Raw genomic sequence first — 103,777 nt, forward strand, 5'->3', positions numbered from 1 at the left:
GGATACATTTTTATAGTAAAAGGAAATCTGTGTGGGCGGTAACCTAGTGCCATGTAATGGGAACAGAAGGGAGGAAGTTATGTTGAGTAGGATGATATTAGGGCATATGGGATTGAATTCTTCTTTGAAATTAGTCTGTGAACTGAATGATGTATAAAGGGAGTTTGTTTGATAGGGTCAGGGGGTGGGGGGGGATTAGTGAGGTTTGTAGGGAGCTCCACACTGGAGTTCCCCAGGGGTGCATGCTCAGTCCCCTCCTGTACTCCCTGTTCACCCACGACTGCATGGCCAGGCACGACTCCAACACCATCATTACGTTTGCAGACTACACAACAGTGGTAGGCCTGATCACCGACAACGACGAGACAGCCTATAGGGAGGAGGTCAGAGACCTGGCCGGGTGGTGCCAGAATAACAACCTATCCCTCAACGTAACCAAGACTAAGGAGATGATTGTGGACTACAGGAAAAGGAGGACTGAGCACGCTCCCATTCTCATCGACGGGGCTGTAGTGGAGCAGGTTGAGAGCTTCAAGTTCCTTGGTGTCCACATCAACAACAAACTAGAATGGTCCAAACACACCAAGACAGTCGTGAAGAGGGCACGACAAAGCCTATTCTCCCTCGGGAAACTAAAAGGATTTGGCATGGGTCGTGAAATCCTCAAAAGGTTCTACAGCTGCAACATCGAGAGCATCCTGACTGGTTGCATCACTGCCTGGTACGGCAATTGCTCGGCCTCTGACCGCAAGGCACTACAGAGGGTAGTGTGTACAGCCCAGTACATAACTGGGGCTAAGCTGCCTGCCATCCAGGACCTCTACACCAGGCGGTGTCAGAGGAAGGTCCTAAAAATTGTCAAAAACCCCAGCCACCCCAGTCATAGACTGTACTCTCTACTACCGCATGGCAAGCGGTACCGTAGTGCCAAGTCTAGGACAAAAAGGCTTCTCAACAGTTTTTACCCCCAAGCCATAAGACTCCTGAATAGGTAATCAAATGGCTACCCGGACTATTTGCATTGTGTGCCCCCCAACCCCTCTTTTTACACTGCTGCTACTCTCTGTTTAATAAAGGAAACACTTGAGAAAATGAGGGATAAAAAGTATATTTAAAGCAGGTGCTTGCACACAGGTGTGGAATTAACTTCCCATCATGCTTAGGGTCATAAAAAAAAAAAGTGTGCCCATTATTTTGTTTACCAGGCTACAAAAAGAGATCTGTGACTTTGAAAGAGGGGTGATTGTTCACACACATTTGGCAGGAGCTTCAGTGACGAAGACTGCTCAACTTGCTGATGTAACACGATTTGCCATGGCCGTCTCAGTCCCCAGGTGTCAACCCAATTGAACACTTAGGGGATTTTCTGGTACGACGCCTAAAACAGTTTTCCACCACCATTAACAAAACACCAAATTATGGAATTTCTTGTGGAAGAACGGTGTCACATCCCTCCAATAGACTTCCTGACACTTTTCTTGCGGCTCATGGTGGCCAAATGACCTATTAAGACACTATTGGTAATTCCGTTATTTTGGTAGTTACCTGTAGTAGTATAGGCAAAGATTTGTATGACTAACTCAAGATAGACCAGAGCCTGTCCTTTCCAATGGGAGCAAATGAATCATAGAGGGCAGAACAAGCGAGGAGGTGGGCAGAGCCAAGCACGAGCTAGTGAGATGCTATTCGTGTTCTAGCATTTATTTGCATATTTCCGTTAGGGAACGCCTACTCTGAAGTGCGCGTGTGCAAGAACTCAATTCGCCCTTGTGCTCAATCTAAACAACGCAATTTTTATAAACTTCGGCAAATGGTAAAGTCAACAAAACCCAGTCCACTCTGTTTGTTACAGATTCTAGTTTTGGAAACAGAAAACTGTATGGAGATCAAATGTTTCATCGATTAGAAAATTTGCGTAATGTCGGCTAAAATCCATCTTCTCCCACTACCCGCCACTGGGCTTCCTCTCATCACCATATTTGGTAGTGAATAAAACACCTCTCAGATACTTCACATGTATAAAGCAGGTAAAATATCTGGCTCATTGTTTCATCTGTGGTGCATATATAGGCCGTGACCGGCTTCACACTCCTGTACCGTAGGTGGCAGTGTATGTACCTTTCAGTTAGTTGCGATCTTTTTACAGTCTATGGTTGCGATCCCTTAATACATTTAAAAAAATACGAGTTCGTGGGGAAGATCTCATTTGTATCCTCCTCGCGTCCTCTCTCGGCTCTCCAAAACTCATTGGACGAGAAAGCCAGAGGCCCCGCCCCCCTGACCATCTCCTCCAATGGGTTTTGAGAAGGAGACGAGGACGCGAGGCGTTCAATTTGAGATATTCCAATGTTCCGGTTGTTCAGGCTTACTAGCTACATCACAACTGTGCAAGAGCCAAGACACTAACGAAATAAGCCGCCGGTGAACGGCGAGAAAGTATCTACAAGTTTTAACCTTTTTGAATAATTTGATTTAACTGGTGGAAAATTAAGACGATGTAAGTTCAAAAGCATGCGTCTTAAATGGTTCATTGTCAGTAAAACTAGCTAGATAGCTAACGTTAGCGATGATGTCGTTGAATGATGGGTGTGTTTGATAGCTAGCTAGCTGTTGTATCGGTAGCTAAATTCCGGATTAGCTAAGTATTAGCAAGTTAGCTAAAATGAAACGCATTTTTTTTTATACCAACGTTAGCGGTATAACGTGTTAACATAATAGCTATAACTAATGTTAGCTCGTACTTAACTCGCTGTCAACGATGGCCAACTCGTTTAATATAACGATAGCTAGTTTAGCTAACCCGATAATTTAGCAGGGCGTAACGTTAGCTAAAGCTTTGACTAACTAGCTAATGTTAGCCATAAATAATAGTTGTGCGTGTTTTAGCTAACTAGCTAAAATGTTACGCGTTTCTAGGTAATGTAAAATGGGCAAGTTAGATGTGTCTTTGTCTCTTCCTTAACGTAACTTACATTCTTATGTCTTCCCTTACCAAGTTAACGTTAGAAGATGGCTGTGAACGTTTACTCTACATCTGTGACCGGCGACAACCTTAGTCGCCATGATATGCTTTCTTGGATCAACGAGTCTGTACAGATGAACTACTCCAAGATTGAGCAGTTGTGCTCAGGTCAGTAAGATGACGTCTGGGTCAAACCAGAAGTACGTTCATTGGCATGGCTAACTAGCTTGTGATGGCTGTTGATCCGATGGCTCATTCAAAGTGTGGTAGTTATTTTCGATCAACATTTTACTTGGAGATACTACATTATTTTTAGATTCTGAAGGCATCAGTGATTTATAAATTAATGTTTTCAGTTGCAGGTGGAACTCCAAAAAACGGAATATTCAGAAAGTTAATAAATCGTATTTTTGCTACATGTGAAGTTAAGCCGACATAGCGACTAGAAATCTCGAATTTCCCATCTTTGCAGAAGCTTGTCATTTCTAAGCAAGAGCAGCGGTGGCCACATGTCGAACAAGATGACAGCACTTGACCCAAACGAAGATTTGCACACATGCGATAGGCCATTTCTCACTTGATAGAAAAAGTGGATTTAATTCTTTCTGAATATTCTGTTTTTTTGAAGTTCCACCTGCAACAGGAAACTGAAGTTTAAGACACCGGTGCCTTCAGAATCGAGAACAAAGACTGTATCGCCAGGTGAAGGTTGGTTGAAGGTAGTGGTACCATTATCAATGGACCCTCTGCTATGCGCTGGAAGTTTGAGCCCTCTTGGCTGCTAACTATACCGCCGTCACCTTAATTGGGGAGGACGGGTTCATAGTAATGGCTGGAATGGTATCAAACACATGGTTTCCATGTATTTGATACCACTCCATTCCAGCCATAATTATCTGTCCGCCCCTCATCAACCTCCTGTGCAATACCCCATATGTATAGGGCTATATTTTCATCTACCACCATTTTTAGAAACTACTCACCATCTAGGGAAATTGTACTCCCCACAGTAGCTTGAGCTGTCACAGGGAATGTACTCCCTTTTGCTAATCTAGATACTTTCGTATATATAGAGTATGTGGACTCCCCTTCAAATTAGTGCTATTTCAGCCACCCCCATTGCTGACAGGTGTATAAAATCAAGCACACCGCCATGCAATCTCCATAGAAAAAACATTGGCAGTAGAATGGCCTTGCTGAAGAGCTCAGTGACATTCAATGTGTCTGTCCTCAGTTGCAACACTCACTACAAAGTTCCAAACTGCCCCTGGAAGCAACATCAGCACAATAACTGTTTGTCGGGAGTTTCATGAAATGGGTTTCCATGGCCAAGCAAAGGCACACAAGCCTAAGATCACCGTTGGCTGGAGTGGTGTAAAGCTCACAGCCATTGGACTCTGGAGCAGTTGAAACGTGTTCTCTGGAGTGATGAATCACGCTTCACCATCTGGCAGTCCGGTGGATGAATCTGGGTTTGGTGGATGTCAGGAGAATGCTACCTGCCCGACTACATAGTGCCAACTGTTAAAATTTGGTGGAGGAGGAATAATGGTCAGGGGCTGTTTTTCATGGTTCGGGCAAGGCCCCTTAGTTCCAGTGAAGGGAATCTTAAGCCTACTACATAAAATGACATTCTAGACGATTCTGTGCTTCCAACTTTGTGGCAACAGTTTGGGGAAAGCCCATTCCTGTTTCAGCATGACAATGCCCCTGTGAACAAAGCAAGGTCCATACAGAAATGGTTTGAGATCGGTGTGGAAGAACTTGACTGGCCTGCACAGAGCCCTGACCTTAACCCCATCGAACACCTTTGGGATTAATTGGAACACCGACTGCAAGCCAGGCCTAATCGCCCAACATCAGTGCCCGACGTCATGTATGCTCTTGTGGCTGAATGGAAGCAAGTCCCTGCAGCAATGTTCCAACATCTAGTGGAAAGCCTTCCCAGATGAGTGGAGGCTGTTATAGCAGCAAAGGGGGACCAGCTCCATATTAATACCTGTGATTTGGGAAGATGTTCGATGAACAGGTATCCACATACTTTTGGTCATGTAGTGTACCTTGTAGTGGGTTGGGGAAAGGTAATGGCAGGAGCAGAGTATTATAGCTTATAGAAGTTGAAACCTGATTAGCTGGTAATTGAATTATGTTATCACATTCACACAGGTGCTGCTTACTGTCAGTTCATGGACATGCTTTTCCCTGGATGCATACCATTGAAGAAGGTTAAATTCCAGGCCAAACTAGAGACTGAGTTCCTCCACAACTTCAAACTTCTACAGACCAGTTTTAAGAAGATTCAGGTTGAGAAGGTGAGTGCTTTTTAATTTTTTTTTTTACCTCAGTGTATTGTTGGCTATTCGGCTATTCCTACATTTCCGGCATTGAGATTGTGACACTTTTTAATCAATTTCCAGATCATTCCTGTTGATAAATTGATAAAAGGCAAGTTCCAGGACAACTTTGAGTTTGTGCAGTGGTTCAAGAAATTATTTGATGCCAACTACGATGGGAGGGATTATGACCCAGTCAGTGCTCGCCAAGGCCAGGACACTGCGCCTACGCCCAACCCAGGGCAGGTCGTACCCAAGCCCAGGAAGCCCAGCACTGGTGAGGAAGACACATTTATAATTTCTAACATTTTGATTGTATTTTAAATACCTAATTGAAAATATAGCTGCAAGCAGCAAAGAGGGGTCTAAATCACGTTATAATCCAAGTTACTCTGTCAGCTGGTGGAACAAAAAAAAGATTGATCCAGTGTCTTTGATGCTTGGACCCTTAAATGCATACTGTATGCATTTCTATTTCAGTACAGCCCCACAGCTCCCCACCTGTTATCAAACCAGCTGCGAGAGTCGGTAAGGTGGTTTAATGGTCAAACGGATCTCCAATGGGCACCTATGGTGGGCTATCACAGTCATGGTCACTGTGGAAAGGAATATTGCTGTAAGGCTAGATACTGGAGTCAGTGGGTGTTAATGTGCAGTTGTGTGTCTAAGGTTGAGGGAATACACAGTCCACAGCTATATTATTCTTTCCTAGTTTGCTAACTGATTTGTGTTGGATCTAGCTCCCATGAGGTCTACAACAGCAGTGACCAAACCCCCGCCCAAGTCAGCAGGGAGTGCCTTGCGTAGGCCCGGAGCAGCAGGGGACATGGAGAGGGAGGAGCTATCCCAGGAGGTATGGTCTTTTGGGGGGTGTCACCGCTAACATAAGTTGAGGGGAAACCTCATCAAAACAATCTCCTGTATGGCTTTTTGTGTGCTAGTTGAATAGTTTATTGAAATTGAAGCTTGTTTAGTTGTAACATGAGTCATGACAGCCCCGCCCATTCATTCTCCTATCACTAATGTATGCCCTCTGCTGCTCTCACCTCAGGTCAGTTCCCTGAAAGCCACTGTCCAGGACATGGAGAAAGAAAGAGACTTTTATTTTGGGAAGCTGAGGTCCATTGAGGTCATCTGCCAGGAAGTGGATGGAGAGGCAGATACAACTATGCAGAAGATTATGGATGTTCTATATGCCACTGATGTGAGTGACACCTTGCCAGAATACTCTCTCTGACACACACACACACACAGCTGAGAGGCTCAGTGTTCATTTTCATAGCATTTTTTCATAACCAATGATTCCGTAGTAGGAAATTAATGTAGCTTTGTATTTGAATATTTAAATAAAAATGGTTTCCTGCTTACAGGAGGGGTTTGTTATTCCTGATTCCGATGCTGAAGGAGAAGAACCAGAAGAGTTCTGATGAAAAATGGACACAACTCTAGTCCATGCCATAATCTCTCTCTCTCACACACACACATACACACACACACACGGGTTAGTGAACACATGTTTGCATTTGCAATGTACATGCATACACACTCGTGTGCTCTAATGAACATGCACTTACTCACACATACTGCCACTGTGGATTAAGTTGCCTTTGGATCATACACTGGCTACCCCCTTGGTCCAAGTCTTTGTTGGTCCAAGTGTTCTTTGGACCGTAATACTTTTCAGAGAGCCTGCTGATCCAGCCACCAGAGAAGAAGAACCCTAGATAATTGTAATGGGGACATTCCTTTCTGGTTTCTTTTCTGCCTTGTTCTTATTCTGGCCTCTGCTGTGCCTTTCAACTTTGGCCTGTTACTTTTGAAATATGTTCAGGTCTTTCTATTCCTTATTTCCAATTGACCTAAACAAAACTGTACCAGGTTATTTTGATATATTTGCAAATATGATTAATTATTAAAGATGTATGAAGATGTTTACTCTGCCAATGGAAATTATTGTAATTTTTATGGTATGTTTACGCATATTCATTATATACTTGAGTTCAAATTTGAAGTTTAGGCGATCAGCATTTGTATTTAGTTTCCTGTCTATCTGGGGAGGTATTCATCACATTACTTTTTTTGAAGTAAGAAAAGTAATGTTTATTGTTAACCTTTTAAATAAAAAAATACTGTACTTTTTACTTATAAGCTAAATTATAGACTCATTCTGCCATTTGTGTGTTGTATGTAGGCTAGTTTTACACTACAGAGACTAGCATCTCTACCGACCTATGTTCTAATTGACTTCCTCATGTGAGGCAAAGACCGGATGTATGGTTGCCTGTCCACACTGAAGAAATACTTCCTTCTAGTCTACAATAAGAGCAGAACTATACGCTCTTAACAGAGGAACTGAGAGCTGTCTTTTAGACCTCGGAAGTCTGTTCTAAACTTGGGAGCAATATAAGGTTTCTATAAGCATCTCTTGTCTTTAGAAATGAAGTATTGATTGGAGAAATTAAATGTTTTTAGGTTGAAGAAATAACTTGTTTTGACAAGTTTAATGTTATTAAAAACTCAAATGTATACATTTTTCTAATTCGATTTATTTCTCCACTCATTAAAATGTCCTGACAGATTTCTGCATTGCTATTGGCAGTAGGTTCTTGGTAGAATAACTACAGAAATCAAAACAGAAAGGGTGATATTGGCTGATCATTAAAAATAAATGTTAACATGCCCAGAGGAAAGGGCCATAAAAACAATAAAGGTCTAGAGCCCCACTGTGGGTGACGGGGGACCCAAGCAGAGACATTGGTAGCAGGTGTACTTGTCATTCTGGGTGGTGTCGATGCTGCCATCATTGAGCAACAGGGCAGCCCTTTGGATGGGCCGGATGCTGTTCCTGTTGGGGGCCTGCAATAGGGAGCACCTGCCTTGTGGGGGCCACTGTGAGACGGGGGACCTATTTGTGTCTTGATTCTGGTATGTCCCATTGAGAATTGCCAGCTCCATCAGCATCTTCATGTTTTCTTTCCCTCCGCTGTAAAGCACCAGGATTTTCCTGACCAATGCTTTCCTCATTCTGACCCGGGCGCGTTTTGCCTTGTCATTCATGATGATCAGTAGGTACAGGTCCTCGTCTAGATCTTCCATGCCGGGTTTGCCTCTGTTGTCCTTTACTGACCCCCATTCTTGCATTTTGATCTGGCTTCCGGTTTCTGCTTCCATCTGCTTGACCCAGTATGGAGCCCGGGCCTTGGGTAACTGCAGAGGTTTGTCTACAAGGCTATTCACTGAGTCATTGGACATGTTTTCCTGCACCTCTTCGTCCAGAAGCTTCTCGGTGTGTGTGTCAAGATGCAAAACAGATTTGGAAAACTGGTCATCATCTTTTTGTGTAACAATTGTGTCAAATAGTAACTTCTCTGTCTCTCCTTCCTTTCTGTCTCCCAACTGTCATCTTTGTGCCATCAAGAGTAAGGTTTTTTATAAACAGAAAAAAGCTTGGGAAACAACTTTTTTATATCCCCCCCACATTTTGATTGCTGTAGTCAGAATTTGGTTTCATTGTTGAAAAAGAAAAACTACCTCTCGATACCACTGAATACAATGTTATGTAGACCAAAAGAGCTTTACTCTTCTGTGAGAATTTGAGCCAGTGTCAAAAGTGTAAAGCCATGGCCAGTGTGAGCTTGTGGACTGTCACAGGGGCACTGTGAAGAAGGTCTGACGGTAATATCAGTTTAGGTTTAAACTTTAAATGCATGTGTTTGATCACTAAATCACATTTTTAATCTCTTGACTCTTCATTGAATAAAATTGCCTGTGTAATCAAAACCTTTCACAGCTCCGCCTCTGATGACAAGCAGAAACACACCACAGCTCAGGTAAATCCAGAACAAAATCCACATACTGGTATGCTCCCCAAAGTTCTCTTTTTTAATTGGCACAGACAACGTTTCCATTCTAATTTGGTTTTTGTGACCTTGTCACCCACATTTTGTTCACAGTTTTTAATTAATCTCCCATTCTTAAGACATTTTCAAGTGAAAAATGGTCCATGATGGTTTTAATATCAAATGTGGACTTAATCCTGACTGAGGTCCTCTATATGCTCCCTCTGCAGGGTATGGCGGGTGAGACGGAGCATTCTGGAAGAACAGTGACCTCGGGGAGGAGGACATGCAGGCTCGGGGGAGTGGAGAATCAGATCAACAAACAGCAACTTCGCCACATCCAAAGCATGTTCAGAGAGTCTGACACAGATGGAGGAGGGGGTGAGTGACCTGACCATATTATACCCCCTCCCCATAACTAGTGGTCTACCCCAGTATCCATTTTAGCCTCTAGTGGATCCCTGCCAGTTTCACCCACCAGCTGCACATTTTTACATAGTGTTGTCATACAAACACGCATAACATTGAGTCATTGTCATTCTCTCTGTCAGGGTTGGATATGGATCAGTTTCAGGATGCGATGTTGATGATGAGGATCTGGACATTATCTTTATGAAGGTGGACACCAACTGTGATGGCAGTGTGGACTGGGTGAGAGAGGAAAACAAGACAATGAATGGGAGTGCTGTTTTGTCGTCAGTTGACCAACTCCTCTGGTATGTGAAAAACATGTAAACACATTTAAATTCTTACTCCCTTTAACAAAAGCTTTGTGTTGTTTATACAGGATGAATATCTAAACTACATGTTTTTAGAGTACAGGCCACTCTACTTTCCCAAACCACTCAAGATTGTGCCTGTATAAGTGGCATTTAATAGGCTATGTTTTACAGGTTCCTAAGTAGTACGTGTGCACTGTGTGCATCCTTGACATTTTTGTGTCTCTGTCTGTGTAGTGCACACTGTGAGGTCATTGTCCGGCTGAAGTTCTACCCATTCAAGCTCCCAGCCCAAAAAAGAAGACGGACAGACTCTGGGGATCATGGCCAGACCTCAGTGGGTCCTAAGGGCCGTGCCCACAATGGACGCTACCTGTCAATCAGCCACGATGGTGTACTCAACTACTGGAATGAGAGGTTTTCGCTGCTGAGCAGTGTCAATGTTAGCATTTTTTTTTTTTACAATAATGTTTCATAAGATGTGAAAAGGGAGAAAAAAGACAGGGCAGCAGGTAGCCTGGTGGTTAGAGCGTTGGGCCAGTAACCGAAAGGTTGCTGGATCGAATCCCCGAGCTGACAAGGTACAAATCTGTCATTCTGGCCCTGAGCAAGGCAGTTAACCCACTGTCCCCCGGGCGCCGAAGGCGTGAATATCGATTATGGCACCCCCCCGCACCTCTCTGATTCGGAAGGTAGGGTTAAATGCGGAAGACACATTTCAGTTGAATGCATTCAGTTGTACAACTGACTAGGTATCCCCCTTTCCCTAATACATAACAGAAATGGAGAACAACCAGTTCTTTAAATAGCCACCCTTTGCCTTGATAACAGCTTTGCACACTCTTGTCTTTCTCTCAACTAGCTTCATGAGGTAGTCACCTGGAATGCATTTCAATTAACAGGTGTGCCTTCTTAAAAGTTAATTTGTGGAATTTCTTTAATTCTTAATGTGTTTGAGCCAATTAGTTGTGTTGTGACAAGGCAGGGGGTATACAAAAATAGCCCTATTTGGTAAAAGACCAAGTCCATATTATGGCAAGTTCAACTCAAATAAGCAAAGAGAATCGACAGTCCATCATTACTTTAAAACATGAAGGTCAGTCAAATTGAAAGTGCAGTCGCAAAAAACATCAAGCGCTATGATGAAACTGGCTCTCATGAGGAGAGGATACGTTCATTAGTTACCAGGCTCAAAAATTGCAGCCCAAATAAATGCTTCAGTGAGTTCAAGTAACAGACACATCTCAATATCAACTGTTCAGAGGAGACTGTGTGAATCAGGCCATCATGGTCGAATTGCTGCAAAGAAACCACTACTAAAGGACACCAATAAGAAGTAGAGACCTGCTTGGACCAAGAAATACGATCAATGGACATTAGACCAGTGGAAATTTGTCCTTTGGTCTGGAGTCCAAATTGGAGATGTTCGGTTCCAACCGCTGTGTCTTTGTGAGATGCGGTATGGGTGAACGGATGATCGCCGCTTGTGTATTTCCCACCGTAAAGCATGGAGGAGGAGGTGTTATGGTGTGGGGGTGCTTTGCTGGTGACATTGTCTGTGATTTATTTAGAGTTCAAGGCACACGTAACCTGCATGGCTACCACATCATTCTGCAGCGATATGCCATTCCATCTGGTTTGGGCTTAGTGGGACTATCATTTGTTTTTCAACAGGACAATGACCCAACACACCTCCAGTCTGTGTAAGGGCTATTTGACCAAGAAGGAGAGTGATGGAGTGCTGCATCAGATGACCTGGCCTCCACAATCCCCCGACCTCAACCAAATTGTGATGGTTTGGGATGAGTCGGACCGCAAAAGTGAAGGAAAAGCAGCCAACAAGTGCTCAGCATATGTGGGAACTCCTTAAAGACTATTGGAAAAGCATTCCAGGTGAAGCTGGTTGAGAGAATGCCAAGAGTGTGCAAAGCTGTCATCAAGGCAAAGGGTGGCTATTTGAAGAATCTCAAATAAAAATATATTTTGATTTGTTTATATACCGTTCAAAAGTTTGGGGTCACTTAAAAATGTCCTTGTTTTTGAAAGAAAAGCTTCTTTTTTTTGTCCACTAAAATAACATCAAATTGATCAGAAATACAGTGTAGACATTGTTAATGTTGTAAATGACTATTGTAGGTGGAAACGGACTATTTTTTTGATGGAATATCTACATAGGCGTACAGAGGCCCATTATCAGCAACCATCACTCCTGTGTTCCAATGGCACGCTGTGTTAGCTAATCCAAGTTTATAATTTTAAAAGGCTAATTGATCATTAGAAAACCCTTTTGCAATTATGTTAGCACAGTTGAAAACTTGTGCTGATTAAAGAAGCGATAAAACTGGCCTTTAGAATAGTTGCGTATCTGGAGCATCAGCATTTGTGGGTTCGATTACAGGCTCGAAATGGCCAGAAGCAAAGTACTTTCTTCTGAAACTCGTCAGTATATTCTTGTTCTGAGAAATGAAGGCTATTCAATGCGAGAAATTGCCAAGAAACTGAAGATCTCGTGCAACGCTCTGTACTACTCCCTTCACAGAACAGAGCAAACTGGCTCTAACCAGAATAGAAAGAGGAGTGGGAGGCCCCGGTGCACAACTGAGCAAGAGAACAAGTACATTAGAGTGTCTAGTTTGAGAAACAGACTGCTCACAAGTCCTCAACTGGCAGCTTCATTAAATAGTACTCACAAAACACCAGTCTCAACGTCAACAGTGAAGAGGCGACTCCGGGATGCCTTCTAGGCAGAGTTGCAAAGAAAAAGCCATATCTCAGACTGGCCAATAAAAGATTAAGGTGGGCAAAAGAACACAGACACTAGACAGAGGAAGATTGGAAAAAAAGTGTTATGGACAGACAAATCTAAGTTTGAGGTGTTCGGATCACAAAGAAGAACATTCGTGAGACGCAGATAAAATGAAAAGATGCTTGAGGAGTGCTTGACGCCATCTGTCAAGCATGGTAGAGGCAATGTGATGGTTTGGGGGTGCTTTGGTGCTGGTAAAGTGGGAGATTTGTACAGGGTAAAAGTGATCTTGAAGAAGGAAGGCTATCACTCCATTTTGCAACGCCATGCCATACCCTGTGGACGGCGCTTAATTGGAGCCAATTTCCTCCTACAACAGGACAATGACCCAAAGCACAGCTCCAAACTATGCAATAACTACTTAGGGAAGAAGCAGGCAGCTAGTATTCTGTCTATAATGGAGTGGCCAGCACAGTCACTGGATCACAACCCTATTGAGCTGTTGTGGGAGCAGCTTGACCGTATGGTACGTAAGAAGTGCCCATCAAGCCAATCCAACTTGTGGGAGGTGCTTCAGGAAGCATGGGGTGAAACCTCTTCAGATTACCTCAACAAATTGACAACTAGAGTGCCAAAGGTCTGCAAGGCTGTAATTGCTGCAAATGGAGGATTCTTGGACGAAAGAAAAGTTTGAAGGGCACAATTCTTATTTAAATTAGATTTAAATTATTTTTTTCAAAGTCTTGACTATATTTCTATTCATTTTGCAACTAATTTCATGTATGGTTTCATGGAAAACATGAACATTTCTAAGTGACCCCAAACTTTTGAACTGTAGTGTATATACTGTAAAGTAATGAGTAATCATTTTTAGAAAATCATGGGGCATATAGTCTTTGGTTGCATGCTATTTTATGTCAATCATATTGCTGCTTGTAGCCTATAACTGATGCTTCGTGGTCTTATGTATGCCATCTATTGGAAGTATTTAGCAATTAAAAGTTATTATTTCATAGCAGACCATAAAGACATTGGAGAGGCATCTGAGAAACCAAGTGTATTATTCTTATTAATTCCAAAGATTAGTCCGGCCGGCCATGTAGGTAGGTCCGGATAGGGTCTGCCGGCCAGATGGGACCTGCTGGCGGTCCGACCAGATAGGACCAGTCACAGTAATCTGTAACTTTTTCAGTCATTCATATTGCGTTAGCAGTGTGGAAAGGGACAGAAAAAAAGCATGCAGGGGCGATTTCCTGTGACCGCAAGCTGGCTGCTGATGAAGGGGCGTGGTGTATCTAGGGAGAAAACTCATCTTCTGAAATGTCATTCGTGGTCTTATGTTGCCATCTATTGGAATTATTTAGCAATTGCACTTCATTCATTTTTTGGAACTGTCGATCAGATCAAAAAGTTTCAAACCTAAAGTCACTGAATAAAGTGTATATCCTTACTGAAGTAGTAACTACTTGATTTTATCACTTACAACCATAATATAACAATTTGGAAATGAAATGGAATTGGTACCATAACTGACTGCCTTCATTTATTCTTTAGACTAGGCGAAAGCTGTTCAAATGTTGCTGCTGTCCTGTTCAAGTTGGAAGCCTCTGTCTGCCTGGGTTACACAAGCGTGGCATGTACTAGCATCGCCTATGCCTGAAATCCACCTAAACAGTAGAACCAACGATGATTAAAGATATTGAATTATACAGTGAAAAATAAAAAAATTAACTAGGAAGTATGGTGGAAAATTTCAAGACTATGTTATAATACTTTTATTGCATCAAATGGTTGTGTTATGCAACAGAATAGAGTATTCTCTTAACTATTGTGTGTGTGTTCTACTGAGGATGGGCCTCTGGGAGATGACACTGAAAGGAGATGTACAATGTCTTTTGGGAGATAAAACCTAAAGAGCATTCCAGAGCATGAGTTAATGTTCTATACCGTACCAGGAAGAGATGGTTCCAGATACTGTCTGCTATGTATTATAGGTATCTTTCATACAGATCTTAACCTTGTGACCCATTCTATATATCTGTTGTTCGTCATATAGGTTGAAAGGGGTGTATCTTGGCTATAAAAGACCTTTGTATTTTTGTCTCGGGGCTCTCAACAAATCATCTGAGCATGAATCTTCGACCAGCCATGACCAGCCATCATTATCGTAGAGCGCTCAATCTATTCACTTTATATGTGTGCGTTGTATTGACCTGCTCCCTTATTAATAAGTGGTTAAAGATTTAGTTTAAGTATAACTCTGACTTGTGTGATAAGTTTGTCTCTCCTCATTTGATAGTAAAGAAATTAACCACTACAGAAGAGGTAGGGAAAGGAGACCCATCCCCAAAGCTTTAACTTCACAGGAAAAGAAGCTGCTCCAGATGCTCTCAGTGATAAGGGACCATTCAAGGACCATGCTGATGTTTTCACAACCAAACCCTGGTTCAATACTGTCATGTCTTTACTATGGATTAAATGATATGACATGCTATTTTATCAAATCAATTCTCTGTAATTAATATTACCTGATTAAACTAATCATGTAAATGTAATTAACTAGGAAGTCGGGGCACCACGGAAGAATGTTTATAGAGCTGTTGTCTTCCGAATAAACTCTTAAAGACCTGGTAATCTTTTATATCAATAGCAGTCAATTATTAATCGTCACCTTATTCAGTCTCATCTGAACGTTGTAAAATTATTGGTTATCTTCACGAACCCTGGCTAACAAGTTGAATCAGAAATCAGAAATGCATTTGGTTTAATTATTTATTTACTAAATACCTAAATAGTCACACAGAATTACATATACACAGGATGGATCATACATTGATTACTAATTATGTCATAAAAGAAAACGTCTCTAGCAGACGAAACCGATAGGACGGCTGGTTACACAAAGAAAGGGTGTTGGGTTTGAATGAAAGAGCGGGAAGACTGAGGAACAAAAGGATTGGGTCTCTATCAGACCTTATGAAGCTATGCTATCGTAAATACAGAATTTTATGCATTCTAAATAACCGCCCATTCGGAAAAAGAAAATGCAAGAAATATATTTACTCTGAGCAGCGCTTCGATAGATTGGTCGAAGATGGAAGGCTGGGTTGCCCAGCAGAGATCTCCCTTGTCTTTTGAGGAATATTTCTGGGCGGATACGTTGTAGTCTGTCGTCGTGTGGTAGAACAGATACGTTGTAGTACCCTGTCGTCGTGTGGTAGAACAGATACGTTGTAGTACCCTGTCGTCGTGTGGTAGAACGGATACGTTGTAGTACCCTGTCGTCGTGTGGTAGAACGGATACGTTGTAGTACCCTGTCGTCGTGTGGTAGAACAGATACGTTGTAGTACCCTGTCGTTCTGAAGAGATTGTCCGTCCTTTCCTAGGCCACACACATTTACAGCTGCTGCTGATAACTCGATGTCTAGGATGTATCACTTCTTTAGTGAAAGTTTATGCCAAGTTGCCAAGTTATAATCTCATGCTATATTCTGGCTGGTATAGTCGAAATTGATCCTTCCAGCGTGGCGATCGTCAACTCCACGTTGAAATTCACCCTTTTAAACATATGGACATCAGTCCTCATATCATCGGGAACACAATGATAATTTTATTAGGTTGTAGTCGTTCAACCATTCACAACCAGAGCTCACGCTGCGGTTGGCTTAGTCCGCCGTGAATTGGTTCACGGGGGCTCTTATAGAAATGTAGAAAAGAGGTTGGTTCATAATTTCCAACCAATGCCTATTCATGTGGGCGTGGCCACTGAGTGAGCATATTTTACTTATGAAAACAATTCTCCCATTTTAAAACTAAAATTACATTTTATATTTTCACAATAGTTTCATATTTAAACATTTAAATTGCACGACAATTCCATGTGAATCTGATAACTAGAATGTGTAGACTTTCCAAGATACAATTTATGTCATCCTATCATCAGTAATAATGTCTCAGACGACAACTGATCTGACATCATATTCTTTAAGTACCAACGGATACCTTAAACTGGTTGGATTACCGAAATATTGTTCCATTCCCAAGCTTTTGTTGTTACCATACTCTCTCTATGTTAACAAAGGGCTTTCCAAGAGTTCATTCTGTAGAGTAGAGAGAGAAAAGGGGGAAAGGTATTTATGGGGGTCATAAACCTCACAGACAGGGCAACATCATGACAATAGTCTACAAGGTTTTACAGATGAGCAAGTTTCTCAGGTGGAGGAAGAAACAAAAGATCAGGCTGCCTGTAAGGCTTGGGACCAACATAGAGCAGGACAGATCACAGGCTCCTCTGCACACATGGTTATTCACACATCACCCCGGAAGAACCATCCCAAGCACTTATTAAAGACCTCTGCAAAAGTCGATCAGTTGACAACCAACTCAAAACGCCATGCATTCTATGGGGCAAGGACCATGAGGTGGACATACAAATAAGCATTAGGTCTGAGCACTGCCATATCACAAACCTCTACAAAGCTAGTATCAGACCAGGTATACAAGATGCACTTTAACTTGAAAGCGGAAAAGGCAGGCTTTAGAATTTTAAAGACATGCCATATATAGACGTTTCTTGTGATGGATACATATCATGTGAGTGCTGTGACAAAGGAGTACTTGAGTCAAAGTATCCCTTTAAATGGGCAAATGACCACTCAACTGACCAGTGGACAGAAGACAACAGGGGACATCTCAATACTTTATTTTCCTCCTTCTACAGTCAGGTATGGTCACTGTACAATTTTAATCTTATTACCATTATACGTCAGTGTGAAAGCATCATATAAAATTACGTGGAATTACACCAGCCTGAAGGTCAGCCCAATGATAGAGCCTATACTGTTAGGCTGTCATGGGGCTGAGGTGCATGCTACTTTTTCCCATTTGTTTTCACAGGTGCAGCTGCAGATGTTTGTCTGTCATGCTGATTTTATCACCTGGACTCCCCAGCAAAGTTTCATTTTACGTGTCCCACGATATGAGGATTTTATCATTAAGGCAGTGGACACCATCAGCAGATTCTGTGCAAGGCACATTTACCCTCGGCTTGTTGGAACTTCAGCACAAGAGATGGACAAGGAGGTTCAGGTAAAACACATTGTGGTTAATTAAAAGACTGTTCTGTATAAATAGAAAATGTATAACTAAGGTAAAACGTGATTACGTTTTTATTGAAATTCCTTGTTTTGTCTAAATCACATAACAAATAACATAATAAATGATGTCACAATTCATGTTTTGCATTCTCAGGAGATAGAAGCTGAGTTTACAAAAATCAAATCAAATTTTATTTATCACATGCGCCTATAAAATAAAAAGTAACACAATAAAATAACAATAACGAGGTTATATACAGTTGAAGTCTGAAGTTTACATACACCTTAGCCAAATACATTTTAAACTCAGTTTTCCACAATTCCTGACATTTAGTAAACAGTCCCTGTCTTAGGTCAGTTAGGATCACCACTTTATTTTAAGAATGTGAAATATCAGAATAATAGTAGAGAGAATTATTTCAGCTTTTTTCTTTCATCACATTCCTAGTGGGTCAGAAGTTTACATACACTCAATTAGTATTTGGTAGCATTGCCTTTAAATTGTTTAACTTGGGTCAAAGGTTTTGGGTAGCCTTCCACAAGCTTCCCACAATAAGTTGAGTGAATTTTGGCCCATTCCTCCTGATAGAGCTGGTGTAACTGAGTCAGGTTTGTAGGCATCCTTGCTCGCACACGCTTTTTCAGTTCTGCCTGCAAATTTTCAAAAGGATTGAGGTCAGGGCTTGGTGATGGCCACTCCAATACTTTGACTTTGTTGTCCTTAAGCCATTTTGCCACAACTTTGGAAGTATGCTTGGGGTCATTGTCCATTTGGAAGACCTATTTGCGACCAAGCCTTAACTTCCTGACTGATGTCTTGAGATGTTGCTTCAATATATCCACATAATTTTCCTACCTCATGATGCCATCTATTTTGTGAAGTGCACCAATCCCTCCTGCAGCAAAGCACCCCCACAACATGACACTGCCACCCCCATGCTTCACGGTTGGGATGGTGTTCTTCGGCTTGCAAGCCTCCCCCTTTTTCCTCCAAACGTAACGATGGTCATTATGGCCAAACAGATCTATTTTTGTTTCATCAGACCAGAGGACATTTCTCCAAAAAGTACAATCTTTGTCCCCATGTGCAGTTGAAAACCGTAGTCTGGCTTTTTTATGGCGGTTTTGGAGTAGTTGCTTCTACCTTGCTGAGCGGCCTTTCCTCCTTGTGGAGGTCTACAATTATTTTTCTGAGGTCTTGGCTGATTTCCTTTGATTTTCCCATGATGTCAAGCAAAGAGGCACTGAATTTGAAGGTAGGCCTTGAAATACATCCACAGGTACACCTCCAATTGACTCAAATTATGACAATTAGCCTATCAGAAGCTTCTTAAGCCATGACATCATTTTCTGGAATTGTCCAAGCTGTTACTTGTGTCATGCACAAAGTAGATGTCCTAACCGACTTGCCAAAACTATAGATGGATAACAAGAAATGTGTGGAGTACTCCAACCTAAGTGTATGTAAACTTCCGACTTCAACTGTACACAGTACCTAGTCAATGTGCGGGGGTACATATTAGTCGAGGTAATTTGTACATGTACAGTAGGTAGGGGTGAAGGGTGGGGGATGGTCAATGTAAATAGTCCAGGTGGCTATTTGATTAATTGTTCAGCAGTCTTATTGCTTGGGGGTAGAAGCTGTTAAGGAGCCTTTTGGACCTAGACTTGGCGCTCCAGTACCGCTTGCCGGGCGGTGGCAGAGAGAACAGTCTATGACTTGGGTGACTGGAGTCTTTGACAATTTTTTGGGCCTTCCTCTGACACCGCCTAGTATATAGGTCCTGGATGGCAGGAAGCTTGGCTCCAGTGATGTACTGGGCCGTATGCACTACCCTCTGTAGCACTTTACGGTCGGATGCCGAGCAGTTGCCATACCAGGTGGTAATGCAACTGGTCAGGATGCTCTCGATGGTGCAGCTGTTGAACTTTTTGAGGATCTGGGGACCCATGCCAAATCTTTTCAGTCTGAGGGGGAAAAGGCTTTGTCGTGCCCTCTTCACGACCTTCTTGGTGTGTTTGGACCATGACAGTTTGTTGGTGATGTGGACACCAAGGAACTTGAAACTCTTGACCCCCTCCACTACAGACTAATTCAAGAGCTCAAATTAAAGTAAAATCTTAACATGAAAATCAAAGCAGTATACCTGGTCAACCTAGCCAATTAAGCTAAATCATCTGTTATTGTTAGCTCATTAGACACATTACGATGTGAATGGGGGCGTGTTTGGCCCTCCTTTTCTTGTAGACAACGATCATGTCCTTTGTCTTGCTCACGTTGAGGGAAAGCATTGTTGCATTGCCTTTTCACACAGACAGTACAGGGTGGAGAGCAGTTCAGTAAGGTAGATGCTGGGACATGTATTAAGTCAATCATATCAACACTAAGGAATGTGTCTAATGAGCTAACAATAACAGATGATTTAGCTTAATTGGCTAGGTTGACCAGGTATACTGCTTTGATTTTCATGTTAAGATTTTACTTTAATTTGAGCTCTTGAATTAGTCTGGACACTACCCATCCCCCAACATGTTATTGTTGAATACCACACTTGCTGACATATTTATCAAAGTTGAAAACACCTCCCTATTTTCACAAACTGAAAAGGAAGTAGCCCATCAAGAATATGGAACCTCCCCTTCAAGATGCCGATCACATGCTCTATAACAAAATTCACATTAATATTTTAATAATATTGTTTTGGTTCATGAAATATGTTTTATATCCTTTCAACATAGTTTTGTATTTCGGAACCCCAACAGCCGATGTTTCATCACTGTTCATCGGATAACATCCTGACTCTTCTCCTCCACGCTGCTGTTCTCAGGCGCGTTCAGCAGGAGACAACGTTTCAAAACATTTGGTGTGGCTATGGTCAGTCATTATGGTCTGGGCCTTTGGAACCAACCTGGTCTCAGAGCATTTCGTATTATTCTGTACATACTGTAAATATGAGACACTTAGTATGATACACTATATCAGGGTTCCCCGATTTTGGCCTGCAGCTGGTTTTATTTAGCTGGTTTAATATGTATATATATATATATATATATATATTGCTTTTTCATTGTTGGACATAAAAAAAAAACATGTAAAAACACCAGGAAATCAGCTCCAAGTGTTTTTAATTTGGGAAATCTGTTCCCAAGTATTTCCACGCATAATAGAAAGACACCTGATCAAATACAAATGTAAGCAAGGTTTGAAATGATTATGCTTTAGTCAAATATTGTATCTTTTGGGGTTTCTTGTGGGCAATTTGCAGTCTACAAATCATTTGTAACTATGTTCCAGTCCCCCGACCATCCAGTTGATGATCCCTGCACTATATATACAAAAAGTATGTCGACACCCCTTCAAATTAGTGTATTCGGCTACTTCAGCCACACCCGTTGCTGACAGGTGTATAAAATCGAGCACACAGCCATGCAAACTCCATAAACAAACATTGGCAGTAGAATGGCCTTACTGAAGAGATCAGTGACTTTCAACGTGGCACCGTCAAAGGATGCCACCATTTCAACAAGTCAGTTCGTCAAATTTCTGCCCTGCTAGAACTGCCCCGGTCAACTGTAAGTGCTGTTATTGTGAAGTGGAAACATCAAGGAGCAACAACGGCTCAACCGCGAAGTCATAGGCCACACAAGCTTACAGAACGGGAACACCGAGTGCAGAAGTGTGTGAAAATTGTCTGTCCTCGGTTGCGACACTCACTATCGAGTTCCAAACTGCTTCTAGAAGCAATGCCAGCACAATAACTGTTCATTAGGAGCTTCATAAAATGGGTTTCCATGGCGGAGCAGCAGCTCACAAGCCAAAGAGCACCATGTGCTATGTCAAGCGTCGGTTGGAGTGGTGTAAAGCTCGCCGCCATTGGACTCTGCAGCAGTGGAAAAGCGTTCTCTGGAGTGATGAATCATGCTTCACCATCTGGCAGTCCAACGGACGAATCTGGGTTTTGCGGATGCCAGGAGAATGCTACCTGCCCCAATGCATAGTGCCAACTGCAAAGTTTGGTGGAGGAGGAAGAATGGTCTTTGGGCTGTTTTTCATTGTTCGGGCTAGGCCCCTTAGTTCCAGTGAAGGGAAATCTTAACACTACAGCATACAATGTGGCAACATTTTTGTGGCAACAGTTTGGGGAGGGCCCTTTCCTGTTTCAGAAATAGTTTGTTGAGTTCGGTGTGGAAGAACTTGACTGGCTTGCACAGAGCCCTGACCTCAACCCCATCAAACACCTTTCGGATGAATTGGAACGCTGACTGCGAGCCAGGCCTAATCACCCAACATCAGTGCCCGACCTCACTAAATGTTATTTTTATATTTAACCAGGCAAGTCAGTTAAGAACAAATTCATATTTACAATGACAGCCTTTTGTTGCTGAATGGAAGCAAGTCCCCGCAGCAATGTGCCAACATCTAGTGGAAAGCCTTCCCAGAAGAGTGGAGGCTGTTATAGCAGCGAAGGTGGAACCAACTCCATATTAATGCCCATGATTTTGGTATGAGATGTTCGACGAGCAGGTGTCCGCATACTTTTGGTCATATAGTGAATGTTATGTTTTGTATGGAATGTATTAATTTGTGGATGCCCATCACGTATGATATGTTACAAATTACAATTCAAATTATATTTAACGAATTTGCAAAATGTACTATAAGTTACGAATTTCAAATTTTAGCTAGTTAGCTAATTGGCTAACATTAGCTAGCTGGCTAACTTTAGCTAGGGTTGGGGTTAGGATTAGGGGTTAGGTTAAGGGATTAAGTTTAGGGTTATGGGGAGGGTTAGCTAAAAGTGTTAAGGGTATAGTTAGAGGAAGGGTTAACTAACATGCTAAGTAGTTTCAAAGTGTAGTCTGGGCCAGGAGTGTGAAGGTGAACCCTCTCTCCACTGGGATTCTCTGCCTCTAACCCTATTACAGGGGCTGAGTCACTGGTTTACTGGTGCTCTTCCATGCCGTCCCTAGGAGAGGTGCGTCACTTGAGTGGGTTGAGTCACTGACATGATCTTCCTGTCCGGGTTGGCACCCCCCTTGGGTTGTGCCGTGGCGGAGATCTTTGTGGGCTATACTCGGCCTTGTCTCAGGATGGTAAGTTGGTGGTTGAAGATATCCCTCTAGTGGTGTGGGGGCTGTGCTTTGGCAAAGTGGCTGGGGTTATATCCTGTCTGTTTGGCCCTGTCCGGGGGTATCGTCAGACGGGGCCACAGTGTCTCCCGACCCCTCCTGTCTCAGCCTCCAGTATTTATGCTGCAGTAGTTTATGTGTCGGGGGCTAGGGTCAGTCTGTTATATCTGGAGTATTTCTCCTGTCTTATCCGGTGTCCTGTGTGAATTTAAGTATGCTCTCTCTAATTCTTTCTTTCTTTCTCTCTCTCTCTCTCTCTCTCTCTCTCTCGGAGGACCTGAGTACCCTAGGACCATGCCCCAGGACTACCTGGCCTGATGACTCCTTGCTGTCCCCAGTCCACCTGGATGTGCTGCTGCTCCAGTTTCAACTGTTCTGCCTGTGGCTATGGAACCCTGACCTGTTCACCGGACGTGCTACCTGTCCCAGACCAACTGTTTTCAACTCTCTAGAGACAGCAGGAGCGGTAGAGATACTCTGAATGATCGTCTATGAAAAGCCAACTGACATTTACTCCTGAGGTGCTGACCTGTTGCACCCTCGACAACCACTGTGATTATTATTATTTGACCCTGCTGGTCATCTATGAACATTTAAACATCTTGGCCATGTTCTGTTATAATCTCCTCATGGCACAGCCAGAAGAGGACTGGCCACCCCTCATAGCCTGGTTACTCTCTTGTTTTCTTCCTAGGTTCTGGCTTTTCTAGGGAGTTTTTCCTTGCCACCGTGCTTCTACACCTGCATTGCTTGCTGTTTGGGGTTATAGGCTGGGTTTCTGTACAGCACTTTGTGACATCAGCTGATGTAAGAAGGGCTTTATAAATACATTTGATTGATTTGAAAGTAGCTAAAAACTAGTAAGTAGTTGGAAATTGGCTAATTAGCTAAAATGCTAAAAGTTGCCCCTGATGAGATTCAAACTCGTAACTTTTTGCGTTATACAGTGCATTAAAAAAGTATTCAGACCCCTTGACTTTTTCCACATTGTTTTGTTAGAGCCTTATTCTAAAATGTATTTAATATTTTTCCCCCCTCATCAATCTACACACAAAACCCCATAATGACAAAGCAAAAACAGGTTTGTTGACATTTCTGCAAATTTATAAAAAATAAAAAACTTAAATATCACATTTACGTAAGTATTCAGACTCTTTACTCAGCACTTTGTTGAAACACCTTTGGCAGCGATTACAGCCTTGAGTCTTCTTGGGTATGACGCTACAAGCTTGGCACACCTGTATTTGGGGAGTTTCTCCCATTCTTCTCTGCAGATCCTCTCAAGCTCTGTCAGGTTGGATGGGGAGCGTTGCTGCACAGCTATTTTCAGGTCTTTCCAGAGATGTTCGATCGGATTCAAGTCCGGGCTCTGGCTGGGCCACTCAAGGACATTCAGAGACTTGTCCCAAAGCCACTCCTGCATTGTCTTGGCAGTGTGCTTAGGGTTGTTGTCCTGTTGGAAGGTGAACCTTCACCCCAGTCTGAGGTCCTGAGCGCTCTGGAGCAGGTTTTCATCAAGGATCTCTCTGTACTTTGCTCCGTTCATCTTTGCTTCAATCCTGACTAGTCTCCCAGTCCCTGCCACTGAAAAGCATCCCACAACATGATACTGCCACCACCATGCTACAACGTAGGGATGGTGCCAGGTTTCCTCCAGACGTGACACTTGGCATTCAGGCCAAAGAGTTCAATCTTGGTTTCATCAGACCAGAGAATCGTGTTTCTCTTGGTCTGAGAGTCCTTTAGGTGCCTTTTGGCAAACTACAAGCGGGCTGTCAGGTTATCCCATCTTCACAGAGGAACTTTGGAGCTCTGTCAGAGTAACCATTACGTTCTTGGTTACCTTCCTGACCAAGGCCCCTCTCCTCGATTTGCTTAGTTTAGTTTGGCCGGGCGGCCAGCTCTAGGAAGAGTCTTGGTGGTTCCAAACGTCTTCCATTTAAGAATGATGGAGGCCACTGTGTTTTTGTGTTTCCTTCAATGCTGCAGGGTTTTTTTGGTATCCTTTCCCAGATCTGTGCCTCAACACAATCCTGTCTCGGAGCTCTACAGACAATTCCTTTGACCTCATGGCTTGGTTTTTGCTCTGACATGCACTGTCAACTGTGGGACCTTATATAGGCAGGTGTGTGCCTTTCCAAATCATGTCCAATCAATTGAATTTACCACAGGTGGACTCCCATCAAGTTGTAGAAACATTTCACCGATGATCAATGGAAACAGGAGACACCTGAGCTCATTTTCGAGTCTCATAGCAGGGTCTGAATACTTACATAAAGTATTCAGACCTTACATAAGTAAGGTATTTCTGTTTTTTGTTTTTAATACATTTGCAAAAATGTCTAAACCTGTTTTTGCTTTGTCATTATGGGGTATTGTGTGTAGATTGCTGAGGAAATTGTTTTATTTAATCCATTTTAGAATAAGGCTGTAACGTAACAACATTTTTTGAAAAGTTAAGGGGTCTCAAGGATGATCAATGGAAACAGGATGCACCTGAGCTCAATTTCGAATCTCATAGCAAAGGGTCTGAATACTTATGTAAATAAGGTATTTCTGTTTTTTGTTTTTATTAAATTTGCAAACATTTCTAACAACCTGTTTTTGCTTCATCATTATGGGCTATTGTGTGTAGATTGATGAGAAAAAATAATTTAATCAATTTTAGAATTAGGCTGTAATGTAACAAAATGTGAAAAAAGTAAAGGGTTCTGAATACTTTCCGAATGCACTATATGGCTGATGACAGAGAGAAAGGGACTTTATACACACAAACAAAATGCTATTCATGCACTGTAACCATCCATGCTGTCACGGGTGTCAGACCAAGACGCAGCGGGAAAATGTATACTCATCTTCTTTTATTAAAGGACAAAGAAGAAAAAACAAAACAAACGCGTATACAAAAAACACGATGACAAAGAACAGGCCGGTAAGACACAAAGCTATACACAGCAACAATCTCCCACAAAATCCCATGACAAACACACTCCTAAATATAGGACCTTCAATCAGAGGCAACGATAGACAGCTGACTCCAATTGAAGCCCCCAATCCCCATACCAACACATAAAAATACAAACACCTAGACAGAACATAGAAATAAACTAACATAGAATGATAACCCAAAAACCCTGGAATACATAAATCAAATACCCCTCTACATACACAACCACCCCGAACCATAAAAACCAAATACCCCCTCTACATGAACACATACACAAAACCACCCTGAACCACATAAAACAAATACCCCCTGCCTCGTCCAAACTATAACAACAAATAACCCCTTTACTGGTCAGGACGTGACACATGCACTGTTACTGTGTCTGATGTTTGACCGGTGATGCATCTCGTTGATATCCTTCTTTGTTCTTACCTGTGCCAAACGCATCCTGGAGGGCATGACTGCACATCCTCGGGCAGAAGGGAAAGCAGGTGAGTTACAGATGCCAGTGGTGTCTTGAGGATACCCTAGGATAGCGCATTTTGAAAAAAAATTGTTCCCATTTTCAACGGCCTACTAATCAAACTCAGAAGCTAGGGCATGCATATACTTATTATATATGGATAGAAAACACCCTAAAGTTTCTAAAACTGTTTGAATGGTGTCTGTGAGTATAACAGAACTCAAATGGCAGTCAAAACCCCGAGACCGATTGAAACAGGAAGTGGAATTCAGAATTGTGGACTCGACTTCTCATCTTTCCCTATAAATCACACCGCTAACCATGGTTCAGTGAGCACTTCCTATTGCTTCCACTAGATGTCGCCAGTCTTTTCACAGTGGTTTGAGCCTTATACAGTCGAAACTCAGTGAATGAGAGTCATTGGAAATTGGTCACAGGGGATGGGCCATCACCATTATGACGCCGGCGGCCATGTCTACCCCCACCTTTGGAAACGGTTTTAAAGGCAATGAAATGGTCATCTTATTGGCTCTCTTGGTGTTACAGGCCCTGAAGATTAATGTTTTACAACGTTTGACATGTTTGAACGAACCTACAGGCGGGAGAATCTCATTTTATCCGGAACTTCAGCCCTGCGCTTGGAGAGAGCCCTAGGACGCGCTACCAACAGCAGGCTAATGGAACGTGAAGTATGGACTTTTTCGACCGAAAATACATCTGTTGTGGACCTGGGATGCTTTCTGATGAAGACAACTAAAGGTAGGCGATTATTGACAATATTATACAAGATGAGATGTGACATGCGATTGTTCCAAGATGGCGCCGAGCTCTGTATATTAGCTCATTTTCTGAGTATCGCATCTCCTTTTATCGCAAAGTGTGATTACCCAGTAAAGTTAATTTAAAATCTGGTATGACAGGTGTTCTCAAGAGATATTCATCTATAAATGTTAGATTGACAATATAAATTTTAAAAATCGTTATCGGATAGTAATTTAGGGAATTGTAGCATTGTTTACCGGGACGCATTTGAGGGGAAATTATTTAGTCAACGTCAGACGCCGATGTAAAATGCTGTTTTTATATATAAATATGACCTTTATTGAACAAAAGAATGCATGCATTGTATAACATGATGTCCTAGGTGTGTCATCTGATGAAGTTTGTAAAAGGTTAGTGCTGCATTTAGCTGTTTTTTGATTATTTGTGATGCAAGTGGTTGGTCGGAAAATGGCTATGTTGCTGCTTTTTACGATGGACTCATCTAACATAATCTAATGATTTGCTTTTCCTGTAAAACCTTTTTGAAATCGGACGACGTGGGTCGATTCAGAAGAGGTGTATCTATCAAAAAAAAAAAATATTATTAATTTTTTTTGTAAAAAATTATGATTTTTTTTTTGGGCTAATTGGCGATATGATTTTTCGCTGGATTTTGATCCCGCTGACAGGATGAGACGCTGAAGAGTTAAGTAAAAATACTTTAAACCACTACTTAAGTAGTTGTTTTGTGTACACTACATGACCAACAGTATGTGGACACCTGCTTGTCGAACATCTCATTCCAAAATCATGGACATTAATATGGCGTTGGTCCACCCTTTGCTGCTATAACAGCCTCCACTCTTCTGTGAAGGCTTTCCATTAGATGTTGGAACATTGCTGCGGGGACTTGATTCCATTCAGCCACAAGAGCATTAGTGAGGTCGGGCACTGATGTTGGGCAATTAGGCCTGGCTCAGTCGGCGTTCCAATTCATACAAAAGGTGTTCGGTGGTTTTGAGGTCAGGGCTTTGTGCAGGCCAGTCAAGTTCTTCCACACCGATCTCAACAAACCATTTCTGTATGGACCTCGCTTTGTGCGTAGGGGCATTGTCATGCTGAAAAAGGAAAGGGCCTTCCCCAAACTGTTGCCACAAAGTTGGAAGCACAGAATCGTTTGGAATGTCATTGTATGCTGTAGTGTTAAGATTTCACTTCACTGGAACTAAATGGCCTACACAGAACCATGAAAAACAGCCCCAGGCCATTATTCCTCCTCCAACAAACTTTACAGTTGGCACTATGCATTCAGACAGGTAGCGTTCTCCTGGCATCTGCCAAACCCAGATTCGCCCGTCGGACTGCCAGATGCTGAAGCACGATCCATCACTCCAGAGAACGCGTTTCCACTGCTCCAGAGTCCAATGGCAGCGAGTTTTACACCACTCTAGCCGATGCTTGGCATTGTGCATGGTGACCTTAGGCTTGTGTGCGGCTGTTCGGCCATGGAAACCCATTTCATGAAGCTCTCGACAAACAGTTATTGTGCTGACGTTGCTTCCAGAGGCAGTTTGGATCTCGATAGTGAGTGTTGTAATAAGGACAGACGATTTTTACACGTTACGTGCTTCAGCACTCAGCAGTTCCGTTCTGTGAGCTGTGGTGGCTAATTTCCGCATTACCAAATGAGGAGTTACAAACACACCAGTCCGAGTTAAACTACATCTTTAATACTTAATTAAGATACTTTTGCAAAAGTTCTTGACCTTCAATAATGCACTCTCGAATGAATCATTGAATGAGGTGATTACAGAATGGCTACATCTTTTATAGCAACGATACAGCCCCTTCAACGTACATTGACAAACCACAGATACTTAGTAACAGTTCACAAAGGTTAAGTTTTGTATGACAGATATCAATAAAACACAGCAGACAGTAACTGCTATGTCAACAGGGTTAATTATATAGCCCAGTATCTGGTCTCCTTAGAACCGTCCCTCCCTGGTACGGTATTGAACAGAACTATTTCATCCAATGGCATATATCAATTGTCAACTCTAGATACTCCCATCTCAAGCAAACCCCCTCTTGACCCCACTCCTGGACAGGCTCACTGGGGAGTGAACCTCTAGGCCATATATTATCACAGGATAAGTGTGAGATCTAAGAGAGGACATACAAGGGTCCATTTACTGCCATAATCCTCCCCACAATAAAGAAAAGGAGGGTGTGACTTGCTCACAGACATTGTAGAGACAAGTCATTGGTTCCCCATTAATCACGCCATCCCTTCACATGGTTTAAGAATAAGTAAAGACACATTCCCATGACGACAAATCTGACCTCTCCCCTCTCTGGGCCCCAAGTGTCTGAGCCCCAGCTAAGGTAGACATGCAACTGAAAAGACACCAGAGTCAAATGGACACTTTCTAATGACAAGTACCTCAAATAAGCATATTATACTAATAAAACATCTTAATTATCTATGTTACCCAACTAATTCTGATTCGTCCACGACAGAGCTTGTGTGGCCTACCACGGCTGAGCCGTTGTTGCTCCTAGAAGTTTCCACTTCACAATAACAGCACTTACAGTTGACCGGGGCAGCTCTAGCAGGGCAGAAATATGACGAACTGACTTGTTCGAATGGTGGCACCCTATGACGGTGCTACGTTGAAAGTCATTGAGCTCTTCAGTAGAGCCATTCTACTGCTAATGTTTGTCTATATAGATTGCATGGCTGTGTGCTCGATTTTACACACCTGTCAGCAACGGGTGTGGCTGAAGTAGCCGAATCCACTAATTTGAAAGGGTGTCGACATACTTTTTGTATATATAGTGTATCTGTACTTTACTTTAATATTTATATATTTTTTAACTTTTACTCCACAAACATTCCTGAAGAAAATAATGTCACTTTTACTCCATACATTTTCCCTGACACCCAAAAGGACTCGTTACATTTTGAGTGCTTAACAGGACAGGAAATTGATCCAATTCACGCACTTATCAAGAGAACATCCCTGATCACCCCTACTGCCTCTGATCTGGCGGACTCACTAAACACAAATGCTTAGTTTCTAAATGATGTCTGAGTGCTGGAGTGTTCCTCTGGCTATCGGTAAATAAAAAAAAGAGAAAATCTGGCCTCCCGAGTGGCGCAGCGGTCTAAGGCACTGCATTGCAGTGCTAGAGGCATTACTACAGAACTGTGTTCATTCCCAGGCTGTGCCACAACCGGCCGTGGCTGGGAGTCCCATAGGACGGCGCACAGTTGTCTGGGTTAGGGGAAGGTTTGGCCGGTGGGGCTTTACTTGGCTCATCGCGCTCTAGCAACTCCTTGTAGCGGGCTGTTTGGGTCTGTAGGACCCATTTTCAATGTTTACTAAAAGAAAAATGATACAATTAATGATTTTGTCAACCATTGGACTTGGCTCATTTTCTGTGAAGAACATGTAAAATAACACATTTTCATTGAGTGCACACATTTATATTACATATGTGGTGTTCAGGTTCATCATCTTGTCAATGATCTCAAGGCAACTGGGACCATAGTCACCAAAAAAACAATTGGTAACACACTACGCCGTGAAGGACTGAAATCCTGCAGCGCCCGCAAGGTCCCCCTGCTGAAGAATACATATACACGTCTGAAGTTTGCCAATGAACATCTGAATGACTCAGAGGACATCTGGGTGAAAGTGTTGTGGTCAGATGAGACCAAAATGGAGGTCTTTGGCATCAACTCAACTCACCGTGTTTGGAGGAGGAGGAATGCTGCCTATGACCCCAAGAACACCATCTCCACCGTCAAACACGGAGGTGGAAACATTATGCTTTGGGGGTGTTTTTCTGCTAAGGGGACAGGACAACTTCACCGCATCAAAGGGACGATGGACGGGACCATGTACCGTCAAATCTTAGGTGAGAACCTCCTTCCCTCATCCAGGGCATTGAAAATGGGTCGTGGATGGGTATTCCAGCATGACAATGACCCAAAACACACGGCCAAGGCAACAAAGGAGTGGCTCAAGAAGAAGCACATTAAGGTCCTGGAGTGGCCTAGCCAGTCTCCAGACCTTAATCCCATAGAAAATCTGTGGAGGGAGCTGAAGGTTCGAGTTGCCAAACGTCAGCCTCGCAACCTTAATGACTTGGAGAAGATCTGCAAAGAGGAGTGGGACAAAATCCCTCCTGAGATGTGTGCAAACCTGGTGGCCAACTACAAGAAATGTCTGACCTCTGTGATTGCCAACAAGGGTTTTGCCACCAAGTACTAAGTCATGTTTTGCAGAAGGGTCAAATACTTATTTCCCTCATTAAAATGCAAATCACTTTATAACATTTGTACTTCACACAAGCTGGGACAGGAGCTAGTCAAGAGGAAGCTGACGATGATAGGAACGGTACGAAAAAACAAGCCAGAGCTCCCACCTCAGCTGGTGAATACACAGAACCGGCCTATCAATTCCTCTAAGTTTGTGTTCACAGCCGACTTGTCTCTAGTGTCGTACGTGCCAAAGAAAGGCAAAAATGTGGTACTCATGAGTACGCTGCACAGGGATGGGAGAATCTGTGGCCAGGAACATCAAAAACCAGAAATCATAATGGATTACAATGCCACAAAAGGAGGGGTGGACAATTTAGACAAGCTGGTGACTGGCTACAGCTGCAAAAGAAGAACCCTACGCTGGCCACTTGTGATATTCTTCAACATCTTGGCGTACAACGTGTTTGTCATCTGGATGGCGTTGAACCCAGATTGGAACAGAGGGAAGCTCCAGAGGAGACGGCTCTTTCTTGAGGAGCTGGGCAAGGCATTGGTGAGACCTTAAATCCAGAGGAGGCAACATATCCCAAGGACCCCAGCTTCTGCAGCCATTGTGAGGATTCAGGGTGAGGATGCCCCATCCACCCGACCCACGGAACCAACAACTCCAATACCGGAAGTAAGTGTGAGTGATGTTGTTTCATGTGTGCGTGTCTGACTCTCCTACCTTGGCCTACTGTAACTATATATGTGAATGAGTGCGTGAAATGTTAGTAAAATTCCTGAACTAAGTGTTTTCATCATTCTAGATTGCAGCCGGTAGCAGCAAGAAGCGCTGCAATGTGTGTGGGCCCAAGAAAGACAGGAAGACAGTACACATGCATCAAGTGCAAGAAATACATTTGCAACACACACACAGTAAAACTCTGTCCCTCGTGTGGTGTGTCGACCAGCCTTCATTTGTTTTCAATGGGGCTCATTTATAATTTCCATAAAATACTGTATGTAAAATTTGTCCTTCCAATTTGTTCAGTTCAAAGCAATAAACATCAATAGTGATAAAAACCTTGTTTCATTTATGTGTTCAAGATAAACATGATTATTCCACCTATGTCTTGATTATAATAGATTTTTGTTAACAAAAATTATAATTTTACAAAACGAATAGCGCTTTTATTGACAAACGTGATCTAGCAGAGGTAAATGGCAAATATTAACCATGTATGCTGTCTATACTGCTTGTAATTGATATAAGTCAACATTAAGTATTCATTATTAAGTATTTTTATGTAAATTGTAATGGCTGTATTTTTTTTTAAACAATAATGTTATGGGTCCATCAGACCCACAAACATTGGGTGAATAACAAAAACATAAACACCACACACGGGTTAAGTATATTTTAACAATTACATTTCCTTTCGATACTAAAGTATATTTAAAACCAAATACTTTTACTCAAGTAGTATTTTACTGGGTGACTCACTTTTACTTGAGTCACTATTAAGATATCTATACTTTTACCACCAGACACATTCCAACCACACTCACCAGTAGTCTACACACATCACATTAAAGTACTGACTGCAACTCACATTTTCTTGTGTGGTTACTTTGCCTAACGATTTGAGTGTTGCCTTAACTGTCCTTCCCTCAGACCAGCAGCATTTCAGGACAAGCATACAAACAGAAAGTGAGACATCAGCTTCCGTCCTGTGCCTCTGACCTCCAACCTTCAGCAGTCAAGACGACATATAGTAAAGACCCTACAACTGACTCTATGGGACCGTTTCCTGGCCTCAGATGTGTAGTGCTCTGTCATTTTTTAGAGAGTATTAGTCACCATCTCTGTTGTTCAAAATCAAAAGGGATAAGGATGTGCCTGTTTATTTATTTTGTGTCTTTGTTTCTCTGTAGTTGACAGTTTACAAGGCCATGCCCTACAGCATTCTGCTCCCCATCACCCAGCCCCCCCCCATCCCAGAGCTTCTGAAGGACCATCAGCACAGGTCACGAGGGCACAGACACTGCCACAAAGCAGAAGATGAACACTAAGCGCTAGCCCCACTCACACTACATGGCTGCTCCTCCACAACCAGCAACTCCAAGGTGCTAATATCACCCTCGCTGAATACACTATCCTCAGAAATAAAAGGAGTCAAACTGGAACTATTTAACATGTTTGGTGTAGTTGTTTTAGACAGATCAGATCGAGAAAGTTCTATAGGAACAATGCAATGACAATTTTTTATCTTATTTGATCAAATGGTGAAAAGCAAAAAAAATTAAAGTTTTTATTGCAAGTTTAGAGGATATTAACAGCTGGTCAAAATGAACTTTTCTTCAAAAGTGGACAGTGAGGGAAAAGGTAATGTGTACAAGTCACATGTGTGTCTTAGAGTTCTCCCAGGGTTTTGGCCTCCTCTCCATCTGCGAGGGAGTTGGAGTTTGGTTATTAGGTTTTACGTCCAGCTTTGAGAGGCCTGGGACCTCCTCTCCTGCTTGGACTAGCCGGAACACTTCCTCGAATGAAAGGGCTGCATCTGTGTTCGCTGAGGTCCCACCAGTGGTACTTTCACAAATATCAGAATTTGAATCTGCAATAGTCAAGTGGTCGAACTTCTTCAACTGTTCAATGTTGTCACCCATGGAGGATGTCGAGGACAGGGCAGTAGAACTGACACGCCATTGTTTGTACCCATCCAAGTCAATGGGCTCGACAAATCTAGCAAGGATAAATACAATGAAGAATGTGAAAAACAAACAAATAGTCACAATCTTTAAGATGTATAGCCATGGTCATTTCAATACGTCATGGTTTTTGATCAAAATGGCTTACAGAGGAGAGTACAACTGTTTTACTTTTGTCAATAGAAAAACTTAGGATCTACTATTGGGAGACTTGTAAACAAATGATCCTCTTGAAAATAAAAAGTACATTTGCTCTAATGAAATATCCCATTACAGGGTTCAAACAGGCAGTGGCAAGTCAAATTCAAGGACTTTCAAGTACCTTTTCAAGCACTAACATTTATTTTCAAGGACCATGGCTTTGTAATAGTTCCTATATGCAATTGTTTAGTTGCCACAAGATGGCAGTATATTGCAAAAACCATGAAAAAAAGTGCTATTGATCACTAGCTTACATTCTGACCACACCGCTCGCTTCGCATGCACAAGCATTACAAAATAAATGTACACATACATGTTATTCAATCATTGCACCCACACTGCTCGCGCACGCCAATGAGTGTCTGCCTTGCCAAGCGCTAAAATAGAAGTCAGTTCTATTTGTGACGCTGAACGCTGTGCAAGTCCTGCCTCTCCCATCTCCTCTTTGGATTATGGAAGCAGATACCCACATGCCATCTCCTCCTTGGTTATACCCACGTGGGTGATTGAAAGATGAACTGAGGTCGGACGGTCGTCGTGGTAATACTATGAAAGTTAGATTCCCATCCCCATTTAAAGTCCAAAGAAGAAAAGGTCTGGAAGGAGGAGAGTTGACTAGAAACGATTCGGTTGACCGTTTTATGTATGGATTAACTGTCGTAGTAGAGAACCTTGTGCATTTCGGGTAAAATAACAACTCAACATTTATAGCCCAGGACAAATTAGCTAGCAACAGCAAGCTAGCTAAATAGGACAAAGTAGCTAGCGTGCTAAATTGCTATTAATGTTTAATGCTTTTCGACCTGTTCCCAAATTAATATAATTGGTTCAGAGTTTCAACCTGTGTGTCGTGATCGTGTTTGGTGTTGCGTTTATATTTTTGTTCCGAGTACATAATAGATTGTCTTTATATTTCAATTCTCTTTATATTTCACTAAATTTTAGCTGACACAGTCTGTCCCAACACATCATGACATGAAAGGAAATTGTGACAGTGTGAAAGGCCCTTAGTTCATTCTAAAATGTTGTATTCTTTACCCATTTGAAGGGAAACAAGTTGTTAATGTGTTTTATTAAGATTAAAGATTCTCTCAGGGGACACTATTTACATTTTAGGGACCACACCCACACATGGGTCCCGGAACCCAAATTTGAGAAGCACTGTACTACTAACCTCTCTCCCTACTTGCTTCAATGATACCTCTTGCTGTGTATCTCCTTTGCCTCCTTCATTGCAGCCTGACTCACCACTGTCTGTCTCACTACTCACTGTTAAGAAAAGGTATTTTGTTATGAGAATTTATAGTAGTCCATCTTTACAGCCAGAGAGCCCTTGAGCTACATAGCTAGCTAGACATCTGACTGAAATATCAACGACTTTTACCAGTTGTACACTCATTCTCCGAGAGTGAGGGGGTTTTTGTTTGGGGGATGTCTGTTGACACCCCAGGTGTCGATGGATGTTGAAAAAAATCCCACTGTCAGCGACCTCTCACCCACTTGTCACACTGTATGTCTGGCCCAAGCTAGTTCGTTGGCAAAGTCTCCCGTTGGACAGAGAGATGAGTGACGCAATAATACGCGGTTAAAATAATTAACTAAATAAAAAAGCGAGTAAAAGCTATTTCACAAATAAAAAGGTGCGTAAACGGCGTTTACCCTCTACTACATCCCTGGACGGGTCTGGCAAAACCATTAATAAACATAAATATTCTGCAGGTGGGCTTTTATTTACAGTTGCCGGCATTTTAGCTATCGATGTGACATTTGGCGGCGCCGAATCAGTCAGTTTTATGCCCCGTCAACAAAAATGTAAACAATTGATTTATTGCGCGCACTCTTTGACAATAAACAAATAAAGTACTATTTATTCACCATTTAGTGCTCATGTATATGATTGGTAAAATATGATGTCAGCAGCACGTACCGATTGTAAAATAATAATTTAATCCCCAAAACAGTTTCCTCGCTGGAAGCTTGAAGATTTTTCAAACCATTCTGGAAATTCGGATCCACCTCGAAGTCATATGAATCGAACCGACTGTAAGCAGACTCCATTTCACGCGTAGTATGTTATTGTCGCTCATGAAGCTTATACATGTATTGAAATATGCAAATATATACTTTAATCTACTACACCGTTTGTATCTGTACGATGTTTTCTTGTCCAACTGAAAGAAAAGACGTCTTCTTCGGTGGGGTTCATCGGCAGTTGGCCGTCAATGTTATGGTGCATTACCGCCACCTACTATACTGGAGTGTGGGCCAGCGACAGGGAGAAACTCAACCCTACCTGCCAGACTCGTTTCTAAAAAGATAACAAAATATTTTAGACTGTATCTCATGACGTAATACTCAGTATACTCTTTAAACTCATTTCTGGTATCCCCTTCTCCCTCATATTGTATCTCAGCCTTTCTCTTTCCTCTCACACTGCCCACACAGTATCAGTACATGCTCCACTGTCTCTGTTTCCTGGCAATAATCACACTTTCCTGTTAGATGCTTTCCTATCACATTTAAAGTCTTATTCAACCTACTGTGTCCCACCCTTAATCTTGTATAGAAAATAGCCTCATCTCTTCTGTCTCTTCCTGCCGTCCTCCCCTCCCCAACTTTCCTCTGTACTTGAAATAAATGGCTGCCCTTAGTATCTCTATTCCACTGCTCCCGCCATCTCTGCACTATCACTGTCCACATCAGGCTTTTTGCCTCTGCTTTGCTCATTGAAACTACAACATCAACATCCCCACTACTAAGTGCTTGTTTAGCCAGTACATCAGCTGCCTCATTCCCCTCCACCCCACATGGGCTGGGACCCAAGTAAATCTTATCTGTATACCACAGGAGGTTGGTGGCACCTTAATTGGGGAGGATGGGCTTGTGGTAATGGCTGGAGCGAAATCAGTGGAATGGTATCAAATACATAGTTTCAATGTGTTTGATGCCATTCCATTCGCATCGTTCCAGCCATTATTATGAGCCGTCCTCCACTCAGCAGACGGGGGGGATGATCTTCCTATGATGACGCTCTTGTTTACTGCACTATGCAATTGGATAAGATCTGGGAAAACTGTTGTTGACATCAGGAGGGGTGAAAGTCAGAGGAATGTAGAGTGGGAGGAAGGAACCTTAAGTCTTCCCTGACTACACAGTGACAGGACATCTGATCTCATTAACTGCTTAGCGTGGTTTCCGCTATGTTTGTGTGCATGTGACACACAATGAACAGATGGCCATATACCCTATCCTCCTCACCCCTTCTAAGACCCACATTTCTGTGGCTGAGGTAGGTCTCAAAGTGAGCTGTCAACTTTGCTCTTATAACCTGCTCAGGCCACTGATCAGAACCAAGGCCAGCAGGTTATGACTTTGTAACACTGGTCAGACGTGCTCAACCAACACAGAGTACTAACAGACTACCACATGGCTATAGTACATATACAGTGCCTTCGGAAAGTATTCAGACCCCTTGACTTTTTCCACATTTTGTTAGGTTACAGCCTTATTCTAAAATTGATTAAATAGTTTTTTTCTTTCACCTCATCAATCTACACACAATACCCCATAATGACAAAGCAAAAACGGTTCTTTATCATTTTTTTGCTATTTTGTTAAAAAATAAAAAACGGATATCACATTTACATAAGTATTCAGACCCTTTACTCAGTACTTTGTTGAAGCACATTATGCAGCGAATACAGCCTCAAGTCTTTTTGGATATGACGCTACAAGCTTGACACTTGTATTTGGGGAGTTCCTCCCATTCTTCACTGCAGATCTTCTCAAGCTCTGTCAGGTTGGATGGGGAGCTATTTTCAGGTCTCTCCAGAGATGTTTGATTGGGTTCAAGTCCGGGTTCTGGATTGGCCACTCAATGACGTTCAGAGACTTTTCCTGAAGCCACTCCTGCGTTGTCTTGGCAGTGTGTTTAGGGTCGTTGTCCTGTTGGAAGGTGAACCTTCACCCCAGTCTGAGGTCCTGAGCGCTCTGGAGCAGGTTTTCATCAAGGATCTCTCTGTACTTTGCTCCGTTTATCTTTGTCTCGATCCTGACTAGTCTCCCAGTCCCTGCCACTGAACAACATCCCCACAGCAGGATGCTGCCACCACCATGCTTCACCGTAGGTATAGCGTGGTTCGCTCTGCGTTGTGTACTTTTAATTAGGACACTGCCACAACTGGAGGTCTGCTGGTTCAATTATTTTTATTTGCCTTGCACACGAAGAAACAACACACAATATTTTAGCCCTTGGCGCAGTCATAGCTCTCAGGCACCTGCGCAAGCACATGGAAACTCACTCAAACACTGTCCCAAGTACTCACAAGTTACAATAGATACCCTAGTTAGCAAGCTCGGTGAAACTTGTTAACATAAATCTTTATATTTTCCACATTGTAACAAACTTATGGTTGCATAACAGCACATTGTGTAACATTACCACGGTTTTATATTGAAAAATTTCAGAGCCAAGAACAACATACCTTGCTATGCCGAAGGTCAGGCAAAAGAGAACAATAAGGGGGTACGGAAATACAGATAACCCGCGATGGGCCAAACCAAAATATACACAACTTTTACAATCACGTGTATGTACAATATTGATATGAAAAAGTGTTTGTACACCAAAGAATAACATTAGCTATGCAGCTGCAATTAAATGTAAAAAACACACTGAATTATTATTATTATTATCAAATTATTAACATCCCCTCTTGACCTGGCCTATTTGAATTGGTCCTTGTGTGCGACTTTGTGCATAATCTAGGGGAACAACATCACACTGCTACATAGGGATGGTGTCAGGTTTCCTCCAGACGTGACACTTGGCATTTAGGCCAAAGAGTTCAATCTTGTTTTTATCAGACCAGAGAATCTTGTTTCGGGCTGTCATGTGCCTTTTACTGAGGAGTGGCTTCCGTCTGGCCGATCTCTACCATCAAGGCCTAATTGGAAGAGTGCTGCAGAGATGGTTGTCCTTCTGGAAGGTTCTCCCATCTCCACAGAGGAACTCTGTCAGAGTGACCATCAGGTTCTTGGTCACCTCCCTGACCAAGGCCTTTCTTCCCCGATTGGTTAGTTTGGCCGGGTGGCCAGCTCTAGGAAGAGTCTTGGTGGATCCAAACTTCTTCCATTTAAGAATGATGGAGGCCACTGTGTTCTTGGGGACCTTCAATGCTGCAGACATTTTTTGGTACCCTTCCCCAGATCTGTGCCTTGACACAATCCTGTCTCGGAGCTGTACGGACAATTCCTTCGACCTCATGGCTTGGCTTTTGCTCTGACATGCACTGTCAACTGTGGGACCTTATATAGACAGGTGTGTGCCTTTCCAAATCATGTCCAATCAATTGAATTTACCACAGGTGGACTCCAATCAAGTTGTAGAAACATCTCATGGATGCTCAATGGAAACAGGATGCACCTGAGCTCAATTTCAAATCTCATAGCAAAGGGTCTGAATACTTATGTAAATAAGGTATTTCTGTTTTTTTACTTTAATACATTTGTAAAAAAATAAATATATATATATGTTTTCACTTAGTCATGATGGGTTATTGTGTGTAGATTGATGAGAAAAATAAATAATTTAATCAATTTTAGAATAAGGCTGTAACGTAACAAAATGTGGAAAAAGTCAAGGGGTCTGAATACTTTCCGAACAGCACTGTACTTACAGTACAAGTATGGACAGCATTAATTACAGTACAGAATTGCATAGTATAGCAGTTTATTCATTCTGACAATATTCTTACAGATGTACAAAATATTATTTAGTTCTATAAGATAATACAAAATCAATGAGTACTGACAATTGTAAATGCCTTGGTGTGTCCAAAAAGGTTGTTGCATATTGTTAAAGGGTGAAGTGCCATGGGCTGAACTGAAAGAAGAAAAAAGATTTTCTAGCACAGAATTTCTTACATAACTCCTTCCCTTTCAAAAAGGACATGCTACAGGCAGATAATAGGCATGTATGTATCTCAAATAACTGTACCCCCTATCATAATGGGTTCTAAAGTACTTCCCTCTATCCATTCATCCTGATGACTGAAAGCAGAATTCCAGAACACAGGCCTTGGATTCTCCATGTCCTTTGTAATCTTTATCAGCTGTCCAGTGGTGTCAATGTGATACTGCTCCACCCCCTTACTCACAGTTGGAGTTGGGCTCTCCTGACCCACAACCATTTACAGCGGAGGAGTATCTATTTTGCTGTAGCTTGGTCAGGGCCAAGGCGAGATGATCGGGCAAAGCAGAAGGACAAGGACTTGGAACTGCTACAGTCATAGTTCCCATCCTGAGAGAGAGATGGATGGATGGAGAGAGATTGGGGGGAGGGAGAGACAGAGGAATAACATACATTAGCCAGTAAGTTGAATATGAGTGTGAGGCTCAGTACAGTGAGTACAGTATGTGTTTAGTTTGTGGATCCTTTCTCAAAACCAAGCAAGCTAACTAGTGTGTGTGGACAGACATGAGCCACTAGCCAGTAAGTTGAATATAAGTGAGGTACAGTATGTGTTCAGTGTGTGGATCCTGTGTTGGGTAGGCCTACAGTACTCACCTCCAGTGTCACGTTACTCTCCAGGCTCATGTCTCTTCTGAAAGCCTGCTTCTGACTGTGGGCCTGACTGGGGCAGTTATCCTCCTTCTGGCCGCGGCACGCTTCCTCTCTCTGCTTCATGAATCTCTGGTTCCTAATCCTGGCGATACTGTCGTTCCTGTCTACTGGTGCAGCAGGGGGGCGAGTGGGCACAACCTCCAGGGTTTTATGAGTTGGACTGCATTTCCCCTTCTGCCCCCCGCCCGGTGCTGTTGCTTGTGCTGGCTTGTCTGCTCGACCACTCATTTTGCGCAGGAACTCTGTGACTAGGCCGTACCGGTTGGCACCACCAGGTTTTCTGGTGGGTTTAGTGTTGTTCCCACCACTGCTCAATTCACTGTTTATTGTGCTATGGTGAATAAGCCCTGGACCAGCTCTGGGATTGATGGGGCGGGCCCAGGTTGGCCCAGCAGGACCCCGATGGGAAAGGCTCCACAAAACACCCTCCCTGCCAGGGGTGGCAGAGGAGGAGGTGGAGGAGTTGGAGGTGGTGGTGAAACCAGTTGTGGAGGAAGGGGAGATGGACGATGAAGATGAAGCAGAGGCAGAGTATCTGCGGTACATTTTTGGGGAGGTGGAGCCTGACTTGGACCGCTTGGTCCTCCCTGGGAGCCTCTCAAGGGAAGTCGAGATCTGTTGAGAGCGGGCAGAGAGGCGTAAAGGGTTGCCTCTCACTGCAGTTACACTGTCGGGCCCATCCATCTGTAGACCCACACTCACCATCTGTGGGTACATCTGGGTCTGAGTCCCAGTGGTGGCCACGTCCACTGTCCACCCCCCACTCACGATCACCCTCCCCTTCCTCCTCTCCGGCGAACTGGAGTGAACTGCCTGCCGTAAGCTAGCTGTCATCTCCTTCATGTCGTCGCTCAAGTTAGCGGAGAGCCTCAGACATAAGGGAGTGAGAGAGCTTTGGGACGTACTAAGCCTGGCAGAGATTACACTGGTAGTAGAATTTCTATCAGTGTTGGTAATGTGCCTCAGATGAGCTAGATGGACTCTCCGTGCAGACGGGGGACTGTAGTAGATGCGGAGGACAGTCTTCTCTGGGGCAGTGCGGCTACTGTCCAGGGTCAACTGGTCCAAGTTTAGATTAGGGAAGCTAGGGGGCATGATGGGGTGGTCCCAGGTCTTAAAGGGGTCTTCTCGGTCTAGCTGGGCAGCCTCTTGGCTGAGGTAACACCAGTTCTTCTTCTTGGACCCTAATGTAGAGCGGTCTGGTTTGGTCTTATTTCTTGTCTGTGGGGAAATAAGAGTATCTTCATATTATGGTGGAAAGAGCACAGAAACCCAGGGGAAACAGCCATGTAAAGAAATACATCTGCTCTTCCCAATTCAAAGGCTCACTGGGCCTAGCAACACCACAGGCTAGTAACTAGCTAGTCGTCTCGTATTTCTGTCTGTCTCCTGTCAACAGCTGAAATATTTGCAATTGATCTTTTTGATTTAAATTGCTATTGTGTTTGCCAGAAAAATAATCTTCTTTACATTAAAATGTAATCATGGTAACCACACACCTGTTTTAAGTTATTGTTCAACATGTGGAGGTAAACCACTTCCCGTTTTGAAACAACGGGATGTGATGAATAGACGTAGATCGACTATAAACAAAGTGAATGTTTTACACTTGAAATGTAGCCTACTCATTGTTTTTGGACAATGACACACAGACCACGAGCCAGTGAGTCATGAGTTCAGTGCGCTTTCTTTTCTATCCACACACACCCAGACTTCATTCCAACTTCCTCTGTGTTTTCTATCCACACTCTACCTTTCTCTCTCCCCTTTCTCTCTCTCTGGCTCTTTCTTTTTCTATTTTTCTCTTCATTGCTCACTTTCTCCCTCTCACTTATTCCCTCTCTGGGTCTGTCTGGGTGTTGTAATGCAGTGGATGCACATGTTAGTTCTGCTTTTGGCAGTAGCCCCCACAAGGGCTTAGCCTAAATACTTTGGCACCGTTGACCTCATGTCTGTACTGCGTGCAGGCAGGCCAGGGAGAACCCCTGCCAGATAGAAGCCATCAGCTGGGCTTACTGCTGAATCACATCCAGTCACATGCTCCCAAACACAACACAACACAGGACACAGCCTGGTGGCTGGAGGAAACAGAGAATAAAATACTTCCTTACCTCAGTTATCTCACTCTGTGTGCCTCTAGCATGGCCTGGCTGGTCTGGATACTCCTGTGCCTCAGTCTTACCCATGCTGCACTCCATCTGAGTTATTAAAAGAAAGAGTGAGCTATTACAGTCTGTGATGATTTCTCAGAATCAGGATATCTGTCTGATCCACTTGCCTTAGAACGTAATAGTGGTGTATCCCTCATTGTAAGGGATAATGATCTTAAGTATCAACTTATGTAATTGGACAGTGACTTCATAGGCTGAGCCCACAGCGGGACCGTGGCATCAGCTCACCTTGGAGACTAAGCCTTTCCAGTCTGATGCCCATGTGGCCTTCGCATCCTGTCCTGCCATGCTGTCCTCTGAGTCCTGCAGCTCTGTGCCCAAGTACTGCAGCAACCCATGTAGTATAGACATAGTCATTAGATCTCTGCTCTGTAAAAAAAATATCAACGTTTAACATACTTGAAATCTTGGCTTTCATTGTTACTTACTGAAATAATGTGATTTATGAACATTTCAGTTACAGTATGTTACAATTCATGTTCCCCTACATTCCCTTTCCCTCATACCTCTTTGCCCTCCAGGCCAGATCTCTTCCTCACACTGCGCTGGTGGAGGACCCAGAGCACCTTCAAGGTGAGCTTCATCATGGGGTCCCTGCAGCTGTCGAGGTGGTCTGACTGTGTTGCTCGTCTTACTCTCTCCTTCACCACTGCTGTGCGCAGGCCTTCACCTGTTTCCTTCTTGGCTGAGACCTCTGTGTTGTTTTGTGTGTCCTGATCAGCCAGGGATGGGATTGCGGTGGGATCCCAATTTCCTTCAACCCTCAACTCTCCGCCTTGTGTCACCAATAACTCCACCCTCCCCATTAAGGCCAACAGCATGGCCTGCAGAAGCTCCAGAGCCTCATACAGGTGTCCTTGCATGAGTGGGTCCAGAGCCAGAGGCTGGGCTTTACCCTGAGGGTAAGACTTTGCCCGGGAGATGTGGGGAGATAAGGGAGGGGAGCTGTGGCCATTCTTGGCCGGTGAGACAAAAAGCTGGATAGCTGAGGTCACAAGGCAGGCATGATCTCGCAAGGCAAGAAGGGCCTCATGGTCTTTCACATTCAAGGCATGGGCAACACTGCCTCTGTGTGTATAACACTGCTGGTTGTCCAGGGGCTCCCATTCCCCACCTACAGACCCCTCTCGAGGGATCTGACTGAGGGGACTCAACCTCTCCGTCTGAGGTTGGTCTCTACGGTGTATTTCCATCACCTCCTCCTGAGAACACTCAATCACACTCCTTCTCTGCTCTTCCCCCTTCTCCTGCTCAAACTGCATACACTCCATCCTCAAGCTCTGTTCACAATCCTCTACATCCCTCACATAAAGCAGTGGTAGATCCCCATTGTCCCTGGCCCCCTTCTGTGGCTGCTCCTCTTCCTCTTCTCCTCCTCCTCCTATTACGCTCTCCCTCATGTCGCTCATCTCCGCCCGGAGGCCATGGTTCTCCACCTCCAGCTCTACAATACGGCGGCTCAGCAGCATCGCTTCCTCCTCCACCAGCCGCAGGTGAACCTTGACTTCTGCCTCCCTGGTGTGGGGGGACTTGGCAGTACCACCCTCAGAGGAGTGGGCAGCAGCATCTACGTCGCCATAGGCCGAGCGGTACTTTGACAGAACTTCATGCATGTACTCACTTTCCGATACCATCTTGGTCAGCTTCTTGCACATGAGAGCTGATTCCTCCTTGGCAAAGTGAAGCTGGCACTTCAGATCAGCACTGTCATCCTGAGGAGTCAAATGGCACAACAATGTAATTATAGATTACTTAAAATGTACTCTAATGACGTCACTCATATGAAAATATAATATTAGATCTTTACCTGGGGAGACAGCTTCTTCTCAGTCTTGCTGGTTGGTGATCTGACATTTTTCCTCTTCAGAGAACTCTGAGAAGTAAAGTAAAACAAATGTCAAAGACTTCTGATGATTCAACAGTATCATTAACGGCATAGTTACCACCCTATGAAAACATGACAGAGGAGGAGAGGATATAGATGTCATCCTAATAAACCAACTTTCTTTCAGCTTTCCTCCCCTGTCTCCTTCCTGTCTGTCACTCCTGTCTGTATCTCAGAATATTCTTAGAGATTCAGTGTTTACACACAGCATTTAATGTCCAAGAGAAACAAACCAAGAGAGTCAAAGTACATGTGCACACAAATTAATTTGTTCCATTACAAACACACTGTTTGTCTGTCTTATAATGTCCCAACATGAACTTCCTCTATGAGTTGTGTATGTTTGCACTGCAGAGTATGAGAGGAATGTAGGTTGGTGTCACTGTGTCAGTCTCTGTCTTTCTCATGTCTCAAGCAGGGATCACTGGGGTTAAAAGTACTAAAAATAATCATCTTACTGAGGTTTTGCGGTGGGAAAACTAGGTCTGTAATAAATAGACCCGAAGGCAGTGAACAGTGGATGTGTCTGGTGTTAAAAGAACAACAATAAACGGCACTGTGACAACCAATATGATATTACTATCACCACCCTTAAGGTCTCAGTCTCAAAGCAAGGCAGCAACCAAGACAGGCAAATTGCAGTAACAGTGGTGGTCGTTAAAATGTTAATCTTCCTTTACACTGATGTTGACTAGGTTCCCTGGTAATAGTCTACCCAGATTAGGTCATCTAAGTGGATTTCCTAGTCAGGATCAAAAGGAGTAGCAGCTGTCTCAAATGAGCAGACTAGGCTGAGCTGACGACAAAGCACCGAGTCCTGGATTAAACTTAAACACGCGTAGCTGTACTGCACTGCACTGTCATTAAGAAAGACCTGCATGGGTGACTCCATGGCCACCAGTTGATGACATGGAATTCAGTGATAGTATGGCAGTATGCCAGGACCTAAGCCACAGCCACTTTGATGCTGTAATTTATCCTCCTGGCCCAGATTTACCCATGCTTAATAGAACCAGAGGAGAGAGAGAGAGATAACTATTTACCTATTTTGGTCCCTCTTTCTCTCTCTCTGTAGTCCCTGGTGAGAAAAATGCCAACTGTGTCCCCCAAGTTCAGCCTCCTTTACATCTAATCAAATGGCTACCCAGACTATTTGCATTGCCCCCCCCCCCCCCCCCCCCCCCCCTCCTCCCTTATTTTACACTGCTGCTACTCTCTGTTATTATCTATGCATAGTCACTTTAATAACTCTATCTACATGTACATATTACCTCAATTACCTCGACTAACCAGTGCCTCCGCACATTGACTCTGTACAGGTACCCCCTGTATATAGCCTCGCTATTGTTATTTTACTGCTGCTCTTTAATTATTTCTTACTTTTATTTCATACTTTCTGGGGGATTTTTCTCAAAACTGCGTTATTTGTTAAGGGCTTGTAAGTAAGCATTTCACTGTAAGGTCTACCTGTTGTATTTAGCGCATGTGACAAATAAAATGTTATTTGATTTACATGCCGTACCACTCTACCTCACTCACTGCCCACCGCCCAGCAGTCAGCTGCTAGCCATGCCCTGAGCCTTAGGCCCAGCAAAGTCCTAGGATCCAGTCAGGGTCATGTGTCACCTCACTTCAGAGTGACAGTAGGATGCATGGGGAGTAACTGGTTGAGATGGGATAACTGAAGTGTATAGAGTACTATATGAAGGAATAGGACTCTTATACATGAAACAATGCTGTAGTATGCTATAGTATAGATATGATAGTATTCACTGTAATGTTTTTGTGGACTTTACTGTAGTATTCACTGTAGTGAATAATGTAGTATTTACTGTACTATACTGTAACATTTACAGGTAACTATAGTATAAATACTGTAGTAAAAGAAAACTGTAGTATATCCTAAAGTAATTAATGCATGTCGTTGTGGACTGTAGTATACACTGTAGTGTTTTTGCAGAAATTACTGTAGTATTTACTATACTTTTTTTATTTTATTATCTTTGACATAGAGTGCAGGTTTTCTCCTTGAGGAAACCCATTAGAGTAATACTAAAAGAACACATTTTCAATAACCTGTAGGTGGGACTGGGGTCTGAATGGATAGTTCAGCGTTTCTGCTCTTTCCTATCATCTGTAGGGAACACAATATATGGTCTATACTTGGCATGTAGGTTTCTCAATTATGGGTAGCACAAATTGGTCTTTGGGGAGGGGAATGGGCAGGGTATATGCTAATTAAACTAATACAGTTGGTGGTGGATAGTAGTAGTTGATGGTGGTGTAAAAGCAGTACTTCTCTGGCTTTCTCCATCGCGTCCTGTTGAACTTGCTTTGCCACCTCCAGCTCCTGTTGCCTCTCCCGAAGTGCCTCATTCTCCCACTCCAGCCGGGAGGTCTTCTGTTGCACGGACTCCAACTCATTGTGCAGGCGGAGGGATACAGTCTTTGCTACCTGTGAACAGAAGTCAACCACAACAAACTTTAAATACTATAAAACACTAACAGAAAACTGTCTTTGTTGGAGGGAATTAGAGGTTGTTTTTGGCATAGTAGTGCATTAGATAACAATCATTTTGTACCTTTGTCATAGAAAGTTACAAGATAATTTTCCAGATATCAGCCTTCAGAACAACAGCCCTGTGTTTTCTGCATTGACGTAATAAGGTGAATGAAACATCCCTCGAGGAGCAACCTAGGGCAGGTCCAGATGGTGCATGTGATTGTAAGGTGGTGTTCAGCACATTCTATTGTACTATTTACTCTCCAAGAGAAACTATACTATACTGTATCTGTATTTTTACATATTTTGGCAGTAATACAAAAAGACAGAACATCTCCGTGTTAGAATGTGTAGAGGGGAAGAGGGGGTAAGGGGGAGGCCAAAAGAACCAGATTCTCTGCCATGCTACTGGTGGGCATTCTATCACCACACAGCTGAGCAAAGAAACTGAGCATTGCAGCCTCCAACAGAGGAATCAGCCCACATGCCAGTAAACTCTCCACAGTGATCGACCCACTCACCCCTTGAGGCTGGTCGGTCAGAGTAATTGTATTTGTCATAATGTCTCTTTAATGTTTTTAATTAGGCAGTTCACAAAAATGCCACTCCACCACAACAAAACCCAAACGGAAGCACACACTCACGGATACATTAAACAGACATACTTCATATTTCTTGAAGCACATCTGACAGGATGTAACAGTAAGCTGAGCCATAAAACATTGTTAAATACTGTAATAACAGTTTAATGTGCAATTATAAAACTGAGTCATAGGATGTAAGCAGTGCAGTTGATGTGAAACACCCTGAACTCATGAAACAGTAGAGTGGAATGTACAGCCATTCAAAGGGATTTTTTCGTGGTTTGGTACATTGACTGGAATCATAATGAATCACTTGACCCTGTTGATAACACTATGCAACAGATCAAGAGAAGGAGGGATTACAGTACAGTCCCTACAGGACAAAGATGCCTGAAAATGAAAAGTTGCTTTGTGTGAGCACTCCACACACAGACCCCTCACCTTGACGTCATGCTCCAGGGAGCGGACCAGTTCCCCTTCCACCTGGCCAGTCTGGGCCACCCTGAGGCTGCGGCGCTCGGCCTTGCGGAGGCGGTACTGCAGGATGCGACACAACTTGTTGGCCTGCTCCAGCTGCAGCCGCAGCTCCTGAAGCTGACACAACTCATCCTCCAGGAACAGATCCCGCATCTCCAGCATCTCACAGCGCATCTCCTCCATCTCATCCTGGACAGGACAATCAACAATCATCCTCATCAACAGCATCGTCGTGTGTGTGTGTGTGTGTGTGTGTGTGTGTGTGTGTGTGTGTGTGTGTGTGTGTGTGTGTGTGTGTGTGTGTGTGTGTGTGTGTGTGTGTGTGTGTACTATGTAGGGGAGGAATGGGACCATAAATCGACTCTAGCATTTGTAACACATGGCCCATTTTTTTGGGAGGGCCCCAATTAATTAGCCAGATAATGATAATTTTGCCCACTGTGAGTGATGACTTTTGATGGTCCTTGTGCGTGCTGCGGCTCCTGTAGTCGCATGCTAGTAATTAAGTTTGACATGGCCAATTACAGAAAGTATCTAAGCTGCTCTGCTGAGGAAAGTCTGTCTGTCTAACCTTGACAACAACTGATGTCATGTGCGTGCCTGCGTTCTGGTTTCAATCCTTCAGTATTAATCTATATTCAAATCAGTCGATATTCAACGTATTTTCTTTATGATAAGAGGGACCAAGCCCCTAGACTTGAGGCAATGTGTGAAATAATAAAAAGCTCAATTTTACGCGTAATGACATGTACATTTAATGAATAATGAATCATCTTACTTTCAAATACTCATTTTCCGATCTCAAATCGTCGTTTTCTCTGACAAGATCCTCGTGCGTCTCGTCCACGAGCTCCCGGGTCAGTTCTGAATAAACCATGGATGCTCCGCTGACATTCAGCGAGGGAAGGGAAGCAAGAACGGACCCTCCGCATCCAGGAGAATGGTTTCCATCCCCGACAGAATGCATGATAGAATTGTCCTGTGATAGGCCTAGCCGTTTGAATGCGCTGCCTCCAGTACTCATATCACGTACACTGATGTGTGCATTCCCACGCGACCTGTCTCTGTTTGCCTCTCTTTCTCCACCACTTGGTCCAGTCTCGCAGCTTGGAGACGGAGTGTCCGCAGAAAGTTGGTTTCCCCCCAATGCAGTCAGAAATCCCTCCATGCAGTCAGAAATGTCAGAACTTCTGTCCGAGTAGGATAGCTTCCCTGACACACAACCTGAATCATTGCTCAAATCCTCCGAAGCATTGCTTGCATCATATCGTTTTCTCGGTGTGCTTAGATTTTTTTGGCACTCGGTAACGGATGGTGCGCACCTTCCTGTGCGCTTCCCTTTCTCCAGTTTAATCTCTTTCCCTTTGCCCATGATGCGCCGGACAGTCCATGTTGACCTGGATGAGCTTGGGGCATGTTTGGGCGGCGCATTCGATGGGGTTCGCTTTTTCTTCATGCTGACACCCTGTTGCGCCTTGGGCTGTCTTTGTCCCCTGTGCGCCTGTCTTGGCACCGGACTGTCAACATCTCTGCTGTTCATTTCTTTTCCGTTTTTCTTAATATATAGCCAAGTGCATAAAATAAAGAATTGCCCTTAATTAATGAATACAGTCTATTATTCTTTGTTGAGTCCAACAAAATAAACGGAATGAGTTGTAACAGAATTTCCACGGCTATTTTCTGTAGAAGCGACTGAGAGAAGGAAGGAGAGACCAGAGCACTTCAGTTCATCCTTCGGTCAGTCGGTCAAGTGTGTGCTGTCACATTGCTTGATTTAAACCGGACCAGAAATGTAAGCATACCCCGCCCATCTTTTGTGCGCGCACTGTGGCAAATTATGGGGTTCGCCAATGACATTGCCAGCTTTGCACATCATGCATTCTGCACTGAGCATAACGCAACATCATAGGCTACGGTCTATTGGTCATATGTTAATACCATGGGCGCAACTTTGGTTTTAGAAGTGGGGGGATATAATTTAAAAAAAAAAAGTTTTATCAAGCCTCGTTTTGTATCACATTCCAATGATAAAACTGGGGGGATAAAAAGTAAATTTCAGAATGTGAAAGGGACATGTCCCACGCCCCCAGTGAAAGTTGCGCCCCTGGTTCATACTGTTTATTTTATTTAATTTAACCTTTATTTAACAAGTCAGTTAAGAACAAATTGTTATTTACAATGATGGCCTACCAAAAGGCAAAAGGCCTCCTGTGGGGACAGGGGTTGGGATTAAAAATAAAAATAAATAAAAATATAGGACAAAACACACATCACGACAAGAAAGTTGTGGAGTTTTAAAAATGTTTTATTTCACCTTTATTTAACCAGGTAGGCTAGTTGAGAACAAGTTCTCATTTGCAACTGCGACCTGGCCAAGATAAAGCATAGCAATTCGACACATACAACAACACAGAGTTACACATGGAATAAACAAAACATACAGTCAATAATACAGTAGAACAAAAGAAAACAAAAAGTCTATATACAGTGAGTGCAAATGAGATAAGTTAAGGCAATAAATAGGCCATGGTGGCGACGTAGTTACAATATAGCAATTAAACACTGGAATTGTAGATGTGCAGAAGATGAATGTGCAAGTAGAGATACTGGGGTGCAAAGGAGCAAGATAAATAAATAAATACAGTATGGGGATGAGGTAGGTAGATAGATGGGCTGTTTACAGATGGGCTATGTACAGGTGCGGTGATCTGTGAGCTGCTCTGACAGCTGGTGCTTAAAACTAGTGAGGGAGATATGAGTCTCCAGCTTCAGAGATTTTTGCAGTTCGTTCTAGTCATTGGCAGCAGAGAACTGGAAGGAAAGGCAACCAAAGGAGGAATTGTGAGATATACCTGCTGGTGCGGTGCTACGAGTGGGTGCTGCTATGGTGACCAGTGAGCTGAGATAAGTAATAGCCTAATTAACTATGAGGCTACCCACTGGACACACACTTGTTGAATCAACGTTTGTTGATGTTGAACCAACGTGGAATAGACGTTGAATTGCTATAAAGGCGGTTCCAGTTATTCCTCAATTTCATTCCAAGATAGAATATAATGGAATGTTATATTGAAATCCCAATTTTCATTTATTCTATTGCTGTGATGAGCTACATTTTGCCATGCAAACATCTTATTATTTCTAGACAAACTTATGGGAAAAATGAAACAGCCCATCCAATGGGTGTACTCAATTCAATTCTGGGCGGCTGAGGTTCCGGGTGTTCCCAGTGCGTCCGGTGCGCTCATGTTCTTTTTTGATAAATGACTCCCTCAAGTGGCCAGAAAATAGAAAATACAACTCTTGCAACGCTGCAACTGAGACTATCAGATGAGGTGATGTATTATAGCACCCGTTATTCTGGTCGTCACTAGTTACTACATCCACTAAGTCGTAATTATGTCAAATTTCTCTTCTTAAACGCTGATTTTAAACCAAACATTAACCTTAGCCACACCGCTAACGTTATTCCAAACCCTAACCTTAAATTAAGACCAAAAAGCACATTTTGGATTTCATTAAATTTTACGATATAGAACATGTTGACTTTGTGGCTGTGGTAACTAGTGACAACTCGTTTCCTGTCCTTTATCAGTGCTTTGTCCTCGGAGAGACACCGTAATCCATCATTTTTAAAATTATGAATAAAACAAATACAAAACAGAAATATACTAACAAGAGTACATAAACCTAACAGACAGCGGTATTACATATCGAGATATATATTCAATTTGTCAAAAAGTTTTATGGTACGTATTTCTTTTTTTTGTTTTTACACTTACTGATCATTACAAAATAATATTTCACTTCTATCTTAAACAATGTGAAGAGGGGTTTGTTCTCCGCCCACTGATAAATAAAATGTATTACATTCCTTAAATTATTTAAATTGTATTTAGGCACTTTCAGTCGTTAGCTGACGTATGCTAGCCGTTTGAATCTGTGATTCAGCACCCGTTACTACACGTGTAGTAACACAGAACAATGAGACAGATATTTCACCGGGTGTATAAATGTGAAGCATCCGTTTTGCGTTTCCCCTCACTAACTAGTGAGACACCGGGTCACCCACAATACCACCCCCATCAACCTACGTGTGTCAGGGAACCACAGCGAGATGATCCAATTCCTGCTTATTAAGTCTCCTCAGGTTCCCGTGGTATCTGGATTCTCTTGGCTCCAGCGACACAACCCTCTTATTGACTAGTCTGCTAGTGCCATCAGGGGCTGGAGAACGTTCTGCCACACTCATTGCCTGACGTCAGCGCAGCCTGCCCCGGGACGTGTTCCTGGGGGCTCGGAAGTTGCCCCGGACCTGTCCGCCATTCCCGCGGAGTACCAGGACCTCCGGGAGGTGTTCAGTAAGGCCCAGGCCACTTCCGCCGCACCGACCCTATGACTTCGGGATCGACCTTCTCCCAGGCACCACTCCGCCCCGGGGACGACTGTACTCTGTCGGGTCTGGAGACCAAGGCTATGGAGACCTACATTCAGGACTCCCTAGCTGCAGGGTTCATCTGTCCTTCTGTCTCCCTCGCGCAGAAGGACGTGCATCGACTACCGTGGTCTCAACGACATCACGATGAAGAACCGCTACCACTCCTCCAAGCTTGTCCCCAACCCGGGCTCCCGTTGGACCCTGGCCTTTGTGCGACAACGCTTTTGGTAGGCTACCATGGTTCCTGACGTTTGTGCCACCCAATCAGGATGGCACAAAAACTGACAGACAACACATTAATCTGCCACCCTTCACAAACGTGCGAGTGAAGCAGGCAACACAGGTGTTTAGCCACACTGTCTCTGCAGGTAAAGAAGCACATTAACATAAATATCGACAATAATTTACAAATTCATACACTACATTCAAGACTCTACACTAACCTGTTATTGCTTGAAAGTACTGTAATACCATATAACTATACCAATATTAATACATGTTGGCATGAAAAGATGGAACATCATAAAACATGATGTAGTAGTAATAAGGAATGCTTCATTTATTTGAGAAATGCAAACTATGTGGCAGCTAGGCAAACTGCCTAAGGAGGAGGAATGCACAGCCCTGTTCCTGGAAAAAAATGAACAAGCTGTTTGATGTTCTGAACTCAAGGTATGTTCAATCAAATGTAAATGAAATCAGTAGGGCTCCCGAGTGACACAGAGGTCTAAGGCACTGCAAATCAGTGCTGGAGGTGTCACTACAGACTGGTTCGATTCCAGGCTGTATCACAACAGGCCGTGATTGGGAGTCCCATAGGGCGGCACACAATTGGCCCAGTGTTGTTAGGGTTTGGCCGGGGTTGGCCGTCATTGTAAATAAGAATTTGTTCTTAACTGACTTGCCTAGTTAAATGAAGGTTAAATAGGTAAAAGGTGTATTACACAGTTGAAAACCTTGCACATAGAAATCACTATCAAACTTTTTTCTTCTAGATCATGCTGAGATAGAAATCCATGGAGGAGGGCTCTCAGACAAGAGAACAGCTTCAAGCTGGATTTACTTCGGAAGCAATTTAAGTAAGTTGATTTAAAACGAATACATTAAATATGCCAAGCTTCTTCCAACTCAAACTAGACTAGGACCCACTCACTGTCACGCTTTGCAGAAACCAAGATTATATTACTCCTGTAATGCAGGACTAATCGGACTCCCATTCTGACCACTAGACACACTATTTGATCAGTGGAGGATGGCTCATAATAAAGGCTGGAATGGTGCAAATGGAATGGCATTGAACACATAGAAACCATGTGTTTAATGTATCTGATACCATTTCACTTATTTCGCTCCAACCATTACCACGAGTCTGTCCTCCCCAACTAAGGTACCACCAACCTCCTATGTATTTGACAAAGTATAATACATCCAAAACAGGATCATAAAAAATATTCTATTTCCTTTTCGGTCAGGAACTACTCCACCATGCCAGCGAGGCTTTAAACTAACCCTACGGAGTGTCCTAAAAATAACGAATGAAGCAGAGGAAAGTGCTTTAAAATGCCTGGCACAAACTTAATCAGGATAGCTAAGATGTAAATTGTGAGATGTAATGTAATATCATGTCTGTTTATGTAGGGTAATCATGAGTCTTACATTGAATTAGAGGTCCCAAACCCAGCCGCGGTCCAATATATGTAGGCCTAGGCTAAGGCATACAAAGCAGAAAGACGATCGTTTCCAAATAATCTATGGGACAAAAAACAAAATGTAAACCCAAAGTAGTCTGTCTGACCGCTCGCTCCCACCTGCAGCATGAAAGATGCTGACCACGCTGCAATGATTTCTGTCGCGACCCGCAGCCCTCTACATTGAATCACTCGCCCATTGCGCTAGTTGTTGTTGGTGCTCAGTCGCCAATGTTCTCTGCCATGTTCTCTTGGGCCTTCCTCTTCTGCCTTCATGTCCTGCATTCACCTTCAGATGACAACATAAAAGGAAATAAGGAGATGTGTTACGACTTCCGCCAAAGTTGGTCCCTCTCCTTGTTCGGGCGGCGTTCGAAGTCACCGACCTTCTAGCCATCGCTGATCCTCTTTTCATTTTTCCTTTGGTTTTGTCTTGTCTACCATCACACCTGGGTCCAATCCCATCAATTACATGTTGTGTATTTAACCCTCTGTTTCCCCTCATGTCCTTGTCGGTGATTGTTTATTGTAAGTGCTTGTCTGTCCTGGTGTGCGTTGGGTTATGTACCCATTATTTGATTGTTCTGTTTTCCGGTGGGGTTTTTTGTTATTAAACTGCGCCGTTTGGGAAACAGTTTTTGTTCTCCTGCGTCTGACTTCTCTGCCGCCAGTACGCACTCCTTACAAGATGAAAGATCAGAGGGTATTTCAAACATTTTATCCTAATGTTTCAGTTGTATTTTTTTTTTCTAAAATCCGTTCTCCGTTATTATGGGGAAAGGTGGGCACAGATTCAACCCCCCTGCCTGTACTAGTAACACAAACTGCCAGATAGATCCAGATGACAACCTACTGGGCTCCAGAGTGGTGCAGAGTCCCATAGGGCGGTTCGCAATTAGCCCAGCGTCATCCGGGTTTGGCAGGTGTAGGCCGTCATTGTAAATAAGAATTTGTTCTTAACTGACTTGCTTGGTTAAATAAATAAAAAACTACTCCACGGCCAAGACACCACTTTTCCTACCCCTCTTGCTTCCGGCTCTAGTCCCGACGAAGCGGGCCAACTCAGAATCTTCCCACTGCTTCAGACAGTGACCTTACAGCAATTACAATGGTAAACAATTTCAATATGACACAAACAACATTAAAAAGAGGGGTTTGTATTACTCACAAATATGATTTCCCCAATACACAGATCAACACAAAGGGGATGCAGATGGTGATTGTTTGATGGATGAGATGCTGAGCTATATAACATGGCTTGCACATGAGGTGCAGAAAGAGCCAATCCTCCATGACTGCAAGGCATGCGAGAGGCTGCTGGTCCACATGGGTTCTGAGCATAACTATGCTAACGGATCTTCTGATGCAACGACCTTTATCAACAGGAAGTGCTACACTGAGGACACTAGACTGGTGGAGCCATCTCATCTGCTGAGGGTGATGGTAACAAAAATGGAGGACATAATTGACAAAAACCTTGCCAGTTTTTGCCCAGAGACTTCTATTGTGTCAGGACTAAGAGTCCTCTTAATTAGATCTAGTCTAGTGCCTTTGATTGCATCTTGGAAGGCCGTGTCGATGCATGCCTACCCCCTCCATAGGAAAGAATATAAAGATATACACCATGTGTAGAATGCGAGCGCAGTTTAGAAAAATACATTGTGAAGTTAACGAACCAAAAACCACAGCACAGCGTGAACTGAATTATTTCAACGGATAATACGTTTTTGGGGGTGTTTTATAATATCAGACATCGGTAACTGTATTTGCTTAATGCAGAGCTTCCAACCTTTTTTGGTTTTTATTCTGCCGGGAGTACCTCTTAAGTACCCCCTGTGCATTTTACCAGTAGGCCCCTATGGTCCCATGAGTCTTCTCTTGTATCCCCTGTATATAGGTCAAGTACCCCCCAGGGTCCCAGTACCCCTGGTTGGAAACCACTGGCTTAGTGTGACCCTTTTCATTGTACCTCAGGTTTGGAACCAGATGACTCCTGTGAGATCAGTTTTAAAGATGCCCTAGTGTATGACAGCAAGCAGTCATCCAATGCCAGTACACAACAGGAAAATGGAGTGTGGGAGCGCAGGTGAGGATGCAAAGGAAATATCTATGTTCTGCAGTATCACCGTTTGCATGTGTATTCAGAGTATATTCAGGAACTGAAGATGAGGCTCACACAATGACATACTTTGTTTTCTCCTGTGTTATCGCTCTCTTTAAATAAGTCGACTCTATTTGGATAATCTATTTATTTTTGAAGTGTCGGATTATGCACTTTTTAAAGTTTGCTTCTTGCCTGTCTGTGTGAGGACGAGGGGTACAGGTTGATCTCAGAACAAGTGAGCCACCATCCACCTATTAGTACCTTCCATGCCCAGACTCTGAAGCAGGAGTTTGAGTTCCACGGCTCCCTCTACCCCAAACTCAAGTTCTGGGGCAAGAGCGTGGAGGTGGAGCCTAAAGGCATTATGACACTGGAGCTGCTTGTGATTGAGTGTGTGTAAGAAAGTGTATGTATATTGACATCTGTGTGTACTAAGCACATATACAGACTCTCTTTCTCACATCAACAGCTAGTGACTTATTAATGACTTGTTTTGTTGCAGACATAGAGGCGTATACATGGACAAACCCTCTGCTGTGTACATATCATCATGGGAAAACTCTGGATTGAGCAATATGGAACTGTGGAAATAGTCAACCACAAGTAAGACAGAAAAGACCAAACCTTTATTCTTTGTTCACAACCAATGCTTATTATTATTTATTTGATTGAATGTACTATGTTAATGTTCTCCCTCCTGCCTCTTCTGATTGGTCAGTGCGGGGGACAAGTGTGTGTTGAACTTCAAGCTGTGCGGCATGTTTGTGAAAGAGCTGCACAAAGTGGAGGGCCACATTCAGATTAAGACTTGAGAGAAGAATAGAGTCCTCTTACTTAGATCTAGTCTAGTGCCTTTGATTGCATCCTGGAAGGCCGTGTCGATGCATGCCTACCCCCTCCATAGGAAAAAATATAAAGACATACACCATGTGTAGAATGCGAGCGCAGTTTAGAAAAATACATTGTGAAGTTAACGAACCAAAAACCACAGCACAGCGTGAACTGAATTATTTCAACGGATAATACATTTTTGGGGGTGTTTTATAATATCAGACATCGGTAACTGTATGGCGCCGTGTGCTGTATGGTAAGTGGACAGAGTGTATGTACAGTGTGGAGCCTAAAGTGTATGAAGCCAACAAGAAGTCAGAGAAGGGGGATACTAAGAAAAATAAACAGGCGAGCACACAGACCTGTGATTTGTCTAATTGTTTTTAAACAATGGCAAAACATTTAGTGAATTTGTTTTTCTTAAACAGTGTTTCTTCCTTTCACATAAACATGCAGTGGCTTTAGGTGAAGGTAAGGTATAAGTGTATTTGTAGGTACTGTTGACATAGTGTGCTACAGCAGTTCTAGTTATTATGGCTATATATATTGCTTTAAAGTTTGTGTGAATGCAACTGTCTGTAGATTGTAGTAGGCTAATGTGTATAGTATTGTATGTAGGAGCAAAGTGCTGGAGAAAAGGAGACTGAGGATATGCCTGAGGTTCAAGAGACCGTCTCTGTGATACCAGGAAGCGCCTTACTGTGGAGAATAACTCCATGACCTGCACATTCAGAAGAGGAAACACACACACACACACACAGAGGGAGCCATTAGGGATATGATGTATATCTGTGTTTCTTTCTGTCTCTCCTGTGTTTCTAATTAACCCTGACTCTGGTCCTTGCTCTCTCTCTCTGTGGTATAGATGTATCATTTCACCATGACTCTGAATGAGCTGGAGCCTGGCATGGTGAGGCTATTGGGTGTAAGAATGCCATCTAAGACCTGACGTCAGAGCCATGGAGAATGGAGACCTGGGTATTGACTCACATTGGAACACAGATACTCACACACGATTCCATAACAACATTCAAGATTCATTGATAAACACACAAAATGGAGCACATGAGCTGTTTTTTATATGAGGTGGTTTTATATATTGCAGACGCAGCAAGTGTAGAAAAGGACAGGCTAGAGGAAAAACAGTGAGCTGCACGCAAAGAACCTTCCAAGGATGGAGAAGAGTGGTCAACCAGGTGTGTTCGCTATGCAACAATAATAAGTATGTCCAGAAATGTGAATGTATTGTCATGCTAATATATTTTAATTCAATTATTTCTCTAAAACATATTTCTGTACAATTTTATCTTTTACTTTACAGGTGGTTTCGGTTGGGAACAAACCCCCAGGACTGGCTGTACACGGGGGATACTTTGATAGGAATTACACTGTCCCAACATTTACTGATTGGTTAGGAGGGACTAAAGGGACTAGAAGGGTTTCCATTTACTACCCATAGCGGATGTAGGCCTCATTATCCTGTTCATTCTCAGTATTACAATGTGAGGCAGCTGAGGACACAATTACTACTGTTTTCCAAACTTAGCCAAACCTCTCCCCCAATAGAATCTCTGAAATCAAGAAATTATGTGACTAAAATTATTTATTTTCATTTTGCAAGTGAAAAAGGGAACATTTGAGCAACCTGAATGTGAAAGATAGAAAATCGAGGCTAAGACAGTTAGTTACATGAGGGAAGCAGAATGTTCTGATTTTTATGTTAGTTTTCACAGGTGTCAGTCTTCCTAAATGGCCTGGCTAATTTAACTGAAAGAATCCCACTCATCTCTGATCGTGTTATTTATTGTACCCATGGTTTTATAAAACTAGGGGTTAGTAAGATCAGTGGTTAAAAACAAATGGCAAGAGTTGTGGAACAGTGAGGGAAAGGGAAGACACCTGTATAAGATCCAGGAAGAGGTGGGGGCAGGGAGGTCCTCTGGTCCAGAGAGAAGGGAGGAAAGTTTAATCACAAGGCTGAGACTGGGACACACAAGGCTCAACAGTTCATTGAAATTGGTAGGAAAACATCTGACTGGGAGGTGTGATCACTGTCAGGAGGAGATGGAGAGAGTGGAACATGTGCTAGTTCTTCGAGATGAGAATAACAGGTAGGATTTAGATTTTTCCTGTCTCTGGTACACACTCCAGTCCGGTTGGTGGCGGTAATGGACCTTAAATTTGGTTGCCCACTGTCATATAAAAACCACAGAAGAAGAACAACAACAACAGTCAAAGATAGAACAATGAGCCAGATGTTTCACCGGATGTATAAATCTGAAGCGTTGATTTGGCATTTCCACTCACCACCAAATACAGTGCATTCGGGAAAGTTTTCAGACCCCTTGACTTTTTCCACATTTAGTTACGTTACAGCCTTATTCTAAAATTGATTATTTACATAAGTATTCAGACCCTTTGCTATGAGACTCGAAATTGAGCTCAGGTGCATCCTGTTTCCGTTGATCAGCTTTGAGATGTTTCTACAACTTGATTGGTGTCCACCTGTGCTAAATAAAATTGATTGGACATGATTTGGAAAGGCACACACCTGTCTATATAAGGTCCCACAGTTGACAGTGCATGTCAGAGCAAAAACTAAGGCATGAGGTCGAAGGAATTCCAAGACAGGATTGTGTCGAAGCACGGGTCTGTGGAAAGGGTACCAAACATTTCTGCAGCATTGAAGGTCCCCAAGAACACAGTGGCCTCCATCATTCTTAAATGGAAGAAGTTTGGAACCACCAAGACTCTTCCTAGAGCTGGCCGCCGGGCCAAACTGACCAATTGGGGGAGAAGGGCCTTGGTCAGGGAGGTGACCAAACCCCATGGTCACTCCGACAGAGCTCCAGAGTTCATCTGTGAAGATGGGAGAATCTTCCAGAAGGACAACAATCTCTGCAACAGTCCACCAATCAGGCCTTTATGGTAGAGCGGCCAGACGGAAGCCACTCCTCAGTAAAAGGCACATGACAGCCCACTTGGAGTTAGACAAAAGGTGCCTAAAGGACTCAGACCATGAAAAACAAGATTCTCTGGTCTGGTGAAACCAAGATTGAACTCTTTGGCCTGAATGCCAAGTGTCACGTCTGAAGGAAACCTTGCGCCATCCCTACAGTGAAGCATGGTGGTGGCAGCATCATGCTGTGGTCATGTTTTTCAGCAGCAGGGACTGGGAGACTAGTCAGGGTCGAGGGAAAAATGAACGGAGCAAAGTACAGAGATCCTTGATGAAAACCTGCTCTAGAGCACTCAGCACCTCAGACTGGGGCGAAGGTTCACCTTCCAACAGGACAAGGATCTGCAGAATAGAATGAGAGAAACTCACCAAATACAGGTGTGCCAAGCTTGTAGCATCATACCCAAGAAGACTCGAGGCTGTAATCACTGTCTAAGGTGCTTCAACAAAGTACTGAGTAAAGGATCTGAATACTTATGTAAATGTGATATTTCATTTTAATTGTTTTTATACATTTGCAAACATGTCTAAACCGGAGGTAATTTTTATTTTTTTGTTGTTAATCAATTTTAGAATAAGGTTGTAACACAACAAAATGGAAAAAGTCAAGGGGTCCGAATACTTTCTGAATGCACTGCATGGTGATGAGAGGAATCCCAATGGCCGGCAGTGGGAGAAGATGGAACGAGATGGATTTTGGCCGACATTCTTCAAATTATCTCATCGATGAAACATTTGATCTCAATACAGTTCTGTTCCCAAAACTACAATCTGTTACGAACAGAATGGACAAAGTTTTGTAGACTTTACCCTTTGCCAAAGTTTCAAAAAATTGCATTGTTTAGATTGAACGCAAGAGCAAATGTAGTTATTGCACTCGCACATCCCAGAGTATGTGTTCCTAACGGAAATATGGAAATATATGCTACAACGCGCCAATAGGATCTTGCTAGCTCCTTGCTTGTTCTGCCCACTATGATTAATATGCTCCCATTGGGCGACAGGCTGTGGTCTGTTTTAGGTTAGCTATAAAAAATATTTGGTACAATGGTTTCACCCTCCTATTAGTGATGGGCATTCCGAGTCTTTTCGGTGAGCCTGCTTATCTGGCTAGCAAAGGGCTCTTCGTTCAAAATGCCTAACATTTTACTAAGAAATAAGAATCGTGAAAAAATTCCAAATCTCCAATGTAAAGGCCAAAAAGTAGGCTACCATTATGAAATGCGCGTTCAAATATATTTTTACCTGACCTAATGATTAGATCACATGATTTGTTGTTGAACACACTGCAAAAAGTATCGTGGACCACGCTCTCCCCACTATTTATTGTTTCTGCAGTGAGGATTCAGCCTATTTAGTTCATTATTTTGTAACGTATCTACATTTAAACGTTGTTTTGAGCTCAAAAAGCAGTAGCAGTTTGCAAATCTGGGAGCATTCACGCTGCAATTCGGTTCCCAACGTTCACCAAAAAGAGCCGTTGGTGAGGGAACGACACTTCACCTATCAGATTGCTGCGTTCACCTCTAGCCACTGTCGTAATCTGATTCCAAGTCCATCTGGCATCTTCCATCTCGAAGTAAAATGTAAATTTGTGTTTCAAAAATATGTATCTATTGGCACTATTACTTAAGTAGCTAGATACATGTTGAGTTCAGGATAATGCAATTAATGGTTAGATTGCTACATTGTTGATATACCAGTAGTTGGCTAGCTACAATTAGGAAGATGGCTGACTCGATGGCTAACGTTAGCAAGCTAACTTTTGTTATTGTTTATCATCGTTGCCCAACACCAGATCATCATCATGTCGGGAGCTCTGTTTCCCAACACCAGATCATCATCATGTCGGGAGCTCTGTTTCCCAGTGTGGTGTCAGGGTCCCGCGGCTCCTCCAGCAAATTCCTGCTTGAGTTTCGGGCAGGGAAGATGACCATGAAGGGTAGCACAGTGACTCCAGACAAGCGCAAGGGACAAGTCTATGTTCAACAGACTGTTATCAGCTGCCAATTGTATGAGAAACCCTCCAATGCCTGGAGCCCTGGGCAGTGGAGGCAGCAGCGGGCATGATCTGTCTGCTCTGAGGGGTAAGGATTAAAGACGGGTACAGTGCACACACTCATAAACAGAGTGCAAAGGTACTGTGGCATGTTGACACAGGAAGCAATGCTTTCTCAGAGACGATAGTTCCTTCCCCTACTCAGCCTCTCCTTTGTGCATGATGTGTTGATCCGTTCGGGAACATTTTGCATTCTTCCTCCTGGACTGCAGAGTTTCCTCGGTAACATGAGTCACAACCAGCTCATGCAGCTCATTGGCCCTACTGGACTGGGAGGTCTTGGTAAGTGGCTATTGTTTAGTGTACAGTCTTTTTTTTACCAATCGTAGCAATGTGCTTTAAACAGCCGATAGCTGGATTGACTGAGAATGTGTTCTGGACTGGAGTGCCTGACTATTGGGTTCAGTCATTAATTGCAACAATGTCTATCATAACAGGATTGTTTGGGAGACAAATGAATAATCCTCTCCCCATTTCTGTCATGTGTCTGTCTGTAGGAGGTCTTGGGGCTCTGGCTGGACCGGGCCAGGCCAGCCTGCTAAGTAGTGGAGGTCCTGCAGCCGGCAACTCCTCTTCAAGGTACCACAAGCAAACAGACTCACTTCACTACTAAATGAATTAATTTAGTACATTTATACACTTGTCTCTCTTCAGCTTAGACTACACACTCAATACTTAGCCAACTTTTACAGATAGCTTATTCTACATTTATTACAACACCTGTGAATTTAGTTAGTCTCTCGGTCTCTCCCACTCAGTCCATCTCAGTCTCCTGCGGTCACCCATCACCCCATCTGCCACCAGTGCATTGTCACCCATGGCCTCACCCGCCACCCCTGTTGCCCCCTCCCTCGCAGCCGGGGCAGCCAGCCCCACCCAACCAATCCAGCTGAGTGACCTGCGGAGTATCCTAGCAACCATGAATGTACCTGCAGCCGGGCAGGGAGGTGAGGGACTAAACTAAATTATAGAGCAGCTCACAACACAGCTCAACAGTTTAGAACAGTGGACAGAGCAATAAGGAGTCTCTTGAAGACATTTACAGTGAAATAACAGACTAATCATGCTGTTACCAGTGAAATAAAAAGCCTTGCAGCGGTAGATCCATGACTGAAGTTGAGAATGGCCCTCTGTATTTATAGCAGACTGTTTGTTCTCTCTACAGTGAACCTGGCCAGTGTTGTGACCCCTGAGATCATGGCTCCTATCCTGGCCAATGCTGAGGTCCAGGAGAGGCTGCTGCCTTTCCTGCCATCAGAAGAGGCCCTGCCTCAGAGCACCGACGAGCTCCACAACATACTCACTTCCCCACAGTTTCTGCAGGTATACCACACACACACACTGCTCTGAGTATGTGTTGAGCAGTGCTCTTCCTTTCTCTGTAGAGTACACTTGAGTAGCAGTGTTTTCTCAGAACACTTACTATAGTATGCTAAAGTGATCCTGGTCTTTCTTGTAGTTACCACTTGAGTGCTAAATTTCATATACTACTGAATGAGTATGTATGATGTAAAGCAGTGATTATTTTCTTTGTAGGCCATGGGTCTGTTCAGTAGTGCCCTGGCTTCAGGGCAGTTGGGGCCTCTAATGAACCAGTTTGGGCTGCCAACAGAAGCTGTGGATGCAACTAACAAAGGAGGTCAGTGTCCTGTATCTGCCCACAAAACATGAACCCAGGGACCTTGTTTGTATGTTCCATTGTTTAGAGAACACATAACATGCAGGTCTGCCTGTGCAGATATTCCTACATAACATTAGTGTCAACCATTTTGAATAAGATTTCCATAAGAGGTTATGACCTGCTGTTTTCATGAGTGAAATTCTAATTGAGCTTTCCTCCATTCCAGACATTGAGGCTTTTGCTAAAGCCATGGAGACAGACAGCAAGTCTGACCATGAGGACGATGATTCCAAAGACAAGGATGACGATGAAGATATGAGTTTGGATTAGTACCTGTGTTAATCCAGTTTCATTAAATATTTTACTGGCTGATTTGTTATTTAGAGCACTGAAGCTGTCCATTAAATATATATTCTGATAGGAAATGTAAGACACCTACCCTCAATTGGGTGTTAAATTTATAACAAATTAATGCACACATGCTCAAATCCTCAGAGCTCGAATCAACATAACATTAAATGTGTTTCCTGATATATTGCAAACCAGAATACTGTGACTGTTTAGGACTTGGGCCATGGTAGACTAGTGACAGCTACATGTGCCAATGTGACCTGTAGCTTCCTGGCCTAAACCCCCCCCCAAAAAAAAACACTCCAGTCATGTGGTCTTAAATGGTTAGAAAATGTTTAAATATATTTTCTGATTTAAGAAGAAAAAAATTATACTTTTACAAAATTGACACCATTCATGAGCACAACATTTTCAGAAGTTCTACCATTTCACATTCTAAACAAATTACAAGAGGTAATTTTTTTAAGCATACATTTGCAAAACAAAGACATCCAGTCACAGCAGAAATCTGCACATTACTGTACAAAACGTTTTCTCCAAGGTCACTCACAGAACAATGAGCTTCACATTATGCAGAGTCCAACTTTCTATGATATTCACAGGTACGGTCAAACACCAACAAGAGAGTGAAATACAAGAGGGAATAATATCTGGATAGGACTGATACATCATTCAACTCATGGTGGTTTTAGGCACTTTACTGTTTTGTCAAGTGGCATAATACAACGCAAATGAAGAGAAATACTGTAAATAAATCCACTTTTTAGGACACAACCGGTTTCTACCTGCTCTCATTCCAGAGTTTTTCTGTTTGATAAATCCCATGATCCCAGAATGATCAGTGGAAAAATAAAGCTTTAATTGAAAGATATTTCCTGAGAACTAAAAAAAAAAAAATATGACAACTGGCTTGTGGATGATCCAGCACTGAACAATATGGTAAGAATACTTACTGCAAATCCTATACCTGGGTGTTGATATACAATACCAACCAAGTACTGATATGAAGTTTGATTGCAACTTAACAAAACCATCCACAGCAGAAAAGTCATTTGTGTAATAGAAGATCGATAACGCCAACAAAGGCAGTGGATTGCACAGTGGTGATTTAAAGTCTACACAATTAGACTGACTGCTAGCTACAGTACTGACATGATCAAAACTGTTCAGACTCCAACCCAAGAAAAGGGTAATAAATACAAGCCAAGCTCTAAACGAATGATACAATAAAAACAACTGAAACACTGATGCTTCTACAGTATAGTTTGTGAGGATGAGAGTTCTGGGCTGGCCAGTGTGTCATTTCAATCACATTTGTGGCCTTTTAAGTCCAATGACTGATGTGTCATTTTCAAAGTGAGTGAATAAGTAGTAAGATCAACACAAGCTACAATGAGCAAAGATACCAATACCAGGCACCATTTACACATAAAAAATACAATTTCTGTACCTTTGGACGGGGAATTACTTCAGGGCGGCTAAATTATTTCAAACTGACATGGCAACCATCAACATCACATTATGCGGACTTATCAGACACATCCTTTAAATAGAGTTTAAGTTAAGACTTCTTCCCACAGCTAGAAATGAAAGTATAGAGGATTAGAAGGAACAATCACCACCTTTAACGTGATCTGTGACATCATCTATAACAGAGCGCTGTCATGCGTTTTGAATGCACTGCAAGTCTTAATCTGGTTTATTGATAAAAAAAAAATATATATATTTTTTTAAACTTTGAACAACAAGTCAACCCTCGGGAGATGCCTTTTGGCTGCTTATAGATGCAGGCCAAATGTAAAAACTCATACTTTGGTGGCCTGTGTGGTCACAGCCGCTGACCCGGCACACACGTATGCCAGAGTAGGGATGGGTTCAAATCCGGCCCAATGTGTGAAATAGGACAAATATAACCCCCTCCCCGACTTTCCAACACTATCATCTCTTCAATAAAGCATAAAAATAAAAAGTGAATGTAACAATTTTTTTTTTAAACTCACCATGGCCTAGCCTGTCCCTCATTAGTCGCCACACACCGCCATCAAACAGCATGCATAACCTCCATAACAACCACCTGTGCTCTCACCTGCAGTCGTTAGCCCTCCTCACAAGCAACCAAACCAGTACAATGGACACAAACAGATGAGTGTACTGACAACTAAAACCATCTACATCTGTCATCTGATCACATGTAACCCATCATTGCCACTCATCCGAGCACCAATGCCTTTAAGACCAAAAGAGCTAAACTAGAGAATAGTAAAAGTCATCAGACACCCCCATCGGGTTGCCATCCTTCACTCAGTTTTTTTGAAAATATTTAAGGTGTACTGTTTGTACAAATAAACATGGTTTTGAACCCTTCTATGAAAAAAATATTCACATCAGAATGCCATATACCACCCAGAAGTTGAGAACAAGCTGACCCAACAAGAATCAAAACATAGAAAAAAAAAAAAAAAAAAGTCTAACAGCTTTGCAGAAAATATTCTTAAAAATCCTTCATTCCATTACCAAGATATTATCCATATCAAGTTATCAAGATATTGGATTGCATTCAATCAAATAAATAGAGTACCTAAACAGTTAGATTTATTTTTATAAGGAGCATGTAGGCTAGGCTGGCCTGCTACACCTGAACAGATTCTAGGGCAGAAGGTGCATCTCTCAAGGTGCTGATTCAGGAACAGCATTTCCAATCAATATCATCAGGACTTAAAATCTCAAAACTGGCACAGGCCAGTTCTCCGGGCCACCTCCAGGCTCCAGCTTAGCCCTGCTGCACCAGCCTGCGGTAGTGCGGCATGACCTTGCTGTCAGGGAGGTAGAGCCCCATTTCCAAGGCAACCAGGACAGGGAACTCCAATGGAATCAACTCCCGGCGGTTTATACGAAAACGCTCCTCCAGCTTCTGCTCAACCATGGAGAGAGAGAGAGAAGGGGGGCTAAGAACGAGAAGACAACCTCCTACAATACTGCCCAATGCTCTGATCACCGTAACAATTCAATTCATTCAAGTGATCCTGACGTGAGCAAAATTGTCCATACATTTTAAAACACACAAGGTACTGTATTTTCAATTCTTAAAAAATGTATGCAATGCTCAAATGGGTACGTTGAATAATATAATTGCATGTTAGGAGTGCTACTTGATTGTAAGTTGCTCTGGATAAGAGCGTCTGCTAAATGACCAATATGTACAGTCGAAGTCGGAAGTTTACATACCGTAGCCAAATACATTTAAACTCAGTTTTTCACAATTCCTGACATTTAATCCTAGTCAAAATTCCCTGTCTTAGGTCAGTTAAGATCACCACTTTATTTTAAGAATGTGAAATGTCAGAATAATAGTAGAGAGACATATTTCAGCTTTGATTTCTTTCATCACATTCCCAGTGGGTCAGAAGTTCACATATACTAATTGAGTGTTTGGTAGCATTGCCATTACATTGTTTAACTTGGGTCAAACGTTTTGGGTAGCCTTCCACAAGCTTCCCACAATCAGTTGGGTGAATTTTGGCCCATTCCTCCTGACAGAGCTGGTGTAACTGAGTCAGGTTTGTAGGCCTCCTTGCAGGCACACGCTTTTTCAGTTCTGCCCACACATTTTCTATAGGATTGAGGTCAGGGCTTGGTGATGGCCACTCCAATACCTTGACTTTGTTGTCCTTAAGCCATTTTGCCACAACTTTGGAATTATGCTTGGGGTCATTGTCCTTTTGGAAGACCCATTTGCGACCAAGCTTTAACTTCCTGACTGATGTCTTGAGATGTTGCTTCAATATATCCACACAATTTTCCTTCCTCATGAAGCCATCTATTTTGTGAAGTGCACCAGTCCCACCTGCAGCAAAGCACCCCACAACATGATGCTGCCACCCCCGTGCTTCACAGTTGGGATGGTGCTCTTCGGCTTGCAAGCCTCCCCCTTTTTCCTCCAAACACAACAAGGGTCATTATGGCCAAACAGTTCTATTTTTGTTTCATCAGACCAGAGGACATTTCTCCAAAAAGTACAATCTTTGTCCCCATGTGCAGTTGCAAACTGTAGTCTGGCTTTTTTATGGCGGTTTTGTAGCAATGGCTTCTTCCTTGCTGAGCGGCCTTTCAGGTTATGTCGATATAGGACTCGTTTCACTGTGGATATAGATACTTTTGTACCTGTTTCCTCCAACATCTTCACACGGCCCTTTGCTGTTGTTCTGGGATTGATTTGCACTTTTTGCACCAAAGTACGTTCATCTCTAGGAGACAGAGCGCGTCTCTTTCCTGAGTGGTATGACGGGTGCGTGGTCTCATGGTGTTTGTACAGATGAACGTGGTACCTTCAGGCGTTTGGAAATTGCTCCCAAGGATGAACCAGACTTGGAGGTCTTGGCTGATTTCTTTTGATTTTCCCATGATGTCAAGCAAAAAGGCTGAGTTCGAAGGTAGGCCTTGAAATACATCCACAGGTACACCTACAATTGACTCAAATGATGTCAATTAACCTATCAGAAGCTTCTAAAGCCATGCCATAATTTTCTGGAATTTTCTAAGTTGTTTAAAGTGTATGTAAACTTCTGACCCATTGGAAGTGTGATACAGTGAATTATAAGTGAAATAATCTGTCTGTAAACAATTGTTGGAAAAATGACTTGTGTCATGCACAAAATAGATGTTCTAACCGACTTGTCAAAACTATAGTTTGTTAACAAGAAATTTGTGGAGTGGTTGAAAAACGAGTTTTAATGACTCCAACCTGAGTGTATGTAAACTTCCGACTTCAACTGTACATGTAAAAAAGGACTTCACTCACGTCAATCAGCTGTCGGACCTCCTGCTTCTTCAGGTCACTGCTGATCTTGGCTGCCAGTAGGACGCAGGCTGCAGACACCAACTTCCTATTCTGCTTGTTCAGGCGGCCCTGCAGCACCAGTTTCTCAAAGTACACAAATGCCATGGCCACTGTGACCGGCTGCAAACTGCACTCCTCTCCCACCGCACATATCTCCCACTTCAGGCTGTCAAACAGGAGGGAGGTTACAGGTTACACATGGGTGTGTATGGTAGGCAGATATGCAGGATTTGCATATGTAAATGCATGGTTTGGAGACAAAGATACAAATGTGATTTTCAGAGATTGAAACAGACAGTAGACAAAAATGCACAACGTGTTCATGCACCGTGCACCTTCTTATCTTGCTGAGGGTCAGTTTAATATAGGGGAACTTCTCCTTGAACGTCTCATTCATGTCTTTCTTCAGGTCCGACGGCTTCACATACTCAATAACAGTCGTCTGGAAGACAGGGAACAAGATAAATAGGAGAACTTCGCTTTCATCCTATTCATAGAGATTGCATTATGATGCTATGTTTACTATGTGCAGTAAAGTTTACTTGTCATAAAACAATCCATATCGTAAGGGATTTTATGTTTAGAATGGTGCTACTGAACAAAATCAGAGCATTCTGGACTGTCAGTGTGTCATGTGATGTATTGTCTAGTCACAAAATAATGTGGTGAGGTGTATGTAACATGTATAATGTTATATGAATGCTTACCACATATGATGAGAATATAAGAACTCTCTTGTGTCTTCCGCAAGGCCACTGAGGGTCACTGAGTAGGTAGGGATCATAGTCTGCCAGGTCTTCTATATCTGTAAAAATGATATTAAATGAGAAGACAGTAATAATTGCAAAAACAATTTTCCAAAGAGAGAGTGCATGTAACCTGTATTCTAGTGAAGCGGAGCGTACTCAGGTCCTGTCCTATAGTGCTGTTGAGTCGAGACGGGGTGGTGTAGTTCTTCTGGCCGTTGCATTGGTAACGTGACAGGGGGGTCTGTGTTGTGCTGGGCTCTAGTGCTCCACTGCTCTTCGGTCTCACCAGGGCATTAGTGGGGAAAAGGAACTGGGCGTACGATACCGTCTGATGAGGAAAGAGACGTTTACGAACAGAAAGCACAGACAGACAGTGTGCAATTACGCTCCAGTTCACCCTTACCTTTCCATATGCACCTAGCTCCACCCCCAGGCCCTCCAGGCCAGGGAACAGGTCAGACGCCACCCCAGAGGACAGCTGTAGTTTGTGCGCCTCCAACTTTGGGTCACTGGGTGTGCAGAAAGAGAATCTACTCATGCATCGTAAAATGTATGAATGCATGACTAAGTCACTTGGATAAACGTGTCTGCTAAATGACATACATTGTATAATTATTATGCAGCTCCACATTAAAACCTGTGATCATCATAACACAACTCCTTTCCTGATGGCGATTCAGGACACACGAGAGGATGGCTGGGTCATATAGTGAGACAGCGGGATAGAGGTGGACTCTAGTTGGTTAGGGCTATGTGTCTGTACCTGAGGTGAATACGCTCTCCATAGGGCAGCACTGAGAAAGCAGCACATAGAGACCGCTTGGCACAAATCATCATGATCCTGCAGGACACAGATAGCAAGTACAGGCACACAGAACATCCGCAGTGTCAGTCTACACAAACAACAGCTACAGTCACATACTACTAAACGGGTCGGGTCGCCCAAAAATGTACATACTGTATTGCAGCCCTAACCATATCACTTAAATACATTTTTAAAGGGTTAATGACCTTAAATTTGAGTATCTGGCCTACAGTTAAGAAAATCCTGAATAACAAAAAATGTCTCATTGGTGTTACTACTCCTACTGGTGGCACGTTATCCTAATGTAAAAAGAAAAAAAGCATATTAGTTGATTTAGAATGGAAAGCCTTTTTACATTTTTTTTTTTAATGTAGTGCCCAAATGCCACCGCAATTCAAGAACGACCCAAACTACAGTTAACTACAGCATTAGTAATGCACTTACTAGTACAATGTGTACAGTGCCTTCGGAAAGTATTCAGACCCCTTGACTTTTCAAAACATTTTGTTACGTTACAGCCTTATTATTAAATGGATTAAATAAAACAATTTCCTCAGCAATCTACACACAATACCCCATAATGACAAAGCGAAAACAGGTTTAGAAATGTTGGCAAATGTATTCAAACCAAAAAACAGAAATACCTTACATAAGTATTCAGACCCTGCTATGAGACTCGAAAATGAGCTCAGCTGCCTCCTGTTTCCATTGATCATCATTGAGATGTTTCTCATGGTCTGAGAGTCCTTTAGGTGCCTTTTGGCAAACTCCAAGGCGAACTGTCATGTGTCTTTTACTGAGGAGTGGCTTTTGTCTGGTAACTCTACCATAAAGACCTGATTGGTGGAGTGCTGCAGAGATGGTTGTCCTTCTGGAAGATTCTCCCTTCTCCACAGAGGAACTCTGGAGCTTTGTCAGAGTGACCATGGGGTTCTTGGTCACCTCCCTGACCAAGGCCCTTCTCCCCTGATTGCTTAGTTTGGTCGGGCGGCCAGCTCTAGGAAGAGTCTTGGTGGTTCTAAACTTCTTCCATTTAAGAATGGAGGCCACGGTTCTTGGGGCCATTCAATGCTGTAGAAATGTTTTGGTACCCTTCCCCAGATCTGTTCCCTGACAAAATCCTGTCTCGGGGGTTTCGGACAATACGGACGATTCCTTTGACCTCATGGCATGTTTTTTGCTCTGACATGCACTGTCAACTGTGGGACCTTATATTGACAGCTGTATGCCTTTCCAAATCATGTCCATCAATTGAATTTACCACAGGTGGACTCCAATCAAGTTGTAGAAACATCTCAAGGATGATCAATGGAAACAATGCACCTGATCTCAATATCAAGTCTCATGGTAAAAAAAAAATGTATAGCAACCCCAGGGGTAAAATATTAAATAACGGCTACTTCTCAGAGAGTTTTGAATTGTCAAGAGGAGTTAAACAAGGGTGTCCGCTGTCACCATATCTATTCGTTATGGCCATCGAAATGCTAGCTATTAAAATCAGATCCAATAACAACATTAGAGGATTAGAAATCCAAGGCTTAAAAACAAAGGTGTCCATGTATGCCGATGACTCAAGTTGTGTTAAGTCCGCAAGCTAGATCCCTGCAATGTCTCATTAAAGATAACTTTTCTGTACTCTCTGGACTAAAACCTAATTATGATAAGTGTACAATATTACGTATTGGATCCTTAAAAAATACAACTTTTACATTACCTTGCAGCTTACCTATAAAATGGGCTGATGGTGAAGTAGACATACTCGGTATTCATATCACAAAAGATAAGCTCTCCACAATGAATTTCAATAGAAAACTTGTAAAAATAGACAAGATCCTACAACCATGGAGAGGTAAATACCTGTCTATTTATGGAAACATTGCCCTGATGAACTCCTTAGTTTACTCAATTATGGGACTGCCTACTCCTGATGATTCGTTTTTCAAATCATATGAGCAAAATATATTTCGCTTTATCTGGGACGCTAAACTAGACAAAATAAAACGAGCCCATCTATATAATGAATATGAATTGGGTGGGTTGAGATTATTAAATATAAAAGCACTAAACCTCTCTAATAGCTTCACTCACTCAAAAGTTTTATTTGAACCCTAAATGGTTCTCCAGTACATTACTAAGAAAAGCTCATCCATTGTTTAAAAATGGCCTTTTTGCCTTTGTGCAGATTGCCATGTCTCATTTTCGATTAATTGAAAATGATACTTTTTTCAAAGTATCTGTCTTTTTCAAACAAGCATTGCAGAGCTGGCAACAATTTCAATTTCATCCCCCTGAAAAGATAGAACAAATATTACAACAAATATTATGGCTGAACTCAAATGTGCTGGTGGTAAAATACCTGTATTTATGGGAAAGATGTTTGAAAAGGGTATTTTGTTCTTAAATTATATTGTAAATTGTAATGGTAGAGTTATGTCCTTCATGGAGTTATCAGAATTGTACAGGAAGGTCTGCTCAATCCAGAGTACAACTAATTGATTACAGCATTGCCCAAAAATGGAGGAGGAGGGTGGCTGCGGGAGGAGGTAGGAAACTGGTCTGTCTGCCCAATATAAAGGATCAAAACTGGCAGAGGAATAAAAATAGCATAAATAGGAAAGTATACCAGTTTCATTTGAGGACCAGGATGTTGTCAACTGTGCCATACAGATTGTAAAAATAGTTGGGAAGAGATTTTTGATGTACCTATTCCATGGTACAGGGTGTATGAGTTGATATATAAAACAACGCAAGATTCAAGACTTCATGCTTTTCAGCTAAAATTATTATATAGAATTCTTGCCACCAACAAAATGTTGAATATTTGGGGCATAAAATCATCAAAGCTCTGCAAATTTTGTTGCGAGGATACAGAATCAATAGAACATTTATTTTGGTATTGCCCTCAGGTAGCCTGTTTCTGGTCTCAGGAATGGCTGAAAATGCATAGCATTGATCTAAAATTGACCCTAGAAATAGTACTGTTAGGAGATCTGGAGAGACCGGGTCAGTCAATTACTAACTCTTAGTAAAAGTATTTATCTTCAACACGCAATCTGTAGATTCTATTCGATAGCTTGAAATTGTACGTTAAACATCATAGCATAGTTGAAAGATATGTGTTGCGTAGAAACACGATGTGGGTAGCTAGCAGGGATAGACGGGATGGGCTAAGGGAAGCTGAGGGTTGGTACGTGGAATTGGAGAAGAGTGGGAGTGGAGTTGCTGTGTGAGAGAGAGAATGATGGTCAAAAGATAAAGATGGAAAAAAAAGTCTAACATAATAAAAGTACATTTGAATGACACTAAGTGGCAGTGTTTTTACAACTAATGCCGGTTTGCCTGAGGCTGATGCCGTGCAGGTGTTTGTACACATGCATATACACACACTCTCATTCAAATAAACACATACAAGAACACACACATACATGTAATAGTGCCAGACATGCACACAAACATAAAAGTAGACATTGATATTATGACTCCAGTTGTTCTTGATGTCCTTTGTTTTAAATGTATTATTTAGTTTAATTTTTTTGCATTGTTGTCTGCTGTTTTCTTCTGTCTTTTCCTTTTTTCTCTTGAGTTCATTCTCTTGGTTGTTGGTGCATTGGGGGGTTCTTGGGGGTGGGGGAATGGAATTAATTGTATTTTTTATTTTATTTTATTCTTGAGGGACAGCTATTGGGGAACTGTGGGGGGGATCTTGGAGGGTTCGGGTTTCACAAGATTGTGATCATGTAAAAGGAAACTATGACAAATTTTATATCACTATCATGCACACATAAGGATGGCTCTGTTGCAGAAAGACTGATACATGTTTCATAGTGTCTTTATGCTGTATTGTTTGTCCTTCATGTTCTAATACTTTAATGTTACCCCTTCCTTGTGTTCTTTGTAATAATTTCATTTATTTATTTTTTTAAATGTAAAGTCTCATAGCAAAAGGTCTGAATACTTATGTAAATAAGGCATCTGTTTTTTATTTTTAATACATTTGCTAAAACCTGTTTTTGCTTTGTCATCATGGGGTATTGTGTGTAGATTGTTGAGGAAAAATCATTTAATCAATTTTAGAATAAGGCTGTAACATATCAAAATGTGGAAAAAGTCAAGGGGTCTGAATACTTTCTGAATGCACTGTATATTAAGAGAGTTGGGCCAACTTTTATCATTTTGAATATTGTTCTAATTCTAGACATTCAGTACATCACATTATCTAAATAACACACATGTAACGTTAAAGCTGGAATCCTTAATGGTGAAAGTGACACGTCCGTTTGCAATATTACAACAACAAAGACGTTACTGCAAACAACAAACATTTGTTTCCCCCTCGGACATCATTGCACAAGCGACAGAACAGCAGCATATGCAATTAACTTTATGATTATTTTTTTACCAAATCCGCGCCGCTCCCAGCTCTGCTTCGTTAACAAAACAGAAACAATAACTACGGCTGTTGGGTGGTCAGTGGCGCAGTTTCCCCTACTGCGGATACCATCTTTACTGGAGCGCTAACAGGACTGCCATTTCATTTTTAAGTGTCATGTAAATGCACCATAATGCTCTTTCTAGACATTATATTCCGCATGTAATGTTAATTGTGCGCCAACATGGCTGCAGTGCCACGTAAATGCATCATAATACAGAAACCTCAATGTCCCATCTCTCTAATTACATGGCTCTGGTTATTGCAAAACATTTTACAACATGCCAGCAACGTGTGATACTGTATTTGCATTTTGCATTAAGTTCAGGAAAACATGCAAAAACGACTATGGACGTGATATTGTCTATGATTAAGTCCTTTTCAGGTAGGGAGAAATGAGAGAGCTTCTAAAACTGTTTGCCTTGTTGAAACAGATAAGTTTAGAAAAATGTGTGTCTTATCTTGGTGTCTCCTAAGAAACTTTTCTTTCTAAGACAACCTGACTAGGCTGTAGCCCTATAGGCCTCACCCAGGTTCCTCATTCATAAAAACACATTGAGTAAGAGACTAAGATAAACAGAGTGAGAATAGGTTGAGTGCAGCTTGAGCGTGATATGTAAGATGGGACTGAACTAAGGGGTATTTTACTGTTAATGCCAGGGAGGGTTATATTTCCACAGGATACCTTTTTGGTGTTTTGATTTGATTAAATGCACTGTTACAATCCACACAGTCGTTCTGTTACTCGTTTAAGAGCTAAGAGCGTTATCTAAGTTCCAGCAGGTCTCTTTGCAATCTTCTTCCCTCTTCTCTATAGGCTATGCTTATGAATGCAATTCATTTCCTGTATGTCATGGGTGACTAAAATGCCATTTAGAATTACTTTTTTGATACCGCTTGTTGAGCCTATAGAAGAATGCTTTATACATTTTGTTTTGCTTGTTCACTTCATTAGAATACACAGTTTACTCCACACATCTCCTGCACCCCCTCATCTACCACTTAAACTCACCTGCTGCCTCTTGTGTCGTACTGCCTCATATTCTTGATAAAGTGGACCTTCTTGGCCACCCTTGCAGGTTTTGGAGAGCCCGAATGATTCCGTGATCTAAGACAAAATGGAGAACACAAACATAATTGTCAATTAAACATCAACATTAGTAATGTCTAATGTCTGGACCAACAGGTAGCAACAGTACCATATAATTTGTAAGTGAGTTTTAGAATATGGAGGTAGACAAATATGGAGGAAGAATGAACCATTTTCTTGAAATAATAAACTAAGGAAGACCTTAAAGATGAATTTACATGACATGTCTGAATAATAATGCCAAAATCACCATGTGTGAGAGGGATTTGAAGTAATATGTTTGTTTTTCTAAACATGTTCAGAGAGAATGACAGAGAGGTAAGATGCAGAGCCAGACAGATGTGGTGGCAACAGGAGAAGGTGAGAACACAGGAGGTCTGACAACAATTAATGTAATGTTTACACAAAGCACAGCATTAGAGAATGTTCAAATAAACAAACCAATATCAACTAAATATGTAAGAACTATCAGATAATTGTATGAAACTGTAGTTTAATTTAGTGATGAGTTGTGCAGCACTTGTAGCTGAGGAACGCTTAGCTGTTTTTAGAAACATCTGCTAAATATGTGTATGTGACCAATACAATTTGATTGCTAGTATCTTACACCCTGGCGTTGCTAGGAATTAGCTTGTAAAACACTAATAGTCCTCAGAAGCGAGAAGTTAAATAAAATTCAATTTCAACTTACTCCGAGTCTGCCCTGCCGATTGCCCATAGGGTTGATCCTTATGCAGGGGGAAATTGAGAAGAAAAAAAATCTAATAGAGCATAAATTAAACAGATTTCTCAAACATGGGTCTTTTTTTTTTTTAGACCTACTTCCTCTCTGATAACCTCATGTCAAAATAAAAGTCCAGCACGTGCGCCATTCGTGCACAAAAAAGCAAACATTTTGTAGGGCACTTTTATTTTGACACGAGTAAGGATAGGAATTGACCTTGCAGAGGAACTTCATAGGTCTACAACAGACCCACGTGTGGACATTCTGTTTCATTTTAAATTCCATTGTTTGTTTTTTTTTCAAATTTCCCTCTGCATAAGGATCAACTATACAGACAATGGACAGAATAATTTAACTTCTGGCGGACTATTCCGTTTTTTTGCAAGCCAATTTCCAGCAACCCGAGTGTGTAAATACTAGCGTTGCTATAAGCAGCTAAGCGATCGTCCCAACTGTTCTCTAATATCAAGGCAGAGTTGAGTGTTGATAACTGGGCGCCGATTTGCAAGTAATCGGCATTGAGTTTACCAGCAGTCAACACTTGAAAAAAGTTAAATTCTGAAAACGCTTACCTGTAGGCCAACAGTACTATGATTGTCCTGTACAACCGCGGTCCTTCCGCTTGTGCTAAAATTCCTATTTATTTTATAAAAACGTAAACAATACCTACCTTTTCTCACATTTGTGTTGCTCACGTAGCGTCCTTGATGTAAACCGAGATTCAATTGGCACATGAGCATTCGCGCTGAGTTGAGCAACACAAATTAGGAAAAGATCGGTGGTTGTATTCGATAAGGGTTTATTAAACGTGTGAATTTCGGACCACGCGGAAGGAACGCGGTTGTACATAACGGGTACAGGTAAGCGTTTTCAGAATTGACATTTGTACATGTATCGACTGATGGTAAAGGTTGTTCCTAGTAAATCGCGCGACCAATTTCCCCCTGCATAAGGGCAGACTCGGAGTAAATTGAAATGTAATTGTATTTAACCTCTCGCCTCTGACGGGCTATTTCGTTTTTTATACAAGCTTATTCCTAGCAATGCTAGTGTGTAAGATACTAGCTTTGCTAAAAGGAGCTAAGCGTTCCTCAACTACAAGTTCTGCACAATTTATTGAATCAAAACTCAACTCCACCTTTATACTAGAACAGAGTTGAGCGTTCCTCAGCTACATTTGTCGCTGCAGAGGGTTTTTTAAAGGACTTTGACAGGGAAAAATGTTTTTTTTCAATGTGGCAGCTGACAATTAAGACGTTCTAATGATTGCTTTGAGAAATAGATTTCAATAACTACAATTTCGACGTAAGGTCTAGTCTGTGGCCATTTGAGTTACCGTAGATTTCTATATTGAAATGAAATATGCGGAAGTAAATAGACCACATTTATAAATCAGGCCTGTTCTGTCAAACTTTGAAACAGCCAATGTTGGTTATAATGAATACAAAAGCAAAGTGAGTAATACCTAGTCGTGACTGATGGTTATTATGACAGATTAATCCCTTATTGTTTACCACCCTATAATACAAACGTAGTAGCTAGATAATATTTCCCACCTTTGTGTATCCCCCGGAACGGAATTCTGAGTCTGGGGCACAAATGATGATTTGGCACTTGGATTGAATGTCTGAGGTCCAGAGGTGGGGGACAGAGGGGTATCTGGTGGTGCCATGGGGTCAACACCCTCAAAAAACACCTCACTGCACCGCACAGCAGTACTTGAGCCCGTGTCTGTAGACATGCCCAAATTAGGAGGGACTGGGCTCAGTCCACTGATCCCCGCCACAGTAGGAGCAGCGCCACCGGCCAAGGAGGGTGCCACAAGGGAGACGGTTCCGTAGATACTCGATGAGAACAGAGGGTGTCCAGTCGCCTGTGCCCCGGTGGCGTCTCGACTTCGGAGCTCGGCGGCCTCCCTTTGACCGTGGTTTCCATTGCTGAGATGATACAAAGGCCTTCCGTCTAAAGATATGTTGTTGAGGAACAAAAGAGCCGCCTGTCTCCGTCGTGAATCCTTACCTTTTCGCAGGTGTTCTTTGTGTGATTTTGCAGTATTACTGCCTGTTGTACATTGACGACCGAAAACAGCAGTCGCCATTCTAGTATAATAGAACGATTGTGCTCGGTGAGGAATGAATTTAGCCGGCGAGAGGACCTCTCCACGCCCACCATAAGCTGATTGGTTCAAACGTGTCATTATTGAAATAAGTACGGTTTGGTTTTAGGGGATTGGCTGTGAGTTGATGGCGATGGATTGTAACAACTGATAGATACATTGTTCGGTTCGTTTTGCGTGGCCTGGTGCCCCTGGTTAGCGGAGTTGTTTATTTAGGACCAATCCATTGGTCCTTAAGTGAAATAGCCACCCACCCGGGGCACCGGGCCATGCAAAACGAACTCCACCAATGTAACAACAGATAATAATAATAATACATTGTAACGGATAGATGCTCTTACATCTAGACGTTCCGCTAGCGGAACACCTGCTCCAATATCCAATGATAGGCGTGGCGCGAATTACAAATTCCTCAAAAATACAAAAACTTCAATTTTTCAAACATATGACTATTTCACAGCATTTTAAAGACAAGACTCTCCTTTATCTAACCACACTGTCCGATTTCAAAAAGGCTTTACAGCGAAAACAAAACATTAGATTATGTCAGCAGAGTACCAAGCCAGAAATAATCAGACACCCATTTTTCAAGCTAGCATATAATGTCACAAAAACCCAGAAGACAGCTAAATGCAGCACTAACCTTTGATGATCTTCATCAGATGACACACCTAGGACATTATGTTATACAATACATGCATGTTTTGTTCAATCAAGTTCATATATCAAAAAACAGCTTTTTACATTAGCATGTGACGTTCAGAACTAGCATACCCCGCAAACTTCCGGAGGAATTTGCTAATAATTTACTAAATTACTCACGATAAACGTTCACAAAAAGCATAACAATTATTTTAAGAATTATAGATACAGAACTCCTCTATGCACTCGATATGTCCGATTTTAAAATAGCTTTTTGGTGAAAGCACATTTTGCAATATTCTAAGTACATAGCCCAGCCATCACGGGCTAGCTATTTAGACACCGGCAAGTTTAGCACTCACCAATATCAGATTTACTATTATAAAAGTTTGATTACCTTTTGTTGTCTTCGTCAGAATGCACTCCCAGGGCTGCCACTTCAATAACAAATGTTGGTTTGGTCCAAAATAATCCATCGTTATATCCGAATAGCGGCGTTTTGTTCGTGCGTCCCAGACACTATCCGAAATGGTAAATAAGGGTCGTGCGCATGGCGCAATTCGTGACAAAAAAAATCTAAATATTCCATTACCGTACTTCGAAGCATGTCAACCGCTGTTTAAAATCAATTTTTATGCCATTTTTCTCGTAGAAAAGCGATAATATTCCGACCGGGAATCTCCTTTTCGGCAAACAGAGGAAAAAATCACAAAGACGGGGGCGGCCAGGTCACGCGCCTAAGCCCACAGTCCCTTGATCGTCCACTTGAGAAAGGCGATAATGTGTTGCAGCCTGGGGCTGGAATGACGACATTCAGGTTTTTCCCGGGCTCTGAGCGCCTATGGACGACGTAGGAAGTGTCACGTTAGAGCAGAGATCCTTAGTAAAAGATAGAGATGGCAAAGAAGTTCCAGAAATGGTCAGACAGGCCACTTCCTGTAAAGGAATCTCTCAGGTTTTGACCTGCCATTTGAGTTCTGTTATACTCACAGACACCATTCAAACAGTTTTAGAAACTTTAGGGTGTTTTCTATCCATATATAATAAGTATATGCATATTCTAGTTACTGGGTAGGATTAGTAACCAGATTAAATCGGGTACGTTTTTTATCCAGCCGTGAAAATACTGCCCCTAGCCATAAGAGGATAATAGTCATGGTATTGTAATACATTCTACCTTATGCATTTAATCAGCAAAACTTTGGACATCTTTTAATAGATTTTTCTATTAACTATGGTCCTACTAATTTCAGCCTAAACACCAATTTATAGTATAGGGATCTGTTACTTAATAGCCTGCTTTACCCAGAAGGTTGGTGATGATTTATATTGAATTACATTGTGCTGCATATAAGCAAAAATGTGTACATTTGGCCCTATACTCCAGAATTTTGGATATGAGATCAAATGTTTCATATATATCTGTTTTACTGTTGAGATATCACTTCATGTATCTAGTCCCCCCATTTTGAATAAGTTTTATTTGGAACAATGAAATTATAGTATATTAAAGTAGTCAAAAGTTTAGTATTTGGTCCCATATTCCTTGCACGCAATGACTACATCATGCTTGTGACTCTACAAACTCTTGTTGGAAGCATCTGCAGTTTGTTTTGGTTGTGTTTCGGATAATGTCTTGCCCAGTAGGAACATGGAATATAATGTATTGTGTCATTTTGGAGTCACTTTTATTTGAAATAAGAATAGACAATGTTTCTGAACACTTCTACATTAATGTGGATGCTACCATGATTATGGATAATCATGACTGAATCCTGAATAATAACGAGTGAGAAATGCTAACCTCCCCTGTTATTGGTAATGGTGAGAGGTTAGCATTTTTTGAGGGTGACTAGAGACATAAAGTGCTTTCATTTCTAAACAGTAAAACTGTTGTGTATGAAAATACCCTCACATAAAAGGTGACATTCCGTACTGTCACTTCATATGAAACATTTTATTTCAAATACAAAATGCTGGAGTATAGAGCCAAATGTACACGTTTTTGCTTCACTGTCCAAATTAATACAGATGGGAGTGTATATGATATGGGAATGGCTGTTAAGTGAACCACTTTCAGTTGAAAATTATGATGATAAAAAATGTAATAATTTTGTGTAGACAGCCTCACCTGACCCAATGACCTCTGCCTGGGCTCAGGTGCCAGCAGCCAGCGGGGTAGTGTTTCATAATGTCATGTCCTGACCATAGTGAGTGTTATTTTCTATGGTAGATTAGGTCAGGGCGTGACAGGGGGTGTTTGTCTGGTTTTTGTATGTCTGTTTTGGTTCTAGGTTTGTATTTCTATGTTGGTGTTATTTGGCATGACCTCCAATTAGAGACAGCAGGTTGTCGTTGTCTCAAATTGGAGGTCCTATTTAAGTTTAGGTTTGTCCCACAGGTGTTTGTGGGTGATTGTTCTTCGTGAGGTTTATGTTCCTCCAGCGTCATGGTTTGTTGTTTTGTATTTACTTAGTGTTAATTGTTGCATTCGGGTTCACTGATTTAAATAAACATGTGGAACTACGAAAACGCTGCATCTTGGTCCGCTCTTTCAAACAGCCGTAACACATAATCCACTGATCTACTTCTATATGAGACAGGATTTAGCTTTTTACCACTGGATAGTCTAATCAGAATAATCTGTCACTTTAGCAGAATGATTAGATCGATCTGTCTGTCTCTCCCTATCTGTTTGATTGTCTGCTTCACATTTAAACACTTCTATTGTATTTGGATAACTGCATTTACCTGACCTGAAATCTGGATTTATGTTTTGGATAATTAGCCATATTTTGGATAACTGTGGTTGCATTTGGTTTCTGAAAACCACACATTGAAAGAATGAATTGGTCATGGAGAAGGTAAACACATTGTTCTTTATTTTCCCGACAACAACATAATGAAAGTCTTTGTTCTTTTTTTTCTGCAGTCACCAGCAACAGTCTGGCTTGACCAGTTTAAGGCTTTCATTCTGGTATGTGTATTTGAGGTACAGCCCAGCCAAACCAGTATGGTTTGATGGATAAATCCAGACCACTGTATAAGGTAAGTTGTGGTGTTTATAAACAGACTCAACAGTTAGCACCAAGTGGGCCGTGGCTTCATAGTTCTGTGGCTGTGTTGATGCTTCTGTGTGGAGATCTTGTATTCATCTTAGTGCTAGCGGGATAATTGAGTTACCTGGACAGCATTTAAGAACTAAAGCTTCATCTTTCTACAACACAATATCATATGAACCCCAATGTACAACATACAAATGTGCACGAACACGCGCACACACAAACCTCATATACAAATGCTCCCAGTTTCAACCTTGTTTCCACTTCTCAGCCACATAAGGTTTCTGTCTTGCTCTTCTGGATTTAAAGTTGATACAATGCACTCCATTTTTAGTGTTAAACAGAACATTTCTTTATGGAGCAATGACCACCTAGATACACACGAAGCACACACTGTATCATCATCATGAAGATTGAAAGATATCTAAACTATTTTCTACAGGGCAACCAGAGTCCAGACAAGTTAGACATAATACAGCAATCCATGGTACTGCAATCCTGCACATTCAGTATCCAGCCTCATGTTTATTGTACTACACGAATGTTGTCATAATACCACACTAACTGTATGACAACAAAGTGTATTGAACATTCATCCCAATACATCTTCTCAATTTCTCTCTCTTAGAAATTGTCCTATGTATTTTAGACCACTTATTAAGGCTTTGAGATTACTTAAACATGCATAAATAGCTATGACAAATCACACACAGCAGTAAGATCTTCCACTGTCATCTTCAGGTCAAAATGTCCTGTTCCAGTAGCTCAATTAGACGGGTATGTATTAATCATGTGACTTATCTACTGTTATGGTGTATAATCCTAATAAATTAACAGAGATATTGTCATAGGTATTCATAAATGTTTAGGTATTGTCTCTGATGGTATTTGCCTTGGCTTGAGAGGACATTATTTTGGAGCACGTTCAATGAGGATGGTTTCCCTCTGATTGACAGCTATCCAGCTCCTCTTTCTGTGTCCCTCTGCACTTTCACTGATCCCTAACCTCTGACCCCTTGCCCATAATTCTCCCTGTACCATCCCCCTAACCGGAGAAATGATACTGACACGGCACCAAAATACAAACCTCACGTAGTCACCTACTTAGGCCACATCAGACATTGTCTTTCTATCCCAGACATTTGATGTGAAAACCTATGCACGCACCCCCTCTCCCAGCCAGTGTATTCTTGATGCTTTACAGCACAGAGCGGGACTAGAGCAGAACTGATCCTCAGAGAGAGTTAGTCAGCTGTGTGCCACTGTGGGGCTTTGCAGGCTGGATGATAGCCAGTTGAGTAAGTAACTATACTCTAAACGGTTCACACTGTGGTCTCATACTCCATCACCTCTGTGGCTGAGCCCAGACAGCGGTACTGGATCCTTGGTGTGACCGGAGCAGCACCCTCGAGCACCAGGATGGTTTTGCGCAGCCGGCGGTCGATGAAGTGGGCATCCCAGGCAGGGTACTTCTTCCTGGGCAAGTCTATACGTATGACTGGCCCTTCTGTCCTAGGGGCGAGGGGTGGGAGATTTGGCTTGGCTCCTCTTTTAAGTGTTCGTACCAGAAACACGTCTGCATTAGCCCCTCCCATCTGCTCACGGTCTCCCCCTTTAGTCCTCTGCAGAGTCCTGGGGGGGCTCGCTACTACATCTGGAGGGAGAGAGGAAGCTGGGGAAAGGCAGGACTCCACTGCTACCTCCTCTGGTACCCCCCATCCCCACCCTGAGATAGGACCGTCAGGGTGCAGCAGGCAGTAGTAGACTAACATAAAGAAGGTGCCCAGAGCGTAGCTACTGGCCACCATACACACTATGATCAGGGCATTGAAGTCAGAGGTATGTGGGCCACGGTACACATACCAGAATGTGGTGAGTGCCGCATTCTCAATGAATACAACCACACTGTAGATGAGCATACGGCAGCGTGTGCGCCCCTCCCTCACGCTGAACCAACAGAAAACATAAACTATGCCGACCATCATGTTATAGATGACCTCCTCCCATTTGGACATGCAGAAGTCTGTTTCGCCTTGAATGATCCAGAATGTCATGATGCACCAATGGGCCACGATGAAGATACCAAAGTAAAGCTGGAATACGGAGGCGAACAGGGCGAAGGCCATCGTACGGGCTCCGATGGTAAACAGGTGCCACAGGATTTGCACACTGACGGCCTTGTAGGACATGGGCAGCTTATCGTCCCGGGAGTCCCTTAGAACCTTCTGGTAGGAGGCGATCATCCAGGACAGGGACACCAGCGAGGCAGAGGCTGAGAGGCCTGGAGAAAGAGGGAGAGAGACCGGGAGAGGGAGGGAGAAAGAATAATTAAGATTGAGCAGGGTAAAATGTGCTGACTATCATGAGAACGCTGCTGAGTCTGTGTGAATCAGAAGGCTCTATTGTAGGTTATAAAGGAATTCTTTAGAGCAGGGATGGGCAACTTTGATGGGGGTGGGGGCCACAAAAAATATGAACTCATCCTTAGTGGCTCTGTGTGAAGGGATTTTCTTTGTTATATTAAGAATGGTGACTAACTGCGTGGATTGAAAATCTGGCAGTTGTGACTATGTGAGGTCATTATATGGGGGAGTTTGAGAGGGTGATATCATTAGTGAGTGATAAGGTAAAGGACTTACAGGAGCAATTAGGGTTAAGTGCCTTGCTCAATGGCACATCAGATTTTTCACCTAGTCGGCTCAGGGATTCAAACCAACAACCTTTCGGTTAATGGCCCAATGCTCTTAACCGCTAGGATGCCTGCCATCAATGTGAAAGTCACAGTCGATTGTATGGGGTAGTTTGAGACCATGACTCACCCTGCAACGGGAGGACCTGGCTGGCCTGGACCATGATGCTTAGCTGCAGGACCAGCTGGGGGGCGCTCTTCAGGAACGACTCCAGCAGACGCAGCATGCTGATGTCAGCACTCTCAAACATCATGCGCCAGTAGAAGTGACGTCTCTCGTGGTCCCCACGCCAGCGACTCTGCACCCCCAAGTACAGGGCATGGACATACCTGTGGAACATCAGAGGGGAGGTGGGGGGATAGGGACAGAGAGGGAAAGGCATGAGTATCATATTAGAATTATGTCATCATTTGTGCGAGAGAAGAATCTCCAGCTATCGAGAGACGCTCCATATCAATCTGTTTCATCCACATGCCAGCACCATCCCAAGACAGATGGCTCATTGCAGCCTCAGTCCAGCCTCATTCTAGCAACTGAACATCAAACTCTCCAGACAGCCTGGGAGCTGTCACTCCATCCAGACAGAATAACTGGTAATGGTATGTCATCTCTTGGTAGAGTGCCATTGAGCGGGTCTGGTCACTTCATCCTTTCCTCTCCAGGCTACAGAAGTGATTGCTTTGACAATATAAAATTATACTTTCTCATTTGACCTCTCTAAATGTAGTTAAATGCAGGGACTGTTTTTGTCACTTTATTACCTCTGACTGATTTGGTGGAAGAGAAGTGTTTCTCTGTGATGGCTAGAGGGATGATGGGATCATGGGACAGAAGAGAGCTCTACACTACAGTATCTCAATGACCCCAGTGAACAAGGAGTTAGTATAACACTTTTTGTTCTGGTTTCCTCTGCCTGGGGATGTCATATACACACAGTACACACATAATTGCATGCTATAGTTGCCCACTGATGATTATGCTCATTCAAAGTAATCCAAAAGCATCCTGTTCTGGGACTCCTAATCAACTGTGCTATTTTTTTTATTTTTTATAAACTTATTTTGTACATAATGTTGCTGCTACCGTCTCTTATGAACGAAAATAGCTTATTTTTCATTTTTTTATATATTTAACTTTTACCCCTTTTTCTCCCCAATTTCAGGGTATCCAATTGGTAGTTACAGTCTTGACTTATCGCTGCAACTCCCGTACGGACTCGGGAGAGGCGAAGGTCGAGAGCCGTGCGTCCTTCCAGCCAAGCTGCACTGCTTCTTGACACAACGCCCGCTTAACTGGGAAGCCAGCCGCACCAATGTATCGGAGGAAACACTGTACACCTGGCGACCTTGTCAGTGTGCATTGCGCCTGGCCCGCCACAGGAGTCGCTAATGGGAAAAAAGGATCCCTGTTGGCCAAACCCTCCCCTAACCCAGAAGACCCTGGGCCAATTGTGCGCCGCCCCATGGGTCTCCCGGTCGTGGCCGGCTGTGACAGAGCCTGGACTCGAACCAGGAGCTCTAGTGGCACAGCTAGCACCGCGATGCAGTGCCTTAGACCACTGCACCACTCGGGAGGCCACCCGAAAAGAGCTTCTGGACATCATTTCCATTTACGTCATTTAGCAGACGCTCTTATCCAGAGCGACTTACAAATTGGTGCATTCACCTTATGATATCCAGTGGAACAACCACTTTACAATAGTACATCTATATATTTTTGGGGGGGAGGGTGGGGGGAGGGTTAGAAGGATTCCTTAATCCTATCCCAGGTATTCCTTAAAGAGGTGGGGTTTCAGGTGTCTCCGGAAGGTGGTGATTGACTCCGCTGTCCTGGCGTCGTGAGGGAGCTTGTTCCACCATTGGGGTGCCAGAGCAGTGAACAGTTTTGACTGGGCTGAGCGGGAACTGTGCTTCCGCAGAGGTAGGGAGGTGAGCAGGCCAGAGGTGGATGAACGCAGTGCCCTTCTTTGGGTGTAGGGACTGATCAGAGCCTGAAGGTACGGAAGTGCCGTTCCCCTCACAGCTCCATAGGCAAGCACCATGGTCTTCTAGCAGATGCGAGCTTCAACTGGAAGCCAGTGGAGTGTGCGGAGGAGCGGGGTGATGTGAGAGAACTTGGGAAGGTTGAACACCAGACGGGCTGCGGCGTTCTGGATGAGTTGTAGGGGTTTAGTGGCACAGGCAGGGAGCCCCGCCAACAGCGAGTTGCAGTAATCCAGACGGGAGATGACAAGTGCCTGGATTAGGACCTGCACCGCTTCCTGTGTGAGGCAGGGTCGTACTCTGCGAATGTTGTAGAGCATGAACCTACAGGATCGGGTCACCGCCTTGATATTAACGGAGAATGACAGGGTGTTGTCTAGGGTCACGCCAAGGCTCTTAGCACTCTGGGAGGAGGACACAATGGTGTTGTCAACCGTGATGGCGAGATCATGGAACGGGCAGTCCTTTCCCGGGAGGAAGAGCAGCTCCGTCTTGCCGAGGTTCAGCTTGAGGTGGTGATCCGTCATCCACACTGATATGTCTGCCAGACATGCAGAGATGTGATTCGCCACCTGGTTATCAGAAGGGGGAAAGGAGAAGATTAATTGTGTGTCGTCTGCGTAGCAATGATAGGAGAGACCATGTGAGGATATGACAGAGCCAAGTGACTTGGTGTATAGCGAGAATAGGAGAGGGCCTAGAACTGAGCCCTGGGGGACACCAGTGGTGAGAGCACATGGTGCGGAGACGGATTCTCGCCACGCCACCTGGTAGGAGCGACCTGTCAGGTAGGACGCAATCCAAGAGTGAGCCGCGCCGGAGATGCCCAACTCGGAGAGGGTGGAGAGGAGGATCTGATGGTTCACAGTATCAAAGGCAGCAGATAGGTCTAGAAGGATGAGAGCAGAGGAGAGAGAGTTAGCTTTAGCAGTGCGGAGAGCCTCCGTGACACAGAGAAGAGCAGTCTCAGTTGAATGACCAGTCTTGAAACCTGACTGATTTGGATCAAGAAGGTCATTCTGAGAGAGATAGCAAGAGAGCTGGCCAAGGACGGCACGCTCAAGAGTTTTGGAGAGAAAAGAAAGAAGGGATACTGGTCTGTAGTTGTTGACATTGTAGGGATCGAGTGTAGGTTTTTTGAGAAGGGGTGCAACTCTCGCTCTCTTGAAGACAGAAGGGACGTAGCCAGCGGTCAAGGATGAGTTGATGAGCGAGGTGAGGTAAGGGAGAAGGTCTCCGGGAATGGTCTGGAGAAGAGAGGAGGGGATAGGGTCAAGCGGGCAGGTTGTTGGGCGGCCGGCCATCACAAGTCGCAAGATTTCATCTGGAGAGAGAGGGGAGAAAGAGGTCAAAGCATAGGGTAGGGCAATGTGAGCAGGACCAGCGGTGTCGTTTGACTTAACAAACGAGGATCGGATGTCGTCAACCTTCTTTTCAAAATGGTTGACAAAGTCATCCGCAGAGAGGGAAGAGGGGGGGGAGGATACAGGAGGGAGGAGAAGGTGGCAAAGAGCTTCCTAGGGTTAGAGGCAGATGCTTGGAATTTAGAGTGGTAGAAAGTGGCTTTAGCAGCAGAAACAGAGGAAGAAAATGTGGAGAGGAGGGAGTGAAAAGATGCCAGGTCCGCAGGGAGGCTAGTTTTCCTCCATTTCCGCTCGGCTGCCCGGAGCCCTGTTCTGTGAGCTCGCAATACGTCGTCAAGCCACGGAGCAGGAGGGGAGGACCGAGCCGGCCGGGAGGATAGGGGACATAGAGAGTCAAAGGATGCTGAAAGGGAGGAGAGGAGGGTTGAGGAGGCAGAATCAGGAGATTGGTTGGAGAAGGATTGAGCAGAGGGAAGAGATGATAGGATGGAAGAGGAGAGAGTAGCAGGAGAGAGAGAGCGAAGGTTGCGATGGCGCAATACCATCTGAGTAGGGGCAGAGTGAGTAGTGTTGGAGGAGAGCGAGAGGGAAAAGGATACAAGGTAGTGGTCGGAGACTTGGAGGGGAGTTGCAGTGAGATTAGTAGAAGAACAGCATCTAGTAAAGATGAGGTCAAGCGTATTGCCTGCCTTGTGAGTAGGGGGGACGGTGAGAGGGTGAGGTCAAAAGAGGAGAGGAGTGGAAAGAAGGAGGCAGAGAGAAATGAGTCAAAGGTAGACGTAGGGAGGTTAATAAAGTCACCCAGAATTGTGAGGGGTGAGCCATCCTCAGGAAAGGAACTTATCAAGGCGTCAAGCTCATTGATGAACTCTCCAAGGGACCCTGGAGGGCGATAAATGATAAGGATGTTAAGCTTGTGTATAAGCGGTGTATAATATTAAAGAAGACTCGAGGTATTGCTCGCCTGAGGTAGAGTACCTCATGATAAACTGTAGACCACACGATCTACCGAGAGAGTTCTAATCTATATTATTCGTAGTCGTCTATTAACCACCACAAACCGATGGTGGCACTCGGACCACACTCAACGAACTGTATAAGGCCATAAGAAAACAAGAAAATGCTCATCCAGAAGCAGCACTCCTAGTGGCCGGGGACTTTAATGCTGGCATACTTAAATCCATTTACCTAATTTCTACCAGCATGTCACGTGCAACCAGAGGGGAAAAAAACTCTATACCACCTTTACCCCACACACAGAGACGCATAGAAGGCTCTCCCTTGCCCTCCATTTGGCAAATCTGGCCATAATTGTATCCTCCTGATTCCTGCTTACAAGCAAAAACTAAAGCAGGAAGTATTAGTGTCTTGCTCAATACGGAAGTGGTCAGATGACGCGGATGCTATGCAACAGGACTGTTTTGCTAGCACAGACTGGAATATGTACGTACCACCTCACTACCGTAAGTACATATCCCAACCAGAAGCCATGGATTACATACAGGCATCATCCGCACCGAAGTAAAGGCTAGAGCAGCTGCTTTCAAGGAGCGGGACACTAATCTGGACGCTTATAAGAAATCCTGCTATGCCCTCAGATGAACCATCAAACAGGCAAAGCATCAATACAAGACCAAGATTGAATCCTACTACACCGGCTCTGACACTCGTCAGATGTGGCAGGGCTTGCAAACTATTACGGACTACAAAGGGAAACCCAGCCGTGAGCTGCCCAGTGACGCGAGCCTACCAGATGAGCTACATGCCTTTTTATTCTTGCTTCGAGGCAAGCAACACTGAAGCATGCATGAGAGCACCAGCTGTTCGGGACGACTGTGTGATCACGCTCTCCATTGCCATTGTGAGCAAGACCTTTAAACATCACAAGGCTGCAGGGCCAGATGGATTTCCAGGACGTGTACTCGGAGCATGCTCGGACCAACTGGCAAGTGTCCACTGACATTTTCAACTTCTCCCTAATAATTCCACCACATTTACAGTTGAAGTCAGAAGTTTACATACACTTATGTTGGAGTCATTAAAACTCATTTTTCAACCACTCCACAAATTTCTTGTTAACAAACTATAGTTTTGACAAGTCGGTTAGAACATCTATTTTGTGCATGACACAAGTAATTTTTCCAACAATTGTTTACATAGAGATTATTTCACTTATAATTCACTTTATCACAATTCCAGTGGGTCAGAAGTGGACATACACTCAGTTGACGGTGCCTTTAAACAGCTTGGAAAATTCCATAAAATGATGTCATGACTTTAGAAGCTTCTGATAGGCTAATTGACATCATTTGAGTCAATTGGAGGTGTACCTGTGGATATATTTCAAGGCCTACCTTCAAACTCAGTGCCTCTTTGTTTGACATCATGGGAAATTCAAAAGAAATCAGCCAAGACCTCAGATTTTTTTTTTTTAGACCTCCACAAGTCTGGTTCATCCTTGGGAGCAATTTCCAAACGCCTGAAGGTACCACGTTCATCTGTACAAACAATAGTACGCAAGTATAAACACCATGGGACCACGCAGCCGTCATACCGCTCAGGAAGGAGACGCATTCGGTCTCCTAGAGATGAACATACTTTGGTGCGAAAAGTGCAAATCTATCCCAGAACAGCAACAAAGGACCGTGTGAAGATGCTGGAGGAAACAGGTACAAAAGTATCTATATCCACAGTAAAACAAGTCCTATATCGACATAACCTGAAAGGCCGCTCAGCAAGGAAGAAGCCACTGCTCCAAAACCGCCATAAAAAAGCCAGACTACGGTTTGCAACTGTACATGGGGAGAAAGATCGTACTTTTTGGAGAAATGTCCTCTGGTCTGATGAAACAAAAATAGAACTGTTTGGCCATAATGACCACCGTTATGTTTGGAGGAAAAAGGGGGAGGCTTGCAAGCCGAAGAACACCATCCCAACCGTGAAGCACAGGGGTGGTAGCATCATGTTGTGGGGATGCTTTGCTGCAGGAGGGACTGGTGCACTTCACAAAATAGATGGCATCATGAGGAGCGAAATTATGTGGATATATTGAAGCAATGTCAGTCAGGAAGTTAAAGCTTGGTCGCAAATGGACAATGACCCCAAGCATACTTCCAAAGTTGTGGCAAAATGGCTTAAGGACAACAAAGTCCAGGTATTAAATGTCAGGAATTGTGAAAAACTGAGTTTAAATGTATTTGGCTAAGGTGTATGTAAACTTCCGACTTCAACTGTATGTGAGGAAACCATGAATAAGGTCTAGAGCCGTGCCATTATTCCGAATTTTAATTGTATGCCCTCTTAAAACCTCTTAGATGTAAGGTCGCTTTTTAGCGGACCTGTGTGGTTCTGGTACCAGTTCTGTCTGACATTTTTGCTTATAAATTGATCTGTGGATACCTAGTGGATATCGAAATGGCTTGCATTGAGCGATAGCCCTGGTTCCCACGTACACAGTCGTATTTTTTCTGAGCCCGTGTGACGTATGATGTGAAATCTGAAACCACTTGAAGCTGGGATGTTCCTCCTACCATTTCATTCGCTCTTCCGACTGTCCATCAACTCCTGGCTAAACCCTACATCACAGCCACTGACAAAGCACATGCCTGCAAGCATTAGGTCATAGCACAGCAGGAGAGAGTGGTTTCATCATGATAGCACATTCAGAGATCGATTTATAGCCATTAATCAAAAATAATGAATCGATTTGAAACAAACACTTTCTGTTTGGCACAGAAGGACAATATTAACATGAGATGAAAGGCGAGTACCTAGAGCTCTGTGATATGTTCACAAAGATAGGGGCAGAAGTTTTGATCAAGAGAGACCTTTAGAAAATATGCACATGTACTCTAACACTAAACATACAAATATGTATTTACATTTATAAGGCAGGTGAAATCTTATAGGTAGTCGTTTTATAATTGCATTATGCTATATTTAGAAAGTATATAAGTCATTTAAAGCCTTATTCATACAGTTTTGTTGAATAGGAAATACATCATATCAAATATTTCATATTTTTATCATATTTGTACTGTGTGCTTGAGCTTGTGTCCTCAATAGTGACTAAACCTCAGCAATTTCTAACTATTTTTACCAGAAAGGTGAGATTTTAACCTTTTCTTTGAGTATACAGCATTACTAGTTATTGTTTATGATAAATAATTACTTTTGGGGATTACATAGATGACATTTTCGAATACGTTTAACTAGATAATTTGCATGGATGAAATTTTGACATCCAAGCTAAGTAATACCCATATATATTTATAACTGCCACTTTGGTGTTAGTTTTCTTCAATGAGTAGCTTACATTTTGCATCATTCTATTCCATTTACATTTATTTCCTCTGTCAAGTCTGTTTAAACAGTTCCTGAGGGTCTTAGTATTCGTGGATCATATTAGGCTAACGTTGTGCTATAATTTGGGACATGCAGTGGCGTGTATTCATGGATGCCAAGGGAAGCCAGGCTTCCCTCTATGTGTACAGAGACACAACTTTGGTCCTGCCGTTTCACGTCCCGCACCCATGCTTGCATCGTCCAACTGTCCCCCGCCCACTTCGCTTCTTTCATTAAAAATTCATGGCCTTCCAATGACCACGTTTACATGCACACAGTATTCCGGATAGTGGCTCATATCCCACTTAAGGTCTTATTCGGGATAAGCTGTTTCAAATGAAAGTTTATTTGTCACGTGCGCCAAATACAACAGGTGTAGACCTTACAGTGAAATGCTTACTTACAGGCTCTCACAATGCAAATAGTCCGGGTAGACATTTGATTACCTGTTCAGGAGTCTTATGGCTTGGAGGTAAAAACTGTTGAGAAGCCTTTTTGTCCTAGACTTGGCACTCCGGTACCGCTTGCCATGCGGTAGCAGAGAGAACAGTCTATGACTGGGGTAGCTGGGGTCTTTGACAATTTTTAGGGGCTTCCTCTGACACCACCTGGTGTAGAGGTCCTAGATGGCAGACAGCCAGTGATGTACTGGGCCGTACGCACTACCCTCTGTAGGTACTTGCGGTCATAGGCCGAGCAATTGCCGTACCAGGCAGTGATGCAACCAGTCAGGATGCTCTCGATGTTGCAGCCGTAGAACCCTTTGATGATCTCAGGACCCATTTACCTTTGATATCCCACTCAGGAGTATCTCTGTATCAATGAATGAACTGAATATTCCTCAATTAAGTTCATATGGGTTAAATGGAATAGTAACTGAAATATGGAAACTGACTGTAGTAACCTCACATGTAGCATAATATCATATTAACTCCTGCAGAAGTATGTATTTCTTGCAGTGAAATGATACAATAAATGTTCATTTTGTCTTGGGAACAGGAGTGGAGAAATATTTATTTATTTCAGCATCTCTTGAGAAAATGCAAGTGTAATGTGTTATCTTTCACACTGTTATGCAAGCAGACAGTATTTCAACACCAAATATGCACCTAAAACAAACTGAAGTCTTACCAGAAACATGCTTAATCGTTTTCTCAGCTTTTCATTTCCCTAAAACCATTCAAACTGATGACATTTTGCACAGGACCAATCTTTCCACTGTTTTGGAGTTAGTGAGTTTTCTCCCCGGTCCCTAAACGAAATATACAACTTTACTGGTGTTAATTACATTACTAATGTATTAATTATATCAATGTAAAACATTATTCTGGTGAGAAGTACTTTATTTAGTCTTCTGGTGCAATAAGTTATGACAAAAGAGAAGCTGCATGTATCTAACTATAGTTGACAAACAAATGGTCTAACAAATGTCGGAAATTATAAGCAGAAAGTTGTCTAAATTAAGAGTGAAAGTAGCCAGTAGAGAATACTGTCCATTACGGAGTGTCAGCAAAATACATCATTATGGAATTATGGTGGGTCCAACTGTGCAGGTAGACTACTTTTTGAAGTGATTTGTTTGACAATCAGATGAAAACATCATAACACAACACCAATGATATGCGAGCTTGTGCAGACCCAGAAAAAACCCAGTAAAGGAGATAAGGCTTTTACATGCCACAGTATCCCGTCTAAAATCAGCATATCCCAGGCATTTTATACGGGTTTCTCAAAACTGAGATACGAGCCTTTTTCGGGTTATTGTAAACGGAATATGATGATTATGTGTCAACTCCAAAACAGAATACTTGAGAATCCATAATAATAACGGGATATTGGTGTGCATGTGAACGTTGTCATTGTTTAATCGACCCCAACGTGCTATGTTGGACCTCTTCTGTAAATCTGAATACGAATTACTGAGAAGTGTGTAGGATAGGCGTAAATTCCTAAATCGGAATCGGCACTATTGTGAATACAGTAGCCTTCTCTCTGGATGAGTTTAAATTCGTTTAACAATTAGGTCAAGATTGAGCTGTTAAAACAAACCCGGACATCGTAGTCTAGTAGGGCTACTAGGGCTTTTAGAATGCATTGATCACCATCTTCGCAGAACCCTTTCACACACACGCTCAAGCCAGTACAGTATCCGTATATGAGAGAGCTTGGGTGATCTTACCTCCAGACCTGTGCTAGCTGAAATATATGGATGAAGCATTGAAAGAGCCACATAAAGGCTCTGCAGCAACCCCGGGCTCCTCCCATAGTGCCCGTCTTAGGCAATTTCCCGAACTCAGCATCGCGGCCAGCGCCCGGTTGATCGCTGTCCTTGGTGGTGAAATGGCTCTCGGCGCCCGATGCTGCGACCGCTGCTGCGGCTGTGCTACTGTCGTTGGTATCCGAATAATCATAGGCGAACCACCTAAAACTCAGCACCTGAACCACCACAGATGGGACAATCACGAAGACCAGTGTCAATGCAAACCACCAGTAGTTCCGGCTGAGGTAGTAATCCGCTGCCAGCCACAGGTCTGAGGCCCCGTCCGAAAAGAACACCAAAAGGGCACAAAGCGTCCAACTGCAGTCGTGGAGCGAGTAGCGCTTCCTATCAGGGAGGCACTGAGGCGAACGTTCATCTGAACCGGGCAGGCACTCGGGCAGGATGTCATTTCGCAACGAGACGGGTGCACCATCAGATTTAGCGGCCATGTTTGTTGTAGAAAAGAGAGTGGGTAAGGGAGATGGGAAAATTATGGAAGGGAGGAGGGGGGTCGCGTATGTGTGTGAATGCATGCGTGTGTGGGGGAGAAAGGAAGGGAGGAATAAAAGGCGAAGGGAGGTGAGAAAGCGAAAACGATATTTCATAAAAATCCTGACAAAAATGTGATTGATTTAGCTCTACCATATAACGGAAATGAAATGTGAAATTTTAGCAAGCTAGATCATAAGATTAATGATTGTGCGGTTTTATTAAATACTGCATTTGCACTGGCAGGGGAGACATGACGAAACAGTTGGACGTTCCATCAATGCCGAACCGAACAATACTGAGATGGCCGTTATGAGAACACATATCAGATGTTAAAATGTCAATTTACTATTATTTATTAAGAAATTAATTATATGGAGGCTGTGCTGTTGCTGTGTGTGTTTTTCTTTTTTTGTTTGAACATTTCCCTTGGGAAAAATAAATACAAATTTGACTGGGATATGTATATGAAATGTAATATCTTTCCTGCTAAAATATATTATATTAAGTCAATTTACAAGTACATTCAGTCCTTTGTTTCATACGAGTAATTTGCTATAAAGAAGCTGGTTCTTCCTCGGTGTAATTTAGGCCTACACGATTCATGTGCCACAAAGATACTGTACTTTTAAAATGTCTTAATATGATGATGTGACAGACAGGGCTATCAAAAAGCAGGCTCCTATGGATCCTGGTACAGTCTCTAATTATACTGACACCTACTGGTGAAAATGTGAAGCAGAGTTGTAAAAAATCTAAAAAAGGAATCAGTAAGACTAAGATTATTGTATAAAAAATTGCACAGACGATGTATGAGACAAAGCAAGACAGAACAATGAAGTTGATTCGCTTGGACAGGCTCAGTGTGGGTATTTTTTATTAAGAGAGCATGTTCATCTCAGATTTATCATCCCATCACCACCTTCTTTCCAGAGTTCCCAAGCTCTTATCCAGTAGCTGCTCAACCCTCTTCCTCTAAAAATATACAGAAAGAACTGAATGAATAAGTGAGTGTTTTATTTGTTGCAATTCCCATGATTCACATACTCGTTATATTTTTACTCTGACAGTCATATCCACAGTACCTTGCCTGGTTCTTGCAGAAGAGTCATGTTAGTGTGAGGTCAGGCTTTAGCTCAGTATGTTAACGTTGTCTTTACATATGGCTTTGCTAACCTGGAGTTTGTCAAAAGGATCCTGAACATTGAGTCCTGTCTCTTCTTGTGGCAGTAAAAGCTCCAGCCGTACAGCCCTCTGAGCAGTGGGCTGACAGGCGATCATCAGACTTATATCTTGGTTCTTGAGAGCAATAATAAAACAAGCAGGTAGAGGTAAAGAGAAGACTGAAAGATACTGTATATGCCTATATTTTCATATTCTATGTAATCAGTGGAACATACACTGTAGCAAAGAAAACAAAAAGTACTATGGGAGTGAGATATATGTTGGTGGCTTGTTGTAAGTTGAAAAAACGTCTATACAACTTTTATGGTCTTACCCTGATGTTCTGGTGACGCAGCCTCAAAAGGCAAACCCTGTTGCGCGCCTCTGCAGCCTTCAGTTGACCGATTATTGTGTCTCTCCTAGCTCTTTCTGACTGTTGCGCAGCATTCTCAGTGGCCTGTCTGCCTTTACACTCAGTCAGCCTGGCACACACCCTCTGCCGCGCTACAGCCATCACACCCTGCGCCTCCTTAGGTGGTTCCTCATAAGCCAAATAACGGGCCTTTTGCTGTGGGCACATCTCACGAAGTTCCGCTGCTGTAGCATTTCTCCAATTCCTGCAGACGACGTTATAGGGCTTGGCTGGTGCGTCGGTCATTTTCTAGGATAATCTTTTGGCTTTTAAGCCATTTGAAGTTAATTAGAAGGAACATCTAATCATCATGAATAATAGGCCTGAATTATATGGAGGATGAACTGTGACAATTGGGGACAGCAGTTAGCGCATTACTAACGTTGCAAACATTGCTGTATTTCAGACACGCGGGAAGTTGACAAATGTTAGGCTGAGGGCCGATTCCATGGAAATAGAACGAACTGTCTCATTCTAATTCTATGAGATTCGTTCTGTTTTCTCTCGTCACCACAGAGACGTTACCGTGACATATTGCATTTGCAACAGGCAAAATTGAGGACAGATAGCCTGTCAGGTAGAGCATTAGTCCAGTAAACCAAAGGTTGTTAGTTCGAATCCCTGAGCCGACTAGGTGAAACTTCTGCATTGAGCAAGGCACTTAACCCTAAATGCTCCAGAGGCTGATCCCTGGCCGTGACCCCAATGGTGTTTCAGTGGGGGGGAAGGGAAACACCAGTGTTGTGACCGAGTCAAGACCTAGACCATAGCGAGTCAAGCCCGAGACCAGAACAATGCGAGTCCAATTTAATTTTTCAGATCGGCACCGTAATAAGAGCTCAAATGTAGTCTACAGTAATTCTTTGTCAATATTTCAGAAGAAATCTTTAGTCATCCAGAATGGTGACAAAAATATATATTCTGAGGACAAATAGAGAGCCACTCTGTAAATTATCACTAACCATGGTCTCTCTAATAGCCTAGTTACAAATACAAAATAGGTTATAATTTCCCACGTGCACGCACGACTCAAACAATTTGAGGTTTGAGGATATGTTTCAACAAAAATAAAGGACAGTAATGTTATGACTAAAGTAGAAAGCCCAGGTTTTAATGGACTTACTTCAGAACAATCTTTTGAAAGTCATTAGAGAAAGGCATTTCGAGCAAACGTGTTAACAACCCAATATTGTTAATCAACCAGGTTGTCACCGAAATATTTATAATATAATAGTAGCGTTATGTTTTATTAATGCCAATGCTGTTTTCTATGCTTGTTTTCCATTAATACTTTGGGATACTGGTGCTATGTCAGATTAAATTTTTTATTTATTTACCCTTTTTCTCCCCAATTGGTAGTTACAGTCTTGTCCCATAGTTGCAACTCCCATACAGACTCCGAAGACGCAAAGGTCGAGAGCGGCACATCCACCGAAACACAACCCGCAGCCGCACTGCTTCTTGACCCAATGCCCTCTTAACCCAGAAGCCAGCTAAACCAATGTGTCGGAAGAAACACCATACACCTGGCGACCGTGTCAGCGTGCATGCGCCTGGCCCGCCACAGGAGTCACTAGAGCACCATCGGACAAGGACATCCCGGCTGGCCAAACCCTCCCCTAACTAGAACAACGCTGGGCCAATTGTGAGCCGCTTCATGGGTCTCCGGGTCGCGGCCGGCTGCGACAGAGCCTGGACTCGAACCAGGATCTCTAGTGGCACAGCTAGTACTACGATGCAGTGCCTTAGACCACTGCGCCTCCCGGGAGGCCCTACTATGTCGGATTGGAGTAAAAAGCTGTATTTTTATGTTTTATTTGTGGTATCGATGAAGGTATTTGATTGGGGAATGGGGATACATTTTCATGATGGGAAATTAATGAATCAGTTAATGTGGGGAAACAGAAGACCTGCAAAAAAATCTGTTTGGTTTGCATGGTATTTGCAACTATAATGAGTCTGGTCTATGATCAATTGAGCCATATCAATGCAGTTAAACAGGTTAATGTAAAATAATACATTTTGTTGGGTTACACTTATAGCAGTTTCATGATTATTATTACGGTTGTGTCAATCATGTTATATACTTAGGCTATTGTAACAAGGCATATGCCAGCATTGTAGGCCTACTGCCTCTGCCCAGAGGACTACTAAGCTTTCATGGCAATGGCCGCTCACTTTGCCATGCATGAGCCCTGGTTAGAGTCCCTGTTGCAGCTTTCACTTTCTTCTGCTACATTGGTGGCAGCGTTGGGATCACGTCCAGCTCACGTCTAGTTATTTGATCTAGTGGTGGGAAGCGTTCTATTTTTCAACATTGTATTGGGTTTAATAACCCTTGAATGAGTAGGTGTGTCCAAACTTTTGACTGGTATTGTATATATTTTTTGTGTGGCCTGTTTTGCATTTTATTTAGGCATTAATACGTGTCACATAGTGCCCATCCAAGAAGACTCAAGGTCATTGGTCACAGATAAAATGACATCAAATCACGTTAAAACTACGGTAGCTTTGATTGGACTGATCATGTCAACATCATACTCTCAAAATATTAACTAGCAAGCTAGACAAGCAGTCATCAACATGAATCAAGTCGACAATCTACTTGGGCAAATCCTTTTGAAGGATTTTCATATGAAGAGAAGTTCTAGATAAAAAGTATTGGTGCTCATCCGTCATTGGACATAAACATTACACAACAAGTTGGAAATCGCAAATTCAACAATGAGTGGTTTGGAAGGAATCAGTGGCTAACTGCAAGCATTGCAAAGCAACCACTAGCCTGCAATTCAGTGGAGAGGATATGTGGTCCAAGTCTGGGTTTAAGGGTTTCTTTTCCAAGCTTAAAAGGATAAACATTCACATGCAACACCATGGGCCAGAAAAGGTCAAATACATTGGCCATGCTGTCAATCCAGCATGACTTCTGACGCATTCAAAACAACTGGAAACTCAGAACTGGGAAATCTCAGACTGGAAAAAAAAAGAGCTCTGACTGGGAAAATACGTTTTAAATGGTCATCCAACTCGGAATTCCAAGTCGGGAACTCAGGGCTCTTTCTAGAGCTCCGGCATGAAGATCACTGTAGTCATGATTCAACCTTGTTTTATCTGAGTTTCCAGTTGTCTTGAAAGCACCATAAATCCAGAGAATGCCAGACTTTGATGACAAAGTTTGATGACAAAATTTGCCCACAAGAAGGACCATCGCGCCACGTTCCTGTTCAAGTGAGCACAGCACAACAAGGTGAATCCAAAAATGTATTGTATGCTGCTGCATAAATGATGTAATATGTCAGGGAGATATGTATACTGTAGCTAATAAAGTAATACTAAGTGTATGTTGTGTAGTAAGCTGTAAGTAGCCCATGTGCCTCACCCTAATAATTTGGTCCCTTTCCCCCTCATAACATAGCCTACTGTTCTGAGTTGGTGGTGGTGCACATGTACCCTATAGTCTGTTTTAGAGAAATGTCATAATCAAATATTGTAAGAGCTTTCATTGTCTGCTTATATGCCCCCTTTATTTATCATATGGTTCTGACTTGGTGTACAGGGAGAATACTGTAAGAATGGTCCATGTTCGGAATTCTATCGCTGTGCATTTTAAAAGTGCTGAACAAATAGTTATATTGACTACGTCCATCTTAGCTCGCTCATTGCCTCTTATCTGCTCATCGTTCCCTTATGCCATAGTTTGTACATCTCGGTAGTCAGTAGAAGCCACATTTGTTTAAGCAAGTCAGCCATATCAGCTATGTTTTTAGAAAAGGCAGTAAATGAGGCATAATAACTGTTTCGCTGCCAGACAAGGCTCCGCTGATAGCCAGGTGTAGCGGTGGTAAGGATTCACTCAATGGTGCGGAAAAGAAAGCTCTGCAAATGGGACAGCTTTATGTACAGTCGTGGCCAAAAGTTTTGAGAATGACACAAATATTAATTTTCACAAAGTCTGCTGCCTCAGTTGCCATGCAAATGAACTGAATCCCCCAAAAACATTTCCATTGCATTTCAGCCCTGCCACAAAAGGACCAGCTGACATCATGTCAGTGATTCTCTCGTTAACACAGGTATGAGTGCTGATGAGGACAAGGCTGGAGATCACTCTGTCATGCTGATTGAGTTCGAATAACAGACTGGAAGCTTCAAAAGGAGGGTGGTGCTTGGAATCATTGTTCTTCCTCTGTCAACCATGTTACCTGCAAGGAAATACGTGCCGTCATCATTGCTTTGCACAAAAAGGGCTTCACAGGCAAGGATATTGCTGCCAGTAAGATTGCACCTAAATCAACCATTTATCGGATCATCAAGAACTTCAAGGAGAGCGGTTCAATTGTTGTGAAGAAGGCTTCAGGGCGCCCAAGAAAATCCAGCAAGCGCCAGGACCGTCTCCTAAAGTTAATTCAGCTGCGGGATCGGGACACCACCAGTACAGAGCTTGCTCAGGAATGGCAGCAGGCAGGTGTGAGTGCATCTGCACGCACAGTGAGGCGAAGACTTTTGGAGGATGGCCTGGTGTCAAGAAGGGCAGCAAAGAAGCCACTTCTCTCCATAATTTTTTTTATATTACCTTTATTTAACTAGGCAAGTCAGTTAAGAACAAAATCTTATTTTCAATGACAGCCTAGGAACAGTGGGTTAACTGCCTTGTTCAGGGGCAGAACAACAGATTTGTACCTGTGTCAGCTCAGGGATTCAAACTTGCAACCTTTCGGTTACTAGCCCAACGCTCTAACCACTAGGCTACCCCGCCACATCAGGGACAGACTGATATTCTGCAAAAGGTACAGGGATTGGACGGCTGAGGACTGGGGTAAAGTCATTTTCTCTGATGAATCCCCTTTCCGATTGTTTGGGGCATCCGGAAAAAAGCTTGTCCGTAGAAGACAAGGTGAGTGCTACCATCAGTTCTGTGTCATGCCAACAGTAAAGCATCCTGAGACCATTCATGTGTGGGGTTGCTTCTCAGCCAAGGGAGTGGGCTCACTCACAACTTTGCCTAAGAACACAGCCATGAATAAAGAATGGTACCAACACATCCTCCAAGAGCAACTTCTCCCAACAATCCAGGAACAGTTTGGTGACGAACAATGCCTTTTCCAGCATGATGGAGCACCTTGGCATAAGGCAAAAGTGCTAACTAAGTGGCTCGGGGAACAAAACATCGATATGTTGGGTCCATGGCCAGGAAACTCCCCAGACCTGAATCCCATTGAGAACTTGTGGTCAATCCTCAAGAGGCGGGTGGACAAACAAAAACCCACAAATTCTGACAAACTCCAAGCATTGATTATGCAAGAATGGGCTGCCATCAGTCAGGATGTGGACCAGAAGTTAATTGACAGCATGCCAGGGCGGATTGCAGAGGTCTTGAAAAAGAAGGGTCAACACTACAAGTACTCTTTGCATCAACTTCATGTAATTGTCAATAAAATCCTTTGACACTTATGAAATGCTTGTAACTTTACTTCAGTATTCCATAGTAACATCTGACAAAAATATCTAAAGACACTGAAGCAGCAAACTTTGTGGAAATTAATATTTGTGTCATTCTCAAAACTTTTGACCACGACTGTAGGCACATGACAGTTTGTGGGCACCGTTTGTCACATTATAGTGCAATTCATGTATTGTTTAGTGCTGTGTTGTGTCGTGGCATTGCTGGCGTGGATAACATTTTTTTTTTTGCACCACCAAGATTTACTGTTATTCATAACAAAAAAACAGGTAGCTAAATATAATAATATGCAATCATTTCCTGTTGATGAGAAGAGCAAAAATCTAGGCCTATTTATTTTATCTTTGGTTTCTAAAATAATTAGAAATAGGCATCTCTTTCCTATTATTCTTGAATTTCCATCTTCATTTCAGAATACATTCTTCCTAATTTCTGAATGTGATGGTTTCATACTCGCAAAATAGTTTAAATGCCTATAAAACAAGTTAGGATAGGCGACCATTCCTACCATCTCTTATTTAATAGATAAGCTATTTCACCTTCTTCATTGTAGGCCGTCTGAATATTGTAGTCACATTTCTAGAGTAAACAGTATTTAATTTAAAAACATAATAAATATACATAACCTTTGCAGAATAAATTCCTCTCCTTTTCTGGCTATGATGAGTTCATACTCACGAAGTAGCTACAACAAATTACTA

At 42.8% G+C, this 103,777-nt stretch overlaps 4 protein-coding genes, 1 long non-coding RNA gene and 1 pseudogene across 7 annotated transcripts; 2 read left to right on the plus strand and 4 right to left on the minus strand.

The window, feature by feature from the left end:
* The first annotated feature begins 2,395 nt into the window (after positions 1–2,395).
* On the plus strand, positions 2,396–7,821 carry mare3 (Microtubule-associated protein RP/EB family member 3). Its single transcript, NM_001139850.1, has 6 exons — positions 2,396–2,497; positions 2,997–3,130; positions 5,129–5,274; positions 5,380–6,148; positions 6,347–6,499; positions 6,666–7,821. The coding sequence occupies exons 2-4, from the start codon at positions 3,010–3,012 to the stop codon at positions 5,617–5,619; spliced, it is 507 nt and encodes a 168-aa protein (NP_001133322.1). The 5' UTR covers positions 2,396–2,497; positions 2,997–3,009; the 3' UTR covers positions 5,620–6,148; positions 6,347–6,499; positions 6,666–7,821.
* A 26,121-nt stretch (positions 7,822–33,942) lies between these two features.
* Positions 33,943–36,572, minus strand: LOC106572467 (uncharacterized). Its single transcript, XR_014380690.1, has 3 exons — positions 36,091–36,572; positions 35,338–35,432; positions 33,943–33,996 (listed from the first exon to the last, which is right to left on the minus strand). It is a non-coding gene; the product is annotated as an uncharacterized LOC106572467 (long non-coding RNA).
* Positions 36,573–39,820: 3,248 nt separating this feature from the next.
* On the minus strand, positions 39,821–48,591 carry LOC106572468 (uncharacterized). The gene is made up of 8 exons (XM_014146679.3): positions 48,373–48,591; positions 47,141–47,299; positions 44,767–44,832; positions 43,466–44,671; positions 43,188–43,328; positions 42,900–42,986; positions 40,732–42,009; positions 39,821–40,464 (listed from the first exon to the last, which is right to left on the minus strand). Exons 1-8 carry the CDS (start codon positions 48,589–48,591, stop codon positions 40,372–40,374), a joined length of 3,249 nt encoding a protein of 1,082 aa, XP_014002154.2. The 3' UTR covers positions 39,821–40,371.
* Positions 48,592–61,892: 13,301 nt separating this feature from the next.
* On the plus strand, positions 61,893–64,746 carry LOC106572470 (proteasomal ubiquitin receptor ADRM1-like; annotated as a pseudogene). The gene is made up of 7 exons (XR_006759291.2): positions 61,893–62,521; positions 62,689–62,769; positions 62,985–63,075; positions 63,220–63,434; positions 63,653–63,810; positions 64,024–64,126; positions 64,335–64,746. The product of XR_006759291.2 is annotated as a proteasomal ubiquitin receptor ADRM1-like (transcript).
* Positions 64,747–64,775: 29 nt separating this feature from the next.
* Positions 64,776–79,237, minus strand: cables2a (Cdk5 and Abl enzyme substrate 2a). Of its 2 annotated transcripts, none has more exons than XM_014146681.3 (9): positions 78,650–79,237; positions 76,292–76,387; positions 70,809–70,886; positions 70,449–70,554; positions 70,202–70,373; positions 70,004–70,101; positions 69,632–69,738; positions 69,258–69,462; positions 64,776–67,370 (listed from the first exon to the last, which is right to left on the minus strand). In XM_014146681.3, the coding sequence occupies exons 1-9, from the start codon at positions 79,189–79,191 to the stop codon at positions 67,230–67,232; spliced, it is 1,545 nt and encodes a 514-aa protein (XP_014002156.2). In that variant the 5' UTR covers positions 79,192–79,237; the 3' UTR covers positions 64,776–67,229. The 2 variants fall into 2 exon arrangements, with proteins under 2 accessions (XP_014002156.2, XP_014002157.1); XM_014146682.3 differs by lacking the exon at positions 78,650–79,237 and adding an exon at positions 77,061–77,209.
* A 3,474-nt stretch (positions 79,238–82,711) lies between these two features.
* On the minus strand, positions 82,712–96,014 carry LOC106572471 (XK-related protein 7). Its single transcript, XM_014146687.3, has 3 exons — positions 95,473–96,014; positions 85,733–85,932; positions 82,712–85,194 (listed from the first exon to the last, which is right to left on the minus strand). The coding sequence occupies exons 1-3, from the start codon at positions 96,000–96,002 to the stop codon at positions 84,236–84,238; spliced, it is 1,689 nt and encodes a 562-aa protein (XP_014002162.2). The 5' UTR covers positions 96,003–96,014; the 3' UTR covers positions 82,712–84,235.
* Positions 96,015–103,777: the final 7,763 nt, after the last annotated feature.

The sequence above is a fragment of the Salmo salar genome, chromosome 15, assembly GCF_965601325.2.
Source record: "Salmo salar chromosome 15, fSalSal1, whole genome shotgun sequence".
Taxonomy (NCBI): domain Eukaryota; kingdom Metazoa; phylum Chordata; class Actinopteri; order Salmoniformes; family Salmonidae; genus Salmo; species Salmo salar.

Excerpts from the sequence above, each read along its gene's own strand:
- LOC106572468 (XM_014146679.3), bottom strand. The coding sequence starts at position 48,591 with ATGGAGGAGATGCGCTGTGAGATGCTGGAGATGCGGGATCTGTTCCTG. Across the intron at positions 47,300-48,372 it reads CCCTGGAGCATGACGTCAAG|GTAGCAAAGACTGTATCCCT; the intron begins GTGAGGGGTCTG and ends TTCTGTTCACAG. Across the intron at positions 42,987-43,187 it reads GGAAAGGCTTAGTCTCCAAG|ATGGAGTGCAGCATGGGTAA; the intron begins GTGAGCTGATGC and ends TTAATAACTCAG.
- cables2a (XM_014146681.3), bottom strand. The coding sequence starts at position 79,191 with ATGGCGACTGCTGTTTTCGGTCGTCAATGTACAACAGGCAGTAATACT. Across the intron at positions 70,374-70,448 it reads AGCTAGGTGCATATGGAAAG|ACGGTATCGTACGCCCAGTT; the intron begins GTAAGGGTGAAC and ends TTTCCTCATCAG. Across the intron at positions 69,739-70,003 it reads TTATATTCTCATCATATGTG|ACGACTGTTATTGAGTATGT; the intron begins GTAAGCATTCAT and ends CCTGTCTTCCAG.
- mare3 (NM_001139850.1), top strand. The coding sequence starts at position 3,010 with ATGGCTGTGAACGTTTACTCTACATCTGTGACCGGCGACAACCTTAGT. Across the intron at positions 3,131-5,128 it reads GATTGAGCAGTTGTGCTCAG|GTGCTGCTTACTGTCAGTTC; the intron begins GTCAGTAAGATG and ends ACATTCACACAG. Across the intron at positions 5,275-5,379 it reads AGAAGATTCAGGTTGAGAAG|ATCATTCCTGTTGATAAATT; the intron begins GTGAGTGCTTTT and ends ATCAATTTCCAG.
- LOC106572471 (XM_014146687.3), bottom strand. The coding sequence starts at position 96,002 with ATGGCCGCTAAATCTGATGGTGCACCCGTCTCGTTGCGAAATGACATC. Across the intron at positions 85,933-95,472 it reads CAGCTAGCACAGGTCTGGAG|GTATGTCCATGCCCTGTACT; the intron begins GTAAGATCACCC and ends GATGTTCCACAG. Across the intron at positions 85,195-85,732 it reads CCAGGTCCTCCCGTTGCAGG|GCCTCTCAGCCTCTGCCTCG; the intron begins GTGAGTCATGGT and ends CTCTTTCTCCAG.